Raw genomic sequence first — 144,179 nt, forward strand, 5'->3', positions numbered from 1 at the left:
GTCAACACGTCATAAACTTCAGCACAACACATGCGATTCCAGTCGCATAATAGCGCGTACAACAAGTACGACATGTGGTATAAATATAAAGTTCCTGATTTCTTAATGATTGCCAGTGACCACGCTGTCTTCTGAAGAAAAACGTTTTTAACGCTTTTAAAGCGTACGTCTGTGAAGCGCAAATTTCGTTCTTCTGGATCCGCATGGCTTCATGTCACCTGCAGGCACTTACTTGCAAGACGAAGTTCGGCAAAGTTTCAGTGGCCCTGCTTAACCATTTCGACTCTTTTAGGCTCACAAATCAATCAAGTTTGCTTATGAGTTCACGAATTAAAATCGGCTCGCGAAGTCAATGGCGAGCCATTCTTTTACCAAAACAAAAGGCAAAACGCAATAAAGAAAAGCCACAAGTTACTCCGAACTCGTCAGCATGAAGACCAGAAAAATTCATGTACTACACATCATTACTACGGTGGCTGAACAACCAAAGCTAATGAAAGTGCTGATGAACCTGTTCAGGGAGTTCGTACATAACTAGCAAATACATCCCACAATGGATCAATGTTAAAAAATAGGTCTATATTGATAGGTTAAAAGCATTTGCATGCTATAGCACTGCAGCCAGGCCCAGCAGATGCCGTCAATTTCCTCTGCAACAGTTGAAGCACTGCACTACTTTATGTTGCACCAGTTTCCATTAATGTTAAAGGAATGCTTAACAAATACTGATTAGAAGTGGGAACATATAGTTCTTGTACTGAATTACTTGTCAAGACCGTGGTTTTAGTTTAGGAGCAAGTTTGGGCCAGAGAACATATTTTCACAGTTATTGCAACCCATGAAATTATACGCGTTGGAACACACAGCTCGAATCATTTGCTTTGCCAGCGCTACGCTATTGGAAGGAAAATATACATTTGAATTCACCATTTGATTCGTACAATAAGCGCGATCGAGTTCGTCGCAAAGCGAGATGCCGCAATGTCGGTCGAAAAGTGACGTGTTTTCAGTTAAAGGAAAACTTTAAGGGTAGTTTTGCTTTGTTAGACCCAACATTAATGATAACCAACAGGCAATTAAATAGAAAAGAGTATATGACATGCTATTTGTAGTAATTATGACGCAAACGCGGGAAAGTAAAATGGACGAAAATATAGCCAGCTGCTAATTTGCGGCCTCGAAGAAAATTCCGCTTGTCGGAACGTTCGCCACAGCAACACCTCGTCTGTCAACAATTTTACATATTTTCAAAGTTTCACCTTCTCCCGAACTTCCACTCTGTTTGACGTCACAGATTCGTTAACGCGCTCAAGTTTAGGCGCCAAATTCAACAGTGTGAACAACGAAACTTTGATCTCTATTTTCGCTTCTCATAATTGACCTGTGATGACCAAATCGGAGACAAGAGTGCTCTAATAGAATCATTTATCTGTGTCACGTCAACAGGCCAGAAGAGTGTTCCACACTCACCGCAATGGCGACAGGCGGCGCCTCACGTTCACTGAAGCTTACCGAGATTTACTAACGCGACTGACGCTCCCACGTTTAAATGAACACATATGCCCTTATAAGATGGACGCTGGGATGGCCGCCACGGTAGCTCAGTGGTAGAGCACCAGAAGCGTTGTTCAAAGGTCGCACGTTCAGTTCCTTCCCACGGAAAGTTGTATATTCGTATAACTATCAGTTAAAGCGCACGAATAAACAGACAGGAAGAGAGGACAAGCGCTTCCTGTCTGTTTATTCGTGCGCTTTAACTGATAGTTATACCATGCATGTCCAACTAGCCCAACTTTCGATTTTGTTATATTTTCGCCCACCTTTCTTTCTTCACAATTACATTACAGTTACTTCCAATAACATATCCTATACTTGTCTTCGTATTATCGACAGTTAGTTCTCATTGTCTAGACCATTTTATTGTGCCGCTTGAAAGCCACGTCCTTTCTCTTTTTGGCCGCAGTGGAGGCGTCTCCGGTGGCGTGTCCCTTCCGGGGCCCCCTGACCTTCACGTACAACCGCGGCCACGGCGAGTGCCGGCACCCAGTGTCCACGGTGGACTCGTGCTCCGCCGACTGGCGGATACTCTTCAGGTTCCAGGCCTGCGCCGACGTCCACGGCACCGAGAGCAGCGGTACGTGACGAAGCCGAGATCTTTCGAGTGTATGCTTACGATCAAGACGATGCCAACTCATTCCTATTTTTCATTTCGATATGTATGCGCATATCTCTACGACGCTCAGTGCAACACGCAGTTAGGTGAGCTGGTCAATATCCACGTTAAAATAAAAAAACAGCAGTAGTACCGCGTGCGAATACAGGCGATCAGAGAAATTCCATAGGAACGTGACGCAAATGATTATTCGCATGATCTCACTGCCGGCTTTCGTGATGAATGCGGCAGCAAGATCAGGCGATCAGACGATCCTACATGGTCTCAAATAACAGCTCTGGCTGTCCCAGTTCTTTATTATATTGTGACAATATATTTATTAACTTCTCACTACCTTAGGCGATCAAAGAATATTTTGTGATAACGTACATTCGACATTTTCAGCTGCGTTTTCTCTGCATAAACTGAATGAAGCCGTGCTTTGCAGTGGAGGAACTGACATGCCTGGCGACGTGGAAGGAGGGTTCGGCCTACTACCTTGTCGGCAAAATGGTCCAGAGGAAACTGCACGCGCTGCCTTACTCGGACGGCGATAGCTACCGTTGCTTTGTGAGTATCGGGTAAACGCGTTGCCATGTGCTACAGAGTGAAACGCACCAAAGATAAGCGCCTCCTTAGTATTCAAGCCGTCGAAACTAAGACACTTATTCAACTTTACGAGCGAAATGCCCGTTAAATGGCGTCTAACCGTCGCGCAGACCAACACAATAATAATTTTTCGCTTTATGTATCGAGCGCCCTAAAGCACCCCGGATAATTCTTTAACGGCGATATTGTTCAGCAAACTTTTCTTGTCCGGTGCTTGAACCATTAAAAAAAAAAGGTAACCGTATCATAAACTGACGTGTGCCACTTAAATTGGGTAAATCCCACTATACATCGCTGGTCCACTAAAAGTGAAGAAGGCGACGGTTAGTCTAAACAAGTGGATTTACATTGACGGCGGAAACTGCACTAAACTTTGGTTCCTCAGCTTTGGGACGTTCCCGCAGGGATGCTTTCAATGCCGTTTGCGATTGCATTCCGGCATCCAAACGTATCCCATTGTGTTTTTCAACCAAATAGATATTATTTAGTATTAGGAAAATTCTGAATGGTGAGGTGAAGTAAACGCAGCTGAGTGGTAATCAGAACCACCTGAAATCGCAAAATTTCTCAAATTGACTTTTCCATTTTTTTCGTTTGCTCTCTTTTTGTGTGGTTTTCATTACATTTGTCATATTATAATACAAATTCATTTTTACACATAGTTATAATGCTCACAGAAAAAAATGCACTACGCTTTCTTGGCCAATCTCCCTGAGTTGGTGGGAGCCATGAGTCCAGGCAAACAAACATGCAAACAAACAAACAAACAAACAAACAAACAAACAAAGAAATGGCTGCGAAGCGACGGCGGCGAGTCGAAGACCCCGAGTACAATCGACGAGAGAATACGAGGGAAAGGAAAGGCAGAAGGGTTGCCGACGCGGAAATTTCCCGATCAACAGGATTGAAAGAGGAAGGACAGGAAGGTTAGCCAGTTCTCAGACCGGCTGGCTACCCTGTGCTGGGGAAGGGGGTAAGGGAGATAAAAGATGAGAAAAAAAGAGACGTTGAAAACGAAAACGTCATCAACAGGAATCGAAACGGTGGCTGCAAGAAGGCCCCGACTTGGTCGAACGTCTACGCCAACGATGACGCACGTACCCGTCCGTATGTCCACGTCAGGTGCGAACGCAAGATTTTGCATAGCGGAGTTTCTGTCCCTGCACTTTCGACATCCGCGTCGTGTCTGTGACGGTCGGTTGCTTAACTCGAACTTCTGCGCGATGGAAATCAACGTAGAAGCAACCTAGAATCACCTAGCAATCTTCTAGAAATACCTAGAAGCAACTAGATTGGTCTTAAGGATCGTCCAGTTCTTTTGTTTCAAGCTAACGCGGCTTAGAGCAAGCTTCGCTAATGTTTTTTTTTTGACGATTCAAGTAAACATGCGTATCGATTTCAGAATGTCATAAACAATCCCTTTAAACATAAACTATATCATAAACAGAAAAAGGCAAGACTTGCGCTCGTCCTGTCTGGAAGTGCACGTCCTATCGTCTTGCTATGGTTCACGGCTACGGCTTCATTCCGTATGACCATTACAAGCTATAGCCCAAAAGCGTGTTATCTCGAAAAAGGCCAAGTGCTGCAGCAATACGAGTCGAGGGTGCGTCACAAATTCCTATACGAAAAACCCTCCTTCTCTCCGGGCCTAATCCTCAGCGTAGGCCGTGACGTCAACATTCGCGTCCGGTCACGTGAAGAACGTGTTTGCTCGTGGGCGCGCTCACTCTCCACTCTTCCTTTTCGCAGTACGAGGAGGAGAGACGAGCCGATAAACGAAGCCGATGAACTAGCAAGGACCATAGAGTTTCCCAATATACACGAGAGGGAACTCTGGCGCTAGTGTCTATGGAAGCTGCAACGCACGGCGCTTCAGCGAGCATTGGAATGATGGGTAGTGCACACATTTGTCTAATCTTCGAACTTCTGGCCTGCTTTTAATTAGCTCCGTCCGTGTTCGTGTGGCTCGAAGCTGTTTTCTTACGAAACAAATATTAGCAAAAGTTCAGCGGTGTCACTTCACCGTTATATTTTTTTAGACTTACTTTCCAAATAGGCTCACGAAGCTCAAAAGGGTTCAATCTTTCTTTCAAAACAAAACCGAAACACAGCAATAAACGAAGCCGCAAGTATATACGATTCGCCGCCCGCAAGTACGAAGACTAGGCGAATGTGTGTGCTACCCGTCATTCCCACGGTCGCTGAACGGTCGCAGCGCCAGAGTGCTTTCTAGTTAACTTTAGGAAACTCTACGGCAAGGACCTCCGTTGCATCATAAACGAGCGTAACTCCGACACTGACGCCGGAATTTCTGTGAAACGAGCGGACGACGAGAGAAATAATGGAAGCGTATAGAATAAGGAAAGGAGGAAACAGTTGCGTCAGCCAAGCGTCAGTTCTACTTACAGATGCGGAATTTGCTTTTTTGGACGTCACATAACCCAGTGTTTTCCTCTGTGTTACGTTTTTTGTTTTTTTTTTGTTTTTTACGTTTTCTTTTTTTAGTTCTTGGCACGTGTTTGTTTCCGGTTGTGGGCGCGTGCGTATTTCGTTATATCACGTTGTTGACGATGACAGGGGAAGTCGGGAGTGACGTACATGCGTGCGGTGTATTTATTAGTGTTCGCTTCCAAATAAAATTTTCAGTTGCTAGTAAGCGCTTGTCTGTGTCCTCTCTGAGTGTGTGTATTTTTGCGCTTGTCTTATCATGAGCTTCTTAACACTATCGCGTTCATAATGCCCACGTGACGTTCGGCTACTGCGCAATGCCCTCGGCGCTGGAATTTCGGTTTGAATAAAACAAGACTGTTACGTGCCAGTGAAACGTTCTCGACGGATTTGCCAGAGCTCATCTCCGATTTGAGTCGGCACTAAGCTTTCGTGTTAATCCGTAATCCGCTACAGCTGTCGCTGCGCAGATTAATTTGCAATCAGTCGAGTAATCCGCATCATCTGCCGTTGCCTTCGACCTTTCGAAATAACCGATCGCTCTCGCTTAATGTGCGCTAGTTATTTTTTTTTTCAGAAAACGTATCTCATAAAGCACGACTAAACGTGTAGGCCTTCCACCAGGGTTTTTTTGTTGTTATTGTTGTTGGCTCGCCTATACATTCAGAGCAACTCAGTTGAGCAGACATACTGCTGACGAAGCTTAAATGTCCGATAATCTAGAGCGCGTGCTAATTGTTATTTATTGCATAACGTTATCACTTCTATCAGGTTATCAAACAAGACGAAAGTATGAACTCACCAGTTTTTTTTTTTTTTATAACACAGGGAAATATCTGAAAATGTTATGAATTTGTGTTGTTGTGACATCAGTAGGCATGGCGCAACATTTGGGCTTGCACAGTAACAATAGTTTATTAACAGCAACAGGTACAAAGAAAGAATGGGCGTTAACATAAGTTGGCTGCCTTTAATACGGGCGGTAATTATGATAGTAATTGAATAACTCAGCAACGCCGGCAAACATGGGGCTGCAACCTGATGTAGTGCTGCCAAATGATAGAATGAGTGCAACATTTACCGCTAATGCTATACCTTCTCAAACAGATATATGGCACCCTTTGCACTTATTTGAACATCAGCTGCAGAATTAGAAGGAAACGGCCTATTGTATCGATTTCCTTGCAAAACGTGCACAACGGGGACGCCTTTCGGCAAGCTCTACGTACGTAAGAACTCAACTGCAGATTCAGACAGCGTGACCTGCAGTAACAGTAGTTGTTTCCGTAATGTGAGATTGCAATTTGCCGATGCGAGAGAAAAAAAAAACTTTTTTTTTTAATCTCTTTAGTGTGCCTTTAACGCACTTTTCATGCCCATGCGGGTAAACGTATCGCTTCAACTTCACACAATCTAATAACGCGCTGTGAAACGCACGCATAATTTGCCTGGCTGCCTACGCCTATAAGCCGCGAATAATAAAATCGGCAGCGACGGAGCGATTCGGCACCTGGACTCTGGTGAGTACCGAATCGACAGAGAGAACAAACACTCGGGCGTCACAAAACGAACGCGGAGCTAGATTCGAAAATCTCCACGACGACGCATTTGGAAGGAACTCGACGAGGTTCAACACAAAAGGAAGGAAAAATGCTCGTTCGAGCCGCACGTAAAACAAATTGTCCGTTTAGCGCGGTTGGTTTCGAGCAGCGTCTCTCAAGTGGCCGCAAATCGCCTACTTTGCCGCCCGCTGTGACTATAGCATCGTCAAGAAAATAGCGCCTGTGACGCACGCTTCCACTCGCTTCTCTCTCTCTATCTATCTATCTATCTATATATATATATATATATATATATATATATTGGTGTTCATATGACGGGAAATGACGCCTATTTCTATTCTACAGCCAGGGAGCATTGCGCAGCGTAGACATCTATAGCCAGTCTCAGCCGAGGTAATTCGTGAAAAAGCAGACTCGAAATGGAGCTTCATAGAAGTAAAGTAGGGTTAAGAGAAAAGAGGAAGGGTTTCGAATTTCCCGCCGCGCGTGGCCTCCGAGCAGCTGCTTTGAGAAAAGGCATTTCGTCGTGAGAGATAAAAGAAAGGAGAAGGCGGGGGCGCTTCGGTCGGCATCGCACACGGCGGCTGATGGAGATTTGATGCGAGCCTGATTGCTTTCATTTCTTTCTACTCCGGGGTTTTCCCACACGTGAAACAGAGAGTCGCTCGCTGCTCTTGGTTTTAAATTGAAATGGGAATCGGATAGTCCCCCCCTCTCCAGTGATCGTGGTGCGGTTCGGTTTCGTGCTGGCGCACGGCCGCTGCGACAGCCAAAAAAAAAAAAAAGTACCCGCTCCTGTCGCGGCCTTTTCGTTGCCGGGCCACACAACCCAGCGGCGGCCCCGGTTGACGGCAAAATAAAGCGCGGCTCCGGCCTTTTTGTTAAAGCGCCGCGACTCGTCCAATGCGCCGCGTATGCTGCACTCGAAACGCGGCTTCAAAGTATACTACCGCAAATAGAAACCACGTGTTTGTATCCTTCCGCCGTCCTACGCCGACGAGAACGTGGTGGGTTTTCATTTCGTGCCGTGTATAGATTTTGGTAGACCTCGCTGCAATGGTCGCGCATCTACATGACAACGGCTCTGTAGACGTATTTGGACATCGTGCGCCATGATATTCGGTTACAAGCAAAGGTACCTGTTGATATCGCTCTAATGTTGAATTGCGACATAGAAATACAGTAAAAAAACACAAAAAGAACTCTGGAGTGGGAGATGTGCTTCGAAAGTGAAACCAACTTTCCACCATCTCACTCCTGGCAAAACAGGCCGATAGCGACGGAATCAAAGGAAAGCTTTTTGAAGCACAATACGAAAACACTATATACAGAGGAACTTGTGTTAACAAAAACAACGTAGGCAATTCAGAATAATTATACTCGACTATGAGAGGGGTATGTGTTTAGAGAAAAAATATGTTTGACAATTTAAAGTACTATGACTACTTTACTATGGAAAACGGTAAGCTTTTCCTTGGCCCCAATGACTACAGCTCACCGCTAGGAAAAAAGAGCGTGTTTTTTTTTGCCCGTGCACTTTCACTTCAGTGTCCCTAATCTTTTCGCACACATAGTGCTTAGCGTGTGTCTTTGTGTTATAAGCGGGTTATAAGTTATAAGTTCTTAAAGATGCCTCAACATTAGGCATTTTCATTGGAGGTAAACTCATCAATAGTTTTCTCGATGGGTTAGTCTTTTCCTGAACACCAATCTGTTTTTTTTAATTGTTTGCCTGGTGCCTGCACAAACAGAGCAAAACCTACTTGTCTTCAAGTGGGCACCACCTGAAAAAAAACGTAATTATGGCAAAAACCAGGGGCAAACCGTGGCTTCACATTTGCCAAAAAATTTTGCCGGAATTCTCTTCTAGTATTTTCTTAAAATTATCCTTACCTGCGACGTCCGAAATACTCAAAAAATAAAACTCAAGAGAAAAATTATTTATATCATATTAGGAAATTATTCTTTCGCCATTAAACGAGACACTTGAAAAGTGACAAAGCGCTCAACAACAACAACAAAAAAAAAATGTGGGTGGCGATCGACGCCAACTCGAAATTTCCGCACCATACGCCGTGACGTCATAGATCTTGACGGCGCCTGATATAGGTCATGCGCAGTTCCGAATCCGTGAAAATGGACTCCGTTGTCCTCTGAGAGGGCTATTGACTTAACATACCAAGATACAGGAACTTTTTTTTTTGAGCCAATGTCGCCAAATGACAGAAAATGCACTTTGAAACCCACGACGTCACTCACGTATATCTCGGCTCGAAATTTAAAACTAAAATTCGACAGGTTTTTTCTCCTCAAATAATTAGCATGTCACTGTATAACTACGGCGTGAGAGTCCTCAAAATACATGTTATCAATCTAAACCGATCCAGTGTTTCGTTTAGTTTCCTTTAAAACTCGAGGCATTCAAAAAACAACGAATACGGCACACGCCACGCAGTTTGCGAATCGATGTAATGCGAACAGTGACTAAAGAGTGTTCGAGGTGAACAACGGGTGCAAACAGTGTTCTGACTAATGGTATTTACATATCCAGTTACACCTTCGCCGGTGTGCAGTAAAGGCTTGCCTGCACTCCACACTGACAGTGCACGTGCGCTTCGAACATGGCCACCGCGTCACAACTCTTATTGAACGCCGCTGTAAACTCGGGAAGGCAGACTACTTCTACAGCGAGTGCGCCGAAAGGGCTTCATGGAACTTTCCTTTGATTTCGCTGAAGTTCTACATGCTATAAAAGCGATGGTATAGTATTGACGTACTATGGTAAAACTCAGTTAGCTGGCGTAAACGGTATACATAGCTAGCTCACTTAAGTGGGAAGTACTTCGCGTATGCGGTCCCAATCACCCATTAGCATGCGCTTCCTTTTAGTGTGTGTGACCGTCCTTTCGGTGCATTTTCGCATATTCGGCATATTTTCGCTCTTTCGAAACGAACGTAAAACTGCTCGACAAACTCGACAGGAAAGTTGCAGGCTTAGGTTCAATATGAAAGGTCTCGTTGCAGTGAAATCCAATCTCACCGCGTTCGGCGTTTCAATCTCGGAAACTCGCGTTTTTTTTAGTTTTTTTTCTTACAGGAGAGCGGTCAATAAGGTCCTTTTAAAAGCCTATCGCCGTCACCCCGCCGTAAGCTTGGATTAATTGGCCCATAACGTTTGTGACGGCGCGCATGTGCAAGTGTAGAAACCGGGAAGATCAAGCATTCGGCTTGAGCCACACGGGGCTCACTTTTCTCTTCTTTTCATTTAAAACCACTCACACACACAATTAACGACGCATCTCCGTTCGTCTCGCCTGTTTCTTTTTGCGCTCTCTTTTTCCTCAGTACGAACCGATTCGTACAAGAATTCCTGCAGCGTTTTTACCGCAGCGTTGACAAGGACGGGTCGTCCCCTCCCGCATCGCTGTAGCACTAGCTCTTCGATAGGTCCTACCAACGAGGCGGTGGGCGATTCTACAATAGTCCGCATAGCGTATTAGGAAGTTGTGGCGCAACCGGAAATTTCAAGGGCGAAGCTCCTTAAGGCGTGGGTCTGTACATCCTCCGATGTATGTAGCCACCGGTGGCACAAACCCGCTCTAGAGCAAGTATGTGCCACAGGGGATTGGAGATGACGGTACTTGGAGTGTTCACTAGATGGACGCACGGACGGACGGACGGACAGACAGACTAGCAGACGGACTTACGGATGGACAGACGGACGTACGGATGGATGGACGCACGGACGGACGGTCTCGCGGACAGACGGAAGCAGGACGGGCTGACGGACGCTTCGCCCCACTCATCACCATTGACACCGTGGATATGCTGCGATTTTTTACAGCGTGGGGTGGGGCGAGGTGGGGGGGGGGGGTGAGGCGTCAACTACTTTTCATATATGTTTTGCGTTTGTGTGTGCGCGCGTGTATACGTGCAGCGATGTGAACTAAAAAAAAATTATGAGGGTGTTCTAACCCCCACTCCAGCTCCTCCCGCTAACCCGCGATTTTAAATCAGCGAAAGGAAATCCAAGCCTCTTTTTGCTCATGGTTAAATAAAAGAAACATACCCAACACGCGTCATAACCGACTTGAAACGGCTACTTGGCATCTGATTGTAGTACAGCTGACTGATGAAGATATCCATGGTAACTAGATTTGACTTGCGTAGTGTCGGAATGTGGCGCCTTCCTCCTTCGAAAACTCCAACGTAGGAGACCCATTTGGCTGGAAATCGCGCCGAGGATCATCGCTTCCTGGTGTAGGAACGTTTCGCAAGAAATTCTGAGAGTGAATATTAGACACAGATGGAATGGTTAAGCGATAGCACCAGCTTGCGCGCGTACACCTTTGGTAAGATAACCCCGCGCTAACCACTGACCACGTGACACTCAAGTAATAAAAGTCGACCAGTTGGTGCAACTATCAAGTATTATTGGCCTCAAAGTAGAAGACTGCAACAACGATGCTAAAACCTGCGTTAGATTTTCTTTTCTTTTTTGTCAGTGCCCCAATGCTGGTGTCAACCAGTCACGGAGATTTCAGCATCATGTTCAACTTTGGTTTTTTGGATTAGAAATTTGCGTAAGCCAGCACTTTGTCAAGAGGCACATTTACCGTATTTGCTATGTGTTCACACCCACTGACGTGTTTGTGGCTCCGGTTCGATTGAGGCAAAAATGAAAGATCTGTCCTGAAGCAATATCGATCACATCAACCAATAAATCGCACTGCTGTGTCCTCGTGTGCCTGAATTTGCAAGCTATAAAATAATAATAATAATAATAATAATAATAATAATAATAATAATAATAATAATAATACCAGTACCGTCCGAAAGTCATGAATACGAGAAACACCGTATTGGGTGGTCCGGGAATTACGACCACCTGGGGTTCTTTAACGTGCCCCTAAAATTTCCCAGTGTGGGTGTTGGTCGTGCATTTAGGCCGCCGCCATACATCATCATCATCATAATCATCATCATCACCACCATCATCATCATCGTCGTCGTCGTCGTCGTCGTCGAAGCACACGGACCTCTAGCATTTTCGCCTCCATCGAAAATGCAGCCGCTGCAGCAGGAATTCGATCCCGCGACCTTCGGGCCTTCGGATCTCGCAACCTTCAGATATTCGGATCCTGTGATCTTTCGGGAACATTAGAGCATGGAAATGGGCGTTCACGTAGATCCAGAGACGCACAGGACTCACGTGAATGTCTTCATTTGATCTTTCAATGTTCTTAAAAGCTGCACACCATCTCAGCGAATGTGAAGTTGCGGCGACCTTTACAACCCGAAAACGCTCTTCGTGTGCGCAGGTGTACGAGCACGTGGGCGACCAAAACTCGTTCCGGGTGTCCCAGTCGCCCGATGCAACCTGCGACGGCCTCGTCTCCGCCTCCGAGGGCTCGCGCATAATGACCCTCACTAAGAGTAAGTGATCTTGCACCTCGATGATTGATTGACATGTGGGGTTTAACGTCCCAAAAACCACGATATGATAACGAGAGACGCCGTAGTGGAGGGCTCCGGAAATTTGGACCACCTGGGGTTATTTAACGTGCACCCAAATCTGAGCACACGGGCCTACACCATTTCCGCCTCCATCGGAAATGCAGCCGCGGCAGCCGGGATTCTAACCCGCGACCTGCGGATCAGCAGCCGAGTACCTTAGCCACTAGACCGCCGCGGCGGGGCGATCGTTTGCCCCCTCGGCTACGTCACCATGATTTGCACGAGCAGCCTAAATGTCTTTTTTTTTTTGACGGGCCCAAACTTAAGGAAAAGTGTGCGACTGTTTCGTTTCATGCGGCCGCAGAGTTCACAAAGCAGCCTATGAGCAGCTTTCTCAGTCACACTAGGTCAGCTTAACAACTGCCTAATCACAGAATGGCGAATTCCAAGGAGCTACGCCGATATTCAAAACGAGTCGCCGTAAAAAAAAAAAAAAATCAACGAGCCACTTTAAATGTGCAGTGATAACATTTCTGTCGGACATTTCTGCAGTGGTAATTACTTTGCGTTACCTTCATAAATTATTGTTGTATTTCATAACGCGATTTTATTTTCGATTCATGGGCGCCGCCATCTTGGCCAAAGTGATTATTTTGCTGGTTTTCTATGTCATGACATGAAATTATCGTGGTCACGAAACAATGAACGTACTGGCCCAAGTGTTCTCGTGCGTGTGCGTTCGCCGTAGCACTATTCGTTGATTTGATACGGCTACCAAACTGCAGCATTATCAGTCCAAGATGGCGGCACCTGGGCGTGTCGGGAAACTGGCGTCTTTTCCCGAGTGTAGGGGGCAGTAAGTTCGAGATCTCATCTGGCTGACCGCTCTTTTCTTTCCATCGCTTTCTCTCGCTCTCTGTGCCCCGCCGCGGCGGTCTAGTGGCTAAGGTACTCGGCTGCTGACCCACAGGTCGCGGGTTCGAATCCCGGCTGCATTTCCGATGGAGGCGGAAATGTTGTAGGACCGTGTGCTCAGATTCGGGTGCACGTTAAAGAACCCCAGGTGGTCGACATTTCCGGAGCCCTCCACTACGGCGTCTCTCGTAATCATATGGTGGTTTTGGGACGTTAAACCCCACACATCGATCTCGCTCTCTCTGTGCCAGGCCGGCAGCCGAGCGCGGGCTGCCACTTCCCGCCGTGGAGCGCCTCGGGCTCCCGCCGCTGGCACAGCCTGGACGGCCGGCGGAGCTTCGTGTTCGGCTCGCGCCAGATGCGCGTCCACCGGGCGCAGCACTCGTCGGGCGAGACGCAGCAGCCCGAACTGCGCGTCACGTGCATCCAAGAGCTGGCGCAGGGCACCAACGCCAGCACCCTCGTCGGCTACAGCACGTCCGGATGGTAAGACGCCCCGCAGAGTTTCCTAAAATTAACTATAGAGGGGACTCTGTCACTGCGATCGTTCAGCGACCATGGGAACGATGAGTAGTACACACATTTGCCTATATAGTGTAGGCGTACTCGCGGGCGGCGAATCGTACTTGCGGCTTCGTTTATTGCTGTGTTTCGATTTTTGTTTTGAAAGAAAGATTCAACCCTTTTGAGCTTCGTGACTCGATTTGGAAAGGTAAGTCTAATAGAATAAGGTGGTGAAGCGCAACCGCTGAACATTCGCAGCTTTTTGTTTCGTGAGAAAACAACTCCAAGCCACACGAACACACACGGAGCCAAAAGCAGGCCAGAAGTACGAAGCTACCTAAAGCCTTAGATCAAACGTGATATGTGGCCGTCGGTGTCACCGGCGTCCACCAGAAGTTATGCAAAAAAAAAAAAAATCAGCATCGTGTGAGGACATCGTTGCATGACGTCACTGACTGACAAAATGTGGTGTTATTCTGACGTCATCATCACATCGATATTACGTCACGTGACGACGTCAGCACATGGTATCTCTCCGTAAATATTGGGGAGATCGCGGAGGCACTGGAAGGCCGCGTTAGGGTTTTTGGGGGTAGGGGGTAGGGGGGGAATGATCAAGACAATCGACTAGGAAAAAATATGTTAAAAAATGGCTTCACCTTACAGTCGTCTAGACGAATGCACGAGATTCCGTATGGCTTTTTCTCCTGTTTTTACTCCTGTGACGGTCGGCCTAATGCTATGCAGGAAATCGTGCAAACATTTTTTTTTCCTATCAATTGATTAACCAAACTCCAAGCTTGTACTTAAAGCGCAAATGCTGTAGGATAGCTCAATTTTTCTGTCCTTTGTGATTTCAGGGGTCTTTTTGGTTGATTCAAGTTGAACAACATTTATTAGTCCAAGGGTTGTTACTTTGCCTCAGTAAAAAAAAAATTAACCACTCACATCCGCACGGCGAAAATAGTAAACTATGTGGGTGCGCTATTCGTTCAAGTTTGGTTTGTTAAGGACGCTGCGTTGTGCGTGTTACGTTGCTTATAACACTTCCTGTGTTTCACAGTCGTGACACTCCTTAAATACTTTCGTTTTTTTTTCAGCAATAACGGCTACGTTTGCGTGGCTATTCATCGGAGAGACTCGCACGTATTGGAAATTCAAATGGGTGAGTGTCTGCGACATTGAAGTGGTGATGTTTCTTTTTTGATCTCTAGAGAGAGTAGATTCTATAAAGCGTTTTGTACGCATTACGGAGAGGCATAAACTCCAAGGAAGGTGTCAGTTGGACCTACACCAATGCTTCGTCAGTTTATGACCCTTTTATGTGACATCTCATAGCCTCCGGAGCCCTCCAAAACTAGACATATCGATCTATTGCCACACAGAGCTGGCCCGTAGCCAGGAACATGTTTGGGAGAGGGGTTGGAGGCACTTGTTTATGACCTTTAACATTTCAGAAAAAAAACAAAACAATTTTCATTAGATGAAAATTGTTTGCGACACCTCCTTTATAAGAATATCGGGTGGGGGGAGAGGGCGGACCCCTAGGACAACCCTCCTATCCTATTCGGCTCAGGGCCTGACACATGGTGCTAAGGGTTAGGCGGAACGGCGCTATCAAGAAATTTGAAGGTTCAAAATGTCATTAGCTTACACAGTATAAAGTGGGTTGAATATCGCTGTGCCATTGTGAACATAAGACATGCCACCTTTAGGTAGCTAAGTTGAGCGCAGTTCTGGCAAACAATCACGGCTATGCGGCGAAGCCTGATTCTGCTTTTGCAGGCGACATACTTACCGTGACGGCGATCGGCATGTTTTGCGTCTCGAAGACCCGGTGATTAACTTGACTGTCGATGACTGGGGCCAATTCAGTTCGCTGCATCGACCAGGGTTGCTAGGCCTATAGGGCAAACGAAACGATAGACAAGAAATTAAAAAAAAAGCTAGCCCAAAATTGGCCAACCTGAGCCAAGGGGAGCAAAATATCTAAAAATGTCCGCGCGTGTGGCATAGTACCTGAGTTCGACATATTTATTTTAACGGATAAATAAAAGAGGCTATATGGATAAATTTTAAATGGGAAGGCACAAACGATTCAAGATCGTAATTTTTATTTAAGCATAAATTCTCAAGTTCAACAATCATTCCATTTAGGAATGACGAAATATTTGCGCTGTTAGGAAAAATGACACCCTCCTCGCGCGTCTCGCGCGACTTTTATTTTTTTTTAAGGGACATCTTGCATGATTTTTCTTAAAGAAGCAATGCAGCTGGAAAAAAAATCCGCCGGATTTTCTGCAGAAGGACTTGTACGTGGGCTAGTTGGTGCCGTATGAAACTCGCAATGAAGCGCAAAAACGACATGGCGGACACAAAGAACGATATACCACAAGCGCTACTGTTGATTTGTAATGTTTTCCTAGCGCACCCTGTAGCCTACCGGATGTATCATTCGCGCCTGCGTGGTTGGAACTGTGTGTCTTCGAAATTTTTCCTTAAAGTTATCAGTAGCTCTTGTGGTGAGGCGTTCTTTGTGTCCGTCGTGTCGTTTTTGTGCTCCACTGTGAATAAGAATCCGAGGAGTAGTAGACAACGCGTGCTTTTTTTGCGTCCACCGGTTCAAAATAAATAAGTACACGAAAGTGCTCAAAATAACCACCACCGGCAACCCTGGGTAACGCGGCGACGTCGAAAAATACAAATACTGTTCTGAGCGCTGTATTTTGTGCAACGCGTGGTTTTTAGTGGCGTTTCGAATACAGGCGCGCATCACTGCTGCCTAAGTGTAGCACATACACTAAGATAGCCTTGTCACGCTGCTGCTGCTGCTGACGATCGCACAATTTATTGGCGCCATTCGGTCATTCCAGCGACGCATGCAGGCGGCGCCACGTGTAGCCGTGCTCCGAAGCTGTCACACGGTGATAAAACAGCGACGCAGTTCGGTCTCTCGGTAGTCATAAACCAATGAACGCGTCTTCAGGCTCTGCAAACGCTGACGTAAACGCTGGCGACATCACCACGTCTCGTCCGCCATTTCGACCTTCCGCTGCGCCGCCTATAGTCGCCGGAATGATCGAATTCAGCGACCATTTACACTGGCTGTACAAAGCACATCATCATCATCATCATCTTCATCTTCATCATCATCATCATCATCGGAGAGCTCACCGACGCAGAAGTACTTCTGAAACGAAGCAGCCTTAACGGAGTAACAAAGCGGAATTCTGCGATGATATCCTTTCAGGTGAGCTGAGCCGAACCGCGCGGGACGCCTGCGCGCCGCCAGCGTTCGACCCAGAGTCACAAGATTTCATCACGCTGCTGGGTAAGGACAACTTCCGGAATTTTCCCGTCATTTATTTTTTTTTCGGCCCTATTCTTGGTGACAATGCCACCGCAATTAATATGGTGGCTTAGGTGAGGATTAGATATTGAGATAAGGCAATTATATGCATGTTTATAGAGAGATACAAATGAAGGAAAAACGATGTTAAATTCTAAATGGTAGATCTAGTTTACTTTCCTATACAGGGAGAATGGAAAAACAAAGGGAAGAGCGGAGAGTTAAAGACATGCTAAAAGAAATAAAGAAAAGACGAGGAACAGGAGTATCACCGTTGTAAATAGGCAACAGCCACTGCAAAAAAGTAATCAATAAAGCCTCAACCGACTTAAGAGCAAACCTCATAAGCGCGAAAATGCACGCGACAGCGACGAGCGATGCTATGAGCGACGAAACAGGGCGTTGGCGCGACGTGTCGCGTGCTCGTGTTCGCGCGATCGCCCGGTTCTCCAGATTTGGATAGAAACCGTCGCTCATCGCCCGGAAGTGCTGGGCTCAAGCAGCCAATAGCGAAAAACCGGGAAAAGACAAAACTCCCAAGCATTTCCCCGAGGGTGAACATGGTTAAGTGCGAATACACGGGGTGATGCTATGAGGGGTATTTATTAATTCGCACTATTATATTTATTAATCACACTATGGTGCCTTTATGGTGTAATGGTTCCTGGGAATCGCAATCTGATCACACGGGGGAGTTTACGTTAACTCACTGGCGAATGCCAACGGATTTTACCTTTACTCCCCCTCACGACCCGCTCTCGACGGGAGACTGAGAGAGAAGGCGGGCGCGCGAGAGAGAGGGGTGCGCGCGCAGCTGCAGCGAGCGAGGAGAGCGGAGGAGCGACCGAAGGGGGAGGGGGTATAAGGCGCGTTACTGACACCGATATCAGCGTCGCGTCCGTGGCTTATTCGGTAGAGCGTCGCGCTGCGGCCCGTCAAGTCCTCTTTCTTTTAAAGATAGAGAGAAGACTGCGGACGCCGCCGACGGCGGTGGATGGTTTGGGGTCGCTTATAAAGTGTATTCACACTTAAAAACTACATAGGTGCACGTGACCCTGCCCGAGTAACGTATGCGCAACAAGAAATAACGCAATGTTTACGCATGTGCATATATAAAAAAAGTGCTGCAAGGCATTCATAAACACTCTCCGTTTCATTACACAACAATATATTTTATTTTTAAATTGCATACCGCTCGCTACGCGGTTTTCTTGGTGCGAGTAGACGGCCTCATGCCAGCAACAGTGGAATTCGCTCGCCGAAGCCGTCGCGTGAATGAGGTTTTCCTGCGCTAGCGACTGATCGCGCGAAGACGATCTACGTCGCGTCGCTCGTCGCTGTCGCGTGCATTTTCGCGCTTATGAAGTTTGGCCCTTACGCTGGGACGACAGTTTAGGTCGACATTCAGAGACTATTTGTTTCGACAGTAAAGACACCCAGTGGCTCTAACTGAGTGTGCAGGGTCGTCCATATTTCAGGCACACGCCACGTCAGTATTCAAAAGTTCCCGGTGATTTCGATGTTTAACACATTATGCGAAACATTATTGTTGCGTTTGTCGACACCACTATCAGATTTTATAGAAAGAAAGTTTCGCTCTGGAAGTAAAACAAGCGCTCTATATTCAGCCTAAGGAACAAAATTTGAACTCCGCCTACAGAACAGTGATGCGTCTGCTCTTCAGTTGGGAAATACAGTCATGCATATGTCCATTCGAACTGTAGGCACTTTTTTTCGGCTAATGCAGACAGTGTGCATATTAAGAATAAAAATGTTCGTTGTTATACTACCTAAAACCTTACGTTTGGCCAGAAAGGAAAGTCAGAATCTCAGACGAAAGTGAACGGGACGTTGAAGTTTCTGACCTAAAAGCAGATACACAAACCAGGTAAAGTCAGCAGTGTGAAATACACGAGATGTGTTTGACGTTATGGCTATGAGTAAGCGCTACAGGATGGAGTATTTATGCAAATTCACTGCGGGTAGAATTGTCATGCCTTTGAGAGGAGCTGCCATTATTTATTACGTTGTTACTCTAAGTACAGTTTTGAAGTTCTGAATACTAATGAGGTACCCACAGCAACCAAATACGGCGCTTCATCGTGAGCGGCCTCGTTCTGCAGCTTTGTCGGCGCCGTTCGGGGGCGACGGTTCGGCGTTGTCGCATCCGTGTCCGGCGCTGGCGCTCACCGACGGCCTTCGCGCCACGGGTCGGGCATCGTGGAAGCCCGACGGGTGCCGGGACGTGCTCGGATGCCGGCGCCACAGCCACCTGGAGTTCCGGGCAGCCGGCTGCGGCGGCGAAGAGCAAGTCTTGTCGGCCGCCGCCACGTCGCCGGCTGCCGCCACTCCGCGGGCGCTGGTCGCCAGCAGGAGTGAGTACGAATTATTTTAGGGATGGATTTGAGTGCCACCATATACTTTGTGTTTTGGTTCTATAACAACTAGGTGAACAGTGTTACAGTGGACACACACGCATGAAAATTGTTAGGTTGGTGCGTACAATGTTTCATGGACTTGTTGGTTCATGATTCACATTTTCATAAACGCCTCCCCGGGCGCCGCCATAGCCCTCCTTGGGCTGTGCGAATTGGCGCGTCCCCTCGAAAATTCACTGACAACGCTGCGCCCTTAGCCTTTGTACTCCCGCGCACAGCCCGTCATGGCGGTGTTTTTTTTTTCATTCCTGTGAAAAGGTATATACTAAAGCAAGAAAACATCAGCTTAAGGCGGCGCCAATATGGTTTAAAAGAAGTAGTCTACGGAATCGCCTTTTCTGCGACTGCATGCGTTACCGGTACACGTCGCGTATTTGGCAGGGGCCTTTCATAACTTTTTCCGGTAATTATCCTATGAATTCGCTAAAACGTTTATTACATAAAAAAAAACAACTGCCTCAACAATCAACTGGCCCCCGCCACCAAAAACAGAAGAAGAGAAAAAGAATAGCCCACAGAGTTTCGCACTATCTCAGAAAGATCACACGGTGCGACCGCATTTGGTCAAACAGTTGTTATGGTAGCATACTTATCTTGCAGCATTAAAATCCTACGAGGAATAACAACAAAGTTATTTGAAGATGTTGCATCACAGCGAAGTGGCGCGAATCTCTTGCAGAAGAGAACATCCTCGAGCACTACTTTATACAGCATAGCGAAAAAGTGCGTGTAACCCGACTCTCTTCTTTCAGCTTTCCAGTGTCACGGCGGCTGGCAAGAGAACGGCCGGAACTACCTCATCACGGGTCTCAAGGGCTCCAAGGATAAATTCTGTTTCGTAAGTGAATGTGCGGCCGTAATCATTCTTCACCACACTGACAGCAACTCCTTCAAAAGACAGACGCCCGCCTGCGTGCAGTGGGATTGTTGCTGAAACAGCGCCAAAGGCTGTAGCGTACTCGCTAGGATTTTATATCAGGCCTACGCTCTAGAGCCGATACATTTAAAGCTGCTCCCGTCGTCTTAATGTGACGTCCATCTTATTGCACCGAAGAAACGCCAGAAACTATTACATGTTGGGTTATATCTAACGCGGAAGCTTCGCAAATAATGCACAATATGCAGGACCCACGTGAAGCTACGCGAATGCTACTGTCATTATCGATGTGTGCTGAAGGATCATAATAAAATTACTGGGTTTTACGATCTGCACTGTGATATCATATTGGGGCCCACCGAAGTGTCGCACGTGCTGGTTAATTTCGACCCCTTGATGCATATTAGCGTGCGCCTAAACCTAACTACACTGTATCTTGCCTTTTTTTTTACTTTGCTCCGATCTTAGTTAGGCAGCTATTGCTAGGAACCGAACCCGTCGTCTTCGAGCTTAGCAGCGAAACACTTAGTATAGTCCAAAGTCCGGTGTCTATATAGACTATAGTCTATAGTCCAGTGTACATACCACGTGTCGTGTCGTGCAACTACATCAGAAGTCTATCACGAAGTGATGCCGACTTCAATATAAACAATGAGGAAACACGTATGGCAAAGGTAGTCCGATAAAAATTGTTGAGCCAAGCAGTACGAAAGCAAATATACAAAACCCATACGCTATTGTAAGAAATAAGGTATCCTTAGGGGCAGACACCGTTTTGCCGAGTTGGTTCCTTGCCCGACTACACCTTTGGGCCCCGGCCGGAGTTTCAGCCGAAGTGATGCGGCACAAATAGGAGCGGTTTCTAAAACGTGATGACGTGCTCGCAGGTGTTCTCCGAGGCGGACAAGGTAACCCAGCTGTCCGGCCTGCACGACACCTGTCGTCGCACGGTGTTACCTGGTGTCACGGGGAACATCACTTTCAACATCAGCGCCGCAGGTGAGTGGCCACGCAAGTGCGTCGTTTCTGTCGTGGCGTCAGTGATTAGCTCAGACAGGTGCGCTGCCGGAGCTAATTACGGAGACCATGTTTCTGTGCGGCACAGCGTTGGCATTCTCGCTGAAAAAAAATGCAGCTTGGCAAGTACCTCATGCACTACTTCCTACATCAATAAAGCAGCATATATTGTTTTGATCTAATACAGACGCCTCTGTTTCCGCATCAATATGGCCGCAGTCTTAACTTATGTTAACCATAGAGTTTTGTTTAATTAACTAAAAGAGAATCTGGCACTGCGATCGTTCAGCGACCATGGGAATGATGGGAAGCACAAGGATTTGCCAATTCTTCCTGCTTGCGAGCTTCGAATGCACTCAGTGCCTTTGTTTATTGCACTGTTCTGGTTTTCTTTTGTAAAAAAATATACAAACCGTTCCAAACTTTGTGACTCGATTTGAATTAGTCAGCCTAAAAAATTAAGGTTGTGAAGTGCAACTGCTGAACATGTGCTGATTGTCGTTTCATGAGAAAGCAGCTCTAAGCCACGCAAATCGAAACAGAGCCAAAAGTATGACGACTTGACGAATCCATGCACTACCTATCATTCCCAAGCTTTCTGAAGGGCCATGCGTTGCAGCTTCCATAACACTAACTCCAGAGTTCCCTCTAGACTCTACGATGTTTGCGAGAAACTGAATAACTACTTCTACAAAAGCTTAGTGGGAAAAAGCCCTGAAACATTTGCGCGGCAGTTATAGTTGCTATGCAGTGTAGCACCATAGTATGCACTGTAGAGGCACATTGTACCAACAAGATCAAAAGGCTACGTCTCTGCTCGTACATTCGATGTGCGCTTATGTCGGCTAGGCCACGTTCTAGGACACTGGTCTAGACTGCTCAGCACAAAGGGCGTTATTGAGGTGTTGTTTTTTCTTTTCGGAGAACTATCTTGAACAGCGTCACGTTCTGTCTTCCCTTTCCGCGTTAAAGAGACATGGGCGTGCTAAAATGCACACGAGGGAGATTGATTTGATTGATATGTGGGGTCTAACGTCCTAAAACCACCTTATGGTTATCAGAGACGCCGCAGTGGAGGGCTCCGGAAATTTCGACCGCCTGGGTTTCTTTAACGTGCACCCAAATCCGAGCTCACGGGCTTACAACGTTTCCGCCTCCGTCGGAAATGCAGCCGCCGCAGCCATGATTCGATCTCGTCACCTTCGGGTCAGCAGCCGATTGATTACCTTAGCCACTAGACCACACCGGCGGGGCAACACACGAGGGAGACGTCAAGACACCATAAACGCGACAAACTTCATCGTATCTTTCTTTTTACACGTCCTTGTCTCCGTCGTTCTTGTATCTGTTCTTTCTTGTATCCTTTCTTGTTTTTGTACCTATCCGTACTTTCTTGTATCTAACAATCTTTCTTGTATCCGTCCTTGCACGCTTTGTCTCTTTAACGTTCGTGCCTACTTACTACCCCAGCCGTTAGTTATTCTAAGCTTTCCTTTTTTTCTCTTGCAACATTTCGTTCGAGTTCTATTGTACTCTCTTTAGACTCCTTTCTCTGCACGGATAGCCAACCCATTGGAGAACTCGCCAGCCTCCCTGTCCACCAGTCTAGTGCTTCCTTCCGCTCATTCCTTCCTTTTCGCACAGGTGACTGCGACTTCCAACCGAGCGGGGCGCCGTCCATCATCCCCGCCGTGTCGTCCATCCCACAGCTTCTCGCGGCTCTGCTCTGCCTGTGGAGATGGACACAGCCGCGGTGACGGTCTCGGGCGTGGGACCGATCCGCTGCCGCCGTGCCTGCACCCCGACCAGTACCGCCCACCGGAAGACGCCGCCCGGAGGAGGAGGACAACCACCGTCAACACCCACCGACGAAGACGAGACGACGCCCGACGAGAGAGCGGAGCGTCACAACCCTTCGGTGTTTGTCTTCTGTGTACGTGTGAGAGCGCTAGGTGATCGCTGAAACTGTCCACAGTGTTCCGCATCCCGTCACGGCGGAAAGGAACGTCGCGCGTGATCCCTGCCGTGTTCTCTCCTTCCCGAGGATCTTCGGGAGACCAGGTGTAAAAAACGCGGCCCACTCGTGACGCCACGTTCTCCAGTCGTCAACCCTGTTACAAACCGTCGTTGTGGACCGAACCTCCAAACCAGGACCGTCGGCGTCTCCGCGACGCGCTTGCTTGCTAGCTGCACCCAGTCAACAGTCGCTGCATCCTCGTGGGTGGCCAGTAGTTGTGCCGTGACCGACCTGTGTTAGATTTGTGGCAGACCTCTGGGTGACCCTTTAGTGACCTTTGGATGACCCTTTAGTGACCTTTGGGTGACCCTTTGGTGACCTTTGGGAGACGTGCGTGCCGCTACGACGAGCTGGGGCATCCTTTTCCGACCGTCGTGATGGGGGGGATACGTCGGTTCGTTTTAGAAGGGGAATATTAGCTGTACTTGTTTTTTGATGACTGTTTCGCGCCCAGATGCAACCAGCAGCAGCTTTCTTGCGGAGAGAAAGCCATCGCGCATGCGTCATAAATAATGTGGTTGCTCGTGCGCCCCGAGCGCATGCGCAATCGGAGCGCAGCTCCTGACGCAGGCGCGTGGGTGTGATTGTTCAATTGCGGTTTAATTTTTTTATATATATATAAAGGAAACATGCGCACAGCAACCAGCTTCTGTAGGTGCGATTGCGTCCAGAACGTGTTCTTCGTAAGGACGGCTTCTAGAAAAAAATAATACTAGGCCATCGTTACGTTTCCGACACTTGTAACATAAACGAACAATCAAGGAACGCCCTCAAAAGTGGCAATACGAACTACTAACCTTTTTATTATTGTCAAACGCGTGTAAATTTTGAATAATCGCACATATTTTTTGAGCCAACGTAGCGACCGCAATACTGATTTCATTCACGACGGGTTTACAGAGCCACTCGGAATGTACTATAACCGATGATTGTCTGTTATTATTAATATCTACGCCTAAGGCCTCTTCTTGCGCGTAAAACAAAGGTAAGCACTAAATAGCTTCAATGACATACTTTATTCATTATTTTTTTCAAAAGCGTAGCTGAACACCACGAAATATTTTTTCTCGTTTTTATAGCTGAACGTGGTTAATCGAATTGCGTAATTATAGTAACTATCGCTTCTGGCTTTAAGGAACACTCCATCGACGACAATGAATGAAACAGAACCGAATTAACGCCGCGATAGGAGAGACACTTGACAGGTTCGAGCTTATACCGACAAAAGAAGATGACTGATGGGGCAGTTTATCCTGCCCTGACGAAACAAAGCCAAGTGGCGGTTACGATTAGTGGTATGATGGCAGCTTGCACGCTGAATGCACCGCGACAGCGTAGATAGGCTCTTATAATGGTCAGATTTATGTGGGCGTCTGACAGCAGCCGTACGAACGCTGCCTGCCAGCCATTCGCAATGGGAGGCTGCGTCCGTATACTGCAGCTGCGGACACGCAACTAAATCTAATTTCATGGAATAAGGACCTGTACACGCGCCGTGCGCACAGCCGCACCGCCCGTGGCTGGACACCTGCTGCACGCAAGTGGAGGTGTCCCGGCATGTATGGTGCGGCTGTGCGGATAGCGCGTGTACAAGCCTTGAGGGCCGTTTCATGTACTCCGCCCAGCCCAGCCCCAATGCACGTGCGTTCCACGCGCTACCCGCACAGCCTCAACCCGCGTGCCGGGAGCCCTGCCGCACGCATGCGGTGGACAAATAAGCCAACTGGCGACGATCTTTCACCCTCCGCTTGGGTGCGGCAGGTGTGCCGGCACGTGCGTTGCGGCTGTGCGGCAAGTGCATGGAGCGCTATCCGCACAGCCTCAATGCACGTGCCGGGACCCCTGCCGCACGCAAGCGCGGGACACACAAGCCAATTGGCGACGCCCTCCGCTTGGGTGCGGCAGGTGTGCCGGCACGTGCGTTGCGGCTGTGTGGGTAGCGCATGGATCGGCCCTAAGAGCCTATCCTTGCGCTATCCGCACAGCCGCACCGCACGTGGCGGGACACCAGCCGCAGACATATGGAAGGCGAGAGAGCGTACCAGCGGCGCTCTTTCGGCCTCTGCTTGCGTGCGGCACGTGTCCTAAAAGCGGATGACGTCTGTAGGCAGGAAAGAAATAATTGGCCATCAGGAGACAATAAAGATGGCGCCATGTGAACCGGTTTACCATTTCAGTGAAGTGCGTTGGTTAACAGCGCACTTTTTAACGTTACCGGTCCTTGCAAAAGGCAGTGTCAAGTATGTTTTATCCGCATTTGGATTCGCAAAAGCGCATTCGCAGCTGATGGCTCGTTTATTTTAGTCAGTGCATCGGATTCACAGCACCCATCACAGAGGCCATGCTGGCACGGTCCCACAATGCGCTATTATAGGACACTAAGCATGGAGGACGCGGAAACAGCTAAGATGCTTAGTTAAAATTGGCAACAAATTTTTCCTGGAACAGCATTACGCTGACACGCTATCGATTCGCATTCTTTAGCTTGGTTGAGGTATTTGAACGTTGAGGTATTTTCAGCATGTTGATCATCCCGGTGTCCACACTCAGAACGGGCTGCCTCGCAACGCTCGGTACAATTGGCGCAATTTCTTTATCCCTAACCTGTGTCATCTCTCAACGGGGGCCAGTTGCGTATGTCTCGTAGTCACAACCCTAAACCGCGTTTCGCGATGGTCACCGTCCTATAGGTATAGGTGACTGCCCGCCGCCGTGCGATGCGATCGTCCTATCGTGGCCTCCGCAATCAGGTCCAGCTACGCTTATTGCGGAGCGAATCGCGGAACGAATCGCGGGGGCCACATGGCTCTATGCATAAAACATCCTCCGAGACGTCGCTTCAATCGACCACTCGGTCGTGGTGTCCCCCCCCCCCATCCCCCAGGTGGCGTCCTTTGAACATTCCAGCGTTTTGACCACCGCGCAGACAATATACAAATTAAGACCGCAACCCGACATTCGTAACTGATCGGGACTTCCGCGGTTTCGTCGTTTCCGTCGACTCGGCCAAAAACTCGCGAAAACAGACGAAGAAACTCGCGCGTCCTCAAGTCCGCGATTGTCCAGGAGCGGCTCGAGGATATTGCGTCAAAACAAGGTTTCTAATCACCTTGATAAAATGTGAACTATGAGGCTTATCAGTAATGTATTGGTTGCGCCGCCTTCAGGGAGACTACCCAACATTAAGGGCAGCTCAATACTGATTAGGCGAGCTCGTTACAGTCTACGTTTTTTTATTTGTTTCGTGTCCTTCACACCAATGAGTATCATCGCTATGCGAGATTATAACAACAACAACAACAAAAGATTTCAAAACAAAACTGCAAGGCCACTTATAAAAGGAATCGTTACGGTGAATGACACGAATCGAATTTGCTGCTCTTTGCTATACTAGTCGGCATATCGCGCGATGCTTTCTAGTCCAAGGACGCACGTGGGGCTATTAGATGCTGCGAGCTGTCAATCTTTAGTCATTTTGAAAGTGTTTTGTTTTATATTGTGTAATAAAGAGATATAGTTGGTTATACAGGTTCTTCCAATGAATATGTTTCTTATAGATACAAATTGACATGGGTCCAATGTGCAATCGGAACACTGCCTGCGGTGCTGTTTTAGGTTGATGACGTAGCTTGTGTTATGCAGTGTCGGTGTCCTTTTTTTACCACGACAGCAAGACAAAGTCCGATCCAAAACATTAGAACGATTTTCTCGTGCAATAATATGTTTTTCCGTGCTGGTACGCCATGGTGCAAGTAGTGTGAGAATTCAGAATTTACCGCGGGCAGTCAGCTATACTCGCAACATGTGCTGCAATGTTGATTTCAAATTATCACGGAAGGTATCAACTCTCATTAAAGCGATAACCTTACAATATCTCCTAAACCAAAAATCCAATGTTGAAAGCTCGAATGGCACCAAAATTACGCCACATGGCCTCATAAATTAGGTCATCTGATGACATTGTCGCTCGGCCAAAGGTGGGCCTATTCTAGGGATAGTGTGACATCAAGTGAGATACAGAAATGTTCAGATGAGCAGGGGGTGCTATGTAATTGTCTGATGACGTCAAGTTAATACGAGTACTTCGTTAGAACACGGGTTTTCACCTGTGTATCGTAGTTGCTGACTAAAGGACCAGAAAATTCAGCTTTAGCCTGGCATGCAGACTTCATTGCTACGGTAGGTAATGATTGGTTCAGTACAGGTATGCCGTCGCTCATTCCAGCGACTATTTGTTTCGAAAGGGGTGCCAAATTATCAACGTCTTCTTTGTCGAAGGCGCTCAAGCAAAACTCAAAATACAATGATGTACACTCACCAAAAACTCAATAATTACTGTACTTCCGTCACGGAAGTGACTTCAGTACAAGAGCACATGAGTAGCTCAGAAATAATATGCTCAACGAGTTCAATACAATTCTTATGTAATGAAACATAATGAAAATCGGTTACGCATTATGCGCGAACGCATCACACCGCACATTGCGGTTTCTTGTCGATACTACGCCCTAAATCAGTTTCCTTTTTTTGTGTGTGTGTGTGTGTGTTCGGAACACCCGCGGCATATTTTTAGAATGTCTGCTATCGGTTTCTGGTTGTAAAAACCAATCATCACAACAGCAACGTATTCCGAAGATATTACGGAAAATATTCTGTCGGTAAAGTGGGTCATAGGTTGTGTTCTAGTTACAGCTCGACAACTTCAGGAAGAGACAAAAAGGACACGACAGAGCGCCGTTTCCTGTCCTCTTTGTCTCATCCTGAAGTTGTCGCGCTGTTGCTAGAACACAACCACGACGAACCAACTCACCCAAATTAAGCTCTTGTTGGGTCATTGTATGTGTGCTTGCGTCTGACAGTTCTGGTGTTTTCAGAATGATCCTTAAGTAATGTTGCGATGCAAAAAACTGACAACTTGAACACATTCTGTAAGCGCAACTGTGTTTATTTGTTACAGTACGGGTATTTTATCGAGATTTCATGCATGTCTGACAAGCATTCATCTATGCCTCACAGTGAAACTTTTGCGTTCCGACTCAGCAAACATGAATGCCTTACTTTGCCTTAATGCTCGAGTGATCCAGAAACAGCGAATAAGTTTTTTTTTTAAATAGAAGAAAGCACACATGCCGCGATATATGCCCTCCACGCAAAGCGGTTATGAAATTGTCGTCGTGACCTTAACGAAAGGTCAACTCATGAAGCTGCTGAATGAAGGAAAACGCAGCAAGACTCTTTCAGTGTTAGCTAAATGTCACGCCAGAAATCGATGTCTTGACGGTAATTGGAGCATAAGGGGATACGCTGCCAGACGTTAGAACATATAGACTCTGTATGGGTCACTGCCGATGGTGTTAAAGAGACATTAAAGAGTGTGGCGACGATGCCCTGAAAATTCCGCAACAGGTCTCGGCGACGTACTCGATTTTCGCGGCACCTGCAAGGGCCTGCGTAATCGTTTTTTTTTCGTTGAATGTGATTTAAATTGCGTTCTAAAGGACACAGATTGTTAACATAGCGAGCTTCGCGAATATTTTTGTTGAAGCAACGAGAGGGGAGAGAGGAAGGGGCGAGAATCACGCAATAATTTTTGAAGTTCGTGACGTCACACTGAAGTACACGTACTGATGTAACAGCGCGAAATTCAAACGTGAATCTTTGACTTTCATATCTTCATCTAATAATTTACTTACGATAGCAAAGTTATTCACGTTGGAGCTTTGACAGAATAACGTATCTGTATAAACGAAATTAATGTAACTTTAATTCCACTGTGATAAATATATAGAACCGCTACAATGGTGTGTGCCGGCTTTTCATAAAGCTACAAAGAGCCAACTGGCGTTTCTAGAAATAGTTATTTCGCGATAGCGTGTTAACAGCGCGGTGCATTCTTGTTGCACTTGGCGGGCGACCAATCAGTGCTCGCGACAACAAGGACGAGTCCTACAAACCGGTTAACTAGAGTGACGAAACTGAGTGACGTAAAACAGCGAACTATTCTGTATAGATATGTGCTCGCTTTGTCGTGATCTTACAGCGCAAGCGCACACTTTCCTGCTGTAGCGAGCGAAGTAGTTAAATAGGACCAGATGAGGCGGAATGTTCTCCGTATATGACTTCTCTGAGAGTACATGCGTACACCTCCCCACCCCTCCTCCGCTGCCCCCCTCCCACCCGACAAATGTAAAGGTTATGCATTTGTAGCTTGCGAAGTCAGTAAAGCACAAAGCCTCAAAGTCTGAATACGAGGTTTCGAGTGTTCGTAAGCGCCGCTTTGTTTACACGGTTGCTTCAAGACCCCACAGGGGGCAGATACATGCTTCATTATCGGTTCATTTGTTAATCAGTATGTACTCGTACGCATATATATGTAAAAATAAGACGCCCCAGAGTTGATTACTATAGAGGGATCATTGTATTCGCAGTTTTACAAAGGTACAAGAATCCAGCATATGCCGCAGCAAGAAACGAACAAGATATGATTGCACAAGTATTTAGATGAACCAGTAAAGCGTAACACAGAAAGTTATGGAGAGTAAGTGTGAACATACGAGAATAATCATGTACAAACGCAACATACGTTTGAAAGTTTTGCTAATGATTAAATATAGATGTGAATAATAAATTAGGTGATATATGACGATCAAAATTGTAGCCGTATCAGCAAATCTTTTTATACGCAGGACTACCTGCTTCAGATGAAGCTCAAGAAACTATACGAAAAGTAACAAAACAGAAGTGGAAAAGACAAAAGAAAGCTTGGCAACACCAACGCCACGAGCTCTGAAACTAAAAAAATACATAAACTCACAGCACCACATCAACACTTTAAGTTTCAAGGAACTCAGTCGTCTAGTCACACGTCGTACACCAATGCCATGGGTCGCCCACCTCACAGTTTAAGCGTGAGAAGCACTGACGTGCAGTCAACCACAAAAGTTTACGGACAGCGCGTGCCACACTTACCAAGCTGGAGTTTCTGTACACTAAAGGTAGCACATATAGTAACTCCATGCCAAGCTGCCTGTCCGCGCCACCTATCGGGCTGCCATCCACCGTCGACCGAAGCGCTGGTGCGGAAACGAGTCTTCATTGTCGCTCACTGCCACGCAAAACTTTAACAGTTCGCTGTTCATATGCAAAACGTTTTACCTCTACGAGCACTGTTCTTCAATAGCAAAATCAAAGCTACCCCGTCGTGCTTGGAAAGATGCGCCGTTGAGTAGATATCACTTTTCGAGGAAGATTGTGACAGATAAAAGTTATGCTGATAGAGTGCTCTTGAGACAGATGGGAGTTTTAGAATAGCGCACTGCGAGCCCTTGCGGTGCGGTCGCTGTGCCACTGCACATGCGTCGTAACGCGAGTCGGCGTTCGCGGACCGCACGCAGAAAATGCGAAATCGCGTGCGGCGATCGCGGCCCGCATGAGGCCCGAAAACACTGGTTTCGAGGGTACGGTGACGCTGCAATCGTGCGTTGCGGTTTGCAGCAGGGCAGACGCTATTCTAAAACTCATATGGCAACGCCCACAGCGCTTGCAAACGGTATTCTAAAACTCCCTAGAGACAGGAACACGTAGTCACGGCTGCTTAAGACTACGTCGCGTCGGAAAGGGAAATGTGGAAGACTGTCCGTGCCCCGGGAAGATAACCAGGCACCCGATTAAGGCACGGATGCTTTTTGAGCGTAACGCTGCTGTCGATCGCCCCTTATGTAGCGTAAATGTCGAGAAGAGGCTCTGAGATACGCGCTCGCATGGTCCATATACTTTCATGGTTGAGTGTACGTGCAATTCGCAACAACGTTACGCCTTCCCATTCCTGGTTCGGTGAGCTCACACAGGAAGGACAGGTAATGTTCCCAATGTGAGCCTATCCGTTACGCTTGTTGGCGGGTGTGCTGTACGGAACGGAGATAACCATGCACGTGTCGTAGCTGCACCGGTCACCTGACTCGTCGATGCCACTGTACATAGTGTACAGAGTTTGTTATCTCTCGCGGACGGCGTCCGTCCATCCACCATGCACCGTGTACAGAGCCGCATAGGGAAACCACATCGTTCTTATAGTTCTTTCGACGTTTAACCGCGTAGCACGCCGTCTGCGGGGTAGGACGCAATCGCGGAAAAGACGGCGTCCAATACTCCGTGAATATTGCGGTACGAATGCTCCCTTGCTGAAAAAAAAAAATGTTCTGCGCGCACCCGTTAGCGACCCTAAATGCCGGACGAGAATAGACGCAACGATGCAGTAAAAAGACCGTACCTTATTGGAAGTGACCGCTCAGAATTGCTGGCGCTCAACTTTCCAGTTCCATTTGCCACCGTAGAAATGATGCGACGCATCGGCGTGCGCAGGGTTTCCCAATGAGTGATTGGGGGGTGGGGGTAGAGTCTTAACACGGCATATGTAAACGCACACCACGTGAAACGACAAACCCGAACACAAACCCCGGTATTCTATAGAACGTCCCTTCACTCCACGCTCAACCGTGACTTGAGAAAATCGATGGGAGCGTCGTCTCTGGGTAGATCAAAGTTACTGCATATCAGTGATAATCTGCGCCGTGTCACTCTTAGCAACGCCGACTAAATTTCAAGGCCGAAAGGCTGCCGCAGTGACGTCAGAGGGTAGGGGCCCAGTTACGCCGCGAACGCGGCGTAAAGCCTGTGTTTCGTTCACGTTTTAGGAGAACCAACGCTCCCGCTCTCGCAGCTGCTGCGGCTTGATTGGGCCAAACAAAAGACGTGGAAAAAAAAGTCTAACTGAGCATGCTCAGTGTGGCAACTGGGCCCCCGACCTCTAACGTCACTGCGGCAGCCTTTCGGCCTTGAAATTTAGTCGGTGTTGTTCTTAGTCGAGCAGTGCCGTTGTGCTCAAGTCGGTCAAGTGAAGGACCAAACTCGAGTCGAGGCTTGTTTAGGAATACCGGGGTAAGGGACAATACAAGCCCTTGTGTAGCACTGACTATAGGCACTGACTAAGATTTAAAAAAAAAGAAGCTCGCAACAAGGACTTTTATTTTACCCTTCATAAAAACCTTCAAGCGCTCTTCGAATCTCTAAGCTTAATCGAGCGTTGCATTACTGGTGAAATAATGAACGCCGCAGCCATCGGCTTCATTGAAGCCGGAAAAGCTAACACGCTGCTTGGGTCTATCTAATGCATTGCTCAGCAGAAGAAAACGCTGAGAAATTCTGCCGACCTAAATATTTATCCAACATACAACATTAAACCCTCACGCTGTGTATGTAGACCATTAGAGCACCATCAGTGTTAAAGGATGGTCTATCCACCATCTATAGACGCCTGTTCTATATCGCTACAACGTAAAATGTTGACGCAGACGAGTCCTTCGAAAAAACCCTTTCGCGCCCCTTTCCTGCATCACTGTGTCGTGCCGTAAAATGCTGCTCGCCCTACTGGACGTCATAGAATTACCCAGCTAAAGAAATGCTGTCGCTGCGATTTTTCGGAGACCATGGCACGTGGATATGCAAATAATCGTACTTGCAATTACGTATACGTTCTTGTGGCGTTACTTGCCGCGCTTTAGCTGCCTTCATTGACCTCCGTTCTGACTCGTAGTTTCGTTTCCCTCTGAATATATAAAATGTCACAATAAGCGAGGAAAACTCTTGCGTTTATAACGTCACGTTTTGTCGTAAACGATCCACTTGCAAGTTCATTGAAGCTGTTTGAAGCCAGAGGAACGATGTGTAGACAAATCCGTGCACAGATGGGTCCACTGTTAATAGGAACGCTTGCGTGCAGGGCAGGTCCGGATATTGCTCTCTAACAAAGACATCGAGACTGATTTGCATAGGACTGCTGCTCGTTGACAGTAGCGGCTCATTTTCGCAGAATAATGCCATGCAAGAACAATGTTTCCACATCCACTTGCCGTTAGAGGGCCAGCAATATGAAGTGGGCGAATGTTCCCTTTAACAATGGGCCATACTCTACACTGATCCATCATTGTCCGAGCCTGATGAAACGTTACGCTTAATGTTCTCAAAGACGCAGGCGCCATAGTTCTCTCTAGCATGGCCTCTGCAATCGGCTCCTGCAGCGCGCTACGCTAGTCTCAGAGGCCACGCTTCCAGTAATACTTGTAGGAAACCGGACGCGCAGCAGAAGTCCCGCGGCGCAACATTCGTATAGCGCGATAGGCGCGGTAGATTTTGGTGCCTTACTGATTCTTCCAGTAGTGATATGATTGTGTTTGCGTACCGCGGCCCATGTACTGCGTCCGCCTTGCGGCACGCTGGATTCAGAGGCTCCCCGCACAGGCGCTTGTTGAATCACGCACTGTGAAGTCCCTCCACTCCCTGCCTGGTGAGAGCCGACGATTAAAAGGACAGTACGCAAGGTGTACCATGTGTGTACCTGTGTCTTGACTCCGGTGGAGCAACCCTCCTCGGCACTTTCCTCTCGCCGTCATCATGATATTGATTGATATGTGGGGTTCAACGTCCCAAAACCACCATGCAATTATGAAAGACGCCGTAGTTGAGTGCTCCGGAAACTTCGAACACCTGGGGTTCTTCCATGTGCGCCAAAATCTGAGCACACGGGCCTACAGCATTTTCGCCTCCATCGAAAACGCAGCCACTGCAGCCGGGATTCGATCCCGCGACCTACGGGTCAGCAGCCGAGTGCCTTAGCCACTAGGCCATGGCGGCGGGACTTTCGCCATCATCATAACACGTATATTACGGTGTGTGTATTTTCCCGCCGCGGTGGTATAGCGGTTATGACACTGAACATGCTGACTTAAAGGCCGCAGGATCGAATTTCGGCTGCGGCGGCTGCATTTTCAGTGGAGGTGGAAACGCTGTAGGCCCGTGTGCTCAGATTTTGGTGCACATGAAAGAACCCCAGGTGGTCGAAATTTCCGGCACCCTCCACTAGAGCGTCTCTCACGATCACATCGTGGTTTTGGGACGTTAAACCCGAGAAATTATTATGAAGTCTGTGTGTGTTATTCACAGGTACCAGCGTCAACAGTGGAAATTAAAAAAAAACAATTTTTGGCAGCAGACAAACCAGCTATCGATATTTGCCACACTCAATACGCGAATCATTGAGCGCAATAAAATTAATAATTGATGCGGTTGAGCCCAAAATTATGATATATAAGTCAGGCGCCGAAAATGACGGTTCCGGAAATTTCGACCTTATTTAACGTGCACCCAAATCTAAGCCCACGGGTTTCTCAGCCTGCACCGAATTGTGGTCGCCGTTACTGGGATTCGATCCCGCGACCTTTGGTTCAGCGTTCTAGCACCCTAAACGCGAAACCGCGAAGGCGGGTGCGGCTATATTCTTTCTTTTCTTTCGCCCATCAAAACACTGCGGAACTAGTTTGGAAAAGATCTATATGCCCGCGAAGCTCAGAAATGTTTGTGAAAGAGAGAGAAATAAAAAAAAAAGCAATCCGCCAGCTAGCAGCAAGAAAGCATAAAAATTTGTCCGAATTCCCAAAACATAATTTGAAAAAGTTATGAGATGTCGAACTAATTCCAGCGGACGAGGACGAAGTTTCCTTTAGCGAAGAAGCTTCCTTTCTTAATAATCTAACAAAAATTTTTTTCATAACCTCGCGCGACGAACATTTCTCTTTTTCAGTTCAGAAAAAGACGATCAATCTCCAGCTGGAACGTACGCATCTGAACGTTTGCTCGTATATTTTTTATCTTATGAATAATTTCGAACTTCGATCTCGCGCTTTCGCCATCGAAAAGAATAAGAAAGAAAGAAAGAAAGAAAGAAAGGAGAAAAGAAAGAAAAAAGAAAGGAGAAAAGAAAGAAAAAAGAAAGAAAGGAGAAAAGAAAGAAAAAAAGAAAGAAAGAAAGAAAGAAAGAAAGGAGAAAAGAAAGAAAGAAAGAAAAAGAAAGAAAGAAAGAAAGAAAGAAAGAAAGAAAGAAAGAAAGAAAGAAAGAAAGAGATCTTCCGTGTACCCTCCTCCAGCTACCGGTACCTTAAACCTACAGAAGCAACACAGTGCCAAGACAGTGGGTTTCCATTCAGGGAGTGCCCTGGATAGACGCAATTACTTCGCGGCCGTTAGCGAAAGTGCTGGCAGAAAGAGAGAAAAAAAAAACGCGCACACGTCGCCTTAGCGGCTGCCATCCACAATCGCACCGAGACTGCTTTTGTCATCGCGTTACCGCCGTGAAAACGTGCGATGTTCTTCGGCCGGCGCGTGTCCCGAGAAGCGGACGACGACAGGCAGCACCCCCCGGGGGTACCAGGACCGGAAATTTGGCCACCCTTATCGGCCCCGCGGGCTTGTCATTCGCACCGTGGCTGCCTTCGGAGAGCGCACCGCTGTCGCCAGTGCTACGCCCTGGCGGCCGGCGACGGAGGCACAGCGGCGAAGCCGCGGCGTCGGTGGTGGTGTCCCCCACCGCTTCTTCCATTACCGCGCGGAAATGAAACTGCCAGTTAAGGGGACGAGAACATGCCGTCCGTGTTGTAACGGCGCTAAGACAAGTGTCTCTTTGCACGAGATGGCGCCGGTACGACTTGGCTGCTCCGCGATCATTTCTCAATAACGATATCCTGAACGTTGAACGCTCGCCGCGATGATTATTGGGCGAGTACATAGAGAGGAAAACACAAAGGTTACCTTTGGCGAGTCCTTACTTGCCAAATGCCGTATGTTCTCGCATACAACTTGCACCAGCAACACGGAAAAAATAAACAAGGTGGTTAAATGTGTTGTTGTTAGTGGTTCATGAGGAAAAGGAAGAAGGCACCTAATTTCTGTCTGCCTACAAGCTACACGGCGCAGTGCCTGTTAAAAGTGAAGGTGCAGGTTACATGCAGATGTTATATGTACATTTTTTCCTCTCTTAGTGGTGCTGAAGTTAGGGAATGCCAGTTATATACCAGAGTGTGCTGTGCGTGAAAAAGGAAAAAAAAATACGGCATATAACGTTTTAGGGAATACACGATAACCGCTTTTGGAGAGTCGCCCTTCCCAGGACTCTCCGCAAAGAGTATGTCTGTAAGAGAGAATATCTTCAAAAATTCTCCCCAGGAACTTTTGTTCCCTGCAGTAAAGGCTAAAACCGGTTGCGTAGCCACGTCGGGGGAGAAGGAAGGGAGATCAAACCTCCAAAATTTCTTTCCAGTTTCGAATGAACATACATACATACATACATACATACATACATACATACATACATACATACATACATACATACATACATACATACATACATACATACATACATACATACATACATACATACATACATACATACATACATACATACATACATACATACATACATACATACATACATACATACATAAAAGGAACGCACCAACAAACCTAAAAGACATACACCCATACTAACGCACGAACATACCTCAATGCATACACATACAAAGGAACGCACGAACATACACAAGGACATACACACATTCAAACGCACGAACATACCTAAATACGTACACACATACAAAGGAACGCACGACCACAACTGAAGGAAAATTACACCCCCCTCCCCCTTCCCCCCCCCAAAATCTCTGGATGCCCCTGGCTTCAACTAGCCAAGTCAAGAGCAAATATGACTTTTTGCAACACGCACTATGAACGACTGTGGGTAAGTGCGCGAAATTTACGCACTTTGATGCCAATGCTCTGGAGACCAAATTTAGAGTGAATGGAAGTATTACACAAAGTTATGGCCAAATTTACATGAAGAAATGGTAATTAGAGTGTAAATAATTATCCACCTATTGTACAAGTCACTCATGCTATACTTCTTCACTAAGGTTGCGAAATGGGTCTGTTGTTTTGCCATTAGAATGTGTAAAGTTGTGCCACTGAGACAAGGACACAACATGAGAGACCCGAGTACACACATGAAGCGCACTTAACAGATGCGAAGCAGCTTATGGTCGAGCTCAATAGGGTGTGCGTGGTCACCCATTACGCGACAGCTGGTCCAGCACTGCCAGAGCGCACAGACGCGCTAGCGCGTTCAGTGTGTAAGGGTCTCGGTACAGACGCTTTGGTCAGAACGCGCTGGTAGGCACTCGCGCGTTCGGCCCTGCGCCAATGGCTAAGAGGCTGTGACTTCTTTCCCTCAAACCCTCTAAGAAGTCACGTGATGGCGTCGGGGAACGAGATTCTGCAAACGTGCGACGAACGCGTGCGCTCCCGTGTGGCATGGCGATGAACCCGCGTGGCGTGCTCCATCTAGAGTTCGGGAAACGTAAACGCAACAGAAATTTCAGTGAATTCATGGTGTGCTCCGGATACCTACAGCATCCTAATCCTAATCCACTTGCAATGACGCGTTAACTTCGGGCACCGTGCCCGTGATGAACCTAAAGTTAGCCCTTGGGCTGCTTTGCGTGAGTTGAGTTGAATGAACTATTAGTACAACCGTTGTTTCTGCGCCGAGGACTAGGCGGCCATAGATACATCGTTGGAAGAATATCTGCCGAGGTCCTTAGTGACGGCACTGGCCCCTGGACGGCCCACACTTGGCCTTCGAGGGCCTCGCAGAGAAGGGCGGCTTGCCATTGCGCAGCAAGGCGCCCCCTTTAAGAGTGTCCTTCAGTAGACGTCGTCCTCTCTGGCGGACTGTCTTCGTTTCCTGCACATTGCCAAAGAACATGCCCGTTCGTGCGCCCACGCAGGCAGCTAGGTGATGGATGATGCAGCGCGGACCGCAGGCGGTGCAGATGGTAAAGGTTGCTGAATGTGCCAGTTTGCAGCCATCTCAAGTCCACCACCTGCGACCTGTCCAGGCGCACAAGGGGTTGTGGAAGTTTCTTCCGGTCTTTCCTATAGTGCCCAAGAACGTCGTGGTAGCAGGAAAATCTTCTGCGTAGCAGTCAGCGCACCTCTGTTGCCTTGCTTCTTCTGCACCAACTTCGGTTGCCGCCGCAACGGAGGTGGCGTGGGTGGAAATGGCGGTGGTGCTGACGCCTGTGGCCAGCACCGTTACTCCACCAGGACCCCTCCCAACAACAATGGCGGCTTCTCTCTGAGTGCATCGCGGCGGCGGGTAAGTCGCCTCGGGACGAGGGGGGCTCTCTTCAAGGTGGCTTTGGGTGGGCGCACTCGTTTTAGTTGGGCGAGATGCCGGTGGGTCTTTGGCCATTGGCATTGCCGCTGCTGTTCTTACGGTTGTTGGTGTTGATAAGTACAATGTCTCATTTACCCCAAAAACCACTTGAGGGCCTTGTCGACAATCTTACCTGACGCGAAGTCTCCGGCACAGGCGTTGAGCATGCGAGCCACCTCCTCGGACACCCAGCCTTTAATATTGCTCCGAACCGCTGATTTCGAATCGCTAATAATCAGGGTGTCGTCCGTACCACCGTAGAGTACCGCTAAAGCTTTGGCCACCTCCTCTGCAGCTTCAGCTAACAGCAGCCGCGCCGATACCGTGACCCGGACCTTCCCCGTAGTACCCACGACCGCCATGGAGAAAGCAGAAGTCGCCGTTGGCCTGACTTGTTGACGTTCCCGCTGACGCTGCTGCCATTGTGTTCGTAGCAGGATATAGTATAGCATAGCCTGTCTTTCCGTCCGTCCATCCGCCCGTCTGTCCGTATGTCTGTCTGTTCGTCCGTTCGTCCATCAGTCCGACCGTTCATCTAGTGAACACTCGCAAGTACCGCCATCTCACATCTTTTCATCATATATTCATTATATACAAGCACCACCATCCAGTGGACATTCCAAGGAATAAACGAGAGGTAGTTACCTACTACTACTACTACTACTACTACTACTACTACTACTACTACTACTACTACTACTACTACTACTACTACTACTACTACTACTACTACTACTACTACTACTACTACTACTACTACTACTACTACTACTACTACTACTACTACTACTACTACTACTACTACTACTACTACTACTACTACTACTACTACTACTACTACTACTACTACTACTACTACTACTACTACTACTACTACTACTACTACTACTACTACTACTACTACTACTACTACTACTACTACTACTACTACTACTACTACTACTACTACTACTACTACTACTACTACTACTACTACTACTACTACTACTACTACTACTACTACTACTACTACTACTACTACTACTACTACTACTACTACTACTACTACTACTACTACTACTACTACTACTACTACTACTACTACTACTACTACTACTACTACTACTACTACTACTACTACTACATGCATCGGGGACGCACGACCCACGGCTTAAGAAGCTTAGCCCTCAATAATCTGTGGTACCATAAGAGAAGAAAAAGACGGCCTTGCCACGGTGGTTTAGTGGCTAAGGTACTGGGCTACTGACCCGCAAGTCGCGGGATGGAATCCCGGCTGCGGCGGCTGCATTTTCGCTGGAGGCGAAAGTGCTGTAGGCTCGTGTGCTCAGATTTGGGTGAACGTTAAAGATCCCCAGGGGGTCGAAATTTCCGCAGCCCCCCACTAAGGCGTCTCTCATAATCATAAAGTGGTTTTGGGACTTTAAACCCCACATATCATCAGAAGAAAAAGACGACGATACACGGCTGCACAGCACGCTAAATTGTGTGTGCTCTACATATTTTCAAACTCCCAATTAGCACTTCAAAACATAATTAACTAACTAGCGTTCTTAGGAGTGAAGCAATGCGGAAAGTACTAGGAAATTTCACCTTATACTCGGCTGACCCCTGCATTAGGTACGAGCCACGTTCAGAAGAAAACAACAACAACAACGCGCTCCACACGTGCGGCGCGAGATCGCCATTGACGTAACCAGCGTGCGGCTTTTCTTTTTATACTGTAAACCATTTCTTTTTATACTGTAAACGTTATGCTTATCAAAGAAAAAGATACCTGGTCGAACCAATTGAGAAGCTAGGTTTCAAAATAAACGTGGAACTAATTTTATCCTTCGGAGGGATTACATTAGGTTATAGCCACAGGGAGGCTTTCTCTGCTGTGTGCGAGTACATAAGGGCAACAAAGAGATTACCCTGTTAGCCTATTGTTATTACTTACAACTACGAGACTTCCTGAATGCCTGACTGAACACACTTGATGATCCTGATTCTTGGCCGATCCCCCTTTGTGGGCGAGTGCCAGCAAAGATGAAGGTACATCATCATCATCATCATCAGCGTGCGGCCGGACGTTGGCAGTCTTCGAGAGCTCCGCTACCAGGCCACAATACCTCGCGAGCCGGGACTACGCCGGCCGCTACATCAACGACGTTTCATTCAGGTAGCGGGCTGTAGTACTTATCACGTATATGGTGAGCGTCTTCAACCAACCAAAATGTATCAGTTCAGTAGTCCAGGTGAAGGTCAATTCGGCCACATTGCTGTCGAGATTCTGTGCTGCTTAGGGCAATGCCCTCGCTGTCAGCGCAGCACTTCGCAAGAGACTCGCGTTCTAAAAAGCCCCTCTTTGTTTTCGAGCGCTCTTCACAGATTATTAGCACGAATAGTCAGTCACGTAATTTCTGCACGCTCTCATATAATTGCCTATTGCCTCATGCGCCTACTTCTCTCAATTCAATGTGATCAGGCTTGACCCGCAAGAACCTCCTACCACCACTAACACCGCTAAATATTACGACCGCGCCGTAACGTTTGGAAACTTCGTGATTGGGTCAGACTTACGTTACTTGAAGTTAGGCGCACGACACGAGCAACCAACTTTGTACCAAAGCTAACGCAAGAACCAGCAATGACGCTGCTATATAGGTTCGACAAGGCGCGTATGAAAGCTGCCGAATTCCACAGACGACCAGGTTACCGAGGGCTGGAGACGGTGATTGGCGCCCTCAGTGTGCATTCTGTACTGCCTTTACTTTCACTTTTCATTTCATGGGCGCAATCATCGATAGCGCGACTGCCACCTTTATCCCCTGCACGACCGTGCGACAATATGTTGTTGACACCTTTAGGGGCGCTAATATTCCCATCAACGTAGCGCACTTGGCTCTTGTGTCATTCTTTACTCGGCTGAATGCATCAGAATCAATCAATCGAAAACACTTCTTGTGCTTTTGTTGTATTATGCAGTAGAAGTTCCTTCAGTTTACACATCATGACCGGAAACAAACGTAAGAATTAGCGGAATTCAAAAGTACCGAAGATATCAAGATAATAACGAACAAAGGTCTATGTGAATATACCCTGTTTTTTTTTAGAATACATAAATTTTGCATTTGCGTAAGGGCTTTTAAAGGCATCAATTTTCGTCGCCACATTTTTTTTATTGATATGATATATAAGGAGATGTTGGCGCACCATTATGGCGCCGGCTACTCCTTAGCCGTTGATTGAAACTTGAACACGTATGTTGAAGCAAAACATACAAAGCAGTGCATGGAAAATAGAAAACTCGGGCACAGATATGCAAAGACACACTTATACGCACATATCACAATGGTAAGTAAATGTTCGAAAGTCAATGTAAGAAGTCTCTGGAAATGTCTCTCGTTATTATTCGGTCCACCAGCACAAAAACAGCAAAGCACACGTTTGGTCCTTATAAAGATGCATTCACTTGTATGTACATAATAGTTGATACGTCATTCATTTCACAACACACGCGTGATGGGTGTCACATGATACTGTAAATAATAAGTACATGTGTTACAAATGCAGGTTTGTTCTTTAATACTTGTCAGCAATCCCGCTGTCTTGTAAAAAACGTGTTAATGCTTTTAAAGTGTGGGACTATAAAACTCCAGTTGGCCACGGGCCCAGAAGTTTTTTCATGCTAAATGGTCTGTGGTCCAATGCGAACAGTTCGCACTTAAGACGGCGTCTCGGCGTGTCATGATGTGGACAGTCTATGAGAAGGTGACAGACGTCTTCATCTATAAATCCACATTCGCATTCGGGAGTTTCAGCTCTGCCGATTCTGTGCAAAAAATGTGTTGTGTATGCGGTGCCTAGCCTCAATCGGTGAATTAGAGTTTCCATCCTTCTATCTAATGCCAGCGTAATTTTGAATTCAATACATGGATCGATGTGATATAAATCACAGCTCTTTGTACTTTGGTCAAACCAAGCAGTTTTGCTCATTCTGAAAGTTGTATTCTTTATAATACTGCGCAATTCATTTTTCGAAATTGGTAAAGAAACAGTAACGTCTTTACGATGTGCTTGTCGTGCTGCTTCATCGGCAGCTGTGTTTCCAGGAATGTTGCAGTGGCCAGGTATCCACTGGAATTTGATCTCATGTTGCGCCCTCTTTGCTTTGGTGAGCTCCTTCAGCGTTTCGTATGTCATACTATCACTTATTACTGTCCTGTTTGTACTGGAGAGTGATCTTAATGCGGCCTGTGAGTCACTAAAAATTACCCATTTTCTAGCGTCTGCTACCGAGTTTATAAACTTTAGAGCATACAGAATAGCGAAGAGCTCAGATGTAGTAGATGACGTCATGTGACATAATTTAAACGATTCCTGAATATTGAGCTGTGGTATGATAAATGCCGATGTTGAAGACGTTGTAGTACTTGAGCCATCTGTGTAAATATGTATGTACCCTGGATACCGCATGTGTATCTGATAAAGCGCTCGTTGTTGAGCAGCTTGGATGAACATGTCTCTCTTTCTGATAATGACATCCACTGAGAATTCAATGCTTGGTATTACAAGCAGCCATGGAGGGTAGTCCATTTCAGAGCTCCAAAATTCATTTCTGGGTAATATATGAATATTACTCTGTACATCGTTATGAGCATTGCTTTTATCTCTTAGTAAAATCTCCTGTGCCAATGGGTGGTCCCTGTGTTGCGTCTGTAAGCGAAAACAATGGCGGCATATTTCAATTGTTCTCATGACTGGAAAGGGTGGTTGTCGAGTCTCTGCTATGACAAGGCTGCTGGAAGTCGCTCGTGGAACACCTATGCAGACGCGCAGTCCCCTAGCTAATAGTCTTTGAAGTCGCTCCTCTGAAGTGCGGGAAAGGCCGTGTAACATTGCTGCAGAATATGCAACTTTTTGTCGTATTAAAGCATTTTTAACAGCGAACATGGATGATACAGATCCACCCCATGATGTCCCAGCAATTCTGCGGAGTATATTCACTAGCGTATTCACCTCGTTTTCGAGTTTCTTTATGTGAGGTGCCCATGATAGCTGCCTATCCAGTATTACTCCGTGAAACCGATGCTGTGTCACAATCATTAGTGGTTCTTCTTCTAAATTGAGATTGAAGTTCTTTAACTTCTTACGGGTGAAGGGCAATACAGCTGTCTTTGCGTGCGATATAATCATTCCTCTTTCTTTTAAAAAGTTGTTGATAATATTTATTCCGTCCTGCAATGCAATCTGAATTAACCGTATGTCCGTGCCAGATGCCCAAATGCACACATCATCTGCATATAAGGAGTATTTCAACCTGGAAGGCAGTCTTTTAGATAAATCAGCCTTAACACAGTTGAAAAGAAAAGGGCTGAGTACGCTTCCTTGTGGCACTCCCTGTCTGACGTCGTGTTCTGCACTTTTCCCTTCGCTCGTCTGAATGAATATTTTACGACCTGATAAAAATTTGGATACCCACCGCAAAGACCTGCCGGACAGTCCATGTTCCAACATACTCAGCAGAACATGAGTGTGACTGACTGTGTCAAATGGCCTTTTGATATCCAAGAACACTGCGACCGTCAAACTACCACATCAGGCGCGTTCATGCTCCACATACGTTACTAAGTCCAGTATTGCATCCATTGTGCATCTCTGTTTCCTAAAACCTGTCAAGTAGTTGGAGAATACACCAGTTCTGTTGCACCACCATTGAAGTCGCGCATCAATCATTTTTTCCATTACCTTACATAAACAGCTTGTCAGACTGATTGGACGGAAGGATTCAAGGTTCAAGGGCGTCTTAGCCGGTTTTAAGATCGGAATGATGCGAGCAGACTTCCAAGACTCGGGTACAATTTCTTGCGTCCATAGATTATTGTAAATATCTATGAGAATAGTTGTTCCTGTGGGCCCAAGGTTCTTTAGCATATTGTACGTAATGCCGTCCGGTCCAGGGGCCGATTTTTGACGACATGATGCTATAGCACAATGCAGCTCCCTTAACGTAAATACAGGGTCTAGTTGAGGATGCTGGGCCCAAAAGCTAGCATTAATTTTTTGATTGGCTAACGCGACAGAATTATCAAATAATGCACATTGTGATGCGGCGGGCCTACTGATAAGTTGACAAAATTCATCTGCTACCAAAGCTTCCGGTTTGTCCAAGGCTACAGCAAGAGCACGAAATGGGAAGCTCTGTGATACAGGGCCACTAAGTGCTCGAATTACAAGCCAAATTCTTGGAACAGATGTGTGGGGAGAGAGCGTGCCACAGAAATCACGCCAGCGTCGTTTACCTAAATTTTCTAGCCGTCTGCGCATTGCACTGTGGATTTTCTGTCCATTTTTGTATGCTTCTAAACTTCCGCTGCGTCGATATGCCCTTTCTGAACGTCGTCTGATGGCTCTTAGATGTTCATAGTCTCCATCGACTGCAGCATAGTCTTTTGGAATCGGGACTTTCTTTGTACATTTATTCGCATTATCTTGCAGAAATTCAGTAAAGCTTTCAACTGTCGTGAGGTCACTATTTTGGTTTGTTAGGTGGTGCCGAAAAGCTTTCCAGTTCATCAGTTTGCTGTAGCGTCTGGTGTCGTCTTTTCGCAAGTAGGGGTGATTTATTAGAATGGGAAAATGGTCACTCCCACGTGTTTCCACATCCGTTGTCCATACCACATCATTCACTAGATCTTGGGAACACAAGGTTACATCGATGCAACTAGAGTAATTATGCCCTCGGACAAACGTTGGGGAGCCGTCATTTAAAATTGTCAAATTGCATTGTCTGCAGCACACTCAACAATGTTCCCACGTGCATCACATCGATCACTACCCCAGATTATATTGTGCGCATTGAAGTCTCCGCATATAAACGTATATGAATGAGAAATGTTGAAGATATTTGTTAGGTCTTCTACCGAAATGCGGCTTGAAGGTTGTAGGTAAAAAATGATCACTGTAACGCACTGCTCACCAAAGGATACTTTGCAAGCGACGAATTCCGGGAAGTCCGAATCACTTGAGTGCACTTGATGAGAAGGTAGGTCCTTTCTGACGCACAAATGTACTCTGCTAGGACCACTTCGACGAGATGACTTATATATCACGTAGTTGGAGAGGCGTAAATCATCATTCATTCCTGCCTCTTGGATGCAAAGTATTGGAAAATTATATTGCAGAAGGAGTTTACGGAGGTCAGCACACTTCCTTCGAAGACTATTGGCATTCCACTGGTATATGGAGACATCTTTGTAGCGCTTATTCATATGTTACTTGTCGCAGGTTTGACCCGGACTGTTGATACAATAGTGCTTCCAGAGGCAGCAGGGCTTTTACTTCTGGCAGGTTGTTTGCTTCCGGTAGAGCAGACAGGATTGCCTTAAGTGCTGCGAAAAGCATTGGCAGAATCAACTGCATGACTGGTGCAGAGGCACGGTCTCCATTGAATGGTTGATTTTCTGAGGCCTGTTGAGAATGACGTGACGTTTCGATGTTGTAGTTGGGGCGAACACTGGCACTGTCGGTTTTGCTACTTTCCGGCAGAGGTCCCGTGGGCGTTCGCAACTTTGACGCGTATGTTGGGTTACTTGAAGGTACTTCTCGTGAGTGGTCTCTCGAGTGTGCTCTTGGCGGCTCTCTTGGCGGTTCTCTTGGCGTGTTTGTCGACTGTTGTTGTGGTGGCCGCTGAGGTGGATCACGTACAGGATGAACAATGTCAAGGTTTGGAGATGGTTCATTGGGGCGTGGTTTTCTTCCATGAATGAGCTCATGCCGACGCATTTTTGCAGCAGCTTTACTTTGCGGGCAGCCTGAATATGAGGCAGCGTGATTACCTGCACAGTTTGCACACTTAGGCTGAAGAACAGACTTGCACTCCTTATGATGGTGTTCTTCTGAGCAGATCTTACACCGGCGTGTGTTACGGCAGCTTTTCGCCATGTGTCCGAATCGCTGGCAGTTATAGCACCGAAGTGCTGGACCAAGATATTCTTCCACTGGGTGACTGGTGAATCCTAAGTAGATTCTTCCTGGAATCGGGCGGTCATCTCGAAAAGTCAGGATCACTGAGTGAAGTGGACGCGTCGTTACTCCTCCATCTTCCTGGCGGTAGTATTTTATTTGCCGTCGCGCCAATATAACCCCTGCATCTCTCAAGTACTCTAGGAGTTCATCTGAATACTGCAGAGGAACATGTTTTACTTTCCCAACGTTCCGAGTGTATGACTCTGGGATGAAAGGCTTAACTTCCAAGCCACCTACATCTGAAAGCATCAGAAGACGCTTGGCTGAACTTAAGGAAGCAACGCTGACACTAAAGCTTCCATCTCTGGTCGTTCTGAATGACTACACTTTTTCTTTAGCAGCGGAAACTACTTCAGCTGACACTCGATTGGGGTTCACTTTCCAGAAGCTAGCACCTTCAGCTGTTGGACGAAAGACGACTGGGATACCCTCTGCTCGTTTTTTTATAAGTAACCAACGTAAATGGTTCATCTTCGCCCATGTCTTCTTCATCACTTAGGTAATAAGTTGACGTTTTATCGTCGAGAGGATTCTCTTCTAAGCGAGGCTTCTTGCTCTCAGCTTCATCGTCTTCCAATGCTGCTGTGCTCACTGGAGCCATTTCGCGGTTGTGAATTTGCAAACGTGCCGGCTTTATGATGCTTGGACGCACCTGTAGGCCCCCAGGCTTTTCATTGTGTCCTACAGTATCACTCATGTGGTTTAACGCACTTGGACGAGCATAAGGCTCGTGGCGATGGCTACCAACCACCGTAGTGGTCGCGTACTAGCCAAGTGTTTGATAACGGAACCTCGTACCTGTAGGGCGCCGAGCCCTCGAAGTCTTCACCCGGCGTCTTGTTGGCACACCGCGAAGAAATGGATGTCAGCGTAATCGTTGCAGGAGCTCGATCGCATACGTTCGTCGCCACATCGTTCACAACGTGGCCGCAGGTCAACAGCTCTCTGTCGTAATTCAGTTTCCTATAAATACACTAGAGGGAACTCTGGCGCTAGTGTCTATGGCAGCTGCAATGCACGGCGCTTCAGCGAGCATGGGAATGATGGGCAGTACACGAATTTGTCTAATCTTCCTTCTTTCGGCTCTGTTTGGCTTCGTGTGACTTGGATTACACTTCACCACCTCAATCTTTTGGGCTCACAACACAAATCCGTTCGCGAAGTTTACAACGGTCGGTTCCTATATCAGAAATAAAACTAAGACGCAGCAATAAACAAAGCCGCAAGCGCGCTTGAAGCCCGCAATTTAGTGCGAAGACGTTGTAAATACGTGCACTGCCCATCGACCCCATGGTGACTGAATGATCGCGGCGCCAGTGCCCCCTCTAGCTAACTTTTGAAAATTTTACGTCGTACCTAACCTGAGACGTGCTAAACTGAAACGTCAGTATATTGTCGTTACCGTATACGGTTTGCGCTCGTGACGATGGCGATGCAGACTTGGTTCGGTAGTCCGCGAACGCCGTTTTCGCTCCTTGGCGTTGCGCATTTTAACGGTGCTTCACGCTCGACGCGCTGTGAGAATCGTCCGAATGAACTGGGTTGAGGCCATGGAGTGGAAGCTCCTGCAATCCTTTGCCAGCAGTAGTGAAGCCAGCTTTTGCTCTCCAACGATCTCAGAAAGATGCTATTGTCTGGTGGTGCCCACTTAGACAACAACTAGCTTTGATGTGTTAGTCTAAAGGCATTAAATTAAAAGATAGTTGTTCCCGAAGAAATAATCCGCAGAGACTAAAATCGGTGACTTAACCTCCAATGATACTTGCCTTGAATTCGAGGCTTACTAAAGAAAACTGGTAACGTGAGAACGCTTTTTGAGCATTACCTTGCCAGATAAAAGTTGCCACGTTAAACTCGTTGGGCTTGCGAGGAAAACCACTTTTCTCAATCGCCGAACGCCAACAGCTCATCACGCCTCTAGTAAGATGGCTGCCACAGCCGCCATCTTACTGTTGGCACGGCTTCACTCGTGGGCAAGGGTTTACACTCCAGCATTTTTTCTTTTAGACCTCCTTTGGTTGAGGTCAATTATGACCAAATTAACGTGAGTTTCATGTCATCAAACCGTGCGTATATCCGTCCGTCAATCCGTCAATCCGTATATCCGTCAATCCGTCCCGGCTAGCGTATTATTTATACGCTAGCCGGGACTACAGACTGCGTCCAACGTAACCGATTTGTCTAATTATTGGGCATCGTCAAATTAACGAGCTTTCACTGCATAAATGAGCCACTGTGGCCGCATTTCGATGGGGCCAAAATGGCAGAGGCTTGTGTAATGTGCGATGTCAGTGCAAGGTACAAAGACAACAACTGGTCAAGATTTCCGGAGCCCTCCACTGCGGCATCCCTCATTATCGCATCATGTTTATCTGGGTCGTAAAACCACAATTAGGGTTATTTACTGTGCATAGTCGTGCGCACGAGGGTGGGGGTGCAAAGTCAGCTTCATACGTTGACATATATGGAGGCGGGCGCTGCCACGAACCTGAATCAGTTGCAACAAAGCTCCGAACAACACAGAACCGTTTTGCATAGCCACGAAGTGGCATGAACATGAAGAGCAGAGACGGCAGAAAAATCACAGGGAGGTTCGGTTCCCAGAAGTATGTGAGCTGGGCGAAGTGTTCAAAAAACAATTTTGATTACATGAAGTTTCGAAGTCATGCATGGGTTGATAAGTTTAGTAGAGAATTAAGGCACCTTGTAAGGACAAATAATGTTCACCATAAACAGTTCTGTAGGGCTGGCATATTTCTTTACGCCTCGCTTGACGCACTTGAGTTTGCTTTTAACTTAGCAAGATTAATTATACTATCGGTACCGAAGTTAAAAGTGCTAGAAAACGACGTCAGCCTCTATTTGCACTAACGGAACACTGTTGAAGTTTCTTATTTCGGAGAAAAAATTGTGTCATTCTCCATTATAATTGGCTCGTATGCTTCTAATGGATGCATTATTGGCTGAATAAGGACAAATTGTTCGATGTTGACATCCCACAAGCCAGCGTACCGTTCTTATCTGATGTGGTCGCACCCGCGTTCAGACTTGTTGGCGTTCTTACCAGCCGACGTTCCCAAACTCAAGAATCGATTGCGAACATCCCCACCCCTGCTTCGGCGTTTCTGAGAAAGCCCGACGCATGCAGCGTGACTGCCCGGCTATCGCCTATTTCTGCGTGAACTGCACGCTCGAAAAAAAAACATTGCGACTACGATGGTTCCGACGATCGAATACAGGTAAATGTAGCGGACGATGGACCCAACGAGCGCCTTTGGAACAGTCGTCTTTTTGACGAGTAGTACACCCTACGAAAGCTACTAAGAAAAGAAAAAAAACGTGAAACGCGTATCGATCCCCGCCGGACCCTCTACTTGACTCGGACATGTCTTATCTGGATATGCCCGATGCCTCATTTGTCATTAGGCGGAGAGCAAAGCTTGTTATCTGCTTCAAGGATTTTACAACGAAGCTGTTCAGGGAAGCTCGCGAACGGTTTTGGTTCGGCGGAAGGGGCCGGTGTGATCGATATCAAATCAAAATACGCACAACAATGTGCCGGAGCATCTAATTGGTTAGTTGGTAAGAACTTTATTGGAAGTCCGGCAGCATCGAATTGCCTTTGATAAATTATGCTCTACATGTAAAATTTCAACCTTGCCTATATGTCAGCTTTATAATTGACGACCTGAATGTGCGTTTTTTCTTATGTAGTTTACATATTTCTATATTTCCACATAATTTTGTATTGCGACTTCACATTGGAAGTGCCGAACTTCTTTTACTAAATTTGTTTCCTAAGACATTGTAGGCAAACACATTTTCCTTGCTGAATTTTATTAGGCTGAAAAGCCTATAGACACTTTCACCCCCAATGCCATCCGCTGAGGTGAATATGTGATTGATTTACTAATCGATGGTGTTGATGAGCGCGAGAACTCGCCGCGAAATCGTAGAACTTGGCAAAGTCTTCTAAGACTTAAATCTATAGTAGAACATGAACTGCGTGGCTTTGAAACAGCGAAGGACTTCAGATAGCAAGTTACTTAAAATTGTAATGTGTCAATGTGGCCTAGAAGAAACAAAATGGCCTTCAAATTTGTGACGTCGCATCCACACTCAAGTGCTGAAGTTACGGCGAGAAATAATGAGAGTGTCATGCTACACTTTATCCTACCATGACGAACCTACAACGGCGCAATAGACGAAAGTCGAGCTCTAAATGTTGTACCCTGGTGTGGCGCTAGTACCGGGTATAGTGACGCTGGAGTCACCCCACCCCCTCTACTGCGCACCCTCTGGACAAATTCCCAAATCGTAAGTTTGTCCCCCCCCCCCTTCCGTGAAAGAATCCGGGCGCAACCCCTGGTTGTAACTTTCCATTGCAACAGAAGGCGACAAAAGCTCTGTTGAAATTCCTACGCGACACGGACTTGAACAAGCGGCTGTAATAGCAATGTGACACACCACGAAAGACAAGACTGGACTATGACTGAGTGTGCGCGCGTGTGTTGCCGAATGTGCTGTGTTTATCTCTCTCCTTCTCTGCTCTCTATCTTTCATCTTCCCCGTCCCCCTCCCATGCTCAGGGTAGCAAACCGGCAACCTGTAGGCCGGTTAAACTCCCTGCCGTTCTTTTCCTCCTATTTTCCTTCCTTCCAGTGGTGAAAACTGTTTCAGCTAATCGTCAGAAGATGGCGTCCAGAGAGAAGAGAACACAACTTTATTGTCGTCAGACTTAAGGAGGTAGGTGACCCGCCAGGCTGAACTTGATGGCCACCTCCTCTGCCCTTTGTACGGCCTGGAGCTGAACGGCCAGGCTGGTGGAGGTCAGAACTGCCTCCCACCCCTCTGGCGAGGGAGCGGCTAGGAGATCGAGAGAGGGGGGATCTTCCCTGCAGGCCCAGAGAATGTGATTAAGTGTGGCTATTGAGCCACAATGCGAGCAATGCGGATCAATCGAGTCGGGGTATATACGTGCATAAATGTATGGGCACGGAAATGAATGTGTTTGCAAGCGGCGCCAGATAACCTCCTGGCGCTTAGTTAGCTTATGGTGCGGGGGTGGTTTTGTCTGCCTCGAAAGACGGTAATATTGTGTGATGTCATGGTAGGATGTCAAGGCTTCACCAGGGTTTTCCAGATCAGAGGCGGGTACCACCGCTCGGCTGACGAATCCTCGAGCATATAGGTGGGCCGCCTCGTTCCCTGGGTTCCCCGCGTGAGCCGGCACCCATACCAGCGCAATGGAGGATAGTGCGTCTTCCTCAGCATCTGTAAGGAGACTGGGCAAGAGTAAACGCAGAGTTGTGGGGGCCACAATGCCACGTGCGAAGTTGGATATAGCAGCCTTTGAGTCACTGAGTATAGTGGTGAATCCGGATGCTGCTGCTAGCGCTATCGCCGCTTCCTCAGCTTCTGTCGTATTAAGCACACGGACAAGATGGCGTCCAACAACCTGGGTGCGAACACCGGCGCGTTCCGCGCCGCTGCCGAGAGCAGTGCCGAGAAGCAGCAGACTGCACAAGGCACGCCAGCTTCGGAGGTGAAGACAGCCGAGGCGACTACACCTGGGGCGGACAAGGCGGGCGCAGCGGCTGCAGAACCACCCGCACCGATGTCAAGGTATGTCTGGGGCATTTGCAACTGATGCGAAGGTGACCTTGAACAAAATCCTAGCTTGAGATAGAGAAAGCGTACAAATTCATTATATAGAATCCAGTGCAGACTATAAGAGGTCGCCCCTCGTCACCGACGTGTGTCGAAAATGAACGCTGAGCTGATTGTCTGCGCTTGCCTCTGCACCTGCTTGTCGCCCTTGTTTTCTTGCACGCAGTTGATCCATCAACAGCGAATGTTTGCGGGACGTTGAATACACAACAAATGCGAATTCCTGTAATATCAGTGCCTAATGCTTGTAATCCAGCTGGTGACTGTATAGGTAGGAATGCCAAGTGCAGTAACGGAACATTTATTTAGAAATTACATTCCCTGACGAAGCAGTAATTTAGCTTTATAGAACATTTCGCATACCGCAAACTTGCTGTTGATAATACCTTTACACACTTCTTTTCATACATCAGGTGCAACGCTTTCGAAGCTATGCAAGAGTTCGGTAAAGAAACAAAAATATGTGTACATCAACGCGCTTGGCTTTCGTCTTTGCAAACGCTCATTCGAGCCAAGCACGCACGATGCAGCGTTTCACCTAATATAAACATAACTGAAACAGGAAACCCTTGTTTTCTTCCGCGCGGTATACCGAAATCGGGAAGTACGAAGAGAAACTCAACGAACCAAACGGCTTAGACGAACCAAACGTGGCCGCACGTTTCAGCTTCGCTGGGGCATCTGTACGGAGTGCTTCAGCGGTACGTATAACGAGATATTAGACAGTTATAGTTTACCAGACCTAGCGCGATAACAGGCTTACCAGGATCGAAGTGTACATGCGCAATAACGTACGTGACCCGTACCGCGCACTCCACGCACGCTATTATTCAGATTTAATGTTATCGAATTAGCGTGGTAGTGTACGTAAAACATAGCGGATGTTTCGGACGCCAGCTTCGAAGTACCTAATTTTGGCGTACTTGAAATATTCACTTCGCTCACAGCAAACGACTGTGTAAAATGGCTTCGCTTGACTTCAGTTAGCTTTAATGACCGAATATTGCGGACAAGCTGGCGTAATATTTGAGATAGCTTCGCATTTCGAACTTCTAGAAGATCGATGTAAACAAATCGGCAGCATAAATGTTCTCGCGTTTAGTACGTGGCTCATATTTATATTCTTTATTACTAAAAAAACTTGTAACATTACTTCACGTGGTAACAGACACAGGCAAACATTCTGTTCTTTTCCTTTTCCCTGTTTTAACTTATCCCTCCCCCGACAGGTGGCGCCACCGTCCCAGATGGGGCGCGTAAACCACGTAAACCCTATCCCGCTAAACCGTAAGGCGCTGTCCACAGCGAACATTTGCGGCACGATAACGCTATTCGCTCAACTCCCGCTATCAAGCTAACGGTAAACTATGACCGTGTAATACTAAAGAGAACGGGAAGGGTAATGGCGGCCGCGAGAAGACCCCGCAGCCATCTTTTACCCGCGCTACTCGCACAGCAACACCACACGTGACACTTGCCACACGCAATCGGAGGGCGAAAGAACGTCTTCGATTCGCCCTTCGGGCCTTTACACGCGCTACCCGCACTTCCGCTCTGCACGTGACGGGAACTCTACCGCACGCAAGCGGGGGACAAATAAGCCAATTGGCGACGCTGCGGAGGGTGAAAGAGCGTCGCCAATTGGCTTATTTGTCCGCCGCTTGTGTGCGGCAGGTGTCCCGCCACGTGCGATGCGGCTGTGCGGGTAGCGCTTGTAAAGGCCCTTCCGATCGTCGCTTGCATGCGGCAGGTGTCCAGCCACGTGCGATGCGGCTGTGCGGGTAGCGCGTGTAAAGGCCCTTCTGGTCGTCGCTTGCATGCGGCAGGTGTCCGGCCACGTGCGATGCGGCTGTGCGGGTAGCGCGTGTAAAGGCCCTTCCGGTCGTCGCTTGCATGCGGCAGATGTCCGGCCACGTGCGATGCGGCTGTGCGGGTAGCGCTTGTAAAGGCCCTTCCGGTCGTCGCTTGCATGCGGCAGGTGTCCGGCCACGTGCGATGCGGCTGTGCGGGTAGCGCGTGTAAAGGCCCTTCCGGTCGTCGCTTGCATGCGGCAGGTGTCCGGCCACGTGCGATGCGGCTGTGCGGGTAGCGCGTGTAAAGGCCCTTTCGGTCGTCGCTTGCATGCGGCAGGTGTCCGGCCACGTGCGATGCGGCTGTACGGGTAGCGCGTGTAAAGGCCCTTCCGGTCGTCGCTTGCATGCGGTAGGTGTCCGGCCACGTGCGATGCGGCTGTGCGGGTAGCGCGTGTAAAGGCGCTTCCGGTCGTCGCTTGCATGCGGCAGGTGTCCCGGCACGAGCGTTGCGGCTGTGCGGGTAGCGCGTGTAAAGGCCCTTCCGGTCGTCGCTTGCATGCGGCAGGGGTCCGGCCACGTGCGATGCGGCTGTGCGGGTAGCGCGTGTAAAGGCCCTTCCGGTCGTCGCTTGCATGCGGCAGGGGTCCCGGTACGAGCGTTGCGGCTGTGCGGGTAGCGCGTGTAAAGGCCCTTCCGGTCGTCGCTTGCATGCGGCAGGTGTCCGGCCACGTGCGATGCGGCTGTGCGGGTAGCGCGTTAAAGGCCCTTTCGGTCGTCGCTTGCATGCGGCAGGTGTCCGGCCACGTGCGATGCGGCTGTGCGGGTAGCGCGTTAAAGGCCCTTCCGGTCGTCGCTTGCATGCGGCAGGTGTCCGGCCGCGTGCGATGCGGCTGTGCGGGTAGCGCGGGTGCAGGCTGTATGCGAACGATGGCGTGGCCGTGCTATGGGCGATGCGACCATTTCGTTTCCGCACGAGTTCGTCTCTGGAGTTTGGACATCCCTGTCACGTCCGCGACTGTCAGTGGTTTTAACTCGAATCACTCCGCGCCCATAAAAATCCACCTAGAAACAACCTGCCATCACCCAAGTAAAACCTATAGCAACAAACTAGATGCAAGCAGGCTAGACTTCAGCTTCGTCCAGCTTCGCTGGTTGAAGGCTTGCGCGACTAAGAAGAATGCTCTGTGTTCAATGAAATTGTTTACAAAATAAATTATTCGAAAACCTCGAGATTTGTAGCCGATATGGCTAGTTAAGTAGCCGTTTCAAACAATGCATGCTATGGTTAAATGAGCGAGAATTCCTACACAGAGAATTCCTTCGCAAATGATGTATTCAACTACATTAATTAAAAACAGAAATAATGTGACATGTACATACACTTTGACGACATTAATATGACAACTGTTAACTCCCCGATAGAGATTCCCGAGTGACTGTATCATATTTGGAAAATAATTAATTACGGAACGAATACCGCCCCAAAATTCTGCAGCAGCGAAGGGCATTGTTCGATGGCCATAGACATCAGTGCAAGCTTCACCTTTAAGACAACAAAAAAATGTCATTTAAAAACAATGCGGCTCTTTCCTTTGCTTCCCAAAGCGCGGTTCCGTCAGATGAAGAGGCACCCGAAGGGGCCCAAGGCCGCAAACGGCGACTGAGCTCCAAGGTGGTGGTCGTGGCGCCGCGCAGCGACACCGCACTCATCTCGCCACGGAGACACCGCACGCGACGCCAGTCGTCCGTCGAGCGACTGCACGAGGCCTCGCAGCAAGCCCTGGCCACGAGCGGCGCGGAGCGCTACCTCAACCTGTGGCTCCTCATCGGAGTCTCGTGCGGCGTCGCGTTCGGCACGATACTGCGAAACACGCTCAAGCAACCACTCACCAAGAGGCAGGCAAGCGCACCAATGTTCTCGGGGCGTGGTGTCCACGATCGGCGAAGGCGCACTGACGCATTAGACCGTTTATGATATCCACAGGCTAAAGGCTAGTTCACACCTGCGGCTAACACCAATCGCGCGACCTAGTCACAAAGTGACTAGTAGCAAACGGTCACAAGTGAAGCAAAACTGCTATTCGGCCAAATTGGAACCTACCAGTCTTGAAGTTTTTGCGCGAGTACACGGAGGCAAAGATGAGAAACACACGGACGGGCGCAATCAAGCAACGGTGTTATATTTTCTTTTTCAAACCGTTCATTTCAAAACCTTCAGATCTGCGCCATATGGTAAAGAAAACTAATGAACAGCGCAGATGACAAAACTTGTGGTCACATACTCAATGAACAATGGTCGCTAGGCGACTGATGTGGCTCACTAAAAAAAATCAAGATGAGTTTATGAAGACGTGTATGCGAAATAAGTGTACATTATATTCGGAGCAATAGCCTACGTGTCTATACTATCTGGTCCAGCAGAGAAAATACAACAAACTAAAGTTATCAACGCACATGATTGGTTATGAAAATGATTGGTTTTATACATATGAAACTTTCAGTTATGTAGAATTTACGTACGGCAATTGTTTACAAGAAAGGTTGAAGTTTTGCACAGTTTTTTATAGAGACACAGTGTTCCAGATTTCAGCTAAAAAAATTCTAACAGTCATTCACCATAAACATTGTTACAGGGAGGAAGAGTTATATTTAACCGACTTGTTTACCTGGTGTTTGCAAACGAAAAGTTTAATAGGGTGTTGGGTAGTGGAAAGTATGTGTACAGTATTTTGTGAACAAAGCAAGTTACCTTGTATTGTCTTACGTAAATGAGAGAATATAAACATCATTTGTTAGGATGCTACTGGGAAAATGAACAAGCGAGAATGTTATTCTTGAAGCACGTTTTTGTAACTTCAGTAAAGGTCTTAACTAAGTTTTCGCTGCTCGATTCTTCAGTCAAGCGATAGCAGTCGCACACGTCTAAACCAATCAGCTGCGTAGGAACATCAAGTCTGCTTGTCTTAAGGGTCAACGGTCATTCGAGTAAACGTGAATTATGTATGATGATGGCTCTAGGTTTTAGGCAGCTGTTAAGAGCGATAACCTTGAGTCACTTCTTGAACGCCAGTCGCGAATGGTCTGGCGGCCGGGACTGATAGCAGGTGTGAGTGTGCCTAACGCTAAAATGGCCGCGACACGACGTCAGGTTACATCCACTGAACAGGACGTGTAAGTAGTACTAATTTCCCGGTGAGAGATCTTAGCAGCCGAGGCCTTTGTCATTCAGTCGATGGAGGCCGACGTGTGGAAGGGATGCCGAAACAAGTCGATAGTACTTACAACCTTCTAGCATCTTCTTTGGAAGAAGGTCTGGCCGCAAGTTAAGAAGATATCGGCTGAACGGAGAGTACAGTGGCTTCACAAAAGCATGTTAAGAAGACGCGTCTACGATAAGTAGCATCGCCAATGCTCGTGTTCTGGACTCGTTCGGCTCAATCACCGCGCGCTTCTGGGTATTCTGACTCGCTGTGTTGCATTCGTCGAATCACCACAGAAACGTGCCGCCAATAAATCTCATCTCGAGGCGAATAATTTACCTGCATAGCTGTATACGTAGAAGGTCCCATGGAATGAACACGATCACGAATAATGAGAAGACGAGGACCGGACAAGCACTGCGAGCACGAACAATCGTAAGCTGAGCGCTTCACTCCAACGAACCAACGGCTAGCATTATGGTAAAATCGCAGGAAGTACATAAAACACTAGAAGTATGGGCATAGGTGAAGGTGCTTAATATTTATTTTGCAGCACTTTTCAACCCCGTGTTTACAAAATTGTTAAATTGTTTTTAGATAATCTTTGACAAAACATTCCTGCCTTCGTCACATTAGTTTACTATTCTGTTCCTAAAGTGTCTTTATTGATGTTATATGCACCTTTAATATCTATATTTCTATATGTATGGTCGATACAAACCTATATAAGCAATCTGTTCACTTGCTCACTAAAGTTGACAGGAGGCCGTCCCCACGGTCCCCTACCAGCTTTGGGGAAGCGGGTTTTCTGCCTGTCAAAAATCTCTCCCGCAGTTTTCAGTTTTGGGCCTCCTGAAAATGTTGCACCTTCATACATGCTATATATTTAGCGATCTCGTTAAAGAAGCAAAAAAGGAAAAGAATGGCTTGGTCTAAATTGATTAATTGTACTCTGAGCACTCTAATGCCATAAGTTTTGTTCTGATAAGTTTGTTATTAGAGGAGAAAGTCAAAATTGAAGTTGCAACACTTTTTTTAAGTTTCATGCCAAAATCCCCACGCGTTACGTAACGAATTTCGAAATGTGCTTTTCGTATTTTCGCGATACTGGTTCAGTGAAATTTTCTGAAACAACGTGTGCTAGGTCTATTACACATACAGATGACAATCTACTTCATTTTTACCGGTTAGAAGCGACGTAGGAGCCACTAGACGCCCTAAAAATCGAAGACTTCATGGTGCTATTCGCGGGAATCTCAAAGCGCTGTCTCCACTCGCATTTCGCACATTTCCTCGCTTACCAAGTGTCATGGCGCGATAAGAGTGCTGTTTTCGGGATTGTGAAAACGTACTTTACTGACACACGAGAAATCGTTTTTCTGTTCTCTCTTTAGTGCCCTTATATAATGACACCGACGTCTATTTCCATGTGGCGCGCAGCTTATGTACGTGGCTTTCCCGGGCGACATGCTGGTGCGAATGCTGCAGCTCTGCGTAATGCCGCTCATCACGGCCTCCATCGTGGCCGCCATCGGTGGCGTCGACCTCCGACTGGCCGGTCGCCTGGGAAGGCGTGGCTTCACCTACTACATGGCCACCACGGTGATTGCCGAGATCGAGGGCCTGGCGCTCGTCTTCCTCATCCGTCCTGGCGTGAACGCCAACGTGAGGATGGCGAAGGCCCCGCCCAAGAGGGTCTTCTACCTGGCCGACGCCATCATGGACATCATCAGGTGCATCACATTGGCCTCTATACGAAGTATAGTTTTCTCGCTAAGGGCAAAGATATCTTTGCTACCAGACCAGTTTGACATTAGAGTGCAAGCACAGTGCAAATACACATAACAGTTAAGTTCCACAGCACTACAATAGAAAGAAATCTGGCGTTAGTGCGTGAGTGACGACTCACTCGTCCCTCCCGCGCTAGCACCAGACTTCTGAGCTTTGTTGTTTTTGGGTTCCCCTAAACTTCGTTCCTTTAGCTCTGTGAGGCCTGAAGTCTCTTTGTATTAAGATGAAGCCCAATAAAAAGTTCAATACATGACCCTCTAGGCTTACGAATTAAAATAATCTCGCGGGGTTCACAATGCGGCATTCCTTCATCAGAAACAAAATTCAAAACACAGCTAATAGTCACAAGAACGTTCAAAGGCTCAAGCAGAAAGAATACGTGAATCCATGTTTTACTGATCATTCCCTTGGTGACCGAACGATCGCAGTGTAGAGTTCATACTCGTAAATATTTCGGAAAACTACGTATAGAGCCACCGTGCTTAGATAAACAATCCTAAGACAAACTGCTTAAGCGTTACACGAACTTGCGTCACAATTTTTTGTATAAATTTCTTCATGCTCAAGACGAAAAAATCAAATTACACTGCACTAAATTGGCCGCTGTCCTGCTCTACAAGGTATTGATTGCCACAAGCTGGAATTCTAGGAGTATATCGGCTCACACCTGCAAGATCGCATAACTTGTCGACACGAGTGGTAAGTGTCGTTGCAGTTTCAGCCTCAATTAATAAAAGCTGCCGGCTTACGCGATTGTCATTTCGCGGGCAATGACACTGGTATACTTGCAGACAACTTTTCTTGGCAATGAAGAAAAAAGCTACAGGAAATCCTCTGCACGTGTATTCTTGCGCAAGGTAGTCCGGTTTGGCACGCGTCCTGCACCGCTATGGGAAGTGGTGGCTTCGCGCTATCAGCGTTGCACTTCAACGGACGCACCGCTTAGAAATTAAGGTACTCGTACAAGGCGAGACTTTTCCACATGCGCAAAAAAGCATCGTGTAATGTGAAACAAATAGAAGTATTGATTGATTGATATGTGGGGTTGAACGTCCCAAAACCACCATATGATTATGAAAGACGCCGTAGTGGAGGGCTCCAGAAATTTAGACCACCTGGGGTTCTTTAACGTCCACCCAAATCTGAGCACATGGGCCTACAACATTTCCGCCTACATCGTAAATGCAGCCGCAGCAGCCGGGATTCGAACCTGTGATCTGCGGGTCAGCAGCCGAGTGTTTTAGCCACTAGACCACCGCGGCGGGACTAAATCACTAGTGCGTGCTGCGTTCTGTTTCACAAATAAATAATTTTTATATCGCGTATAATCATCATCATAATCATAATCATCATCATCAGCCTGACTACATCCACTGCAGGACAAAGGCCTCTCCCATGTTCCGCCAGTTAAGCCGGTCCTGAAAACTTTTTAATGTAATCTGCCCATTAACCTTCTGTCTCCCCGTTAACCGCTTGCCTTTTCTGGGAATCCAGTTAGTAACCCTTAATGACCAGCGGTTATCCTGTCTACGCGCTACATGCCCGGTGCATGTCCATTTCCTCTTCTTGATTTCAACTGTGATATTGCCACATGATATGCTTGGTTGAGATCCAGGAATGAAAGAAGACAACGACGATCTGTCTGAGCTGCTGCTTGGCTAGTCGACTCAACGAACCCATTAAACCAAGTTTGTCTTAAGAAACGGGACAAGACTGGTGGAGGTGGTGGAGACGTGTCACAGATCTTACCTACGAGGTATTTCCGGACGGCGCAGCGTCCTCTCGTCGACAGCTTCGGCCCGAAACCGTGCATGTCGTTCGGCTGAAGCCCTACTTCACACTGTAGCCCTTGAGGTTCACGTGTTGCGACAAGCCGTGACATTGTGCTGCTGCTGCTGTTCGTGTTCTCCTGTGTTTTTATGCCTTTTCTTTTTGCGCTTGGCGCAAGCATTGGCGAAATTTCCTCATTTGCGCTGCGAGTACTGGCACTCTCCCTCTTTTAGTTCTCTGTAACTGCGTGTGTATGCCTTCATTTTTTTTCTTTACGAGCATCGAGTCGATGTTTTCAAAGGGGGGACTATTGCCACATGATATGCTTGGTTGAGATCCAGGAATGAAAGAAGACAACGACGATCTGTCTGAGCTGCTGCTTGGCTAGTCGACTCAACGAACCCATTAAACCAAGTTTGTCTTAAGAAACGTGACAATATCATTAACCCCCGTTTGTTACCTAATCCACTCTGCTCACTTCCTGTCTCTTGAGGTTACACCTACCATTTTTCTTTCCATTGCTCGCTGCGTCGTCCTCAATTTAAGCTGAACACTCTTTGCAAGTCTCCAGGTTTCCCGTGTAATGTACTTGCGCAATTGTGTATAACTATAGATTCACAGGCGGAAGTATACACGTCATTTATCTCTGTAGCATTCGCATTACAATGAAAAGTTGTCCGCCAGTGTAGATCCCGAAGCCACGACGCGGCGTCCGACGCATTTCGCAACGTTTTCTGCGCAGGAATATGATTCCTCCAAACCTCGTTGAAGCAACGCTCTATTCCGTAAGTTACTTCTCGTTTCACTTCACACTTAGTAGCGACGAAGTAGTTGTCGAAACGGGAAAGTATTTATTCAATCCTCCGTTTGTCGTTCTTTGCAGTGGTCCACAAGGGCGATAATTCCAGCTCCATCGGATGCAGGCAGTAAGTGACGTCATTCAGGCACCTCCTCCTTTCCCGGTATATAGTATATTCGTGTGCACGAGAGCCCAGCACTATGCCGCTTCTTCGAAGAAGTCTTGTAATAGCCACGCCTATGCAGTTGGAGCTTTACGTGCCAAACCAACAAACACGGCATTGTTAAGAGGCACGCCGTAGCAGAGGGCTTTTGGAAGTTTAGATCATTCCGAGTGTGCGTTAACTTGCTGAAGAAAGCTTAACGATGCAACCTACGTAGACGAAATAAATCACAGCATATCCACGGAATGAATGATGATGAATGGGCGAAGCATCCGTCAATCCGTCCATGCATCCGTTCATGCGTCCGTCTCTGTTTGTCTGTGTGTCCATCCGCCCGTCCATCTAGTGAGCACTGCAAGTACCGCCATATTGCATCTTTTCATCATATATTCGTCGTATACAAGTACCGCCATCCAGCGGCCATTCCAAGGACTAAACGAGAGGTTACTACTACTACTACTACTACTACTACTACTACTACTACTACTACTACTACTACTATACTACTACTACTATACTACTACTACTACTACTACTACTACTACTACTACTACTACTACTACTACTACTACTACTACTACTACTACTACTACTACTACTACTACTACAACAACAACAACAACAACAACAACAACAACAACAACAACAACAACAACAACAACAACAACAACAACAACAACAACAACAACAACAACATAGCATGACCCACGGCTTAAAGAGCCTCGCCCCTAATTATTCCCTTTACGTGGGTTCCGTCTTCCACCTTTCTTTAGCCTGGACGAACTAGCCAAACCAGACGTTCCAGTATGCTCTTTGAATACACTTAAGTCTAATTAGACCAGCCATTTTCGGTCCATCCTAGTGCAGCCGTCGAGGTATGGATTGAGCCCACGACCTTCGGTTCAGCAACGGAGCACCATAAATATCCCGAGGCGGACACACTTAGCAAGAACATCGACACTTGGGCTAGTTCGTTGAGATACACGGTATATCTGTTTCCAAGCAGATGAAAGATTACAAAAGAATCTCGCGGTTCATTGCGGAGAGTGCGGCTGTTATCCGGCCTTGATTGATTGATATGTGAAGTTTAACGTCCCAAAAACACCATATGATTATGAGAGACGCCGTAGTGGAGAGCTGCGGAAATTTCGACCACCTGGGGTTCTTTAACGTGATGCACCTAAATCTGAGCACACGGGCCAACAACATTCCCGCCTCCATCGCAAATGCAGCCGCCACAGCCGGGATTAGAACCCACGACCTGCGGGTCAGCAGCCCAGTACCTTAGCCACTAGACCACCGCGGCGGGGCGGTGTTATCCGGCCTTCCAGGACACTGAATTTGTTTTTAGTAGTAACAATCAGCTGACTCGTTAGATTACCGAAGCATTTTATATATGAAACAGAGCATATCAGTGCGTCAGCCGCCCTTCAATGGTGCTATATGAAAAGGAGTCTGCCTCAATTCCTGATGCTTCCGGAAAATCTTTCTGCCTTGGTTGACTGTCCATTCTTGTGTTGCCACGGTTGTTCTTTTGCCTTGACACACACGCGTCGATATTTGGTGCATTTATAATATTTCCTTTTTCAAATAATCTTTTACTTGCGAGTAAGCGGTTGTCCCGCGTTCTTTTGTAGCCTTTCGTGAGCTTAAACAACAGCTATACCACGGACGCAGTGTCTTCACAGTTTCTGAAAGGGAGGACAGAGATGTTTTCAGCGGATGGTTCTTGCTGTGCCACGCCGCGCAGACTTCACGGGCGACGAGAACAGCGAGCCGGAGTTCGTGGTCGAGCGTTCTCCGGGCACCAACGTTCTCGGCCTGCTGGTGTTCGCGGCCTTCGTGGGCTCCATCATCGCAGCCACCGGCGAGCGAAACCGGGCCGTGCACGACCTGGTGGTCAGCATCACGGACATCATGATGAGCCTCATACGCATCGTCATGTGGTATGTGCGTCGGGAGTGAAGCCTATTCGATGCACGAGCGTCCGCTCACCACGGGAACCGTAAGGCTCGTTCACATCGGCGTATAACAGAACTATAGAATATGTTACTCTAGTTCATTGCAACCTATGACTAGAACAGGTTGCGTCAACATTCGCGACACTGACGATAAAAAGAGAGACTCTGACCCTTTCATCCCTGGATTTTTTAAATTTTGGCAGGAGGTTATTTTCGCAAACGTTTCTCTAATGCTTTAAAACCTCGGAAGGCCACAAGCGAAAAATTGAAGTAGTGTGGTGATTACTTATGAATTTACCTACGTGGTGTCAAAATAGGTCATCAAGGCTCAATGGTTGTGAACAATGGCGTGTGCAGAGTTCCCCTTCAGTAGGGGAGGGAGGGCAAATGCTCATCGCAGCGTCTTTCCTCCCTATCATGCTAATGCATGGGACGTACGTCCTTTACGCCCCCCCCCCCCTCGACACCTACATCGCAGCGCCCCTTTCCGTATTATGTCAATGTGTGGGGCTGATTTCGCGCCCCACTTCGTTAGCGACTAAGAAGGCGTTTAACACCTTCATACCTTTTAAACGCGCATATGTTTTCTGTATTTTGATATTCGGCGTAGAGTAACATTGCAGCACTAGTTTCTTTGGCAGCAACCATTAGAGTCAATAAAAAAGTCACAGCTTTGCCGCAAATGTGAAGCAATGAATGCGATAGCAACAAATTTCAAGGTCACGCGCAGAATGGCCCGCGTTTGTCACGCACAAATGACGCACGAAACGTACTGACAAATACAGATGAACGCGAATAAGCGTCTCAGTTGTTACTTCGATGTGTCTGAAAAGCGCGCCCTTATCGTTCCAGTGCAAGCGCAATGCCAGCCAAGACGTATGATCTTCCCCACCGGGAGATAAGGGCGCGTGAGAGATCGTCCACTCCACTCCCCTCCTCTCCGCGGGCCAAAGTACACGTGAGAGATGGGAGCCGGCGCGCGCTCATCGCGCCATCTTGATGCAAATTCAAGTCGTCATTGTTCCTTTTTTTAGTGAATATTTAAGGCCTATCGTCGTATCCAAACATGTGGGCGGTGCATGCGCAGGTACTGTCCGGCTGGTGTGGGCTTCCTCATTGCGCACCGAATTCTGGCCACGGGCGATTTGGGCCTGGTGCTCTCGCAGCTGGGCCTGTACGTTGTCACGGTGCTCGCGGGGCTGGCCGTCCACATGTTCGTCGTACTGAGCGCCCTCTACCTGGTGTTCGTGCGTCGACGTTTCGGCTCCTTCGTCACGGCGCTGATAACACCCGCGCTGATGGCGATCAGCACTTCCTCGAGGCTAGTGCTGTCCGACTTCTTGTTGTGAACGGAAATGTTCGACCGTTAGTGCAAAAATGGGCAGCCGCTTCAGCGAACTGCTCAGAACACTGCCGAAACGTGCGAGGTGCTGGGTTACAACACTCAAGACTGGAACGTGGTGACGCCCGTGGAGCACTTGTTGGAAGTGTTTATACACCACTTTCCGACCGCACTCAATTCTCGCCATCTGGGGCTGATAGCGTTGCACTTTTGTAGCCTTACCATAAAAAACAGCAGCGCTAAGGACGCATGAAAACGCTTGGGCTGGTACGTTCAACATTACATGATCATGATCATTTCATATCGGAAAACAGAACGGTGGCTAATCGGTCGCTTATCAGCCCAAGATGGCGGCACCGATTAGCATAGGTCGGAAGAAAAAAAATGGAACTCACTCAGACTAACGCAAGAAATGTGCCTTGCGCTTTGGTCCCACTCAGACTCGGAGTCGCCAAACTTTTCCTGGGCGGCACTCACTCAGACTCACAATCACGAAAATTTTCCTCAATCGAACTCGCTCGGACTCAAACTCACCCAAAACATTACTCACCCGGACCCACTCAGACCCGCAACTCGATCTGAGTGAGTGGGTCTGAATAAGCCATGTGGACAAATTAGCCCGTGAAATATCCGAGGCGTATCATATTAGAAAACGTGGTGACAGATGCGTGAGCCAGCCTTCGGTGGCCTTGCATGACAAAGAGATCGCGCTTTTAGATAAGGTTAGCCATTTTATCATCGTGCCTTCTATTTATCGGACACTCCCCCAGAACTATGTCACGTTGCTCGCGTTTGCTGTTAAAATGTTGCCTGTTGTGTATATTATCATGTGTGCCGCGAAAAATAAAATCAGTTAGTAGTCAGCGCTCGTATTGTCCTCTTTGCTTTCCTTGCCTCGCCTTTCGTTTCACGTTTTTTCTAGCACCTTTGTGCTTGCGCTGTAACCCTTATTACCATCCAAATAAGTCGACTCATGAAAGAGTTCGCCGACCTATGCCCGTGAGTCGTACGTAGAAGAACGTCCGGTTGACGTATGTCCTTCCTTGGCCCTTGAAACAGTTCGGCGACGGTTCCCGTGACCATAGCGACTCTGGAAGACCGCGTTGGGCTGGATCCGCGGGTGGTGCGCTTCATGGTGCCCGTCGGCGCAACGGTCAACATGGACGGCGCGGCGCTCTACGAGGCCGTGTCCGCCGTCTTCCTGGCACAGCTGCACGGTGTCGAAATGGACATCGGCCGGGTACTGGCAGTCGGGTGCGTATCGCGCTCCAAAGCCGCCGAATCTAGGCAGCATTTGTGTGAAGTTATGTGTGACGGTTTTCTGTACACCTTCTACTTCTAATATTGGCATTAGTATCCTTTACCTCGCAAGCTGAACAAAAAAGAATAATCTGGCTTGCTGGATATTATCCAGGAAGCCAGATGTATGGAGAGGACCATGCATCCAGTGCATTAAGCCAGGTTGTCCACACTACGGGGGTGACATCCAAGGCCACGTAGCTGGCGTACCACGTATCTGGTGGTTGACTAAAAAATTAGGGGACCCCTAAAGCTTCGCCTTTAGGTGTTGAACGCAATAGCGACATCCTGTTCTTAGTGCGTATATCAAACACTTGGTGCATGAAACATTTTCCAACTTGCTACGCACTCACTACCATGGCCTTATATAGGGGATGGACGCATTAGCGTGTGTGCCTTTTGTAGTGGAAGACCGGCTTTAAACCACGAAGTCATTATGATAATCACATGTTCTGGCGCCCACTAGCAATGGGCGCTTGTACCACACACTATTACTGCATTATTTCATGTTGCATGTTGAAGCATGTATACAGGACGCGTGAGTTCGTAAAGCATCACTGCATTTTTAAGCAGAGGAAATTCTTTACAGTGTATTCACAAGCAGACGCGGGATCATGTAGTAGAGCATCGGCTTGCCACGCAAACGACCCTGGTTCGGTCTCCACTCTAACCCAGGGTTTTTATATTCATTTATTTTGTTCACATCATTCTCGATTTTTCGGTCACGCATGAGATGATTTTTCGCTCACAGCCAACGACGCTCATGCTGGAGTTTATTCGGAACGAGCTATGTCACGCTATCAAGTTAATACTGCAACCTGTATACCACCCTCCATTCTAATTGTATTTGTTGTCAAGCAATGCAACGCTCGCGCTGAGGAGCGCTTACGCTTGTTTGACAGCAATAAGCGGCAGGTGAAGAGCAGTGCTTGCGCGCTTACAACTGCGTTTATGTTAATAGATGGTAGCGCAGGCTAATGGCAACGACAAAAAAGACACACCCGACAAAACACAGCGCCGTGTTATGTCCAATGTGTCTTTCTTTCGTTCTCGTCTTTATCCTGCGCTAACAGCAGTCATCATGCTAAGCCAACATGTCCAAATCACCACCTTATTTTTGTATGCCAGTTTTGTCGTTGGTCCTTAAATATGGGTGCTGCCACGGGTTATTACAAACGAAGTAGTCCACCAGACGTCTTGAGGTAGGCAGAGGTCTAAGAGGAGCGAGTGAACAATTACACTTTAAAAATCGACAGCGAAAAAAAAGAGAAGATGAGTAAAAGGGACACTAAACAAACAATGACTTGGTTTAGATTGACGAACTCCACCCTGTACACACTCTTTCACTATCATAAGTTCATTAGTTGAAAAGAAAACGAGGGTTGAAGTTTTACTTTAAGTTTTGCGCCAAATTCCGGCAAGTGACGTAGAATATTCCAAACTGTATTTTTCGTATTTTCGAGTCATTGCCTCACTAAACCTTACTGAAACTTCGTATGCCATGCCTATGGAGCCAAAGATTACAAGGTGCTTTATTTTTATTGATTTCAAGCAGCGTAGAAGCCAGTAGACTTCTTCAAAATCAATGACGTCACAGTGTTTGGTGCGGGACTCTCAGGGCGACGTCTCTCCCCGCAATTTCTTTTCGCGCACTCGTGTCGCGGTAAGAGTGGTGTTTTCAGGATTGTGAAACTGTCCTTTACTAATACGCGAAAAATCGTTTAGCTCTCGAGTCTCTTTTTATCTCTGACAATGTTACTTCAGCGCTCACCACACTGCTTTTCAGCAGTAACGTAGCCACATTGGTGCTTAGCGCTACTTCGTTCAAATAGTATAAACCAGTCTCATGTCAGGCGAGGATTCGTGTTAACATAATAATATCGCGTCGCAGAAGGGTACAATAACAGCCCGGCCTGACACATTGGGAAATGCGCAACGAAGTCGTTGTTGAGTGTTTAACCTTATAGCATCGGCTCAAGCACGATTCTTCATTGTAGTCAGGCTCGAAACGAAGAGCACATGAATCTTTACCGATGTGTAGCGGATACCACAGGTCTTCGTATAATGAATAATGCCTACTTCATAAAATTACGATGATTGATGGCTACGGCTCTATGTTTTTGAAGTTTATTTTTCTCGATATACGAAGGGTGTTTTTCCGAATCAATTTTTTTTCAGAGGGTAATTCAGCGTTTATCGGACTTTACTTTTTTTCCGTAAATTCCCAATTCTCTGGAATTCATTGTTTAATTTTGCATCATAAATAGTTGCGACGTCTTCTTATTGAATTAATTTCCAATAAAAATGCGTCGCATTGTTTCTGATTGTTTTGTTTTTCCATCCTCTCATTTTTTTTTTCTTACTTCCTGCTCACTTACTTTGTTGATTAAGGCTGTTGATGTGCCCTTCTGTCGACTCACGAGAGGGTACTTTTGAGGCGAGCCGGAGCTAGTCAAGCCCCTTCTCCGATTTTTCTCCCAGCCTCCTTCATCTTCTTGATCAAAAATAAGAGATCCGTTATTACTACCAGTATCATTATCTATACTAGAAAATCTTAGATAAGATTATATCTCAGCACGAAAACGGGTGAACACAATAAGTGTACTTTAGATGTCTATAGAAGGCTTGAACGCGCGAACACAAATACATCAAAGCCCGAATAATTTTTTACAATATAACTACGTTCGTTCGTATTATAACACTGTAAACAAGTTGGCACCTTTAAGAGTGCTTTGAGTGTCTTTGACTAACACCTTCAAGTAAGGGTAAGGGTGTTTTGGTTGCAATAAAAGAAAGCATACTTCGCGAGGTCGCTGGCACTGAAGGGGGTGCTCTCCTTTCGATTGACAATTGTGAGCTTTAGAAATGATTTTTGAACGTTGAAAATGCCCTTGTAAAACCCGAGTTTTGGATGAATGCACATGCACTGTGAAAAATTTCACCGGCCAGTGTTTAACGAGTTTTTTTTTTTATTTATCCGAAAACATGGGGCCTTCTTTTTGGCGTAGAGGGCCCCAAGAGAGTCTATAACAGACTCTGGAAACACCGATATTCCAGCTTTTGCTGCGACTGTGCTGCATGTTCCGCGCACGCCAGGCCATCGTTTTTCAGTAAGGAAAATCCTTTGATGCAATTCGCGACATTACGAGGACGAGTGACCTTTACAACGGGAACTGGCACTACGGGACGCTTAATAGATCTAGTGATCTGAAGCGCGTATGAAATTCATTTCCATCACATACTTTACTGACACTAGTGATAAAAAAATGAACATCGTGTCGCGACATCAGGGTGCGGTAGGAACTCAAACTATCTTCAAAAAACATGCCCCGCCGCGGTGGTCTAGTGGCTAAGGCACTCGGCTGCTGACCCGCAGGGCGCGGGTTCAAATCCCGGCTGCGGCGGCTGCATTTCCGATGGAGGCGGAAATGTTGTAGGCCCGTGTGCTCAGATTTGGGTGCACGTTAAAGAACCCCAGGTGGTCTAAATTTCCGGAGCTCTCCACTACGGCGTCTCTCATAATCATAGAGTGGTTTTGGGACGTTAAATTCCACATATCGATCGATCTTCAAAAAGGAAGAAACATGAAGTAATTAATTTCTTCGAGGTGCACTAACGCTTACCTGTAGATATTTCTGACTTCGAAAGTTTGCCTTCTCATCTGACGCAAAAAAAAAGCAACTAAAGATCTTGGCGTCTACACCCGTTTAAAGAAGCGTACTTGCTAAGCCTTTCCTCGTCACTTCCAGCGCCAACCAAATGGGAAAAAAACAAAGAGTACCACCGGCCTTTCTCATAAACGCAGTTGGTAATGGCAGTTTCCTGTTGCGTATACATCACCGCCGCTGAATACGGCCTATTAACGGAGTCGAAACGATTTACCCTCCCGTATACACAGCGGGCATCGCTTGCATGCAGGATCGAGCGGAGCGAGCGTTGGCAACAACGATCACCTCTCAAAGCGAGTACGTCGCAAAAGCGCGCGCATCTCTCCCTTGGGGTGCGCCTATAGGAGTATACGCCATCTCGCTGCATCCTTGCTCCATCGCATCCTTTTTTTCTTCTTCATCACTGGCATCGCCTCGAGAGAGAGCTGCGCCCTGCGATGAAGAGCGAAGGCTCCGTTTCAATGCACAAAACACGGAACGTCGCTTTGGGGCGGATTATTTCTATCTCCTTTGTTTTCCTCTCTCTGGGAGGCAGGCGTCCGAAAAAAAAAAGTAAGGTGAAATCGCGCACTGTGCGAACAATCAGTGCCGCGCCTCGACGTTTTTTTTTGTTTTTTTTTCGGAGTTGTAAAGAGAACCGCATTGCTCCGTCGCCCGTGTTTTTGCGACGCCCGAGGAAAGGAAAACGGACAGGAAAAGAAAGACGAGTTAGTGAGCACTAACCCTGCAGCTCTCCCACGGAAGTGCTCATTCGCAGTGAGCATGCCCGTGGCGAAATTTTTTTTTCCATCCTGCAGCACCATCGGCAGCATGGGAATCGCAGGCTTTTCGCGTTTACGCGCGCCAGCGCACAGTCGACGCGCGTGAATCTCCGCATTCCGACTCTGAAGTGCTGGAGGGAAAGAGAAATAGAAAAGGGAGAGGGGGATCGGGAAGTAAAAAGCATTCGCGTACGAGTTTTTATGGTCGCCGTGTGTAAGGCGACACAGAAGAGGTAAGCACTCTACGCACAAGAGACTGGCTGCTAATACTACGAAAAGACGGGATAGTTGGTTTGGCCGCATACTGACACTTCTGCGCATACAGCAAGAAGACGAACGAAAGATTCCCAAGGACCAGCGCAGACTATGAACTGGTAGTCTGCGCTGGTTCTCGTGAATATTTCGTTTTTGTGTTCATGTTGTGTGCGCTTAAAGTTTCAGTGCGTAGATTGGCCACTGTCGGAATCGGACATTAAAGCGATCAAAGAGGACGATTTAGTTGGCGATTCATTAGAGGATTTTAGTTGGCGATTTAGTGGGCCCCAAACGTTTTGGGGCCCGAATGAAATAGCATAGAGGCCCCTGCCTCCGCCACTGAATGAGAAAGCGCATGGTTTTTTTTTCGTTCAGCGGCTGTGCCACTGCACAAGCGTGAAACACAAACAGCGTTGCGATTTTGCGTTATGGGCATTATTTGTCGAATTTAGCGGGCCTTGCCCAAAAAGATTTGCGTGAAACACTCATGGCGGCACGCACTGAAGTGGCGGTTCAGCGTTTACTTGGCTGATAAAAGCTTGCGTAAATACATCTTCTTCATAATGAAAAAAAAAACGATATCGTTCCGCATTTAAACGCGAATAAAAATAAACGCAAGTCTAGGTAAGTTTTTATTATTATTATTATTATTATTATTATTATTATTATTATTATTATTATTATTATTATTATTATTATTATTATTATTATTATTATTATTATTATTATTATTATTATATCTTTTCTGTTTGATGCCGCAGCGTCACTGGAAACGCAGGACGCAATCGGTAAGAGCAAAACCTTATTCGAAAACTTGAATCTCCTGCTTGAGCCATTGAAAGCGAACAAAAAGAACTTTAGGGTCCCGAACTTTTAGGGCCCTTATTTAAAAACTCCCTATTGTCTAGGGGTATTACGCCAAAAAGACGACAAGCAGATGGAGAAGACAAGCGTCGACCATCACCTGCGCTTGTCCAAGAACAGACCGCGGGGAGAGCATGAAGCATACACACATGCATCTCCTCTTCCTCACGTTTCCTCCTCTTCTGATTGGGGGAGAGTGAACGAAGTACACACACACACAGGCACCACACAAACAGTAGGCCATTGTTGTCTTGAAGAAGTCAAGTCCGTTTGTCGAAATGTCAAGTCATATGAGACACGTTTCGTTAGCGAATTTTTCATCACATTCGCAGTTTCACACGTCTAGCCAATTGTGGACATGCGACCAAACACGGCCGCGTGCGTTACCCGTCACAAGTAGATCGAAGCCCGTGAACCGATGCACAGACAATGCGCCGTCGTAAGAAACCACCGTGATGCCCTTACAAGAGAGGCTGAGGAAGCACATCATTTGTACGGCGGCTGTTATAAGGGCGCCCCGAGCAGGACTGTTTTGAAAAGAAATTCGTTGCCTTGATCGTATGGGCCCATGCCAATTTTCTGCTCCCAATAGTGTTCCTATATACCACGCATGTTTCTTGATCATTACTTTCTTATTTTGTGCTCCAAATTTTGCACATGGACTTGCTTGTCATATAAAAAGCAATCTTCGTGTCTCGTGCACCCGACACCACCTCGTCCAACTTATAGCACTGCGAAACGAGATATAAAAACTCTTTTAACCTGATCCTGTTCCCGGAGGGTATCGTGAATAAACTCTATCGTTCGGAAAATGCGTCAAGAAACTTCAGAAGTGCTACTTAACCGTGAATGGTGGTGGCGGTGAAAACCTTTATCTAAAAGAAAATGAGGGAGGTATGTCCTCCTGAAAGGACGGCACACACAACTAAAAGGTGGGGATCCCTAGTACGGGACCCCATCGGCGTCGGCTGCTGCCCGGGCTCGACGCACCGAGGCATTTTGGGCCTGAAGGTTAGAACGGCAGGTTAGAACAGCCAAGCAGGGTCGCATCACACTCCTCCCGGGTAGGGTTAGCGATAGGGGGTACACATCAGCGTTCCATCAACAGGCCCACACTACGCGTTAGATGTCCGAAGACTTCTCCCCACAAGGAGCAGCTGCCGGAAAAGGCAGGATCAAAATGTTCGAGAGCTGCCGAGCACGGCATATAGTTTTCGTGAAGAGTCGGGGTATAAGCCGCTCCTCCGCTTTGCTTAGGCCTTTGCATGGGCGTGGATAAAGGCTGTGATCGGATGGGTAATATTGCACAAGTTCGCGAAGTTCTTGCGTAAACACAACCATGTCCTACGCGACCACTTTCATTTTTCAATTGTTCGGGTTTACGCCCCAAAACCACCACATGATTATTGGAAACGCCGTACTGGTGCGTTCCGGAAATTTCGACCACCTGGGAATTATCATCATACGCAGCCTGACTAAGCCCACTGCAGTGCAAAGGCCCCTCCCATGATCCGCCAATCAATTCGGTCTTGTGCTTTCTGCTGCCACGTTATATCTGCGAACATTTTAATCTCATCAGCCCACCTAACTTCCCGTCTCGCCTTCGTGCGTATGCCTTCTCTGGGAATCCAGTCAGTTACCCTTGATTACCAGCGGTTATCCTGCTTACGTGCTACGTTCCCGGCCCACGTATATTTCTTCTTGGTTTCAACTATATATGATGTCCTTGACCCAGGTTTGTTCCCTGACCCTGGGATTTTGAGTTTAGTCGATTGAATGTTTATATTGATTAATTGATTGATTGATTGCAGAAATAGTAATTGTGAAAAACTGAATAATAACACCCGGTATAAAGCTTTATCGCAAAGCTATCGAATGAACTTTTTTCGATATTTTTGATAAAAAAGAACGCTTCCTCTAAGCAGCGTAAGTCACCGACGGAGACTCTACAAGTGAGCCTCAATTCTATCAGTAGAAGTTTAGTTGGTTGATTGATTGATTTGCTTGTAGGCTCCATCAAATTTATCCATATTGCGAGTATGATTCATCATTTAAACTACAAAACGCAGTGTGACCGCCACGGTGGCCAGCGTAGGTGCAGCGGGTATACCAGGAGGGGGCCTGGTCACCATGGTGATAGTCCTACAGGCCGTCGGGCTGCCTGCCGAGGACATCGGACTCATCGCCACGGTCGACTGGTTCCTGTACGTGCGGTCTTTTTTTTCTCTCTCTCTCTGTCCGCCATGTTACTACACTCCTTAGACTGTATGGCTGCAACGGTCGCCTTAGCCCTTTCGCCTGTCAATATCGGGCACTTAACCAAAATAACGCTGTCTGAATGGGGTCTTTCAACAATTTTTTGGGATGGTCGATAAATGCTGCCGATTAGAAGTTAAGCCTCCTACGAACACGTGAGCCAAACATTAAAATGCAGTACGTGACGCAGAATTTAAAATTAAACTTCGAAGTCGGCTAGAAATTGTTATTTTCCTCAACAAATGATGTCATATTTTCGAAATAAACTGATTCATACACTCAGAGGTATACATGTACGTGGCCATTGGCTGATTTGACAATTGTGAGCATGGCCTCCAAGATGGAGGGCGTATGGTCATTATCTCAGAGGCCATGGTCATGAGCTGCATTGTTAGCAAGATTACCGCGGTGTGTCGCGACGTGCAAGCACTCTCCTGACCACACCGCAGAAAAACCGCGCGTACAAAAAAGTCCTGAAGATCACGACGCGCAATAGCATACGGATGAGCTTCTTGACTACTTGTCATTCTTTCCTGTCCCGACACCTAGAAAAAAAGGAAGGGAAAGCGCTTAAAGCCCGGAACATATCTTGCTCTTCCTTACAAATTAAAGAATCCTTGCGACAGTCGATTCATGAGGCAGTAACCTCCGATAATGGGTTCATTCGATGGTTACTTTGAAATATGTGTTTTAGGGCCCCTTTAAGAATTATTTCTGCTGCCACAACACCGCGAGACACATTAACACGAAGACACATTAACACACATTAACACGAACTTATAAATCGCTGCTATATCATGACGCAGATTGTGCATGAAACAAAGCAAACCTGCAATTGAGACCACGAATCAATTTTACGGTTCTTGAATGAATAAACTTAGGTAATGAATACAAGCAAGGTTTATCAAAACCATGGCAGCATGCCTCGGTGAATCATTGATGCTGCCCTGTTCGCTGGTTTATCCATAACTATTATGCGTAAGTTGTGCATGGTTCTTCAGTGGGAGCGATCTACCGGGCCGTATCGCTCGACTAGTTTCTCTCTATATGGAACAAAGAGGCGGGAGCGCTTGATGCTACGGCCCTCCAAACGGTATAAGCAAGCCAACGTACAGTCGATCCGCCATATTTTGTACAGCCCGGCCATCGAATAAAGATGCGTGAGAGCTACGGTGGTATGCCATAGAAACCATCGTGAGAGCACCTATTCCCTAACAGTTAACTCCTATGTGGTATGCACAGCCGGACGGTAATGCTCTTGACTGCAGTGACCGCTTCCGCACGGTGGTGAACGTGATGGGCGACTGTGTGGGAGCCGCCATCGTGAACCAGCTTAGCCACGCCGACCTCAATGTAGGGGTTGTCAGCGAGGGCCACGATGGCCTGTCTACCGCCATCCGCCCCAAGGCCTTTGTGTGACCCACCTCGGCGGCCCAAGCGCAACGCCGTTTTTTTTTTCGCGGTGTTAAACGATGATATACCGAAGCGGAATAAAGTATGTGGTCTGTTCAACAAACTATACCACGAATTTTCGAATTATCAGTGGCTGATCTTAATGTTGCTAAGCACTTGGTGCCACCTGGTGACGCACAGAAGCCGCATTAAGCGTTACTATACTGTTGCAGTAACCAGTGCTGGCATGAAATCACCGGTGAAATTTGGTATACCGCTTTTTAGTGCCTTTATTTTGGACGTGGTGCACAAAAGCATGTAAGTGCATTGCACGGTTTGACGAGGCGTCTTCCGGAAGTTGCTGCCATCGTCCGATAACCCTGCACTACGCAAAAGCCAATGAGTAAAAAAAATATACCGATTTTTTTTTTTACTTCACGTCTCAAAAGCTCCATACGATTATCGGGGAAGGCGTGGAGGGCTCCTTAACATGCGCCTAAAACACTGGTCTCTAGCTTTTCACATTAACATCCACTGAAATGCGGCCGTCGTAGCCGGGATTCAATGTCTCCACTTGTAAGTTCTGTAGTCGAACAGCACGGCCACTGCACCACCGAGACTGGTAAAAGTTATCACTAAAGTAAGCAAAGGTTTTCTCGTGGTAAAATGTCGGCACGAATAGGCGCTGTTTCTTCTTCTTCTCTTCTTCTCATGGAAGTATTTATGGGGAAGAAAGTCTCTCTCTTGACCACAAACTATGGTACGAAAGGTTAAAACAAGCGGTAGTTTCCATTCAAAAACGGCAGCATAGAAAGTAGTAGGCAATCCCTACAGTGAGCTCCAGAGCGTAGTACAGCTGACGCAAATGCCTTGAAAACGCACGGAGTGGACAATGTGCAATTCTATGCGGACAACGTGTGTCACCGATACGGCAAATAAAAACCGCCAGGCTAGCCCTGAACGCGCACCACAGTTTCAGCAAAAGCTGAATGAGCGGCCTTTCTAGTGCATTTTTTAGAACAATCTTTGGGTAAATGCTACACGCACGCTTGCAGGGTACCCGCTACGCCTTTAAATGCCATAAATCAATTTTAGTGTAGAAGGCAGGCATTCACTATGGCGTTGTTAGTCGTTCTTCCGATAAGCGTGGTACACGCTATTATACACTTCAAGGAATTGGGCATTTTGTTGATGCTGTGGCTGACGGCGATGAAGAATTTCACCTGAAGATTTTTGTAATGGGTTGGAGCAGTCGATGGCCCACTCGTTGCGCAGTTCACTTTGTGCGTTACCTGGTCGTTTTCCTCTGCTGCCCTAAAACGTTTTATTACACGAGTTAACGCGATATCTCTTTTGACTGAAGCCTGTCTATAGGGCGAGTCGGCAACGCAGTTTGAGGCACCGACGCAGATCAGTGGTAGCATAATGGGCCACCACCCAAAGGGTCCAGGTTCAAATCCCGTTCTACTCTCGGCAATGTTTACTTTGTTTTTTTTTCTGATTTCACGCGATAGCTCTTACGGACACCGGCGGCGGTGGAGAACTACAGTGCCAAAAACGACCCTTGTTGCGATCTCATAGCATCTTTTGCTGTAAATGATTAAGGGAGGAAGATACACACATTCACGCAACATTGATGAGCTCACAGACCACAGTCCGTGCAGACCATATATATACCTGGGTAAGTTGTTTTTAGACATTTGCAAGCCATAATTAGTTCATGAAGAGGGTATGTACCAAAGTTCTCTATTACGGGTTGTATGCGCATATATTTCTTTTTCTTTTCATGCGAAGCATTTATTTGAACACCGCAAGCACTTTTGTGTGTATATCTAAGTATCTATATCCATCTATCTGTCTAGCCACCTACGTATGTGTTATTCACATGGCATGAGATCACATGGCATATATCATATGGCATGAAATGTTTCACCAGCAAAACGACACCACCACCTCATGGCAGTTCTGCTTATGCAAAACGTTTTCTTTTGTGGTAGACGAAGAACGTTCTCATCCGATTACTAGGTGCATTCATACATTTGCGACAATTGTCTCACACGTGTGCATGGCCCAGATGCCGCGAAGTGCGGTTAACGCGATAATAAAGTTCAGTGTTCTTCTCCGTCTAGGTTAACGTTACTGACACAGCCCCGTGACAGAAATCTTCACCATCCCAGGACAGATAATCTCGTGTTTAACTGTATGATACGTTTGATACGTGATATATTTGGTATACTTTCAACCAAAATCAAGCACGCCACTGAGTAACAGTTTAAGAAGTCGCCTTTTGGAAGTCGCGGGCGATTTATTATATCGTTTCCCATTCTAAGCAACTAGGCGCCACGTGCTGTTCTAGTTAAGTTCAGCGAGCGGAATACAATATCCAGACACGCACACATTAGAACTCCTGCACGCTTCTAAATCTGTCTCAGACGGCCTTCGCCCGCAGACCTGTATAGCTCGACATTAGCAGATGGCCTTCGGGAACGGTGGTTCGTCTCGGAGGTCACACGTCTCGCTGCGTGCATTGGCGTTTTCGCGGTGGTCACAGATCCTGGGACCTTTCGAATCTTGGCAATACTCGAACCGAATGTGTGCTCCGAGGCCGGTCAAGTGGTGTCAGCTGCCGAAGCGAATTTCCGATGGTCACTCAAGCATCTCGGGCATTCCAGTAGTGGCAGTAGGCCGAGCGTTCGTCGTTTCGCACGCCAGCCTGGTTCGGGTGCAAGTGCATGGCCAGGGACGAGCCGCGGGACAGCGGCGCCCACGGCTTGTTCATGAAGTTTCCCGGAACCCTGGACGAAGTCGCGACTACTAATAGCACCATCCGCCGGATAATTCTAAAGTAAGATGCGACCGCAGCAAAGCAAGGATACGGAATGTAATCTCAACTCCTAATTAGTGACGCTAGACGCATATTTGGTGGTGTAGAGATTACAGGCAGATTTTTCCCCCCTCCTGAGCAACCAGCAATGAACGTGCTCGTGCACTTTTCTTGTACGCCGACGCACACACACGGAAATCTGGTCAACCTCCCTAATTTATGCAAATCTCTCTCTGGCTTTCGCTCACTCTCATGGCGTTACACGTGTTTCAAACGGCTTACATTCGCATATGTATAGGTAGCAAATTCTCCGGTACGTAGGTGTTTTCCTTAAATATGATTAATTTGAATTTCCGTAGTAACTCCTTGTAAGCTCGTTCCAGACGTTGGCACTCGACTTTATCGCGCGAGCGGTTTATTTTGTTTTTGTTTCCCTCTTTTCAACACGGGATTCCACCAACTCACGCTGTCGCGTGTGCCTTAATGATGTCACATCCCCGCGCATCGCCACCGCGACATCGTGCGCGCCGACGATATCAGCCAGATATAAGCACGCCGCAGTCGCGCATACGTACGTGACGGCGGCTGCGACACTCCACAAAGGTTGCGACGCTCGAATGCGCCGAGCCTCCCGCGTCGAGCGAAAACGATACTCGCGGAACCGGCGGACCATTAAACCGCGCGCACGTTAAGCGTTGACGCGAGCATGAGAGAGACGCGGGCGCGAGAAATAGCGCGCACCAGGAGTCATCCTCGTATAAGCGGTTCACTCTCATGATCGTGCACGAAGTGAGGGACGCCTTTTTCTGGGGTTTGAGCTCCGCGCAAGCATGCAGCCAGCGCACGCTCATTACCGGCGGAAGCAAGCAGCAGGAGCCTGCGATGCGGGAGTCTGCTTTTTCCGCCTTGCGTCAAAGCAGCCGAGAAGAGCCGCGTATAGGCGTATATAGGCTACGACGATGCGCGTGGCAAAGGAACAAGCGAGCGAGGTTCGACAGCTCGAAAAAACGCTCCTAACGACGCTACAAATACGACCAAGGAACCGCGTAGAGATTCAACCTGTCTATAGAGCCAGGAAGATACGTCAGATTTTTGTTTCCTTCACGAGTTACCAGTCTTATATATATATGTGTCTTGGAAATAAAAAAAAAGGGGTTCTTAGTTTTGTGACGTTCTCACCACACATCCTACAGAGAAATGACGTCAATGGTTGTCATTTTATAGCTGGAATATTCCGTTCTGTCACATTTTCTCACGCAATCACAAATTGACGGCGTAGGCAGAGACTTTTGTTTGAAACAATTTAGTGGTTCAAGCATGCAACGCCATCTGTAAGTCGGTGCTCGCATGTCCCCCTGTCTGTCTTTACTCGTTTTTTTTTTTGTAGCTCATGGGGCGATTCTCGGAACTCTATACTACGGCGTCCCTCAAAATGAAATCATAGTTTTGGGACGTTGAACCTTAACAGTTAATAACATATTATTAACTATAAGTGACCTCTGTGCTAGCGGTGAACTCTGGGTCAAACTAAACTATATATAAATACCTGTCGCAACCATGATTGGCCACGAAGGCGCATAGCGACAGTACCTGCGCCTTCGTTCTGTTGGTAATAATGAAACTCCTCACGCAGCGGTCTTTTACGACGGTGTGCCTGAAAGCGCCTGAAAGGTGGCTTCTCGGGGCGAGAACCTTTCACGTCACGTGCACCTTTGCGAAAACGTGTTTATTACGTCCTCATGACGTGACAGGCAGGTCGCCGCATCGCCCGAACGCTCTATGAACATTGCTTTCGCAGCACTGAAACACTGCCACGGCAGGGGAGATGTGCAACTCGCGGATCAGGACAGCTAGCGACCCAGATAGGACCTAGCACAAACTGCCCATCCTATAATGTCGCTACCGCCAGCATCGTGTCTCCAAGAAAATTTCTTTTCGGTCGAGGAGTGCGCCTACGTATAAATAAATGAAGCACGTAACAAAACAAAAACATGTTTGATCCCTCCGTCGTACTGGAGTTAGCAAAACACGGAAGTAAATCGTGTTTTCACAGAAGTATTGATTGATACGTTTTGATGATACGGTTTAACGTTCCAAAACCACCATGTATGATTATGAGAGACGACGTAGGGAAAGGTTCCGGAAATTTCGACCTCCTGGGCTTCTTTAACGTGCACCCAAATGTGAGCACACGAACCTACAGCATTTTCGCCCCCGTCGAAAATGCAGCCGCCGTAGCCGGGATTCGATTTCGTGACCTGCGGGTCAGCAGCCGAGTACCTTAGCCACTTGCCCACCACGGCAGGGCTCCTCACAGAGGTAGTTTAATTTTTACTGTACATTGATATAAGAGAAATCGCGCAATGTCTTTCGTTTGACAGCTATAACCTGAATGCAATTCATGTTCGCGTAATCAAGCATTCACGTAGAAGTTTTTGTTAGGCTAGTTGGTGCGTGTTGTTCAGAAGGAATACGGCGCAATCGAAAAATAGTCACATCTCTAACTCAACGTAAAATGCTCATCCTTAATAATATAACAAATGCTTGTGGCCATAGATCATTACGGTAGCTGCAGTAAACGGTGGGCGCTGAACCATAAAAAGTGATGTGACAGCCAGAAAAGCGTGACTCACTGGACGCCGATTTTAAGGCTCTCTACTAGTGGCACGTTGGATTCATTGAACGCCATTGGCCGACGAGAGGGAAACGGAACGCGCGTCGTGTATCCTTTGAGGCTGGCCGGCCGCTATTATTCACGTGACCAGCGCAAGTGGACAAAGCGGAGTTAAAGCTATAATTTAAAGCCAAGCGAATGAGCGTCTCATAACTGTTTCTGGTATCAATAGATGCTATGATCGACGCTTGGGATAAGGGCACCACCTGGGTGTACGTTAAGGCATTGACAAAATTGCTTTTCTCTTACTAAAAAGGCACCGAATGGGACATACGCCTAAAAACGATGCGTTGAAAAAAAAAAACTAATCGCGGATGTCATGGTCATTATGCGTTACTGCACTTTACCCAGAAACGCTGCGAGAGGACATCGGTAGATGTGAAACACGTATTTTTAAAGTCATCAAAGTATGTGACCACGGCACAGCGGATAGCGTGCCCGGCATTTGTTGTCGCGGACCCAGAGGTCACGGGTTTGACGAAACATTTTTCTCTGCCTTCGGCGTCATTTCCGGGGAGGAAATACGTCACTGAAGCGTTGGTAGACCCCGGCAAAAAAAAAAAACACTTTCATGTTAAAAAATAGCTGTGGCTTAGCTCGGTTGGGCCAGGATATACGTAGCGTGAACAACGGACGAACGGACAGACAGACACACATAGTGAATGAGCTCATGCGAGTCAAGCGCAAATCCTCTATAGTAGTCCGTCACTCCACGAGCCTGCAGGCCTTCTTTGGTTTGCGCCAGCTGTGCGTCGTGTGACGTCACTACTCCTCTCGCATACGCAGCATGGCACTTGTACGTGCAAGCGAAAGCGCTTCGGCTCGGCCAGTGTATTTAACGCCACAAAAGCGATGTACTCGGAAGGCGTAGCTTCTAGTTCCAGGACCTGAGGGCACTCTCACCCCCGTATTCACAAACGCTCCTCGACTCGACTTTCACCCTTCACTTGACAGGGCTGAGCACTGCGCCACAGCTCGGCTCAAAATGACGCTGCGCTACTCGAGAATCGCAGCAGATTATCGCACATGTGCAGTGACTTGCCGTGCCTAGAGACGGCGCTCCGATCGGCTTTCTCAAGTGAAGGTGAAGTGTTCAGTGAAGGGACGTTCTAGAATACGGGGGTCAGTCTCCTTAATTCAAGCACTATAGGTCGAGAAAACGTGCACTGAGTGGCGGTGATTAAGAAGCACCACTTGCCTTTTGGCGGCAAAATGTGCGACGAGGCGCACCATCTCTCGGCTGAGCGCCCTGTCCACCTCGTGGAAGCGCTCGGGCATGCGCAGTGGCACCCCGCTCATGTACCAGAACGTGGAGCTGTGGGGAACGCCCATCCACTCGGGCACGTATAGGGACGACGTGGCGTAGCAGAATTTGTACACGAACACCGGATGCTTGGCCTCGGCGTGCCGCTCGGCGAAAAGCCTGCGCCACGACCACTCGTGAGGACACTAGAAATAGCCCCTAAACCGTGCACTCTAAAAAAAAAACAAAATCCAGTAAAATGGGTATCTTTGTTTCCCACAGCAATATTCGTTATCCGGCTTGCCGGCGTTTCCTTTCTCGAAAACTCGGTAAAGGCAGCACGTACTGTGCGACGTCAGTGAATCCCAGGTGATCGAAACTTCCGTATAGCCCCCCCCCACTATGGTGTCCCTTTTAATGAAATCATTGTTTGGGTCATAAAAGCCCAGATATTATTACGGTGCAAACGGACACCATTCCGTATTCCGTGGTACAGTATAGGTCGATCAACAGGAAGCTTGTCGACGATGAATTACTACCCCCTCGACCAAGTTTTTCTTCTGGTTCAGTTTATTTCATATACCAATTCCGTCAAAATTACCCGACCACCAGGGATTCAACGACAGCAAATGTATGCGCGCAGGGGCTGGGTTCATTCGTGGTTTGTGAAACATATTTCTAGTATTGCAAATGAAATACAAGTGCACTGAAGTATGAAAGCTTGAAGAGATGAAACATTCTTGAAGTTCGGTGTCGGTCGAGCCACGTTTCGACAAGCAGTGTTGCCTTTAAGAAAACTACCTTTCAACCGTCAAGGTAGACTGTGAAGCGACAGGCAACTAAAGCAGCAACTTATTCATACTGTGTCTTGAAAATGAAGCACCTGCTGACACAGAGCGCAATGACGTCACAGCTTGCCGCGTTCTAAATGTGCGTAAACGGTCACGTCCACTACATCGAGGATAGCTCCCCTGATAGTCGATATTACAGAGAAGAGAACGAGCACCTGCAAGGACAGTGCAGCGCGGCGTCACCGAACACGTCAGCGACGAAGCGTCTCATGTCCTCCTGCTGCTGGCCTCTGGGACTGGCGGTCTTTTCATCCAGGTACGGTTGCATGGCAGGCAGGCCGGAAGGCAGCGGGATATTGTAAGTCTCCAGGAGTCCGCTCACCAGCTTCAGTGCCTCGCTCCGGTTGCTCACCCTGCACACCGGCAACCGCTCGTCACCCTTCGAGTAGGCCAAGAAACAACGGTGACTATAGCGGCTTTGTCGACTGTGTGCCGGACAAGTGGCAAAGGTTTTGGGACACTAACCGCAAAGGGACTGTTGGGTGGCGCTGTTGGGTGGCGTTGATCATACGCCAGTGAAAAACCTACAAGGTCCCTTATGCATTTCGCCAAGGACAACTCAGAAGTGAAAGACATCCCGAGCGACATGACCACGATTTGGGGACATTTGCACGTAGCGCCCTCTCTCATCGGTGATAGCCCAAGTCTGCCGTATCTGAATGGTAAATAGGCGAAAAAATCGTATTCTTTAAATGAGTTAGTAATCAAAACCGACTCCGGGATCTTTATAGCAAATGCCTACTGGAACATTTTGGCGAACTTTAAGTATCGCACTACAATGCCCATGACTTTCCAGACTGCACCATGGCACCCCATGTAATTCCACTGGGCGGTGTTCATTGTCCTGGGAAGCCGCACGCTTTGTAGTGTGATCCTGAAATTTTACAAAAATATTTTAGTATCTCTCTACAGTATATATATCCGGGAGTCATTTTCTATGACTAGCTTATTGTTCAAAACATAATTTTTCGTCTGTTCCCCATTCAAATATGGCAGGATACCAGAGCTACTGCTGAGAAATGGCGCCACATTCCGATGTCCCCGAATCTTGGGAATGTTTACAGTACAATTTTCTTCGACGACAAACGTTCCCAATTTGGCTCCCTTAACAGCGTTAGCAAGCTCAACACTCTCTAATTAACCGACTACTTAGTATAACACAATCATTATACAGTTTCCACTCACTGTTTACCTCCAATGAATAGTTTACAATAAACAATAACTCTTATTTCCCTTTAATGTTTTTGATTACACGCGAAAGTTTCAGACATTGTCACGCCTTTCAAATTGTCCGCGGTGGTGGTGGTCCTCAACTGCCGACTCGAAGGTCACCGGGATTTAATTGGTTGATATGTGGGGTTTAACGTCCCAAAACCACTATATGATTATGAGAGACGCCGTAGTGGAGGGCTCCGGAAATTTAGACCACCTGGGGTTCTTTTACGTGCACCCAAATCTGAGCACACGGGCCTACAACATTTCCGCCTCCATCGGAAATGCAGCCGCCGCAGCCGGGATCACCGGGATTTAATCTCGGTCGAAAGTTTCGCATAAAATTTGAACAATACTAGTCATAATATCTAGGATTTTACATGCCAAAACCACGATATGATTAAGAGAAACGACGTGGTGTAAGGGCACCGGACATTCCGACCATCTGGTGTTTTGTAATGATGACTGACATAGAAGAGTATACTGGCCTCTAGAATTTCTCCTACATCGAAATGTGGCCGCAATGGCCGGAGTCGAACCCGCGATCTTCCGGTAAAAAGCCAATTACTGCAACCGCGATACAACGAATGCTGCTACCATCACTTTTGTTCATGTGCGCCACCAAGCTCGCAAAAAACAAGAAAAACACTATTTTAAGTTGGCCTAATGCATTATACACTTAAATTAAATCTCTCTTTCTTTAGAAAAACAATCTACAGCCCAACTTTTTTCCCACACTATTAATGTATCTTCTTTCTTTCCACTTTACCGCCAGCAATACTTTAATCATCGCTTGCTTATTTCTATCCCGGACATGTTTACCCTTCCGTTGTTGTGCACCTAAATAAGCATCTCCACATTCAGTTAGAACAATCTTCGTCGTTTCTTCAGGTTCCCCACAGCACGCGCCTTTTTCACCTTTACTGGAAAAGCTTTATAAGTAGCTTTTTCGAGGCAACCTGACCTCCTTCAAACAACAAAGCGCTTCCCCTTGCACTGTTATAAACTGCCTCCATCCTTGTTACGTCTTTTTTGTCCTTGAGGTAATTACTTGCTGCTCAGAGCCAGCTTCTCTCCCCTCCCCACCCTTATCGCTGTCATCGAAAAATCCTCTTCACCTCTCCGAGTTTAAAACATCTAGAGGTATCTAGAGAGCATCGTAGCGCCATCTTCGCTGTGCATGCAAGGTGGCTATACGCTCGAACCTTGGCGGCTGCTCGAAGCACCGGTGTCCGATGAAGGGACTCCCCTCGTTGCTGGACGTGCCGATGAGCAGAGGCACCGGCAGGTACTTGGCCTTCCACGGAGACTTGGGAAAGAACGCGTTTCCGTACGTTGCCACGAACGAGCTGAGCGAGCTGGATGCGACACGCTCTTGCGCCCACAGCAGGTCTTCGGCCGGACGGCTGCGCAGGCAGGTCAGGACCTGAAAATCAACGGAGGAAGCTGCCGTCAGTCACAGGCTTTGCTTTGCACCGTGGTCCGTAGACATCACCCACCGTATGCTCCGCGTTGTCCGTACGAGTCAAGGTAAATCAGATAATGTACTTTATTAGTCTTTCTTGGGATACATTAACGCAAAAATTTTGGTCAGTCTGCGTTTTTGTTGATTTCTGTTCAGCTATTCAGTCACCCAGCGAAAGTTTACGTTCGTGCTCACCGCCCACTCATCCTGATCTGATGGCTGCGTTCATACTTGTAAACAATGTAAATAAAAGCTAGTATTACGCATATTTGAGGCGCAATATATATACGTAAGTGTAAGGCAGTGTGCCTATTTATTTAGAAAATGCATGGATAAGTAATTATATAGAGCGAAGTGTTTATTGCGCTGCGCTGACAATGCGACGCTATGAATTAAAAGACGATTGTTCGCAACGCTACAGTGCCTAGAATATTTGAAGTGTGATTACCGCCAAGCGGCGCGTATGGGAACCCTTGAGGCAGCTTGGCGATGTATCCGCTAGGTGGCGCGCTCTCCCGCTTGCACGTCAGGCCGCCACGAGAAGCACATGTGTGCATGCTGGACTGCGTGCGTTGTGCGTGCCTTTCGTGTTGTTTTCTTCATTTAAATGATGCCTTGAGAAGCAGTGATGTGCCGACGACAGAGTCACTGTTTTGTACCCGGTTGCAAGAGCGGGTACAAGTCGTGCAAAGAAAAAGTCTCGTTGTTCGGCGTGCCCAAAGAAGCGGACGTATTTCAACAGTGGCAGCGCAACATTCCAAGAGCAGATAAGCCGCTTGAGTCCAACGCAGCTGTCTGCGAGCTTCATTTCGACAAACAGTTTGTATCACGACACTTTGAACATATTATTGACGGGAAAACTGTACGCCTTGAGAGAACGCGACCGGTCCTTCTGCCTGGCGCCGTACCCACGATCTTTCCCAATGTGCCTGCCTACTTATCAAAGCCCGTTCCCAGGAAAAGAAATCCCAAGGAGAGGTTGTGCCCACCGCTTGATCTGCCAGAAAAGCGGCAACGGCTCAGCGAGGTGCTACAGCCACTGCTAGGTGAGGAGCCAGATGAGTCTGCGACAGTGCCTTCTGAGCCTTTTTTTTTTTTGTGAAGAAAGACGGCATAATTTTTGTGAAGAAAGACGGCACTCACCACGCCATTATTCTTCTTTCAGCGGATGAGCGAAGTATCCGCTACACATCTGTGAAGTGTTCTGTACCCTTTGTTGAAGGTGCATGTGGCCGAAGACGATGAAGAATTATGGCTTAGCACATTGAGTTGGGTGGGAAGCATTATACCACACACTCGTTGCGCAATTAGCATTGTGTGATCACTGGTTGTTATCTAATGCGACTCCTTGCTCTACACCATGCCTGTATAGAGTCTTTTTCGTGAACGCGTTTCAGGCTTTCGTCTTTTCCTTTTTCTCTGTTTAGCTCTCAAGACTGATTTTTTTTTTCATCCGATTGTTTTATTGTGAATATATTTTTCTTTTGTGTTTGTTATAAGTCAAAACGGCCAATAAAAAAAACAAAACCCAGCGTGGCTCTGTAGCAGTATACTGGACTGCCACGCAGAGGGCCTGGGTTCAAATCTCATTCCAGCCTCGGTATTATTTTCTCCTTTTCATCTATTTTTTTTTTCATGTCCATCGGTTACATCGCCAACGGCGACGCCGCTCAACGCAGGAACGGGCTCCAAAAAATTTCGGATGGTGAGGGGGTTCACGGGCCCGGAGTGCCACACGCTGGCTACGCCCCTGGTTTGTTCTAAATTGAAAAAAAAAAACAGTTCAGACTGCAATTTCGCAATTCATTCGATGTTTCATTGCCTCTCATTTGTGGAGTAAAATATTTTTGCAGCAGAGGCTTGCGTTCAGCGCACAAAAGAAGAACAACCGAATAAACACTTCAAGCAAAAAAAAAAGCATGCAAACGAAGGTGCAGCTATAACAAGAGCACATTTTAATCACTTATTCTCGAACGCCGCGTGCTCGGCAAGCACCGTCACCTTCGATTTCGGCACTACAATCCATGGATCTTTGGATGAACCAGAAGCTTGATAGCGTCTGCGATTAAAATTTGGACTCAAATTGTTGCCGTGTCCACAAGCTTCCCGACATTCTTAATTCACACTGGCCCAACAATCATAGCTGGCAAATGGAGATGCATTTACATGTGCACGTAGCAGAATGAAGACAGTGGAATTTAAAAGCACGGTGCTAAATAACGGCCGATTAGCTGCGCGACAAGCAGACGACTACACGGCGAGCGGACGTGTAAGCGGGTGTCAGCGCCCCCTAGAGTTCTCTTTTCGATGCATCGCGGAGCGGCCTCAGAGCCGGCGGCGCGGTCTGCACACTTCCCCTATTCTAGACACTGTAGCAACGCTGCGATAAAAAATTCGGGAGCTTTAACTGAAACAATTTGGTGGTGCCACCTACAAGTTGGTCTACGTTTTAAGGAAACTTTTGTTTCTTCACATTTATGCCAGATGGCGCCATATGTCACGCAGCCCCCCCAGACAGAAATTGTTTTTCGACGTCCTTCGCAGCGAAGCACGGAAATACGCGGCCATTTTTTTCCTCCTGCAGCTTAACCTCTTCGCATAAATCCTAATCGTCTTCTAATATATACATGTATAAACAGAAAAATAATTGTTGGTACTCTATGTCCTCAAATCATCATATCATTTAAAGATGTCGGGTGTAGTGAAAGGCTCCAAAAATTTGAACAGCAGGGGCTCTAAACACACGGGCCTACGCCATTATGCCTCAAGAGGAATGCGGGTGCCACGGCTGGAGTTGGATCCCATGATTTTTGAGGGCTATGTATACGGGCTGGTTGTATTGCGCGTGAAGAAGCATGAAATGTATAATCTCAGAATGAAGTGATGAACACCAGACCTATTCAATAGTATACGATTTGCGAAACTACCCATAGGCTCCATGTATTGAAATCCCGACACGCCATTGGTCGGAACGGCGGGAATGCGTAGGTCGTCGCGTCAACTGTTGACCAGCAAACCAACTATTCAACGCATACTTTGTGTTTTGCGTTGTTGCTCCAAGATGGCACGACAGTCTGCTGATTCTCTCAGGACCACCGAATTGCATGACGGGGCTTTGGAGCGCAGTTTCGTAACTGGTATGATCGAATAAGTCAGATGGACACTGCTACACAGGCTACAAACCCCGCAGAACAAACTAATCGTTTTCTTTTTCTTCGAGGTTTTTCATTCCGTGTACGAGAACAATATTACAAGGATGAACTGCTTGCCTTTACGGGCAGATTGCCGAGCTCCGCTCCCATTCGCGAGCAGCTGAGCAAACCAGCCAGGTGGTTGGCGCGCTGCAGGCTTCGACGAGAAGGCTCGACAAACGCGTCGCACAGGGGACCTCCTCCTTCCAAGATGGCGGCGTAAAAGAGGCCCCGGCTTTGGGGCGCCGCCATGTGGAGACCCGCCGACGCGGCGCCCGAACTCAGGCCCAGGAGTGTCACCTGTTGAGCATTACCGACAGATGAGAAATTTCAAGCGTGAATCATTTCGGCAGTCCCGGCTGTCGTCTCATCGCATCGCTCGGCGTAACGCTTAAAGCGCCAAACTTGGCCAAAAAAAAAAAGAGTGCTACAAGCTATGTAAATTTTAACGTACATAAAAACAGAACGTTAACGTGTCAAAAACCGAGGCTCCATTTTTGCCATGTAATGTCGGCCACAAATGTTTTCGGTCTCGCATTATTGGCGTTGCAAAGTGCTGATGCTGCGTATGGTCGATGCAATGAATGCGATAGCAATAACTTGCAATGTAACGCTGAGACTGCTAGCAGATCGAAACGTGCAGCGCGCTACTCACGCACAAATGACGCACAAAAAAAAAACACACACGGGACGAGAGCTACCTACGTTTACAACTCGACGCTTAACGCACTGTTTAACCAAAAAAAAAAAACGACGCACGAAACGTAATCACACGTACAGATATGAGTGCGAACTAACGAGTGACCCTGTTGTTACTACGCTGTGTTTGAAAAGCGTGCTCTTTTCGCAAATGTGGCCTGCTTAGCGAGTGAAGTCGACTTTTGTGGCCCAGGCAACTAACTCAATCATTGCGCTGAAAGGCCAAAGCACACCATTCTTCCCACCGAAGGATAAGCGCGAGAAACAAGCACCTAACCCCTCCACAACCCCATGCGTGGGGCAAAGTACTCGTGAAAGACAAGCGTGGGAGATAAGTTGGCAAATCGCGAAAAGCTGGGTGTCGAGCACGGCGGCTTTTTTTTTCCTATAAATAAATGCGTATATATGTACGGTGCATGACGGCAGGTTTAGCGACGGTAAAACCCAGTCGAGACTATCCATATAACTTCTATCGCAATATAATTCATGCAGGCCATATTGTCTACCGCAAAGCTTTGCGGGATCCGCAGCGTAAGGCGGAACAAAAACTGCATCGCTGCTACACCTACAGTGACGCGGGGGGTGTTGAGGTGACGACAGCTATAGCGCGAGAACAGAACGACGAGAAAGGGACGTGTCCCTTCGTCGCCGTTCTGTTGTCGCGCTATAACTATCGTCATGTCGTACCAACTAGCCCAAACCGCCACACTTCTAAGGGTGTTGAGGGTATCGGCTTGCCGATTAGTGACGGCGCATTCAGACAACACTACAGTGTCTAGAAATCAGTGTATTTCTAGACACTGTAGAGGACTCACTCGCTGGATTCCGTGCCGACCGGTTGTGCGCCCGCGCGCTCGCGACCTTCGGCGTCATCGTAGCTCTGGCCGACTGTGCTGGCCCTACGTCCCTTCCTGTCGCCGACGGTCTTCGACGACAGTGCAGCTCTGACGTACTGGACCTGCTCTACGCCATCTACAGACGCCGACAACATCTCTCGCAAGTGTACCCCGTCCTCGGACTCCAGTGACCGTTCTTCCATCTTTCCTGTCTCTCCTATCCCCTCAGTTTGTTGTTGCTTCTTCTTCCTCTTTTCTATACCTTTACTTCCACCCTTTTATCCCTTCTCACCCCCATCCCTTGTGTGAGCTCTGTGGCGGTGTCGCTCCTGAAGCAGACAATAACGGGGCTCACTTTCCTCTTCCTTTCTCTATCTTAAGAACCACTCACGCGCGCACTGTAGACAACACGCTCTTGCCGGATCGCGGCCGACACCTTCAGCATCCACTGCGTGACAGTAGGTGACGCAGCCATGCAGTTTTTCGTAAAGCCCCAGGATAGATATGTTTTTTTTTAAGTACCGTCTATCTTTTTACCGAACCACCACGCCCCGCAACCCCCTTTCCCGCCTCTCGGGCTGCCAGTCGAAAAAGTTCACGAACATCGCGCGTGTTATCAGCGTGACATCGCAATCTTGATAGGAAAGTGGCGCGAGCCAAGTTATACGGTCAGCGCCTGCACGGTGGCCGTTTGGGAGAGGGTATAGATAAGGTTTATTGAGGGACTTTAGTTTTTGCGTTGTTCTAGAACGCGCTGCAGATACCGCAAAATTTTGCAGCCGACGACAGTACAGCATCCAGCATTTTTGACTATATCGCGCGACCGTCGACCACATGCAGTTTCGGAACTGTGAAACTCAAGATTGCGCATTCTTCTCTCTCCTTCGTTTGGCTCTTCCATGCTACAAGAATCACCCCTACGACTACACCCCCTCTCTCTATTTTGGGCCCTCCATTCGTTGCGTTGCAATCAAGTGTATCCCTCGAGAGCTCTTATCCCCGTGGACAATAAAATTGCTGGGAGAGATGCATTAAAGCTGGTGCTTAGCACTGCTTCATTGAAACCTCTACAAACCGGAGTGATCACAACTTATGAAACAGCAAAAAGAGCGAGTGAAGCCTGAATGAAAATGAGTATTCTGGAACGTGGCGCTGCTGTAGTTCTTGGTCGATGCTCCTGCGATAATATTCAAGTCGCTTGCGACTGTACCTTACAATTCAATGGTGCCTTACATAGTATCTTACAAGGCAGTACTATTTTAACCTGCGAGACCGGCACTGGTACCCCATACCTGCAGATAATCTGTGGTACCGGCAGAGACCGGTGATATAGTTTAATATGTTGTGGGCTGTACTGCGAGTTAGCTACACGTTCGGTACGCCAGCGCTTGCTCCGTCCGTTAACGCCAGTGTTACCAAAGGGCCAATCGAAAAAGCCATATACTAGCCAGCGCCACTAATAGCCGAGGCGGCGAGTGTCGAAACACATTTTGACACAAGGTGCCATGTTTCACGAGTTCTTTAGTACGAGGAGGCAGCCCACCAGCGTGCTTTTAAATGCGGAGCATTTCTTTGTCGCACGATGTCGTGTTTCGGCACCGTCCACACCCTCACTGCACGTGCTCGCTTCTCATGGCGGCCCAAGACTCGCAAAACTGTCTCCCCCTCTCTCGCCTCGCAAGGCCGACGCAGACAGCATGTGCGAGTAAAAAAACCGACTGCTCGAGCTGCACAACCGTTCACTGTAGAGGTATATGCTACCTAAAGGTAGCATATACCTCTACAGGTAGCATATACAGTAACTATATAGTCCACTGGCCACCCCGTATATAAGTGGGCACTGGATCGCGCCATCAGGGGCGTCGTTACTTGGCTTTCGCAAGACGTTGAAGGCGACGCTTCTACTTCGTTCAAAAAGTAGGCATCATAAAGACGAAATAACAATTAGGCATTTCCAAACAATGCTCAATTACGCAACATCCACGCGATACCCTAAGCCCTCTGCGACGCATTTACTCGAGTTCCTCCCGTGGGAAGGCGCGGCGGGCGGCATTCTTTTTTAAACACGCACCCAAATGCAGGCAGCAGATGGTGGTTTATGCTCATTTGCTTTGTTTGCAAATGTTGCCCATCCACCCTCGAACAAGAAATAAAAATATCTGATTGATTGATATGTGGGGTTTAACGTCCCAAAACCACTCTATGATTATGAGAGACGCCGTAGTGGAGGGCTTCGGAAATTTAGACCACCTGGGGTTCTTTAACGTGCACCCAAATCTGAGCACACGGGCCTACAACATTTCCGCCTCCATCGGAAATGCAGCCGCCGCAGCCGGGATTCGAACCCGCGCCCTGCGGGTCAGCAGCCGAATACCTTAGCCACTAGACCAAATAAAAATATCTCTCCTGTTTCACCGCTTTCACAGGCGCTATATGACATCAAGGCAATGCCATTATTAGCACGTATAGTGTGCGCTGCACAGAACAGAAGCCTTACACTGAGTAATTTTAAAACACGAGAAGCACTATCGGTCAACCGGTCGGTAAGTTTTCTGGGAACGTTGACTTCGCGTTTATCACAATGCTCGAGCAAGCGATATCGGACAATAACAAGCCATGGTTTCATTAGATCTAGGTGGTGTTCACTCTGCCGTTTGATGCCCATCTTTCACTTATTTCGTGTGGCGTATTTATTTTTCGCGTTGTCATAGTAAGCGACCGATGACACGCGATCAGCTACTATAGCAACGATCATTGGGGAGTGCCAACAGTCAGCATAACCTCAACCCCCCCCCCTACCAGTTCTGGCAGCGCCATCTACGAATCGCGTTATCTCGGTTTTGAGGCTATTTAGCCACGTGATCCCGTGTTCGAGAGCATATTGCTCAAATCCGTACGTCTCGTTTAATTACTTGACTGGGCTAGTTGGTTGTGCTTACTTAAGGTTAGCAGCACAAAAAAAAAAACACGGACAGAAAACATGCGGTCGCCTACTCCCTGTCTGTTAACCTTAAGTTTGGAATAAGCCACGGCTGCTATACGGCTAACAAAGAGAAACGTAAGCGTGCTTAACACCAATTAGGCATCACAGCACAGTTTACCTTTTCAGGATCCCCGCCGAACGCCTGAATGTTGCGTCGCACCCACAGAAGCGCCATGCGTTGGTCCAGAAGACCCACGTTGCCGGGCGCATGCCTGTTCATGGCGTCCAGGAAACCGAACACCCCGAGTCGGAAGTTCATCGACACCACGGTCACGTTGCCCAAAGCAGCCAGCGCAGAACCGTCGTAGAGGAGGGAGCCGGTGTTGCCGATGCTGAACCCTCCGCCGTGCAGGATCACCACCACGGGCTTGAGGACAGCTCCGGAAGCGGCCTTACGGCAGAAGTCAAATCAGATTCGGCGCTATGTTTATAGAGGAGCTAGCAACGCCGGATTAAGTTTATCTCTCGTCGGTCACTCTATACACAGTAAAGCTCTGGGTCTAAGCAAAATGCAGCTGACCGAGGTGACAAAAAAGAGCTGTGACCTCTTAAAAGTTGGGGTTTCATGCCGCAAAACTATCTAGAGACACCGTAGTGGAGGGCTCCGATTATTTCTACCACCTTTGTTTTTTTTTAACGTGCACCTAAATCTGCGTACGAGCAAACGTGGCCTAACAACGAGATCGCGTGGTCGAATGGATCGAAGCGCCAGCTAGCGACGCGGTGCGCATGCGCGTTCCGTCGTATCAGGCGGCCTCTCGTGTCGCTCTGTCTGACGGGTTACGGCGGTAAAATCGCAACGCGCGATGTTGCTGTTCACGTGCACACCGATAGCGAGATTGCCAAGCACGTTCCATTTCCCAAAGCAGGGGTGGCCGGCGGACCAGCGCAAATCAGCCCATCGTGCCGCCAGCCCCTCTACCTCAAGAAACTCTTGTTCGTTGCTTACCGGCAGATGTGGCTATACACATTTTTCGTTGTTGTTATGAGACTTGCGAGCAACCGTATCTTTATCGCAGTTGCTCCTAAAAGGGTGTTTAGTTTGTCAGAGTGCTTTCCGCCGGCCACCCCTGCTTTGGAAAATGAAATGTGCTCGGCAATCCCGTTACCAATGTGCTTAAGAAAAGCGCAGCTTGTCCAGATTTCGCGGCTCTAGCCTCCACTCACTTGAGCTAATGTTTTTTTCTGTTGAGATTGTACCTATCAGGTTCCAGTGCCAGCTATTGCATATTCTTCACCCACGCTGTTTGTTTTACGATGCAGGAAGCCTACACTCCATCAGAAAAAAAACAATACTTAGGGATTGATTGATATTGATATGTGGGGTTTAACGTCCCAAAACCACCATATGCTTATGAGAGACGCCGTAGTGGAGAGCTCCGGAGATTTCGACCACCTGGGGTTCTTTAACGTGCACCCAAATCTGAGCACACGGGCCTACAACATTTCCGCCTCCATCGGAAATGCAGCCGCCGCAGCCGGGATTCAATCCCACGACCTGCGGGTAAGCAGCCGACTACCTTAACCGCTATACCACAACGGCGGGGCCAATACTTGGGGAGTATCACTTCGACACAAGTATAATTGCCATCTGGCTTGCTCGCGCTTTCTGTTTTGAAAACCCAACTCTGGCCCCTTTTCTATCAAAATGCTATGACATGCTGATATAGTGCGCTCGTAACAGTGAAGTGGCGTGACAACGGTAATAGTGCAAGGAAGGTACGCGAGGTGGATGACAATTGTGTATAGTTGTGAGGCAGAAATACTCTCCAAATACTCATTTTCTTTATGTACCTACGCACACCTACACTTTTTTTTATGAGAGTGTATCAAGGGTGGATTTATGTCCCACTACGACAGTGGTCATGTGGCTTGATTGTGTTTCCTTTCTCGAAAACTCACTTCTAGACAATTTCTCATTAACACTGTTGTGTCAAGCCAACGCCGACTAAACTTCAAGGCCGAAAGGCTGCCGCAGTGACGTGAGAGGTTGGGGGCCCAGTTGCCCAACTTAGCATGTTCAGTAAGACTTTTTTTTCCACATCTTTTATTCGGCCCAATCTAGCCGCAGCAGCTGCGAGAGCGGGAGCGTTGGTTCTCCTAAAACGTGAACGAAACACAGGCTTTCCGCCGCGTTCGCGGCGCAACTGGGCCCCCACCCTCTGACGTCACTGCGGCAGCCTTTCGGCCTTGAAATTTAGTCGGCGTTGGTCAAGCCGATATAGTGTATACGCCTTTCACGATTGGGACGTACGAGGAGCCCAACGATAATGCATGTAAACACGCAGAATTGATGAAGATGACGAGTGATAACGTACGAACGTGGACAACAAGCGCCACATACCGTTAATAGATTGAATATATAAGTCCGATGCGTGGAGGCCACGCCATGTCTTTCAACGTTTCAACAGGTCCCAATTGAGTGTCTCTCGTCCTTTTTTTTTGTGGCACATATATATGCGCAGGTGACGGCAATAAAAGATTAGTTGTTAGTCAACGCTATTTGTCTCTCTGTCTTTTTTTTCTTGAAGTCATTGCGCTTTCCTTTTGAAATGAGTACTATGAACCAGCTATAGCCCAAACCAAAGTACTTTTCGTACTTTGAAAAGTGCTAGCACTTCACGTGGAATTTCAGCTAATTTTGCTAAGGCCCCTCGAAGCCACCACAAAACAATGCTCCGGGCAGCAAGATGGCAAGTTGGGCCAGTTGGATTACGTTCACAATTGGAATTTTGTTGAAGCGCACCGAAGACACATGTACAGAAAAGGCTGACAAGGACAGCGCTTACTATCATAACTGAAATTTCATAATCACTCTGACTAAACTTAATGCACATCCGCGAAGATCCACGTATCCGCTTGAAAATACTTTTTTTTGTATTAATAAATTTCATTTGCGAGAGTAAGCACTGTCCTTCTCTTCTGTCCGTGTGTTTTCGGTGCACTTCAACAAAATTCCAATTAATTCGTGCGTTTGACTAGTGCGGCTGTGTTTCGTAGCGCGACGCGTGTGATGGGCGTGTGTTGGATCACATAAACATTTTTAACTGGACGGTTCGCACCAAATCCGGGACACGTACATAGCTGTCCCGTCAGGAACGGCGCCATACTCGGGACGTTGTATTAAAATTCGGAGCCGTCCCGCAAGATCTGGAACGGTTGGTAAGCCTAAGCACCAACCACAGCCATCAATGTCACACCTAGAGAGACGGACATTCCATCCAGTAATGTTTTCTCATTTCAGTGACGTCAAACACTTTCAATGTATGTTTGATAGATCTCTATCGATTTCGATAGAAGATAGTCGACATAAACATAGCAAAAGCCCTTGCTGTTCCTGAGAAAACCAGCTTGCTCTACTTTCTTACATGGGTTATTAACAAGCGCGTCGCGATTTGGCGTACAGAGCTCGCATTCACTCTTAGGTTGTAAGAGACGATACACCTCGTATACACATTTTCACAGGAACAAAAAAAAAACACCGCCACGATGGGCTGTGCGCGGGAGTACAAAGGCTAAGGGCGCAGCGTTGTCAGTGCATTTTCGAGGGGACGCGCCAATTCGCACAGCCCAAGGAGGGCTATGGCGGCGCCCAGGGAGGCGTTTATGAAAAAGGTGAATATGCCCTGCACCTTGTCTTGGTCAGGCACGGCCGTCCACACGTTCAGGTAGAGGCAGTCCTCGGAGGCGTTCTGCAGCATCTTCAGGTGCACGGGGTAGTGAACCTCTTCAAGACGCTGCATGCAGGGCCCCTGGAAGCGTCGCGCGCTCCACACGTGGCGCCACGGCGTCGCGGCCACCGGCGGCAGAAACCGAAGTCGTCCCAGCGGAGGCCGGGCGTACGGCACTCCGTAGAAGGCGTGCAGCGGTCGACCTTCGAAGGAGGTGTGCACTCCGAGCACACGGCCTTCGCGGGTGAGAACCAGCGGCGCAGGTGGCCGGGCCGCGACGCCCTCCGCGCCTTGGGCCGCCGCCGTGGTGACCAGCGAGAGGACGGCCCAGCCCAGCAGGGCAGCTGCCGTCATCGCAGGCCGCATGACGCGACAACGCCACGCGGGACTGTAACACTTGCCGATGTTGTTGTTGCTTCCCTCGCCCAAGTGGCTCACACCCACTATGACAGATGCTCGGATGAATGGAGGAAGAACGAGTATACAAATTAGGTTTCGCCTACCTGTCTCGGAAAACTAATATATTCAATCAAACCGTTCACAAAGCATGTTAATTGTGGCACAAATCCTGGAGCAAGAAGACGGGAATGAAAGACAGATGATATAGGACTTGCCATAGCTCACGGGCATCTTGTAGACTCCAATGTCTCCGATCCTGGACGCACTGCAATACCTCGTCTAGAGCGAATGAAATAACTTTAATATGCCCACAATAGACGCGAGTTAACTCAGCGTCGCCTATCTAGGCCCACTCGGGGACGGTCTGTCCGGTCAAACCTGACTGCCCTCGCGCGGACCCTCTGGACGGCCAGGATTTGAGAGGTGAGGTCCTGGGTGAGCATTCGGAAGAGTGGGAGAAGAGGCAGTTTCAATAATATATGTTTTATGACGTCCCAAAGCCATGATATGATTACGAGAGACGCCGTAATGGAGGGCTCCGGAAATTTCGACCACCTGGGGTTCTTTAGCGTGCACTGACAACGCACAGATCGCGGGCATCCGCCACTCTGCCTCTACCGAAATGTGCCCACCGCGGCCGTGATCGAACCCGCGACCTTCGGGTCAGCAGCAGAGCACTGCAGCCACTGATCCACCGTGGCGGACGGGTGGTTCAGTACATCAACCAAGAGTAAAAACGATGGCTTATGTAGTGAGATCGAATACACCAGACGTCGACAGCCAGTGCTTGCGTCCGTGCTTCTGTCCGGCCATCCGGATATTGGACACACGGACGGACTGACGCTTCGCCCCTTCCATCATCATTCAATCCGTGGATATGCTTTGGTTTTTTTAAGCGAATCTGTCTAACCTGACGTAATATTTATGCTTCATCATGATTCACCGACTCAACACTGAACCACTCATAAACGTAAACGGGTACGTGCCACAAAAATGGAATACTCCCCCCCCCCCCGTCGCCCCATGAGCACTGGTCTACTAAAAAGATTTTCAAGATCTTGGGTACGACTTTTCTGTGTGATAAGTAATTATCGTCTTCGCTATATGGATATGCCGAGCCAATTAATCATCTGACAAAGCTACAGTCGCGCCCCGCCGCGGTGGTCTAGTGGCTAAGGTACTCGGCTGCTGAACTGCAGGTCGCGGGATCAAATCCCGACTGCGACGGCTGCATTTTCGATGGAGGCAAAAATGCTGTAGGCGCGTGTGCTCAGATTTCGGTGCACGTCAAAGAACCCCAGGTGGTGGAAATTTCCGGAGCCCTCCACTACGGCATAATCGAATGGTTGTTTGGAGATGTTGAACCCCACAAATGGATCAAATTTGCAGTCACTTGTTAATGCAACACAAGCCGAGACATCGAAAGAGGTGCAACGGCAAGAAATGCTTTTGACTGAAGACAAAACCATGGTCAAAGCCTTTCATTATAGCAGCAACGAGCTCGAAACTAGAAGAAATTTCTCTGAGTAGGACCACAATGAGTGCGATGACTACAATCAGTAAGCCCGACTTCTCATTAATTATTGCTGTCTATCTCATACATACTTGGGGTCATTCTCAGTCAAACCATTCGGCCGGGTACAATGCCTGAATTTAACGTCATAGCACTTGCCTAGCATCATAACGCTTGACTAACGTTCTAGTAGTTGATTGCAACTTTGCTGTAATGTAAAAATACTTGGTTGAACTAGGCTACAACGTCGCAGCACATAGCTAAAGTCCAGCAACAATCTACAAGCAACCTAGAATCAGCCCTCATAACATAGTTGACGTCCAAAGAAACGTCGAGTGGCGCCACTGCGAATAACTGGGAATATGACCAGCGCTTCTTTCGTCCTTTCGCCACGACACTGTCACACAAGCTTCCGCACACCCACAGTGCTCTAACTGCGCTTCTAGCGTGTCACTATATGTAATTGTCTAGCAGTGCTCCTGGCCGAATAAAATGCGCATGCACGTACGTGTTCTTGCCGCCGCTACCAAATCCGACGACAAACAGCCTTCTCGGGCAGTGTATATAACCAGTAATGCATTGCTCTTGAGCAAACTTGAGCTTGGGTTCCCTATAGAAGGAACCTATAAGCAACCGGATCAGTATTCGGAATAACCTTGTTGCTGTTTCAATGCGTGCACAGCTTAGTGCAAGCCTCGCTGATTTTTCAAAGTTATTATTATGTCCTTCTTTAGCTGTGGTTCAGTGCCAAGTATCATCATCATCAATATCAGCACGAGCAAGTCTGTAAGGAAAAAAAACGAGAACAAGGCGCAGGCGCAAGGAAGAAGGTCGCCCAGCGTCGTCCATCGAAGGAGGCGGAAGCAGCAGCAGCCATGTCGTCGGCGACGTCCAGCGAGACGTACCTGCACTCGCACAGCATCACACACACGTGGACGGTGCACAACTGCGGCAAACTGCGGCTGCGCAACAAGGTCTCGCTCTGCAGCTCGCCTTTCCCGGCCCAGTGGGACGAGCCGCGCTTCCAGATATGGCTCACCACGGACGTCGACTACTACGGCTACGAGACGGCGTCGTGCTTCATCGAAACCAAGAGCACACTGCAGGTACGTGGGCTAAACTAGTCATCATGTCTACGTTATAGCTTTCCACACAGCGCAATAACTTCCCTCCGTTTTCGTGCCGAGGCCACTGCCCTAAATACTTTCTTAGTGTTCGGAACGCGAAGATAACTTGCGCCGTCACTAAGTCGAGTAGAAGCCCCTCCTTCTCCACAACGCATATTGCGCCACTTACACAAGATCGAGCCAAAGAACAAAGCAGCGTGTTCGGTTACATACAACAAGGGCTTCAAACTCGTCTCAACTAACGGGCCGCTGACTATGAGAGACGCCATAGTAGATGGCACTAGAAATTTCAACCGCCAGGGGTTCCTTAACGTGCACCTAAACCTATATAAGAACGCAAGTATCAAGAATTTTCGCCTTCATCGAAGATGTGGTCGCCATGGCCAATTCGGTCCCACGACCTTTGGTTCAGCAGTCGAACCCCATTACTACTAGACAATGTTGCGGGTCACGAAATTTAGTACGGTAAGCGTGAAGAATGTTGGAGTGGGGTGTCATTTAACGTTGCCATCCACAGGTGCGCACAACGTTTTCCACGAAGGGAGATTTCCTCTCAGTTCCTCCGCCCCTTCTTGGTTGTAGAAAACACACATACTTCACAATTTATGAAAATCAAAATAAATAAAAATGAAGCGGTGACGTGCTTCATCTATGGTCTGCCTCTGATCCCTGGCTTTCGTGAAGTAAAGCTGGATTTCTACATTAGGGGCCTTCAGCCGCCATTATCACCTAAAACGTGCATGGCCGCAGCTGACTATGCATGTACGGTTAGTTTGAGCCTCCCCACCCCATACTTCGTATAAATAGGGGAAGGGTACATCTAATGCCACCGTTAAGAGACAAGAAGAGAGCAGAGTGGATTAGGGAACAGGAGGGGGTTAAGGATATCATAGTTGAAATCAAGAAGAGAAAATGAACATGGGCCGGGCATGTAGCGCGTAGACAGGATAACTGCTGGTCATTAAGGGTAACTAACTGTATTCCCAGAGAAGGCAAGCGGGTTAGGGGGAGACAGAAGGTTAGGTGGGCAGATGAGATTAAGAAGTTTGCGGGTGTAAATTGGCAGCAGCAAGCACAGGACCGGGTTAACTGGCGGAACATGGGAGAGGCCTTTGTCCTGCAGTGGACGTAGTCAGGCTGATGATGATGATGATGATGATGACATCAAATGCAATCCACGCTGGCGACCGTCAGCTCGCTTACGTTGTGCTCCTCATGACACGCTCTCGGTAAGCGCAATGCCTACTTATCACTGCACAGGGCTCGTACTCCCTCGCACTCAGGGACCCCTCGGGACGGGACATCGCGCAAGTCACCTGCAACACCAAGACGGCTGCGCGCATCACTTGCGAAAAGAAGTGCCTTCTGGGCCTGAACGGGAGCTCGGCCAGCAGCGCCTCGGTGGTGTCCGCCGCTGCCTGCGCCGGTGACGATAACGACCGCTATGCACTCGTCGTACTCTTCAGGTACGTCTGGCACTGTGTATCGGCTGCGGGCCGGTACGCGATGAGCACTCCTCCCGCATATCGGCCTCCAACCTACACGCAGCAAAGGAACACGATTGTTTTTCAGGTGGCTTCGATTGCCTATACTGGTGTATGTTACGAAAGCGAAACACGCATCTGCTGCTTCAAAAAAAAAAAACGCGTTTTAGTCTTAGAGTAGCCGCCCTCTAAGCAATATACGCTTACGATGTCGACATTTAATTACATATTTTCGGACAAGAAAACACTGACCGGCTTATAGTTGGTGCACTGCATATGTATACCTTTTAGGCGAAAAGAAACAGGAGGGCGCAACAGAAGACACACGGACGGAGCGCTTCTAGCAATTGTGGTTTATTGCGTACAAATACCAACGTAAGTGTACCGTCGACAGCAAATGTTTGCGAGATGTGCAGCGCGTGTCGGACTGGCGGAAAACTACATTGCTGTGCCGCCGCCTACTGTGACGTGAACCGTGGTGTTGAAGTTATCGGCCACGGCTTCCGAGATTAGATCGAACAGTGGTGCGTTGTCTAACGGTATGTCGGTACGGTAGATATAGCGCGAGAACATAACGACGACAAAGAGTAAAAGAGGAGACGAGCGCTAACGTCTCCTTCTTATCCCTTTGCCGTCGTTCTGTTCTCGCGCTATATCTGCCGTCATGTCATACCAACTAGCCTAAAGGGCCACACTTCTAAGGTGCGTTGTCTAAACGCGCCGTTGCCAATCACAGAGGCCCCGTACGGCCTCGACACCACGGCGCGTCACACTAGACGGCGCAGCAATTTAGTTTTGCGTCGCTCTGCCACGCGCTGCACATCCCGCAAACTTTTGCTGTCGACTGTACATGAAGGAAGAGAAGTGTGTTAGTCAACATAACGGCACATATCACTTTACACCAACAGCACCACCACTGCCACGACAACAAATCCATCTATTTGTCAATTATTCCAATGAATTTCGTATCTTGGCGAAATTGGCCCAACAAAATTTCCTGAAATTGTTTCACCCTTCCGCTGGAATGTGCCTCGCATTCAACGTCTTCGGAACTACGCGGAAAAAGTGAACGTTGCATGGTTAAAAAAAGATAAACTACACTCTTGGACGTGGAAGCTCGGTATATCTTTCTTTCTCTGGTGTCTTTTAGACACCGAAGCATGGTTTGCTTACAAAGTCTGATAGCGTCAGATGTATTTCTTTTTAGCGATATTGAACCACATGGGATCGAGCAGATGCCATTTATATATATTACTCAGCAACGTCCAGTGTCGCAACTTCAAGGTGGCGTCGCCACCCGTATCTTCTTGCGTGTTATTTCGCTTATCAATCACCTTGCCGCGGGAAGTGCTGTGATATCCAAATTATGCAAAAGTGATTTGCTAATATGGAAACAAATTGTTTTTTCTCTTTATTAATATTTAATAAAAAAACGCTAATGCAAAGTTCGTGACAATAAAGGCAACATCTCGCGCCCTCGAATGTAAACTCACCAAGGCCATCGCGGTGCATGGTCGTAGGTTCGAGTACATGACGGATCGCAGCGGAGGCCAGGACGAGTGCCCGGGAAGCCCTCTGCTGGGCCAGCTGCCCGGCCTTCTGGAGAGCTCCAGCTTTGGCGACGTCGAGATACGCGTCGGCCAGAAGAAACTGCGCGCCCACGCAGACTTGCTGGGACGGCTGTCGCCCGTGTTTTCCGCCATGCTCACCGGCGAAACCAGCGAGGCCGTCAACCGCGTTGTGGTCATCGAGGACCTCTCCTACGACGCCGTCCGGCAGCTGCTCGAGTTCCTCTACGCCGGCACGCTCAGCGGACTCAGCCAGGTGCGCAGTACGGGAACAGCGCCATGTACAGTGTCAATCTTTATGAAAGGGAACACGGGAGCGCGTGGCCTGCGCGCTCCGGCGGCTGCTGGCAGCGCGTCTGGGAGCGAGAGCAACCACAGTCGATTTTCGCGTCATCTCGCGGGGAGCAAAACAACCATTCGTTGCTGATATAGAACAGCAAGATTACAACCCTCCCCCTTGAAGGCGATTAAGTGAGAGCTGGTAATCGCCTTGAAGGACGGAAGAGGGGTGTTATCTAGAATGCGCTATTTGTCATATTATAGACGGATTAGGGTGCCAGTTCTGAAATAAATTCCTTAGAACTTCGCGTTCCTTGTGTTCTTTAATGTGTATTGAGTTTTTTGTTGTTGTTGTGTTTTGTCGTTTTTCTCAAACATTCACTAGCGAGCCCTGGTATAAGCATTATTACAACAAAATGTCGCAAAGTTCCTTGCACACTTGCTTAAGACTGCTTTAAGGTGAAAGCAATCTTCTTTTTCTACTCAGTCAATTCTCTTATTTTTCCCCACCTCTCTCCGGAAGCGTTCTGCACCTCGGCAGGTTTTACACAGCCTCCGTGATCAGCCCACTTTACCTTGCACAAAGATATAGACTAACTACGCCATGTGATGAAGTAATGGTGAGACATCTCGTCAGTGATGTCATAGTGACCTCGTGATACGTCATAGTGATCACAGGAATGCGCACAGGGAAGCGCGCGGTCGGAACGAAGCCTGCTTCATACACTTGACATGGCAGCTACGACTCGGAAGTGCGGGGGGGGGGACGCAAAGTTAGCCCCATACATTGACACAATAGAGAAAGATGGCGCTGCGACAAACCATCGCCACCCCCCACCCCCCGCCCTAAAGGGGAACCCTGCCCACGCCTATGATCGTCATGACGTCATGTGGTGACTTCACGTCATTGACGATTTCTACGAATCACTCGAGCTGACACCAAAGGGCACATTGATTTTTCGAGCTAGATGGTACTCCCTGATAACTTCTTGCGCAGTTTTGTTTTTTAGACAACAGACGAAACACAAATGGGCGCAAACTTCCAACTTAATTCATTATGAAAACAAGGCATATGACAAACTCAGTCATCAATATCACATGTTGCGTAGTACGACAGCGCACATTAGCTACTCCCTCCCCCAGATGCAGTGCTCTTTGCGAGAAGGCCATATTTTTCTTCTGTCGAAGAAGTTGACGTCGCATTGAGTTTGATGAGGCATCTGCATTGGGCTCTCGTCTTGATGAAATAATTCCATGGCAGTAGTAGTAGACAACTTTATTAAGGCAGCTGACGGTTTCCTAAGTGGCGAGGGCTGTCAGGCAATGCCTGGTCGCCACCTCGTCAGCGTGTTTGATGGCCCGTAGCTGGGTGTCTATTCAGGCTTCTGGTAGAGAGATAGAAACAACTTTATATAACTCATCTTAGGGGAAAGGAGCTGCGAGAAGGCGAGAGATCCTACTCGCGGTAGGCCTCTTCTACCACCTGAGCCCACCTTAGGATAGCCTCCTGAAGGTCGGGGTTGTAGCTGCGCATGGCAGCCTCCCACAGCTCCTGACTACTCATTTGTTTGCGATGGCTTGGGAGAGAGGAGTGATTTCGACAATGCCACATAATGTGGTTAAGGTCCGTTTCGTTACCGTACAAAACTCGCAGTCTGAATTAGGGTAAATTACAAGATAAATTCTGTGGCGTAAGGTAGGGGAGAGAAGAGTTCGGGATTATAGTTCACGCCAGAGGACCTCACGCCTGCGGGAGAACTGACGCTGTAGAGGCGGTAGGGTTCGGCGACCGAGGCGATAGTGCCCGCAAATGGCATTGTGTGTGATCTTTCTTTAGATGTACATGCAATAGGTAAACCGTTGGTAGACATCGTCGTTTCCCGTTTCACTGCAGAACGCGGTGGACCTGTACGTGGCGGCGGACAAGTACGGCGTGGCGTCGGTGAAGTCCGCCTGCGCGCGCCAACTGTCCAACGCGCTGGCGCCGGACAACGCGGTTCGCGTCTTCGAGCTGGCCGTGCGACACAGCGACAAGGATCTGTGCCGGGATGCGGCGCGCTTCATCGACGCCCACCTGCCCGAGGTGCAGGCGTCCGACGCCTGGGAACAGCTGCTGCGCGACGACCTGATGGCGCTGGCGCTCTTCAAGTCCGCCTCCCGGTACCAGCCCAAGCAGGGACAGGGCGTCTCTTCCGCCTCGAGCTCGACCACGGCCGTCTGACGAGGCCGTTAGACGGCTGCTGCTTCCGCCATTACCGCCATAGCTCTCTTGAAACAATATAAAAAGCGTCCTTTCTTCGTCTCTAAGATTAAAGGAAAATTGCACCATGTCTCCTCACTGAATGGAACCATGCGAGGATGCGAAGGAGCGCTGGTATTTACTTGTTTCTATTTTTTGCGAACTTCGTTTAAAGCGCAACTTTAGAAAAACAGATACAAAAAAGAGCAAAACACAAAAGGACGGAACCGTCTTTTTTCTTTTGCTCCTTTCTTACAACTGCGTGAATTAATTGGTCCCAGCATTTGAAGAAACAAGACTATATTTACATTATTTACACACAGCAGTTCAAACACAGTCCATAGCGGACGCTTTATACTGTGTCGTATCAACTACGTTGCTGCTTATCTCAATGGGTACCGTGCAGAACAAAACAAACTTTATACCCTTTTACGAGGGGTTAACAAGCATGCCGGAGTGCCATGTGCTTTTTCCAAATACTGTGAAGGCCGAGCAACATAACCGTATCTTGAGGCGCTGGATCGTCTTCTTCGATAATTGGTAAAAACGTGATCACGTAGGCATCTAGCGGTAAAACTCTGGAGAATGTGCCGAAAGAACACCCCTTCCCAACAATCCAGAACGACATGTTCAATGGTTTCAAGTTTACGACAGAGAAAACGATGCGTTCCCCACGGTACAAACGGACCCCTTTCTCGCATCCACGTTTCAATTTCTAGAGTGTCTGTATGGAGCTTAAATAATAATGACTTTGAACTAGATGGGACAGGCATTTTTTTTTTTACTCGGGCCAGTACATTTTGGTCATGTCCAGCAGGATACAAACTCATGTAATGTGGTACCGGTAAAACAAGGTAGAGAAGGTCTCAATAACATTTTTCGTTTTACTCCCGCTAGATACTCGCTAGAAAAGAGATAGAATCTCTGCCATCGACGCAGCATGTTTTGATAAAGGCGCCTAGTGGCCCATGTGGTAAAGAGCACCAGACCGTCAAAATTTCTGTAGTCGCCCATTGTTGCGTGCCTCATAGACGTATCGCTGTTTAGGGGTATAAAAGCCCAACTGATTACCATACACATCGTATCGCTGTTTAGGGGCATAAAAGCCAAGTGAGAACCATACACATTAACGACAATGGCGGGTGATGTGTTGAGCGACGCCACAGAAGAGGCAGCAGGCTTGTTATCCAACGAGTAGATATACATGCTGTAGTTCTTTGCTACTTCATGGTCGACGCCGGGGTCAAAAGGAAGCAGCACTGAAATGAACATGCGTTATGGGAAGGCGCAATTGACGCTATATGTCGGATATAGCGATGTCCAGACTTAATGAATCTGTCTCACGGGTTGAACATGCAGGTTTGCAGTTCAAGCGTTACCACTGCATTGCGATAAGCTGCGTTGTATACACATCGCGTTAGAGACAAGTTTGTGTGTGTGTGTGTGTGCGTGTGTGCGTGTGTGCGTGCGCCCCGCCCCGCCCGGGCCTCTGGTTTGTTCTCGAAACGAAACGCGGACCTTCGTTGTTCAGTGTGCCCACATGGAACACTACCAACAGGCACGTAGCCCGGAAAAAAAATCCTGGCTCCACGCCCGGCATACTAAGACGTCCGGCAGGGTCGATTACAAGTCGTGCAGAAAATCTTGAAATGGCAAGAAAGGAGGGACAAGAGCATCAAGAGAAAAGGCAGGAAGGTGAACCAGGCACATGTCCGGTTTGCTACCCTACGCTGGGGGAATAGGAAAGGGGAATATAAAGATGATGGAAAGAGGAAAGAGAAGAGAAAGAGAAAAACAATTCAGTAAATGGGCTGACGCGTATGAAGCAGTGGCACTACATAAAAGTTAAAGGCGTTCATATAGGCCTGTAGTACTGCAGCGGATCGAAATGGCAAGGGGTACGAAACACCACGCACCTATCGAATGTCGGGGCTCAGTAATCTGTGATCTTAAGTCAACTCCGCTTTTTATGGTTCATGATGCTTTATCACAGGCCACAATATTTACCTCAACGTAAAAATAGATTGATAAAGAGCGCCATGGTTACATGACCCACTTTGAAAGCGACCCGTGGTAAACACCCTCGAGTATGGATGTTTACGCTGGAGATTTTTTTTTTTTCAGAAAAGAGTGCTGCTTCAAAAGCGGTGTCATATTGTGCCGCTTGACAGAACAAGGCCGCTAATACCAAAAGTCCGACGGTTCTTCGTATAACGCAGTCGTAACACGCTTGAGGAGTCGCATTATAAATTTAGCTATGCGATAAGAGTGAAATTAATGGGTGTCTGGCTTTCAGAACTTGCCGTAACACCAAAGCACCAGGAATAGACGCAACTTTCGACATTTAATGATGTTGAGGCGCAATGGGTCGTAGTCACACTGGGGCACACGGCTCGAATTGTACGCGTCAAATTGGAAAAAAAAAACAATATTTCGAAATATTACTAGATATAAAAATTAAAAGGAAACAAAATATATAGACTCATGACGCAGTGCTCAATAAGAGCTCACTGTGTACCTACAGAAAACTATGTTCAGTGCTTACATTTACAGCTCAGGCCCACAAGTCGAAGGGTCGAATCTTAGCTGCGGCAGCCACATTTTCGGAGGAGGTGAAAATGCTTGAGCCTCTTATTAGATTTAAGTGTACGTTAATAAACACCTGGTGGACGAAATTTCTAAAGCCCTCCACTACCACGTCTCTCATAATCATACGGTGACATTGGGACGTCAAACCCCCACATTATTATCATAATTTTACAGCACAAATTCCTCCGAGGTCACAGCAGCAGTATAGTGGGTGGTTTAAAGCTGCCCGCACATCACAAAGCGTTCAACAATTTTCAACATCGTTATTATCATCGTGCGCAGCAGTACCTACATCGTAAACGTAGTGCAGATACGTCATGATGCCTCATATACGCGTATAGTGATCACTTCGCAAGACGATTAATTGTGGTGTTGTGGGCACTTTGTAACTGTACTTACAGTCGGTGCCCCGAGAATGCTTACAACGGGCTCCAACGAGGACTCCTTATTCAACTATGGTCCATTGCATAATTAATCATGTGTCATAACTGGCCTAGCAGGTATGAGCCAAGCAGCTCTTAGCGGGCATGTGCCAGATGAATCGGGCAAGCCCCACTACACCCCTCCACTAAGAAATAAATTGGGTATGTGGAACTAGCCTAGCAGGTATGTGCCATATGAATTGGGCAAGCCCCACTACTAGTGAATCGGTTTTAATTCATAGTGCGGAGTTATTGCGGGTACCCATTTGAAATTACTAACGAAGCGCCAGTCACGGTGTATCTCCTAAAGAGAGTATCTCTAGTGCGCCAACTCTCTATTGGCCTCTTCTGTGGTGGGTGATCCTTCCAAGCCGCAACAGTGCTGCACCACGTGGACCCCAATGAGACCCGTCAGCACGTCTACCACGGTTGCCAGGCGGCTACTGCGAAACGACAAAGCAGACGTGCAGACATTTAACCCGCGGCGTCGAAGAGGTCTAGCGGTTATGGTAGTTAAAAGCTCACCGACGTGTTACGGATCCAATACCGGCCACAGTGACCGCATTTCGATTAGTGCGAAATACTGGAGGCCCATGTGTCTAGACTTATCTATAGGTGCACATTAAAAAAAAAACAGTTGGTCGAAATTTTTGGAGCTCTCTACTACGGCATTCTTGATAATCATATGGTGATTTAGTGACATAAAGCCCTCAAATATAATTACTATTATTGTATACTATTATTAAAGAAAGGCATACAGAAGAGGTCACAAAGTAACTGTAGCGTCAGACTTCCCGACAGCTGCCCTTGTGCACGAGTTCAATGTCCGTGCAACGATTTGAGAGGTTACAGCTCAAACGTGTATTTTCGAAATGTACGCATCTGTACGACACAAGCGCGAGTACAGAAAAGCGATGCACCGGTCCCTGCAAACTGAACTGAGCAGGCCACACCGACTTCTATAATTGTGAAAACAATTCTGCGTGTCGGAATACGTAAGCAGAAATCCAGTTTACAGATCACGCGTTGAAATTTCGTGATGTTCATTCTCGCAAAAAAAAAAACAACTAAGGGCTCTCACTCATTCCTAAATATAAGATTACCGTTAGCTCGTCCCCACAGGTGCACAAGAAACCGTAGTAGAAATCTCAGTTGCCAACGTTGTGCTGCACTGAAGGAAATCATGTCTGTCAAAGCTTAAAAGGAATAGTGACAGAAAATTTCTCAATCGTTCCTTTTGATGAGTGCTGAGCGCGAGTAAACCCCGGAAATTTTTATTCGTTTGTTTCTAAAGGCTAGTTTTGGTTTCCACTCTACTATGATCGCACCCTAACGTACTGTAGTATTTCTGAGCCTCTCTTCACGTGCTCGCGTTTCCACGGTCGCATCCGCCCGGCTCTCTTGATGACGCACAAGCAGTCATATTGGAAGTTTTTTTTTTACATGACGTTTCCGCAACTGGTCATACTGGCGCCTCAGGTCACATGACAGTACTGTGGCATGACGACAAGCTCGATGTTGATGCCGATGAATTCACAATGTGAACATTAAAATTAAAAGCAAAATAAAGTATCCTACGAGCATTAACGTATCTCCACACTTCCTCAGAAGCGTATCAGTGACGTAGCCAGGGGGTGGCACATCAGGCCCATGCTCCCCTACCTACACCCCCCCCCCCAACTACGCCTGCCTCCATTTTACTGAGCTGCCCTCGGAAATATCGTACCCGGGACAACCAGTATTGCCAGAAGAATAGCCTCCGTGATCAAGAGGTGTTTCGCAACTTTTCCGCCAGGCGAAGGGCGCGTGCGCATCGGGAAAGAGGCGGACTGCATTGGTAGTGAGCGTTTTGCCGCCAGTGCACGCACCCAATCCAGTCTGTGACGAAGAGAATCTCGATGTTTTCCGTTGACATTCCGACGACTTCGTGGATCAGACGGAGCCTCAGGTAACTGGGACCTCCTCCAGTGGGCGTGGCCATGCTGAACAGCATGGACAGGGCACTGCAACGCAGGCGCGCTACCACGCATTAAAAGGGAATGCCACCCTAGGGGACACTAAGGTGTGCTATAAGATGTACTTTTATTGCTTTTTATTTTTGTACTGGTTGAATTGTTTGGAAGCTGATCGTCGTCATACTAATGAAATTGTTACCTGAATTCTGTATACAGCAGCTGCATTATCCTGTTCTTACGCCTAATAGAATTTTTAAAAATCATATAACGTTTATTTCTTGTTCAGCGTTATTGCTGTAGCATTATATTGTGCGTGTGACTAACATAACTTGAGACTCCTGTTAGCAACATGGTCTCTCTTATCCAAATATTTTCGATAGTGTTGCTATTGTTTTTAGCGTCTTTCCGTCACTGATAGATAGAAGGACCCATACAGGCAGAGTTGAAAATGAGTGACCCACCAGGTTAAGAAGATAGTGCGCAGATCAACGTAGTCGGACTTGGTTTGGGCGAAAAATAGGGCGCTGATGGTGATGTAGATGGCGGTGCCGTCCGTGTTGAATACGGCCGCCATAGGAATGAGGAGACGCACTGCGAAAACAGGGTCGTAGCAATGCACCTACCATGACATTAAACAGGATGGGCCGGCAGCGCTGAAGGCAGTGAGCCCGAACCTCGTATGGGCTTGAAAGGGCATCTAACTACCTCCATTATTTTTTTAACATTTCAACTAAGCGTACGCACAGACTTCATAATGTCGTCACGGTCAACAATGCTAAACACGGCCGCAGAGACGGCGCCAGGATATTTTTATTGAGGAGGGGGGGGGAGAGGCACCCATGACAAGTGAGTTGCTTCGGTGGGAGGAAGGGGGCAAAGGGGAGGGGCAGGCGCCAATATAAAAGGAGGGGGGGGCTCCAGCGCCACCCTACCCCCTGGTGGCGCTACCCCTGCGCGGCAGTGCTACGAGCCACGGGCGCGCAACAGGTGCCACGCAACATGGTGGATGGAGGAAGCGCACCGATCTTGGTATCCAGGTTGAGGCGCTCCTCGAGCGCAGCGATGGTGGCCGGCACTGTCTCGCTGCTCGAGACGGCGTTGAAGGCGACCGCCAGCGGGGTTGCCGCGTTGTGCAGCAATCCACGGAAGGTGCGCGTCGTGGTGGAGGCCGCCACGAGGAGAAGCAGGAGCAGCGAGTGCAGGGCCAGAGACAGCACCAGGGTGAACATGTACAGGCCGAAATAGGACACCACGGGCTGCGGCATCAAAACACACACACAGTCCGGGCAATCTGAATATATTGTGAGCATTATTTATCCGTTATATCCTCGCATCTGTACATACTCATCATCATCGCTCCAGTTTCACTTGGGGGGCACATACTCGAGACAATAACGATGAGTCTTGAGGGTCTTGACGCTGTCTTACAATATATATATATATATATATATATATATATATATATATATATATATATATATATATATATATAGAAGAATAACTTCGGTTGCCGCAAGGTTATAAATATGAAAGTAGATGCGCTTTCACATAACAACTGTTTATTGTGCCGACGTTTCGACGGGAACCCCGCCTTGAAAAAGACGGGGTTCCCGTCGAAACGTCTATATATATATATATATATATATATATATATATATATATATATATATATATATATATATATATATATATATATATATATATATATATATATATATATATATATATATATATATATATTGTAGCGATGCTGAGGCAGACAGGTTAAAAAACAAGCGTATTTATTAGGGCGAACTTGTGCCCACGATTCTAAAGACTATGGTCGTCAAGTCCGAATAGCCGAGTGGCCCAGATCCAACTATCTTCCTCTTTCTCGTTGCCGGAGCGCACGAACGCGTGGCGCATGCCAGCCGGGTCTTGCTTGTGCTCTTGCCACGATGATTGCGGAGGGCTACTTGAACGTAGCCAACCTGTCGCGGCATTATCCCCCTCCTCAGACGCATCGTCCCGATGCTTAAGACAGTGAAAAAATACATGCGCACTCTCACTCGTTTTCCGACAATCTGTCATAATAGGGTTTCATGCGGACTACGTGTACCACTTCCGTGGGATTGCGGCGTCTTTAACTCACGTGTCCAGCGGTTCTGACTTCATAAGTGACGTTGCTGATACGGTTGAGTACTTCATAAGGACCGAAGTATCGGCAAAGAAGCTTTTCAGAGAGTCCGCGGCGGCACACTGGTATCCATATCCACACTTTGTCACCGGGATGATAAAGTGCGTCACTGCGTCGCTTGTTGTACCGACTAGAATCGACGTGCTGTTGGTGGCGTATTCGGTATCTTGCCATTTGCCGGGCTTCTTCGGCTCTTTGCAAAAAGTCATCTAAGTCAGGTGAATAGCTGCTTTCGTCCTGTAGTTGTAACATGGCATCCAGTGGGGTGGTCACTCTTCGACCGAATACTAGTTCGAAAGGAGCAACGTGGGTTGTTTCTTGAACGGCTGTATTATATGCGAATGTTACGTAGGGTAATATTTCATCCCACTGTTTATGTTCAACATCGACATACATTGATAGCATGTCGGTCAGAGTTCGGTTGAGGCGTTCGGTTAAGCCATTTGACTGAGGGTGATACGCCGTTGTTTTTCTGTGATCCGTATTTGTCATGCGCATCAGGCATTGCACTTGCTTCAGTTTTCCGGGACTGGACTTGGAGAGCGATGACCAGGCTGCCTTGAAGGTCTACGTGGGCTGGAGGACCGGTAGCGCATAGGCGATGGTGACCGTGACCGGTGTTGGCGTAGAGGTGGCGAGTTCTGGCGCGTGGACAGGTACTCCTCAATCTCTGCTGGTCGTTCGCCGTTTCGGGGGCACGGTGCATACGACGGGAAGCCTCTTAATCCAGCCTGTCGGTAAGGACAGAATCTGTACAGATGACCCGCTTCCCCACAATGAAAACACAGAGGCCTGCGCTCGTGATCACGCCAGACGTCACTTTTCCTGGGCCTACGCTCCACATAGTGATGTGTGCTACGTGCTCCTGGGGGCAGATAGGTAGCTGTTGGTTCCCGTGGACGAGGTGCGCTGCGTGCCGCAGGTGGGAGGAGAGTCGTCGCCATCGCAACTGCTGCATTGCTGTGTACGGTGGGTTGTCTGACAACCTCAGAGTATGTTCGGATAGGTCAAACCGGCTGCAGCTGACGCTCTGGCTCTCGTATCACCTGCCTCAGTTCGTCGCGAACAACGTCTGTAACGGATAGTGCAGTTGGAGTCTGGGGCATTTGCAGTCTGCTCAGTTCTTCTCTAACAACTGATCTAATGAGCTCTCGCAGGGCTTCAACGTCGTTTCGCACGCCTCCGGAGAATACCTGTGCAGATGCGCAGTTAAGATTCCGGTTGTATTGCCGAGCCCGCTGTTCCAGTGTTTTTTCGATGGCTGTAGCTTCCGAGTAAAACTCAGCAACTGTGCTTGGAGGGTTGCGGACGAGAACGGCGAACAGCTCTTGCTTCACTCCGCGCATTAGATGGCGCACCTTCTTATGTTCAGTCATGTTGTAATCCGAACGCTTGAACAGACGGACCATGTCCTCAATGTACATAGCAGCACTCTCGTTCGTGAGCTGGTTCCTCGACTGAAGAGCAGCCTCTGCCTTTTGTTTCCGGTCTATGTTTGCGAACGTAGCCACCGCTTGCCGACGAAATACCTCCCAGGTAGACAATAAATATATATATATATATATATACAGAAACGCCTGCTGGCACATTCTCCCCGCACTTAGTAGGAATGTCATATTTACTGGCTTCAATACTCTCGCTAACTACTTTGTGCAAGTCTGTTCACGTAGTAACACGACAATATTTGATCTTTTACAATGTGCCCCGCCGCGGTGGTCTAGTGGCTAAAGTACTCGGCTGCTGACCCGCAGGTCGCGGGATCAAATCCCGGCTGTGGCGGCTGCATTTCCGATGGAGGCGGAAATGTTGTAGGCCTGTGTGCTCAGATTTGGGTGCACGTTAAAGAACCCCAGGTGGTCGAAATTTCCGGAGCCCTCCACTACGGCGTCTCTCATAATCATATGGTGGTTTTGGGACGTTAAACCCCACAAATCAATCAATACAATGTGGCCCTTGTAGTTCTTATAGATAGTTTGCGCGTGACGTCATGAACGCAGCTTCTGAACGTATCTGACAATCCAGACTGCCGGTTGTGAGGACAAAAAGGTTGCGGTTAACCTGCTTGAGGGGGGATAACGACGTGGCAGGAATGAATTTGTGCGTGAATAACGAAATAACCATCAAGTGGTGCTTTGATAAGGTTATCGGGATATCGCAAACGTCACAAACACCCCCCCCCCCGTCAATGCTAATACTCAGGCACAGCTGTTTCAGTGACAAAGCCATCTATGGGCGGTATTCAATTGTCTTGGGGATCCACGTGCTCAGTAACGTGATACTGCAGTTCTGCACATGGCCCCAGACCACGGAAATGAATCATTCTGAGTTTTCAAGTAAAAAAAAGGGGGGGGGACGGGGCACTAGGCCATTAAGAACGTAATATAACCATGATGCTACCCCACGCACCTGCAGGTTGCGTGTCTGCACGACATAGGCGGCCGTGGCGAAGAACAGCCCGAATGGCACATACAGCAATATGAAGTGCACCAGGTACACCATGGCGTTGCTGAAGCCGATGAAGAAACCCAGGAGCGTACCGCTACCTCCGTGTGCCGACAGGACGTAGCCCAGCATGGCGCAGAAAAGCAACAAGCTCGCCTGGTGACCGACAAGCCTCGGAGAACTGGCCCCGTGCAAACCAGTCTTGTCTGCGTGTACATGAGAGCTTGTCAAGAAGCAACACCCCGCTTTAGCCCAACAGCTTCGGCAGGAATACAAAGATTTCGGTGGCTTTAAGGCACATCCACACTTGCGACTATATAGGTCCAGTCACGCGATCAACTTAGACTGACGACCAGAGAGCGACTAAAAGCAACCCATGTCCACACCTGCGTATGACTTATACCCACCGCCACACAGAATTCACGCCAACTCACACAGGGCTCGCATTTCCAGTGGCCCGTAAAATAAGCTCGCGTGATGTTACTGCACATCTTATTAGCACCGAGGTTTGTGTCTGCACTCGCGCGGTCAAAAAATCGAGCAGCGATCGACTGAGCCAGAGCACTCGCTTTGCGACCAAGGCATCACTTAGCGACTATTCGCGACTAACTTGCACGCGTGAGCGGTCGAAGTGTGAACGAGCCCTTTAGGGGTGATACTGAAACTTATTTCGCACATAACGCGAGGACACATACGAAAGGTTCACAACGACCAGCGCAGTCCTTGAGAACTGGTGCTTGTGAACCTCTGGTATGTGCCCTCGCGTTGTGTGCGCAAAAGTTTCAGTGTGCAGCCGAACCCACTTTAGCCCGGGTTGCCGTGTTATTGCTTTAGGGGTCGGCTCCAACTGGCGGTGCTTTGTTTTATGGAGATAGCCACAGGCTTGCGCAAGGTTCTTTGTTAGGAGATGCAAAGCATCAACACATCCTACTCCACCAACCCATCCCATTACTGAACTAGCCAGAAAGAAAAACAAGCTTCACACAAATTCAACCATGTAAATGAAGCAATGACGAGCTTCTCACAATGTTCTGCCTGTGGTTACGTTAGGTGAAGGCGAGAAGTAAACTGCTACGTATTTTAATGCAACATCACGGATCCTCGCTGCCATTACATAACAAAAAAACTGCATCTCCAATACTTTGCACTTTAATAACGCGGCTAGTTCCGACTGAGCAAAGATATGGGGCTGACTTGGACCCGTCGTGGTCGTTTCATCAATTTGGTAGATGCGGGAACGTCCATGGAATCACGTGCATGCATGACAAAAATGAATGAGGTGTTTGACATGAGCGAACAAAACAAAAGTTGAGGGCTATATTTTTTGACACAACCTTAACAAAAACCAGCAGATAATGAAGTCGAGAATGTTACAGATCACGTTAACTGTACTGTTTCACTCATATTGTCGAATAATTGTGACAGATGTAAAAAAAAGGGGGAAGCGGATGAAGATACAATGAATGGAATGATATGCGCGTCACGTAGGTTACTGTTCCTCATATCTGTCAGGAGAAAAAAAAAACATGATCGCAAGCGTTGTAGGCACTTCATAACATGCCGCAATGATTTTTTTTCTTCGAGAAAGTCGAGTTTGTATAAAGGTTGATTTTGCCTAATTGATAAGATCTCAGAACGGCAATATCTCTTCTAGCTCTGTGACGGAGCTAGAATTTTGAAATTGAACATACTGTTTTAAAACCTTGCCTGCGTTTTCGAACTTCAATAAAAGAAATAAAAGAAATAAAAGTAATGGTTAAATGCAAGGTAACTCTGCCACGCCTTTTTCTATCGTCTCTGTTCGTGCATAACTGTTGCTTTAAGAGAGTTTTCGAGATGAAAAAGTCCAAACAATATAAATGATTTGATCACATTAAACGCAACGAATCTGATACATGTTCTCATGCACATTATCGCGGGAAGGTATGCAGGAAAACGCTTTGTCTCACATGCGACGATTTAATTTCCAAACTTACTCGGAAAAGGCACCGATTCATCTCCGTCCTGGAAAGAAAAAAAGAAAGAAAGAAGGAAGGAAAGAAAGAAAGAAAGAGAGAAAGAAAGAAAGGTGTGCGCACTAAATTAATTAAGCTCTCATATTCACTTTCTCACATGCATTGCGGCGCCTTCCCTCTACTATTCTTTACATAAATGTTACCTCGGCGTTTCTATGACACGTTCGATTATCAATTTGTTTCAGTGCCATAGTTTTCCTCAGTCGCCAACAATTATAACAAATGCTCTGTAAGAATACTGTTAGACGCCACGCTGGGGTGAGGTAATCATTTAATGGGCCTAACAGTAACGAGACAGCAACCAGCGGTTTCAGCAGCAGCTGCAGCAGCACGAGCCTCCGCCACAACAAACGTCTTCGTCGTTTCTTTAGCAGAGCCCGTATTTGTCACTACAGCTCGTTCGTGTTCGCTAACTTAGTGCTTCTTGTCGTCCGGCTTTAATGCATGCCAGATGACTAAAATTTCTGACGCGATCACAAGGCATCATCATCACTTTGTTCAAAGGGGACCGATCCCGGAGGAAGTGCAGAACCACGTCAGGTGCAGAAATGCACAGGTAGGTCTGGCGAGGTAGTTGACCGAGAGCACCAAGTAATTTAATGTGCGCATTTTGTATTGCGGCTCGTCCTGTACGAAGTCTGGTCCACCACTGCATAACTTGAAAGGTCCATAACACGGTAACCCCACAATTCGCGGTAATCAGCAAAGTGTAAATGTAGGGAGTTTTCTAAGCTTCTAAATATCCGAAAATATGGACTCAAAAAGGATATTTCAGTCAAAAATAAGCCCTAGAAGTCACCGGCTAGAATACCCGCCCAACACCGGCGACCGCCATTTTGTCATGGCGTTTTTGATGTCATGTGCTGCTTGCAGTGGAGCCATTGTTTTGTACCGAATTTTCAGCTGCTGATTGTTCGATTTCCGTGGCAAGCTGACCGACGTTAACATAGGTTGATCGCACACTCGTTTGACCACGGAATAAAATAGTTAGCTGCAATAAACACGCTCGCGCAACTAGCAGCTTGTTACGTGACGGCTCGCAAGCGCACCAGTGTTGCCAGACTTTCGAGTCATTCACGTGTTTATGAAAAATATACAATATTAAATTAAGCTCTTGAACAGATGTGCCAAAATTTCGCCAACTTGTTTATGAAAGCACGAGGATAAAAATTACGTGAATTATGAGAGAAAACTAGGTGTCATGGCCCCCTTGATACATTACTAAATGCGCAGCAAGATATCGCATTCATGTCGTATTAAATGTAAAGTGCTGTCGAATTTAATACATTCACCAAAGAATTTTCTGTGAAATCCGCATACGTTTTCTCTAGTTTTAACTCAATGCTACAGTCAGGCGAATCAAATTTTTTTTTTTCGTTTGTCAGGTATATAATACAATGATAGAGTCATATGCAATATTCATGAGATCTAACAGGCAATAATGCCAACGAAAGTGTAGGAGATGCTATTAGAAATAACTGTTATGTAAATGCGAAGAAAGAAAAGTGGAGAAATACAGTTATTACGTCGAAACTTCGCAATTGTTTATTTATTTATTTATTTACTACATACTGCCAATCTGATCAGGAGTTATTGCAGGAAGGGCACAACGTATAAATATAAAAAAATATTTTTATATTTTTTATAAATATGAAAAGCATCGGAGTACGAACTAACTTCGGTTACATCATATCAAGTAAAAACTATTTTTTACCATCAAAACCTGAGGTTCTCTAACGTTTGAATAGTTTACTGATTATAACAACGTCCGCCAGAACATCTTGCGTATATCTATGCTGACACGTAGTCACAGGCTTCCATAAAGTCAGTGTGGTTGCATCAAACTTTCTAGTTCAATGCAGCGAGAATACTCACTGTGTGGATAAACGTCTCCACGATGTTATCCGGAAATAGCGTCCTGTTGAAGGTATAAATAGCACGCCATTAAGTTTCTGCAGCGTAAATACCGTTATGGGCGCCTAGCCTACAGTATAGTATGTATGCTGGCACCGCGAGGACACACGGACAAGAAAGAGGTCGATACACTGCGTTGTCTTACAAGATAGTCTTATTGCTGTAGCCGTTTCATACACCTAAACACATGAAGATGCAAAGGTGAGGAAAGATGGAGCAAAAGGGGGGAAGAAAAAAACATATTTCGGTATCCTTCGCAGGTATTGCGGTTTCGTGCCCATTTTCAAGAGTACTATGCGCATGTGCTGGCGAGGAATAGTCAGCTCACGCGCGAAATCATTGAAGCTGATCGCAACAGAAAAACTGGTAGTGATTGCGATAGCTCCCCATCCACTTCTCTCGGTCCATGTGAAATACACTTTTTAGATATATCGTGATTTTTTTGCAATGTTCAGGAGTCATGGTTCCCACATGTGACGTGTGCTGAGTCAACGCCTTCCTTTCTTTTCCTATTTCTTAAGCGTTGTATAAGCGCATAAAACGGCTACAGTGATAAAACTATGTTGTAAGACAGCGCAGTATGTAGTCCTCTCTCTTGTTCGTGTGTTCCCACGTTGGTAGTATACTGCCATCAATTTCCAACAGGTTCAAGTCGCCAACCTTGTGCGCCTATGCACATTGCAGTCAATGAAAACACAGCAGCACTCGCGTATGCCGATGTGTCAAACATGCGGTGATACCATCACTGGGAATCAAAAGACCCTGAAGCGACACGTGCTTTGGGAGCGGCACTCTCACCAGTCTCGCGCGCGTCCGAGGCCACGCAGTTAGAGACGCGGGGTTGAGATCTCCTCCGTGAGGTGCCGCAACGATAGTGCAGCGCAGGGAAGTGCACCTATAGGAATTCACCCCACGCTACCATAGTTTTGCCTGCACTGCACATGTGCCCCGACATGGAATCACGCTTTGCGCTGACACGTAGCTTTTAAAGACACTTCAACGGAGAAATTTTGGTCTGTCTGTCGTTTGTCGGTCTGCCGCACGATTCAGCCACCCGGCGAAAGTTTAAGCCCCTGTTTAACGCCTATAGACCAATTCAAGGTCACGAGCGTTGTACCCCAAAAACTTCCGGTCACCTAACTTACAAGCTCCTAACGTCTAAACTGAAAGCACGTATCCAAGTTCTTTTCAAGGGTGAGTCTCTCTCTCTCTCTCGTTTTTTACATAAAAGAAACGTGCGTAAAGTACAAGGATATCATTTATTATTTTTATGTAGCTCAAAAAAGCATTTATTTGAATATATTTCCCCAACTAAGGGAAAGAAAGTGTAGAAATTCTGCGGGCTATTTTCTAAAGCTCTTCTTGCTCAGCGACGCTATTACGGCGCAACGGTGAACGAAACCGGATGTCATCAAGGGTCTGTTTTTGTAAACAGTGAAAGGGTCTATAGCCATCTTGATCTGGCAACTGCGTTCATATTTGAACATTTTCAGTCAAAAAGCAAATATTGCGCACACTTTAGCGCCCTAACCACTGTTCCACCGAAGCGGACGCACTTGAAAGCAGTATGAGTATTTGACCTTCAAGTCGCCTTTATAAGGCGTATGCATAAGGATCCCTGCGAGTTTCTTCTATAGCAACACGCCCCCATTGCGAAGTATAAAAAAAGAATGCCAAGTAGACGACCTGGCGACGTCGAAGAGCAAGTCCCCGGCACTTCCATTCTGAACAGTCTCGTGGAGTCTCGCGTGAGCCGGCACGGCGTCCAGAACGCGTTGGAGGTCGCCGGCCTCAAGGGCGCGACCGGGCTGCACCGCGAGCGCGGTAAGCACGGCGTTCGCCTGAGCCGCCAGCTTGACGACCAAGGCGTAGACGAGCGCGAAGCAGGCAGCGCGCACAGACAGCGACCGCTCCAGCGACGCCGACGCGGCGATCACGCTCGACGCGCTCAGGGGCAGCGCCGCCTCGCGCAGCAAGCGCCTCAGTATTTCGCCCGGAAAGCCCAGGTACATGACCTGCGGTGCAGTACGACGCTCGCATTGATTGATTCATATGTGGGGTTTAACGTCTCAAAACCACCATACGATTACGAGAGACGCCGTAGGGGAGGGGCTCCGGAAATTTCGACCACCCGGGGTTCCTTAACGTGCACTCAAATCTGAGCACACGGGTCTACTACAACATTTCCGCCTCCATCAAAAATGCAGCCGCCGCAGCCAGGATTTGAACCCGCGACCTGCGGGTCAGCAGCCGAGTACCTTAGCCTATAGACCACCACGGTGGGGCAGTAAGACGCTCGCAGTTCGGCGGTCAGGACGCTTCGCATTCTCCAGTAGCAAGGTTTAGAATCATATGTGGCACGCGGGTCTGGTCACCTACACCAAAGATTTAGAAGGAGGAGGAGGTTGTATTTTCGAAGTCCTGACGGGCGATTCGTTCGTCCTCAAGGCGTTTGACTATAGTGCGAGATAACATGTAAGTGAAGTAATTAGGTAAATATTAAGTGAATTGGTTAATTTGATTGATTTTGTAGAAATTCAGTCTGTTATTTTATACCCACTCCTGGTTTGAGCTTTTACGTACGTTACTTGTTTCGCTTGCTACCCTCGTCTCTATAACTTTAAAATGTCTGAGCTACGCATGCACCTATCAAGGCCAAGTATGACTGTGTGCGCAATTTACGAAAGTTTTTTCTTTTTTGTGCAAGCACATTTAACTTGCTAGTTGCAACATCATTTGTCCGGCGTGCGCGAGTGCACCAATGTACCTGAAGTGTCGTTTCTGAAATAAAAATTAGCTGGGAGCGTAGAGAGTGTCCTGTTATTCTTGTCCCTTTCGTCACCGTCAAAGTGCGCTACTTCATCTAAAAGGTTTACTATAATAAGTTATAAAATGCTTCACGATTGGCGCCTATGGCGTCAGTATTACCATAACATCAATTCCAGCCGCCCCGCCGCGGTGGTCTAATGGCTAAGGTACACGGTTGCTGACTCGCAGGTCACGGAATCGAATCCCGGCTGTGGCGGCTGCATTTCTGATGGAGGCAGAAACGTTGTAGGACCGTGTGCTCAGATTTGGGTGCACGTTAAAGAACCCCAGGTGGTCGAAATTTGCGGAGTCCTCCACTACGGCGTCTCTCATAATCACATGGTGATTTTATCACGTTAAACCCGACATACCTATCAATAAATTTCAGCCCTAATTTTAGTCATACTCTTCCGCAATCTCTGAATGAACGTGCCAGGCCCGGAGGACGATTTAAAGAAGGACGGTGCGCGATTCATATTATTATGCAAAGCGCGGGAATAGAAGGCGGTCGAAGTCCCGTTCTCTTAAGCCGACCTCTAACCCTGAATACTGACAAAGGAAAAGCCGCTGTAGTCGGCCGATATGAGACCACTCACTTGTCGGCAACTTAGCTTTTGTATATAACCCCTGATCTATAAGCCAGAAAAAAAACTGAAGTATACAGGAATGTAAGTGCATATGAACTCGAGGTCCTCATCCGCTTCTTATTAAGTAGGAATGATTTTGGCAGGCTGCGACTCCTCAGGGAATGCAAAAAAAACAAAGAATCTAAAAGAAAGCGCATTATCAACACTGCACCAGATCGAACGATTAGACAGGTCCCACAAGTTCACGGTGAAGATTCTCAATATTATAGCAACAATGAATGTTGAAAGTTTTGCTTTCACGGCACGCACACCAGGCTGTGTCACATCTAAGGTGAGTGGCGTTTAGTGAACTCGATATGACTGCAGTTGCATGAAGTAACTTTTCTGAAACCGCAGATTTGCCCACACTACATAGGGTGTCGACATGTGAAATTAAACATAGGCTATCCTTTCAACCAGGCAGAAGTTCATATTGCAGAAGTTCATTTCATACTGCCAGCTCATCCTGCAAGCCACAGGCAGGAGTGGATTGCACAAAGTGTGAACTATATAGGAGGCTCGTTGGAGCCAACGTTCCTCCGGCAATCAGACTCGTCTTCTTAAAGATAGCATTGAAGAAGATAATTCCACTTGCAGAAATAAGCAAAAGCGCGCTAGTGGAGGCGACTAACGCGGCTGAAGCAGAGATGAAACGAGCCGGCCATCTCCGTCACACGGAGAGCGCACGCCATAACATTATCTCACACACAATTCCTGTCATCCAATTCTCTTCAAACAGAAAAAAAACGTCCCACCGGTCTTTCTTCATGGAAAGAATCACGAAGGGACGCCGTGGGAGAGAGGGGCTGTCACTACGTCAATTAAGCAGCAACTGCCAAATTCAATTCCTAAAGACGTGGTCGGGAACAATGGGGCGCGCGCCGTCTTAGCAGACATCAACAAACGTGTCACATACCCTGCGCATGCTGTGCTCACATCGCTTACTTCACGTTGAGGCTAAATACAGCACCAAAACTACTTCGCTCGATAAAGCGGCCGTATTCCCTTACACCAGCGTTTCGTAGAGCTACGCGAGGCCGGACCCGAGAGAGTTGAAGTCTAACCTTACTTGGCATAAGATGACAATTTGTTGCTATCGCATTCACTGACATCGTATTCACTGCTATCACATTCACTGTTATCGCATTCACTGCTATCGCATTCGCTGCTTACCTTTTACAGTGAAACAGCAATCTTTTTTTAACCTGGGCCACTAGCTCAGTATACGGTTCAGTTATTGGCAAATGTATCTATTCAACTAACTTTACCGAGCCTCGGCGGATAAATACTGGCTATCCAGTCTCACAAGACATTCGCAAGTATAGGAGAGAGGCTGCAGTCAGAGGCAGCCACACTTCGTCGTAAACACCGGAGTGTGCACGTACGTGGCGTGACGGCCATGGCTTCGTGGACAGAAAGCGCAGCACAATACCCACGGTGGCACCGGTGGTGAGGGCCCCAAAGACGGACACGTTGAAATTGCCGCCGTGAACGGAGCCCGAGCTGCGCGCCTCCTTGGCCACCGCCATGCCCGCCAAGCTGGCAGCCTGGCTCACCTCGTCGGCACACGGCTGGCACGGCGCAGGCCCGAGAACCGTATCGACCTGTTCGGCTCGAGGGTTCGCCGCCTGGACGGTAAGCTCCACGCGGTAATCCACTTATCCACAAAGATGCTGATGAAAAACACCGTTCCTTGTGACTAGAGCGCATCCAAATTAAAATATAGAGACGAAAGCCTTAGGTATACCTCATAGAAAAGCAAAGTGGCCGTTGTCAACGCAAGTGATGTCCCGATATTACGTCATTGTGATGTCACAAGTCGCCAAGAATCGCTACGTCATAGCAGCATCACAAACTGCCGCCACATGATGACGTCATCCTATGGCATCGTCACTTAGTCAAAGATGGGCCAACCCCGGAAGCACTGCAATACCGTGGCGGCCGAGAGCTCTCATGCGGGGTGCATGAGGGGGGGGGGGTTCTTACAATCGAACACGGGCATCCGAAGGAGGGTAGTAAAAGGGGGCAGCCACCCTCCAGCCCACTGCAATTTCGGATAATATTGCAGCTGCAATAAGCCACAGAGTTCGGGTAGCGCACTCAGGTCCGGCATATTCGTGTGAAATGGCCTTTGGGACGCTGGCAGCCAATTTTGCATGTTACAGACTATTGATTAATCTTGCCGGTCATGACGCACAGTAAAAGAAAGGCTGCACGTGTTTCAAAGAAGTGCGACGTTGGACAAGTCACTGCTGCATATTTAAATGTGAATGGCAGCGCGAAAAAAAAATCAAGTACGCAGAATACAACCACTGCAGAACTAACAACTGAACCTTTGGTGCACGAAGGCAATGAATAGACAGGAAAGCAGCCTTCCCCGCTAGCGCAACACCGTACAATCACAGAAAGGCGTCAAGAGCATCTTCTTAGTCGTGATAAAACTTCTTAGCCGTGGTTTTAGCCGTGATAAAATGAAGAGTGCCTTCCAGATAAAACAATCTTCGCCAGAAGCTTGGGAACAAACTGGCACTGTATTTTGCAGCCTGCAAGTGCTCTCGAAACTTTCTCGCTGTGTTTTTATTTGGCACTGGGAAGGAACGCTTTATATAAGAAGCTTCCGCTATCTACTAAAAATGTTCATCATACATCAGCATCCCATCGTTATCTCCCCCCCCAAAAAAGAGATCGCGTATCTGGAAGGCGCTTCTTCGTTTCTGCGAGTTTTACCATGGCCAAAAAGATGCGCTCACCATATTTGTTTTGATTGGGAGCGCTGAGTATGCGAGGAAGGTTGCTTTCTTGTATATTTATTGGCTTCATGCAATAAAGTGCTGCCGAGTGGGCTCGGCAGCAACACCAAGATGCAGTGCTCAAACCCGCTGCTGTTTTTCATGCAGATATTGCTTGGCTTGCTGCGGTTATCATCAACAGCGGCACAATGGGATGCGCTACAGCTGCAACATTTAGCGCCCAACACGACGATCGAAGGACTACCGCCCCATGACGTGCTTCGCTACCGGCCATGTGATGGCGTCCCGGGCGGCGCTACACTACAATTCTTGGAACCGGCAGATCTATCGGCATCGAGGATCACAGCTATAAAACAAGCTTCGCAAGGACCGTGTGGCAGTGGGCTCGGCAGCAACACCAAGATGCAGTGCTCAAACCCGCTGCTGTTTTTCATGCAGATATTGCTTGGCTTGCTGCGGTTATCATCAACAGCGGCACAATGGGATGCGCTACAGCTGCAACATTTAGCGCCCAACACGACGATCGAAGGACTACCGCCCCATGACGTGCTTCGCTACCGGCCATGTGATGGCGTCCCGGGCGGCGCTACACTACAATTCTTGGAACCGGCAGATCTATCGGCATCGAGGATCACAGCTATAAAACAAGCTTCGCAAGGACCGTGTGGCAGTGGGCTCGGCAGCAACACCAAGATGCAGTGCTCAAACCCGCTGCTGTTTTTCATGCAGATATTGCTTGGCTTGCTGCGGTTATCATCAACAGCGGCACAATGGGATGCGCTACAGCTGCAACATTTAGCGCCCAACACGACGATCGAAGGACTACCGCCCCATGACGTGCTTCGCTACCGGCCATGTGATGGCGTCCCGGGCGGCGCTACACTACAATTCTTGGAACCGGCAGATCTATCGGCATCGAGGATCACAGCTATAAAACAAGCTTCGCAAGGACCGTGTGGCAGTGGGCTCGGCAGCAACACCAAGATGCAGTGCTCAAACCCGCTGCTGTTTTTCATGCAGGTGAGAAAACGCAACGCTAAATCTTATCATAGCGATGACGTCTGCCTACTTTTGCTGCCGTGCCCACGGTCCATAACGCTATTGTGTGAAATGTTACACGATGTCATTAATTCTCTAACATTTTTGTTGCTTCTCGGTGGCGACATCGAAGAAAATCCGGGACCTACAGTAGCAGAACAGCTAAAACTGATAGCTGAAGACATTCAGGAAATTAAGAACGGAAAAACTGAAATCAACGAAAAGTTGAATGCAATAGATAAAAAGATTGAGAAAATCGGCGGGCTTGAAAAACAAATAGTAGACTGTACGAAAAGAATATCGGAGCTGGAAAACGGTCTCTCGGCTATGGCAAAAAAAGTCGACGAGTTAGAAAACAGAAGCCGGCGATCTAACCTTATCATTTATGGTGTGAAAGAACAACAGAATGAAACGTCTAAATCTTTACACGATGTGGTTGCGAAAAATATATTCCAAGATATACTAGAATTCACTACCTCAGGAATAGAGAGAATTCACCGACTCGGTGCTCGAAAACCGGGTAACGAACAAAAAGTAAGACCAGTAATCCTAAGGCTATTGGACTACCGTGACAAAATTAACATCCTAAAACGGTGTTCAAGACTTAAAGACACAGGCTTCTCGATTAGCGAAGACTTCTCCCAGCCAATTCGTGACATCAGAAGAAAGTTGTGGCAAAAAACAAAAGTCAATCGTGAGCGCCATGAGAAGGTCTCATTAGTTTACGATAAAGTTCGCATAAATGGCCGCCTATTCTCCTGGGACAGTGAACGAAATGACATCGTTGAGGCTGAAAAAAACGAAGAACAAAGACGCGCAAAAGCGCGACACACTCGCAACCATCCACGTTGACACTTTTGAATGTGAATTGTCGAAGCATTATCAATAAAACACATGAACTCGAAGCTGTCCTACTGTCTTATCAACCTGATATTGTAGCGCTCACTGAAACGTGGATGCATTCCGGTATCCTAGACCACGAGGTAGTACCGCCAGGGTATGCGATTCTACGCAAGGACAGAAAAACGAGAGGAGGAGGAGTAGCCTTATTAATTCGCCACGGTATTCCCTACACAGCTATGCCCATGGCATCTGACATCGAAGCAGTATGGTGTAAATTCTACGTCAAGGATGAAATAACCTACATTGGCGTCGTTTACAGACCACCTGATGCTGAAGTTTCATTTTTAGAAGCACTGTACGATTATATGCTTACGCACGCTCTTCGCGGTAAAAAAATCATTGTAGCAGGTGATTTTAACCTGCCTGAAGTGAAATGGGACTCGCTGAATCTGGCGACGAAGACTGGCAACGTACTTGCTGATATCATGTTCACATTTAACCTCACACAAGTTGTTACAGTTCCTACACGTAATCAAGGCTCTTTCGCTTCTATTCTAGATCTTTTTTTTGTAAGTGATCACTTTTTAAAATATCCTATCAACGTAGAGACATTAGAAGGCCTATCTGATCATAAAATAGTCTCGTGTTGTTTACAATATCCAAGCGCTATTCATACGAAAGCTACAACAAAACGGGTACCTGCTTTTAAAAGAGCGGACGACGCTGCCATCATGACATACCTTGCTCTCGAATTTTCCAACTTTTTGGACCTCTACTCAAATGAACACTCAACGGTAAATATGATATGGTCAACATTCAGTAATATTGTTAGGCACTGCATAGACAACTTTGTTCCAACAGTTACAAAAAGCATCAGAAAGCACAATCCATGGATCACGCGCGACATAATTCATATGAAGCGTAAACTAAAAAGGCTCAGAAAAGCTCAGAAAGTTCACCCACGCAATTGTATTGCGTCGGAAATCCCAGCACTAGCTAGGTCCCTTAAGAACCAAGTTAATTTGGCGAAAAAGCGCTTTCTCAGTCACTCTTTACACAGTTTTATCAAAACAGCGCCTCATAAGTTCTGGCGATACATAAGTGTGAAACATACTAACAAAGCCTATACGCCTACCCCGGGAGGAAAACAGACAGCCGATCATTTCAACAGCTACTTTCAGTCTGTTTTCACCGCTGATAATGGCCTACTTCAACGCGACCAGTTCAGACCAAGTGGCGTAGATACACCATTAGATACCCCCTTCATATCGCAGGCGGGTGTATTATCCCTCTTGCTAAACCTCGATGAAAAGAAAAGCACTGGTCCAGATGACATTCCAAATGCCTTTTTAAAGCGGTACGCTGAGCCTGTAAGCAAATTCCTTCAGCTAATATATTTAAAGTCACTTCGCGTTGGTCATCTTCCAGCTGACTGGAAATTAGCAAAGATAATACCCGTGCATAAATCAGGTGATACGTTTTCCCCTGCTAACTACAGGCCCATATCTCTGACATGCACATCTTGCAAAATACTGGAACATATCATCCTGAAATATTTAACAGAGTTTGTCGAAAGTCACAACATATTACACTCCAATCAGCATGGGTTCCGCAGTGGCCTGTCGACTGTTACTCAATTAGTAGAAACGCTTCATGACTTTGCCAAAGATGTTAACAGCCAACTACAAATAGATGTAATATTTATGGACTTTTCAAAGGCTTTCGACCGGGTTTCCCACTTGAAGCTTAACTATAAACTAAGATGTCTATTAGGCGAAGGACCACTCACACGTTGGATTGAAGATTATCTTTCAGACCGTTATCAGTACGTACAGTACAATGCCCATGTATCTGATACTGTTCCCGTTCTATCTGGTGTACCGCAGGGTTCTGTATTAGCCCCGATGCTATTCTTACTATATATAAACGATATTACTAAGCACGTCGACGTAAACATTAGATTATTTGCAGATGACTGTGTACTGTACCACACAATCAAAACTGAAGATGACCAAACAAAACTTAGTAATTCTCTGTACAAAGTGTCTCAATGGTGCTCAGACTGGCAAATGGTGTTAAATGCAGAAAAGACAGTCTACATGAATATTACTAACAAAAAATCAACACTTACCTTTCCTTACAGTATCAACGGCACCCCACTACGAAATGTTTCACAGTACAAATATCTGGGTGTAACGATAAGCAGTGACCTAAGCTGGAATGCGCACGTGCAGCAAATTTCTAAAAAAGCAATGAATAAATTGTTCTTTCTCAAACGATCGCTTGCCGGATCTACCTTTGAAACACGTTCTCTTGCCTACACCAGTCTTATCCGACCGACATTGGAATACGCCAGTATTACGTGGTTTCCACACACTAAATACAACATCGCTGCGCTTGAGCGCGTACAAAGGAAAGCTGTCCGTTTTATTTTCAACCGCTACAGGCGTAGCGATTCCCCAACAGAACTTCTTCGGCAGGCTGGTCTCACTACCTTGTCTAACCGAGCGAGAGTGCACAGATTGAAATTCCTATATTTGTTGTTAATAAATAATTTTAAGATCAACCCCAGGTCATTTGTTACATACAGCTCTGCCAGAGAAACGCGACACAAACACAAATTCACGTTAGAAGAATTTCGTCCTACTAATAATGTTTTTCGCTTCTCTTTTTTTCCACGAGTTGTAAGAGAATGGAATGCCTTAGATGAAATTACTGTTACTCAGCCTACGCTAGAATTATTCTCTGAACTCGTGGAGAGAGCTGTTTGACACAGACACATGTCACTCTGGTTATTGTTATTGTGATATTGATGTAGTATGATTGTTTTAATCTCTTGCTGTGTGTAAATTTAGAGTGTATCTTTTCGTTTATACGTGTATATGTCTATTTCTTACAGAGCGCATAATATTGCTACCTGTAGGCTGCCACAAACCATAGTGCGAATGCGCGTGTGCGCCCGACGAAGAAGATGAGGGTCGCTGGCTGCTCGAGCTCGGAGCCAGACTGGCCAGTGCTGCAACCGCTCTTGCAAATATATTTTTCGAATATATTCGCAATACTTTGTCTCGTTACTCACGTAACATATTTGGTGGAGGTGGAACGATCCCCGTCCTCACCACGCAGCTCCGCAGTGGCCGCATCCTCCAGCCTCCCGCCATGGCTTTCAGTGACAACGCGTCCGCGTCACCATCTGCGGCTTCTCCGACAACCTTTGTCGCCGTCCAAACACCCCGTGATCCCGGGACATTTTCTGCGCAACCTGGCCTCGACGTCGACAAATGGCTTCGCCTTTATGAACGGGTCAGTCAAACTCACCGCTGGGACCCTACCATGATGCTCGCTAATGTTCTCTTCTACTTGGACGGAACCCCGCGTGTCTGGTACGAGACAAATGAGTCCGAACTCACCAGCTGGGACACGTTCAAGGAGAAGCTACGTGACATCTTTGGGGACCCGACCGGTCGCCACGCAGCTGCACGACAGGAGCTGGCTACCCGTGTCCAGTCGCCAACTGAATCGTATGTGTCATACATCCAAGAAGTTCTCGCTCTTTGCCGAAAAGTAGACGAGGCGATGTCTGAGGCTGAAAAGGTTGGACACGTTTTGAAGGGGATCGCGGACGACGCCTTCAATTTGCTGGTGTACACTAACGTCTCGACCATCGACCGTGTAATTCAAGAATGCCGCCGTTTCGAAACAGCAAAAAGCCGTCGGGTGCGCCCTCCTTTTTCTCGGTTGCCAAACACGGCGGCTACGTCCACCTGCTCCGATTCTACCGTCACACCGCCCTTTGAGCAGAGTGTAACGCGTATCGTTCGACGGGAACTTGAAGCAGCAAGTCCAGCGCCGCTTCAGCCCACTTCTTTCGAACATACGATGCCGACAACCCCCGCGATCTCCGTTATTCAGGCGGTCGTACGACAAGAATTCGCCAACCGCGGGTTCCCTGATGCTTGCCCCATCTCTTGCCCCTCCTCCAGACCAATTCCCATTAATCCACCTCGACGTGACCCATTTGTTGCTCCACGATCTCGCAACCCGGCGGAATGGCGAACTCCTGACGACAAACCGATCTGCTTCCGGTGCCACCGCGTTGGACATGTCTCCCGCTACTGCCGTGCCTCCTGGACGCCGCCACATAGGAGCCAGTTTTTCGCACCTTATAGCCCATATGAAGATCTTCGCCGGTATTCGTCCAGCCGTACCGCCCCTGCTTTCGACACGTCTAACAGCCGCCTTCCTGCTCGTTCTCCGTCCCCTCAACGCCGTCGTTCCCCGTCGCCCCAGCCACGCCGCCATCACTCGCCGCCTAACTTTTCATCGTACCCGACGGAAAACTAGACAGTGCAGCCCCTGGAGGTAGTGCTGCATCATCCCTGTCTGAACCAAACCCTCCATTGACGCTTCATACGAACAAAAATCTTGTCGATGTACACGTGGACGGTATTTCTCTGTCGGCACTAGTCGATACTGGCGCTCATGTTTCCATAATCAGCGTTCATCTTTGTCGCCGCTTAAGAAAAGTACTCACGCCTCCTGCTACCGAAGCTGTACGTGTGGCCGATGGCGGCACTGTTCCTGTCATTGGCATGTGTACGGCTCGCATAAGCATCGCCGACCGTTACATTCCTGTTCTATTCACGGTGCTCCAGAACTGTCCTCATGACCTCATCTTAGGGATGGACTTCCTGTCGACCCATTCTGCTCTGATCGACTGTTCCGCTGGTACTCTTTGCTTAGACCTTCCTCTTCAGCCGGATATTCACCCTGAACCTCAACACGGCCTTTCTGCCACAGACTTCCTCCGCTTACCGCCTAAAGCCCTCACATTCACCGAATTCGCCACGACCTCACCCGTATTGGATGGGAATTACATCGTCACACCGATTCCTGATGTCCTACTGGCACGTGACGTCACCGTCCCTCACTGCATCGTAACTGTAGCCTCCAACCGGACCCGTCTACCCGTCATAAATTTCGGCTTCACAAAGCAAGTCCTCCCTGAAGGCATCCTAATCGCCACGTTGCGGTCCTTAGCCGATGATCACGTCACCACTTTCGCAGCCGACGCATGCACCAATTTTTCTTGTCGCCCACTCGATGCCACATGCCTCGACATGTCAATACGTCCCATGATCGACCCTGACCTTCCCCCAGAGCAAACAGCCGCTCTCGCACGCCTTCTAGCTTCCTACCGTGACATCTTCGACCTTGACGACCGACCACTCGGCCAAACTTCTCTTGTAAAGCACCGCATCAACACCGGTGATGCTGCTCCCATTCACCGTCGACCGTATCGCGTGTCCGCGTCGGAGCGCCAGATTATTCAAGCTGAAGTGAATAAGATGTTAACTAAAGGCATTATTGAGCCCTCATCAAGCCCATGGGCGTCACCCGTCGTCCTGGTTAAAAAGAAGGACAACACATGGCGCTTTTGCATCGATTACCGGCATCTAAATCGAATCACCAAAAAGGACGTGTATCCTTTACCACGTATTGATGACGCCCTCGATTGTCTCCACGGCGCACGCTACTTTTCATCCATCGACCTTCGTTCTGGTTATTGGCAGATTGCCGTAGACGAGAAAGACCAAGAAAAGACCGCCTTCATCACTCCAGATGGCCTATACCAATTCAAGGTTATGCCCTTCGGTCTATGCAATGCCCCCGCCACGTTCGAACGTATGATGGACTCTCTGCTACACGGATTCAAATGGTCAACATGCCTGTGTTACCTAGACGACGTCCTCGTATTTGCACCTACATTTGAGACCCACCTTGAGCGTCTGTCGGCCATTCTCGACGTCTTCCGCAAAGCTGGCCTCCAGTTGAACTCCTCGAAGTGTCACTTCGGCCGCCGACAGATTACCGTGCTGGGCCACCTTGTCGATGCTTCTGGTGTGAGACCGGACCCTGAGAAAATTCGTGCCGTCACGAGTTTCCCAATACCCCAATCCGCCAAAGATGTCCGGAGCTTTGTGGGACTTTGCTCCTACTTTAGGCGGTTCGTGAAAGATTTTGCGGCAATCGCCCAACCACTTACCGATCTTTTGAAGAAAGGCGTTCCATTTTCGTGGGGGTCCACTCAAGCTGCCGCCTTCTCTCACCTCATAACACTTTTGACGACGCCCCCTATCCTGGCCCACTTTGACCCATCTGCCCCAACTGAGGTCCGAACTGATGCCAGTGGTCACGGTATCGGAGCCGTTCTCGCCCAATGCCAACAGGGACACGACCGCGTTATCGCGTATGCTAGCCGCCTCCTTACACCTGCAGAGCGTAACTATTCGATCACGGAGCGAGAATGCCTTGCTCTTGTCTGGGCGGTCTCAAAATTCCGCCCATATTTATATGGCACTCACTTTTCCGTCGTCACCGACCACCACGCGCTCTGCTGGCTTTCATCCTTAAGAGATCCTACAGGTCGACTTGGTCGCTGGGCTCTGCGACTGCAAGAATACACCTTTGCTGTGATATACAAGTCTGGACGCCTGCACCAGGACGCCGATTGCCTTTCTCGCTATCCAGTTGGCCCATCGGCCACCATACCTGACAACGACGCCTGCGTGTGCTCCGTTTCTCAACTGAACCACATAGCCGACGAGCAACGCCGTGATGCAGCCCTACGAGCTATCATTGAGCGCCTCGACTCCTCCCCATCGAACCGATCCTATCGCTCGTTCGTACTCCAGAATGGCACATTATACCGGCATAACTTCCATCCAGACGGCCCATCTCTGCTGCTTGCCATACCCAAACACCTCCGCTTGGCTATACTCCACGAACTCCATGACGTTCCTACTGCCGGTCACCTGGGTGTGTCCCGCACATACGACCGGATTCGCCGTCGCTTCTATTGGCCAGGTCTGGCACGGTCCGTCAGAAGATACGTCGCGGCGTGTGAGGAATGTCAGCGCCGCAAAACACCATCGACGCTTCCGGCTGGGCGCCTTCAACCACTCGATATTTCTACTGAACCTTTCTTTCGCGTCGGCTTGGACTTACTCGGCCCTTTTCCTCTGTCTTCTGCTGGCAACAGGTGGATAGCTGTGGCCACAGACTACGCCACACGCTACGCAATCACACGCGCCCTTCCAACAAGTTGCGCCACTGACGTCGCCGATTTTCTTCTACACGACGTGATCTTGCAACATGGTGCTCCACGCCAGCTGCTCACGGACCGAGGCCGCACATTTCTATCGAAAGTCATAGCGGACATCCTACGCTCTTGTGAAACACGCCACAAGCTCACTACGTCGTACCATCCGCAAACAAATGGCCTCACAGAACGCCTGAACCGAACCCTAACTGACATGCTTGCAAAGTACGTTTCCTCAGATCACTCTGACTGGGACATCGCTTTACCATACGTGACATTTGCCTACAATTCTTCGCGCCACGACACTGCTGGTTACTCCCCTTTTTTCTTGCTGTTCGGCCGCGAACCCACATTACCCCTCGATACGACGATTCCGTTACCAGCAGCTCCAACTTCACAATATGCTCTGGACGCCATCAGCCGGGCCGCCCACGCACGCGAAACCGCTCGTGCTCGCCTTCTGACCTCCCAAGCAAACCAACGGCGTCGGTACGACCAACGACACCGCGATGTGCACTTTTCGCCCGGTTCGTTGGTTCTGCTGTGGTCTCCGACCAGGCACGTTGGCCTGTCTGACAAGCTGCTCTCTCGGTACACAGGGCCATACAGAGTGCTTCGTGAGGTGACTCCCGTCACTTATGAAATCACTCCTGCTGCCTCGCCGTCTTCATCCACCCCTAGGGCCAGCGACATCGTACACGTCGCACGCCTGAAGCAGTACCACTCGCCCAATGATCTTGACATCTAGATGCGCCGAGACGGCGCCTTTGCCGACGGGGGTTATGCTACCTGTAGGCTGCCACAAACCATAGTGCGAATGCGCGTGTGCGCCCGACGAAGAAGATGAGGGTCGCTGGCTGCTCGAGCTCGGAGCCAGACTGGCCAGTGCTGCAACCGCTCTTGCAAATATATTTTTCGAATATATTCGCAATACTTTGTCTCGTTACTCACGTAACAATATGCTCTCCGCATTACTTCTGTACATTCATGTATAAATCAACTCCCACCCCTGTAATAATCCCTTTGAGGGATTGGCAGTATTTTGAAATAAATAAAATAAAATAAAGATTCCGTTGTTAGTGTCAGCGCTCGTGTTGTAACTTGTTATTTTCGGTGCCCTTGTTTTTTTTTCGTACTGCCGTTCACGTTCAAATACGCATCTGCTTGATACCAAACCCTCTCTCCCTCCCTGCCCCCTTCGAAAGAAAGTTCGGCGGACGCCCTTGCTAACGACTGAGAAGGGAAACATGTCTTCCGCCTTCGAGTCATCTTAGGTAAGTGCGCAAGGAATCATGTGGCTTTTAATCGTTTCGGCTCATTATTCAACCGCACGCTTTCAATGACGTGAGTGAAACACTGTCCACACTTGTGCCGCCTTTTGTAGCACCCGGCAAGTTAGCCTACGTAACGTGTCCTGCTGCTCAGCTCTAAGAGTGTAGCTTCTACTCCCGGCCACGGTTAAGGCATTTCTATGAACGCGAAGTGGAAGAACGCCCGTGAAATTATATTTAGATGCACGCGTTAACAAACCCCAGGTGATGATAATAATATCTAGAGTTTTACGTCCCAAAACCACGGTATGTTTATCAGAGACGCCGTGGTGAAAGGACCCGGAAATTTCGACCCTATGGTGTTCTTCAACGTGCACTGACTTTGGGCAGTTCACGGGCCTCTACCACTTCACGTCCGTCGACGTGCGACTGCCACGGCCGGTATCGAACCCGCAACCCTAGCCACTGTTTTACCGAGGCGGACGAGAAACCACAGGCGATCAAAATTAATCCGGGCTTCTCCACCAAGGCGTGCCTCGCGATAAGTCAGTGCCTTGCTGACTGGCTGCACCCTTCCTGTCAACAATACCGGCTGGAAATTCTTATAATGCCCTTCCTCATATCTCAAGTATCGCTCAAGCATGAAACGAAAACCGGGGTCCCCAAATCGAATGGGAGTGTTCCACGTACCGGCATCGCCATGAGCTCGTCAGAGACGCCTTGTCTTCGGTGAGAGGAAGTCATCTTGCAAAGGCCACGGCGCTTGACAAACTAATTGTCCCCGAGACAAATACTGGACTTTCGAGGAGGACCAATGTCGCACTGAATTCAAAGAAAAAGAGAGAAAAGGAAATCGGTGTTCTTTTTTTAACACAAATGCCCTATAGAGACACGTTGGCACTTTATATATGGGTGTTAGGCCAAGTCAATACAAAATACAGAGCACGCATCTAAGAACAAAAGAGAAAACGTATGTTTATCCACAAACCAAGTGTGCAATGCAGGATGGCTCGAGCTTCTCGGGCAGCCGAGTTCGCTCCGAGCTCGCTTGCGTTGGCCGTGGCATGAAGACAGTGCGGAGCGTTGTTAAAAATGGCTACACAAACGCGCGTGGCGTTGGAAACGCATGTGAGACATTCGCGGCGGTTATTAAAGAAACACCGCGAGCACGTCAGCACCGCCACTCACTGAACATTTTAGCAGTGCCGCTACGTCAGCGTGATTGTCGTGCTGTATTTTTGCCAACTCGAAACGCACCTGCCACAGGCGTGTTCGTGGGCATATGTCCTTTTTCGCGCAGGTTCTTTCGTTCCACCTGCAGCATGGAAATTTCCACTCTCGAAGGCAGCAAGGCTGCACACGCAGCACTATCGTGCCGCTCGTTTCGCTTAATTCTACCGAGTATTGCGGATAAATGTAAGGACAGGTGGTCACCAACGGCGCTCGCATCTTGTCGGCAACCCCGCTGTGATTGAATATGTTGTGAGAGCGGTGAAACTGAATACGAGACAAAGGGAGGTTCAGAATAACATTCGCAGCTGTTGCGGGCGTTGCTTTAGTTGCAGGCGCCATATATGAGCTTTAGAATAGCGTTTGCTTCCCCAAGGAAAGTCTAGAGATTTTCACCCCGACCGAAAACCCAAATGTACGGAACCTACACACACCACTTCGCGGGCCGCGATCGCCGCGCGCTATTTCGGATTTTCTGCGGGCGGGCCGCGAACGTGAACAGAGGCTCGCGTTATGACGCATGCGCAGAGGCAGCAACCGCACCGCAAGGGCTCGCGGTGTGCTATTCGAAACCACCCTTGTAGTAGCCACATGATGACATAACCTTTACTACTGTGTGCGTGTGTGCACAGTCTGCATGATAGAGCTGGTAGGTGAACCGTGCGCTCGCTGGCGTTGCACGTGAGCCCTGTTCCTCGGCAAGGCGAAAGTGGTGGGCGGACTCGATATTTGCCGCAGACGTCTGTCAATCAAACTGATGAACGCGTGAACTCGGATACAAAATCGTTGATTCTGAGAAGGCCCGAGTTCAACTTTTGACTGTGATGGGGCCGGTGAGACTGTCAAGCGTTTGATGCGGTGAACGCTACGCGGCAGCTTCTTTGCATGTAAACATGCAACGCGCTTTTTATCCCCTCTCTGTCCGTGCACGATATCTCCTGAAACGCCGACTGCGTGTCACAGCATCCTTGTGCGACGCGGACCGCGTGCCACTGGCACGCCGGTGCGCGTTCTTTGCAGTGCACTTTGGAGTGTTCCCGCGTTCTTGTGGGACGCAGACAGCGTTCTCGTAGATAAACACCGCTTGAGAGAGCTCAGCAGGGCGTCTCTTGCACTGCCAGTCCCCAGTCATGACAGTGCATACTTCTGCACTCAGTGTAACGACAAACAAATAAAAGAAGATGCCTCTGGTTTGAAAACACCGGCCAACTTGGTAGACCGTCCCTGACGCGGTGACTGGTTCCATCATAACCAATGAAACGCAGCGCGCTGAGGGGCGGATTTGACTTTCTCGTACTGTTGACCATTCATAAGGGGGTGTCGCCGGACCTTGGGAAGATCCCGAGTTTCCCGAACTCAGGAGAAACTCGGTCTATCCTGCATGGCGCCCCGATATGGTCATTACAATAGGCGTCACCATAAATAAAGGTTGTTCGAATGCAGTATTCAGACGGATAATACGTGAAGTAGATACACGGACCAGTATAAAGTAATCTATGTTATTAGCAAATAAAAAATTCGAACAGTTGGATGCTTAGATTAAGGTACCCTTTAAAGAAGGTTACGTGGCCGAAATTAATCCGAAGTCCCCCACAGCGGCATGCCTCATAATCAAATCATAATTTTGGCTCGGAAAACCTTAACAATTATTATAACTACGCCTGTCGTAATATCCATAAGCATGGTTTAGCTCCATCTGGAGCGCTACATTGACGAAAAGCGGACAAGACTTACATCTTGCGTGCTAACACAGCGGGCCTGTCGTTGCAGTGAATTTATGAGTGTAGATCATACCCACAACATGGGACTGAGTGTGAATTGTTTGGATAAATGAGACGGACAAGCTGAAGGTGTATTACAAATTTAGTGTCTTACCGATAAAAAATTCACTTCAGAAAGGGAGAGAGAGTGAGAGAACCGTTAATAAAAGGCATGGATGTTAACCAGAAGAAAATTGCCACTATGCTACCCTGCACAGGAGAAGGGGAATAGGAAGGTAAGGAGAAGAAAATAAAAAAAGGAATGGTTAAAAAGAAAAGAAAGCGCACACACACTCAAGCACGGGAGCGTCACAGTCGTTTTACGAATCCAGTTCATAGCAGAAACTTCCGCAGCGCCTTCGCCGTTTTCTGGCGCGAAGTTCAACCGTTCCAGCACTCTAAAATCGACCTCGGAGAGATGAACAAAAACGTTCATTCTTGAACAAATTTGATATGGCAGTGACCATGATTTATGATAGCGTCCATGTTGTTCCCAGCACAGCTATGTGGCACAGAAATTCTGCAAGCCCAAATACGCACCACTGTTCCGCTAAAGAACGCCTGGCCTGCACGCAGCACAGTCGTAGCAAAAGCTGAAAGACTGGTCTTTCCAGAGCCCGTTCGAAATTTCCTTTGGAAAACCGACACAGGTACACATGTATGGTACATGCCATACCAGAAAACATAATTTTTTTTGCAGCATAGAGAATCACCATTGTGTCATTATTCGTCTTTCTGGTGTTTATCAAGGTACCCGCTTCACATTTGTGAGGCATTATGTGCACTCGGTTGATGCTGCATGTGCCCGATGACGACGAAGAACCAAGGCTGAGCGCTTTGCAGTGGGTTGGAAGCATTAAGCTACACTTTCACTGCTCAAGCATCGTGCGATGGCTGGTTGTTACTTTGCTCTTCTGCCAAGCTATGCTACATAATTTAACGCGATTCCTTGCCCGACATCACATCTCTATAGTGGCTTTTGGCGTAGGAGTTTCAACCACCGACATGGCTGCGTGGTAGAAAACCCGATTGCCACGCAGAAAGCCCGTGTCGAAATTCTGTCTGAAGCAGTATTTTTATTTCATTTTATTTATTTTTTCCTTATTTCATGTGATAACTGTTACGGACACCGGTGGCAGCGGACAACTGCACCACTGCCATTGTGATCCCATAGTAGACTTCGCCGTAAAATGAAGTATGCGCGGCAAAGGCTCTGTTCCAATACTCACCGTAAACGGCTAAGCAGACAGCTAAATGGACGGCGGCCGTCTTAAGTCCCATTCCAATTCTCACGTAGCTGGCAAAGTAGAGAGTTTCGAGAAGACCAAATCGTAGACAAATACGATGCAGGCTACTTTGCTGTCTAAACAAGATGGCGGCTCAACAAATCACTCAGATAAATGAATCTCGCTGAAATGGTCGTCTGCACACAAGCAGACGCTCCTCCGGACGCTCAAGGTGAGTAACGTTTAATTTTTCTAAAATTTCTACACGAAATAAGCGAGAAAACACAATTATTATGTTTGTTCATTTTAGATTTCTCGACGCGAGGTGGCGCCTCGTCGTGTAAAAGCTGTCTAAACGTGTTCCAATTCTCGGACAGCGTGGGCTCGGTGCTGTCTTCTAAGCAGTCTGCGTAGACTGTCTACGTGCTGTCTAAGAATCGGAACACAGTCAAAGAAGGTATATGCGCTCGAGAAACCGGGTAAACCCCACTACTCAGCACCGGTCCACTAAAGTGTCGCGGAAAGGAGAATGTGACAAAAAGAAGCAGGCTAGTCGAATGGATCATCAAGACTGCGCACGAATCGCCCAGCAGACGCGATGAACTTTACAAGAGGACGCATGTGCTCGGAAAATTGACCGGCGATCACGATACTGGCTAAAACAAAGTCATAGCGCCGCATCGTGTTGGGCCATGGACGACCGCGTTTGAAGCGTTGGCTTCCGGCAAAGTATCCACTTCGCCGTAAATCATGATTTTTGTTAAAAATAGGAAAACACCCGCTACATCTGTAAGCTATTATGCGCACTTTTTTGACGCTGCGTGTGGCTGACCACGACGAGGAATCATGGCTGAGCGCATTGCATGTGTACTTTTTCTAAAACATCTATACCTAGCAGCAAGATGGCAAGTTGGGCCAGTTGGATTACTTTCATAATTGAAAATGTTGTTGCAGCGCACTGCCAAGCACTGGCAAGCGCTGTCCTTGTCAAACTCTTCTGTCCGTCCGTTTTTTAGTGCGCTTCAACAAAATTTTCAATTATGAACATCCATATCTAAACGTACTCGGCCGGGAAAACAATTTTCTCTCTAAAACAAAGTACCGTCCGTTTCATGGCCGATTCTCCGTTGTGGTTGGCGCCACGGCTTTAAAGAACAACCAACCAACTTTTCAGTGGGTGGGTAACATTAAAACACGCCCGTTACTAAATAAGCATTGTGTGATGACTGGTCGTTATTTCACTCTTCGGCCCACACTAAATCGCATAGGTTAACGCGACTTCTTGTCCGACAATACGCTTACATCAGGTCTTTCGGCAAATGAGCGTCAAACACTAGCGCGGCTCTGTGGCAGAATACTCGACTACCGCGAAGAGGGCGCGGGTATATATGCATATATAGGGTGTTTTTCTAAGCACAGACCTTTCCTTAAAAAAAAACTATAAGTCAGTGAGTTGTCGTCTTCACAGTCAATTTATATGCTGAGGCGGGAAGATTTTGTCATTAATTAGATCACTTGCCAATTAACAAAAATAATTTATTTCCTGCTATCGATTTTAAGGTGACTGTTTATATGACGAACTTGTTGTACGTCACAATTTACGGGAAGTCTAAGTTTTAAAAATTGAAAATATCGCGCGTACTTTGAGCAATTCATCATCCAATTTCCAGACCACGATGCCAGAAAAACCAAGAAAGAACTCACCTGGTGAGCCGGAATAGCTGTCCGTGTACTGCGTCTCGCCGAAACTTCCCTTTGCGTAATTTAAATGATGGCGCGCCGCGCCAAAGACGACGATTTGCCATTCCAACAGAGCATGCCGACCATGTATGCGCACCCTGGGCAGAGCATGTCTTGCATGAGTGGGTACATTGGGCACAGGTGGCACTACGCTAGCGAAACGTGAGCGACACGAGGTGCGACTGATGGACGTCGGTCACCAGGGCACTGATGGACGTCGGTCACCTCGAGTATGAGACATTAAAAACATTCGCTTTAAATTTACCAAGAATCAGACAAGCAGCGCCCATCACGCGCGAAGAACCATCGGTCGAAATGTTCAGACTAGGATGACACAGCGTTTCTCGCACGGCTAGGTGCGTGTGCGCGTGTGAAAATGCGCAGTCAACGCTTTTAAAGCTGGCTTCTCCTATCGCACGCCTGTTTGGCAGAAAAACACGCTTTACAGGCAGATAAAGAATTTTTGTATCCAATACAGCTTGTCGAAAAAAAAAAAGACAAACTGGTTCTGGGTAGCCATTGGTGTAGCTCCAAATCCTGCACTAAATACAGCTCCTCTACTGAGACACCCGAGGGAGTGCGTTGCACAGGCATCCAGCTATTCCCTTGGCCTCCATAGGCATACACATAAATACAAGCAACCATACCCTGTACCACGACCTCATATATACTTGGTATAGAGAAGGCTCTGCCTGTTAGAACACTGCACGGTCCCGTGCAGGGCAAGGCATTGTTGAATCGAGCCCCGGCCTGGCCCCGGCCTGTGAGCGTCGAACTCCGCTCGGGCCCTCGTATTAGGCCCGGGCCTCACACATATCGGTACAATGGTGTGTGTACGCTGTTTGGTTTTCTTTTCTGAACGTATTATTCAACTTATTTTGTCGACTAAAAAGCTGACGCCTTCTGAAAGATCCATGTAAAGTGACCTTCAACATGGCTAGGCTTCTTTTTTTACATTGCACTTTGGCTTCTTTTCCTTCCATCTTTCTTTCCCAATCCTAGTCGTCGCCTTTTCATTTCTGCCACAAATCTCATTCTCCTCCATTTTGGCTGCCGCACGCTGCAAGCCTGCAACCACAACCACGAGCCGCACACAGCCCGACTTCGCTCACATACTTGCACCGAAACCTTCGGTCATCAGCGACTAGCCAAGCCGCATTCGCACTTTCGGTGCCTGCCGGGAAATCTCGCCACTCCGTCTCGCCGAAGACCAGACTCCAGTCGCAAAGTGAGAAAAGCCATGTGAAGAAAGATATATGGTTCTTTCGTCACATTTTTTGTTTTACCCCGATATATGGTTTCGCCCTCTGCACAATAAACTTAGTTGGAAGTTAACCCTCGTCTTCTTGTCCTTTGTCGTCGTTCTGCGCTCGCGCTATAACAATCGTTGTTAATAGGTTGCAAGCCTGATGGTCGGCGAGACACCAGACCACAAAATAACGCTCGTCGGCAAAATAACACCACACGCGCGTTTGTGGGCTTGCTCGGGCTCGCATTGCGCACGTGCACTGCCATGCGCATGGCATGTTCCTCTCGCTCGGATGCCGGAGAGGGTAGGGAAGAGATTTGGCTAGGAAAGGCTACGCGGGGCGAGTGGCAAGGGTTCCGAGTTCGCCTCCTCACATCGTGGTTTCGCGCCGCTTCAAAATACCAGTTTTATCAGCTCGTCATGAACAGATTGAAAAAAAAAAAATGTGGCATAATGTTCGTCATCCCACACACAGCAACTGCCACCGCCTAACTAAAATTTGGTGTGGGGCCTTGTGAAGGGGCCTTTTACGGCGAGCTATTTATAAACACCATTTACCCTTGGCGCCATCCCACTAGTTATCGCTGGCGGGATGGCGCGAAGGACGCCGAAGGCACGCTTTAAAGTTCGTCCCCCCAGGCATTGCGATGCGCGCCTCAACAGAGCGTGGCCGCTTGTTCACGCACTTATCTTGTGATGGGGAGGTTTGCACGTCTTCTGCTTTCACTGCAAGTTTGCGTCTGACCCCCGTATTCTAGAACCTCCCTTCACTCTAAGCTTCGCCTTCACTTGAGAAAGCCGATGAGAGCGCCATCTCTAGGCACGGCAAGTCACTGCATACCTGCGATAGTCTGCTGCGATTCTTGAGTACCGCATCGTCATTTTCAGCAGAGTGGTGGCGCAGTGCTCTGTCAAGTGAAGGGTGAAAGTCGACTCGAGGAGCGTTTGTGAATACGGGGGAAAGTTACAGAAAGCACAAATGTCACATCGCTCGCTGCAGTGGCCACGTTTGCGAAAGGAGCGCTGCTCACACACGAAATAACGATTGTGACAGTCGTTAGCGCTCGTCCTGTGTATACTTGTGCATTTGTTTAGTGCGTCTTTCCGTGTTTGAGCACAGCGCTTTGAATGTCGAGCTGCGGCAGCTGTCAGTCCGCGCTCGTCCAGTACGTGCTCTTTTCGTGCTTGAGGAGCGCGCTGCAAGTTTCGAGCTGCTTGCCGTTGTTTGCGTAACATTACAATTTGTTGCTGCAGTATCAATTCCTTCAGATCTGAGGCGAAACAATGCACAGTAAACACTCAACTACCTCTTTGGAGACACGT

General features: G+C 47.9%; 5 protein-coding genes across 5 annotated transcripts in view; 3 read left to right on the top strand and 2 right to left on the bottom strand.

The window, feature by feature from the left end:
• The window catches only part of aus (argus), a 131,211-nt gene extending 107,487 nt beyond the window's left edge, over window positions 1-23,724 (top strand). Inside the window, exons 5-14 of the mRNA XM_037433119.2 lie at window positions 1,964-2,134; window positions 2,601-2,722; window positions 12,096-12,210; window positions 13,398-13,632; window positions 14,751-14,815; window positions 16,901-16,981; window positions 19,123-19,374; window positions 20,190-20,275; window positions 21,202-21,313; window positions 22,976-23,724. Of these exons, the coding sequence (XP_037289016.2) occupies window positions 1,964-2,134; window positions 2,601-2,722; window positions 12,096-12,210; window positions 13,398-13,632; window positions 14,751-14,815; window positions 16,901-16,981; window positions 19,123-19,374; window positions 20,190-20,275; window positions 21,202-21,313; window positions 22,976-23,088 (1,352 nt within the window). The 3' untranslated portion in view covers window positions 23,089-23,724. The remainder of the gene's footprint in view (window positions 1-1,963; window positions 2,135-2,600; window positions 2,723-12,095; window positions 12,211-13,397; window positions 13,633-14,750; window positions 14,816-16,900; window positions 16,982-19,122; window positions 19,375-20,189; window positions 20,276-21,201; window positions 21,314-22,975) is intronic.
• A 28,227-nt stretch (window positions 23,725-51,951) lies between these two features.
• On the top strand, window positions 51,952-75,530 carry LOC119181877 (excitatory amino acid transporter 3-like). The gene is made up of 9 exons (XM_075876005.1): window positions 51,952-52,083; window positions 58,562-58,854; window positions 61,425-61,467; window positions 61,566-61,608; window positions 63,395-63,590; window positions 64,693-64,950; window positions 66,007-66,201; window positions 73,864-73,998; window positions 75,319-75,530. The coding sequence occupies exons 2-9, from the start codon at window positions 58,565-58,567 to the stop codon at window positions 75,467-75,469; spliced, it is 1,311 nt and encodes a 436-aa protein (XP_075732120.1). The 5' UTR covers window positions 51,952-52,083; window positions 58,562-58,564; the 3' UTR covers window positions 75,470-75,530.
• Window positions 75,531-78,092: 2,562 nt separating this feature from the next.
• Window positions 78,093-97,517, bottom strand: LOC119181876 (acetylcholinesterase). The gene is made up of 7 exons (XM_075876006.1): window positions 97,053-97,517; window positions 93,539-93,811; window positions 88,981-89,202; window positions 85,452-85,672; window positions 83,190-83,387; window positions 82,139-82,363; window positions 78,093-78,282 (listed from the first exon to the last, which is right to left on the bottom strand). The coding sequence occupies exons 1-7, from the start codon at window positions 97,455-97,457 to the stop codon at window positions 78,093-78,095; spliced, it is 1,734 nt and encodes a 577-aa protein (XP_075732121.1). The 5' UTR covers window positions 97,458-97,517.
• A 2,311-nt stretch (window positions 97,518-99,828) lies between these two features.
• On the top strand, window positions 99,829-105,815 carry LOC119181875 (uncharacterized). Its single transcript, XM_037433116.2, has 4 exons — window positions 99,829-100,109; window positions 101,391-101,596; window positions 103,135-103,438; window positions 105,356-105,815. The coding sequence occupies exons 1-4, from the start codon at window positions 99,879-99,881 to the stop codon at window positions 105,680-105,682; spliced, it is 1,068 nt and encodes a 355-aa protein (XP_037289013.2). The 5' UTR covers window positions 99,829-99,878; the 3' UTR covers window positions 105,683-105,815.
• Window positions 105,816-108,977: 3,162 nt separating this feature from the next.
• LOC119181874 (excitatory amino acid transporter) lies at window positions 108,978-111,920 on the bottom strand. Its single transcript, XM_075875031.1, has 4 exons — window positions 111,688-111,920; window positions 111,128-111,257; window positions 110,580-110,714; window positions 108,978-109,154 (listed from the first exon to the last, which is right to left on the bottom strand). Exons 1-4 carry the CDS (start codon window positions 111,893-111,895, stop codon window positions 109,031-109,033), a joined length of 597 nt encoding a protein of 198 aa, XP_075731146.1. The 5' UTR covers window positions 111,896-111,920; the 3' UTR covers window positions 108,978-109,030.
• Between the last annotated feature and the right edge of the window lie 32,259 nt (window positions 111,921-144,179).

Source organism: Rhipicephalus microplus, chromosome 10 (genome assembly GCF_043290135.1).
Source record: "Rhipicephalus microplus isolate Deutch F79 chromosome 10, USDA_Rmic, whole genome shotgun sequence".
NCBI classification, from domain to species: Eukaryota; Metazoa; Arthropoda; class Arachnida; order Ixodida; family Ixodidae; genus Rhipicephalus; species Rhipicephalus microplus.

What these genes read in the sequence shown, in the direction of transcription:
- LOC119181875 (XM_037433116.2), top strand. Translation starts at nt 99,879, where the DNA reads ATGTCGTCGGCGACGTCCAGCGAGACGTACCTGCACTCGCACAGCATC. An exon ending in AAACCAAGAGCACACTGCAG is followed by an intron (nt 100,110 to 101,390) that starts GTACGTGGGCTA and finishes ATCACTGCACAG; the next exon opens with GGCTCGTACTCCCTCGCACT. An exon ending in GCACTCGTCGTACTCTTCAG is followed by an intron (nt 101,597 to 103,134) that starts GTACGTCTGGCA and finishes GCATGGTCGTAG; the next exon opens with GTTCGAGTACATGACGGATC.
- LOC119181876 (XM_075876006.1), bottom strand. Translation starts at nt 97,457, where the DNA reads ATGCGGCCTGCGATGACGGCAGCTGCCCTGCTGGGCTGGGCCGTCCTC. An exon ending in TCGGCGGGGATCCTGAAAAG is followed by an intron (nt 89,203 to 93,538) that starts GTAAACTGTGCT and finishes AATGCTCAACAG; the next exon opens with GTGACACTCCTGGGCCTGAG. An exon ending in GCACATTTTGCCGCCAAAAG is followed by an intron (nt 78,283 to 82,138) that starts GCAAGTGGTGCT and finishes ATCTTACTTTAG; the next exon opens with AATTATCCGGCGGATGGTGC.
- LOC119181874 (XM_075875031.1), bottom strand. Translation starts at nt 111,895, where the DNA reads ATGTTCACCCTGGTGCTGTCTCTGGCCCTGCACTCGCTGCTCCTGCTT. An exon ending in CAACCTGGATACCAAGATCG is followed by an intron (nt 111,258 to 111,687) that starts GTGCGCTTCCTC and finishes CTGTTTTCGCAG; the next exon opens with TGCGTCTCCTCATTCCTATG. An exon ending in TTCGTCACAGACTGGATTGG is followed by an intron (nt 109,155 to 110,579) that starts GTGCGTGCACTG and finishes GTCGTTTCGCAG; the next exon opens with TAGCCGCCTGGCAACCGTGG.
- LOC119181877 (XM_075876005.1), top strand. Translation starts at nt 58,565, where the DNA reads ATGTACGTGGCTTTCCCGGGCGACATGCTGGTGCGAATGCTGCAGCTC. An exon ending in CTCATACGCATCGTCATGTG is followed by an intron (nt 63,591 to 64,692) that starts GTATGTGCGTCG and finishes GTGCATGCGCAG; the next exon opens with GTACTGTCCGGCTGGTGTGG. An exon ending in GCCACGGTCGACTGGTTCCT is followed by an intron (nt 73,999 to 75,318) that starts GTACGTGCGGTC and finishes TCTTGACTGCAG; the next exon opens with TGACCGCTTCCGCACGGTGG.